Genomic DNA, 144,179 nt, shown 5'->3' with positions numbered 1-144,179 from the left:
GCTTGGTGGTCAGTGGAGGAGTATTTAAAGTAGGGACCGCAGACAGGCTATCAAAGGCCTAAAATAACAAACAATAGGCTCATGGCAGTTTTACAGCGGTTACATGGATACACGGGCAGGCAGCTTGGTGGTCAGTGGAGGAGTATTGCAAGTAGGGGCCGCAGACAGGCTATCAAAGGCCTAAAATAACAAACAATAGGCTCATGGCAGTTTTACAGCGGTTACATGGATACACAGGCAGCTTGGTGGTGAGTGGAGGAGTAGTGCAAGGAGTGTCTGTCCCAGTACTCCCAAAATATAAATAGATGTTAATGTCTCGCAAAACAACCAAAACAAAAAAAAAAGGTGGCATACTTAGGTACAGGGGTGGGCTCATCTACTGAGTTTCTGACATAGTAATTTGGCAGTAACTATTTAATGGTGCCAATATAGGACACAGACACAGACTACTTTAAGTTGCATCATAGATGTCTACAAATTTGTATTGTCAGTGCCAGACATTGAATGATGTCAGCGAATAGACTAAAGATTGGTGGAGCTGTGCGACATAATTTTGCACGTGGTAGAGCACATTTTGAGCTGGGGTAGGGGGGAACTCTCTTGAGGCCGGCGGGACCGCCCCAGGGCCCCTCATGTTACAACGGTGTGTCTGACGTTGGGTGCGCACCACCACCGCCAGAGACACTACATTGTACTATGAGGGACCCAGTAGCAATGCCGTCAACCAAAAGCGAGCACACCCACCTCTTCAGACAAACAGCAGTCTCACGGGTGCTTGCGCCAAGTCGCGATACCACGGCCCCGTGTGGGGAGTTTTGCCATTTAGGGAGGTGTAAACATGTCGTATGCTGTACAATCAGCTGCAGCAAATTAGACATTAGAAAAGTAATTCACAGGCAAGAGCTTTTCATAGGAAAGCTAGGTGTCGGCCGGGCAAGGTGGGGCAAAAGATTTCGAAATCCAGTTGTGGTTCATTTTAATGAATGTTAGATCGTCAACATTTTGGGTAGCCAGACGAGTCCTTTTTTCGGTTAATATTGAACCTGCAGCACTGAATACTCTTTCTGATAGGACACTTGCTGCCGGGCAAGCAAGCTCCTGCAATGCATATTCTGCCAATTCTGGCCAGGTGTCTAATTTGGAGGCCCAGTAATCAAATGGGAATGACGGTTGAGGGAGAACATCGATAAGGGATGAAAAATAGTTAGTAACCATACTGGACAAATGTTGTCTCCTGTCACTTTCAATTGATGCAGCAGTACCTGTCCTGTCTGCGGTCATAGCAAAATCACTCCACAACCTGGTCAGAAAACCCCTCTGTCCAACGCCACTTCTGATGTGTGCACCCCTAACACTCCTAGTCTGCTGCCCCCTGGAGCTCGTGTGAGAACGATCACGTGCGCTGTGTGCTGGGAATGCCTGAAGCAAACGGTCAACAAGAGTTGATTGTTTGGTTGCTAATATTAGTTCCAAGTTCTCATGTGGCATAATATTTTGCAATTTGCCTTTATAGCGTGGATCAAGGAGGCAGGCCAACCAGTAATCGTCATCGTTCATCATTTTCGTAATGCGTGTGTCCCTTTTTAGGATACGTAAGGCATAATCCGCCATGTGGGCCAAAGTTCCAGTTGTCAAATCTCCGGTTGTGATTGGTTGAGGGGCAGTTGCAGGCAAATCTACGTCACTTGTGTCCCTCAAAAAACCAGAACCCGGCCGTGACACGCAACCAAATTCCTGTGCCCCCGGGAAAGGTTCGGCATTAAAAATATACTCATCCCCATCATCCTCCTCGTCCTCCACCTCCTCTTCGCCCGCTACCTCGTCCTGTACACTGCCCTGACCAGACAATGGCTGACTGTCATCAAGGCTTTCCTCTTCCTCTGGTGCAGACGCCTGCTCCTTTATGTGCGTCAAACTTTGCATCAGCAGACGCATTAGGGGGATGCTCATGCTTATTACGGCGTTGTCTGCACTAACCAGCCGTGTGCATTCCTCAAAGCACTGAAGGACTTGACACATGTCTTGTATCTTAGACCACTGCACACCTGACAACTCCATGTCTGCCATCCTACTGCCTGCCCGTGTATCCTCCCACAAATAAATAACAGCACGCCTCTGTTCGCACAGTCTCTGAAGCATGTGCAGTGTTGAGTTCCACCTTGTTGCAACGTCTATGATTAGGCGATGCTGGGGAAGGTTCAAAGACCGCTGATAGGTCTGCATACGGCTGGCGTGTACAGGCGAACGTCGGATATGTGAGCAAAGTGCACGCACTTTGAGGAGCAGGTCGGAGAACCCAGGATAAGTTTTCAATAAGCACTGCACCACCAGGTTTAAGGTGTGAGCCAGGCAAGGAATGTGTTTCAGTTGGGAAAGGGAGATGGCAGCCATGAAATTCCTTCCGTTATCACTCACTACCTTGCCTGCCTCAAGATCTACTGTGCCCAGCCACGACTGCGTTTCTTGTTGCAAGAACTCGGACAGAACTTCCGCGGTGTGTCTATTGTCGCCCAAGCACTTCATAGCCAATACAGCCTGCTGACGCTTGGCAGTAGCTGGCCCATAATGGGACAACTGGTGTGCAACAGTGTCATCTGCCGATGGAGTGGTTGGCAGACTGCGTTCTGTGGAAGAGCTGTAGCTTCTGCAGGAGGACGAGGAGGAGGAGGAGGAGGGGGTGCGAACGCCTACAGCCAACTGTTTCCTAGACCGTGGGCTAGGCACAACTGTCCCTAAATTGATGTCGCCTGTGGACCCTGCATCCACCACATTCACCCAGTGTGCCGTGATGGACACATAACGTCCCTGGCCATGCCTACTGGTCCATGCATCTGTAGTCAGGTGCACCTTTGTACTCACAGATTGCCTGAGTGCATGGACGATGCGCTGTTTAACATGCTGGTGCAGGGCTGGGATGGCTTTTCTGGAAAAAAAGTGTCGACTGGGTAGCTCGTATCGTGGTTCAGCGTACTCCATCAGGGCTTTGAAAGCTTCGCTTTCAACTAACCGGTAGGGCATCATCTCTAACGAGATTAGTCTAGCTATGTGGGCATTAAAACCCTGTGTACGCGGATGCGAGGATAAGTACTTCCTTTTTCTAACCAGAGTCTCATGTAGGGTGAGCTGGACTGGAGAGCTGGAGATCGTGGAACTTTCGGGTGTGCCGGTGTACATGGCAGACTGAGAGACGGTTGGAGACGGTATTGTTTCCGCCGGTGCCCTAGATGCAATATTTCCTCCTACAAAACTGGTGATTCCCTGACCCTGACTGCTTTTGGCTGGCAAAGAAACCTGCACAGATACTGCCGGTGGTGCGGAAAATGGTGGCCTTACAGTGACGGAAGGGATGTTGCGTTGCTGACTAGCTTCATTGGCCGAGGGTGCTACAACCTTGAGGGACGTTTGGTAGTTAGTCCAGGCTTGAAAATGCATGGTGGTTAAGTGTCTATGCATGCAACTAGTATTTAGACTTTTCAGATTCTGACCTCTGCTTAAGCTAGTTGAACATTTTTGACAGATGACTTTGCGCTGATCAGTTGGATGTTGTTTAAAAAAATGCCAGACTGCACTCTTCCTAGACTCGGATCCCTTTTCAGGGATTGCAGACTGAGCTTTAACCGGATGGCAACGCTGTGCTCCAACAGGTTTTGGCTTTGACACGCGTTTTGGTCCAGATACGGGCCCGGCAGATGGAACCTGTTGCGATGTTGATGCCTGCTGCGGCCCCTCCTCCACCTCCGCTTCTGAACTACTGCCGCCTGCACCCTGTTCCCCCAATGGCTGCCAATCGGGGTCAATAACTGGGTCATCTATTACCTCCTCTTCGAGCTCGTGTGCAACTTCGTCTGTGTCACTGTGTCGGTCGGTGGTATAGCGTTCGTGGCGGGGCAACATAGTCTCATCAGGGTCTGATTGTGGATCTGTACCCTGAGAGGGCAATGTGGTGGTCTGAGTCAAAGGAGCAGCATAGTACTCTGGCTGTGGCTGTGCATCAGTGCACTCCATGTCAGAATATACTTGTAATGGGCATGGCCTGTTAAATGTTTCACTTTCTAAGCCAGGGACGGTATGTGTAAAGAGCTCCATGGAGTGACCCGTTGTGTCGCCTGCTGCATCCTTCTCTCTTGTTGTAGTTTTTGCTGAGGAGGACAAGGAAGCGACTTGTCCCTGACCGTGAACATCCACAAGCGACGCGCTGCTTTTACATTTACCAGTTTCGGAAGAGGAGGCAAAAGAGCTAGAGGCTGAGTCTGCAATGTAAGCCAAAACTTGCTGTTGCTGCTCCGCCTTTAAAAGCGGTTTTCCTACTCCCAGAAAAGAGAGCGTTCGAGGCCTTGTGTAGCCTGACGACGAAACTGGCTCCACAGCTCCAGACTTAGGTGGAATATTTTTATCCCCACGACCACCTGATGCTCCACTACCACTACCATCATTACCAGCTGACAATGAACGCCCACGACGACCTCTTGCACCAGACTTCCTCATTGTTTTAAAATCTTAACCAAAGTAACTTTATTTGTTGCTGTCAAACAACTTACACGGTGAGCTATAACTTCAGTATGATTTCAATATCCCTTAACAGGTTGGTGAGACCACAAGGAAAATCAGGCACAATGTTACACACTCTGTTTTCTGTGGCACAAAATCACAGAGATGACACACACGCAGGACTGTCACTCAAGCACTAATGTCAATATTAATCTCCCACCTAATTTATTTTTTTTTTTTTCTCAGGGAGACTTTAGAAACCAAATAATATTAAAAAAAAAAAAAAAAAAAGGCTTTCTATGGCCCACAATTAGAGAGAGAGAGGTGGCACAACCAGGAGTCAAGACTGGCGCACAAGCTGAAAGGGCAATATTACTCTCCCACTGTTTTTTATGTTTTTTTTGTTTTTTTCAGGGAGACTTTAGAAGCCAAATAATATTAAAAAAACCCAAAAAAAAAAAGGCTTTCTATGGCCCACTGAATGAGAGGGAGAGAGGTGGCACACCCAGGAGTCAAGACTGGCACACAAGCTGAAAGGGCAATATTACTCTCCCACTGTTTTTTTAGGTTTTTTTTTTTTTTTCAGGGAGACTTTAGAAACCAAATAATATTAAAAAAAAAAAAAAAAAAAAAAAAAAAATAGGCTTGCTATAGCCCACTGAATGAGAGATAGCACACACAGCAGTGGCACACAAGCCCTGACTGAGGCCAATATTTTTCTCCCACTGATTGATGTAGTGTTTTTGTGTTGAGGTAGAATTTAGAACACAAATCACGGAAAAAATAAATAGGCTTTCTATGGCCCACTGAATGAAAGGGAGAGAGGTGGCACACCCAGGAGTCAAGACTGGCACACAAGCTGAAAGGGCAATATTACTCTCCCACTGTTTTTTTATGTATTTTTTGTTTTTTCAGGGAGACTTTAGAAACCCAATAATATTTTAAAAAAAAAATAAATAGGCTTTCTATGGCCCACTGAATGAGAGGGAGAGAGGTGGCACACCCAGGAGTCAAGACTGGCACACAAGCTGAAAGGGCAATATTATTCTCCCACTGTTTTTTTAGGTTTTTTTTTTTTTTTTCAGGGAGAATTAGAAACCAAATAATATTAAAAAAAATAAATAAATAGGCTTTCTATGGCCCACTGAATGAGAGGGAGAGAGGTGGCACACCCAGGAGTCAAGACTGGCACACAAGCTGAAAGGGCAATATTACTCTCCCACTGTTTTTTTAGGTTTTTTTTTTTTTTCAGGGAGACTTTAGAAACCAAATAATATTAAAAAAAAAAAAAAAAAAAAAAAAATAGGCTTGCTATAGCCCACTGAATGAGAGATAGCACACACAGCAGTGGCACACAAGCCCTGACTGAGGCCAATATTTTTCTCCCACTGATTGATGTAGTGTTTTTGTGTTGAGGTAGAATTTAGAACACAAATCACGGAAAAAATAAATAGGCTTTCTATGGCCCACTGAATGAAAGGGAGAGAGGTGGCACACCCAGGAGTCAAGACTGGCACACAAGCTGAAAGGGCAATATTACTCTCCCACTGTTTTTTTATGTATTTTTTGTTTTTTCAGGGAGACTTTAGAAACCCAATAATATTTTAAAAAAAAAATAAATAGGCTTTCTATGGCCCACTGAATGAGAGGGAGAGAGGTGGCACACCCAGGAGTCAAGACTGGCACACAAGCTGAAAGGGCAATATTATTCTCCCACTGTTTTTTTAGGTTTTTTTTTTTTTTTTCAGGGAGAATTAGAAACCAAATAATATTAAAAAAAAAAAATAAATAGGCTTTCTATGGCCCACTGAATGAGAGGGAGAGAGGTGGCACACCCAGGAGTCAAGACTGGCACACAAGCTGAAAGGGCAATATTACTCTCCCACTGTTTTTTTAGGTTTTTTTTTTTTTTTTCAGGGAGACTTTAGAAACCAAATAATATTAAAAAAAAAAAAAAAAAAAAAAAAAAAATAGGCTTGCTATAGCCCACTGAATGAGAGATAGCACACACAGCAGTGGCACACAAGCCCTGACTGAGGCCAATATTTTTCTCCCACTGATTGATGTAGTGTTTTTGTGTTGAGGTAGAATTTAGAACACAAATCACGGAAAAAATAAATAGGCTTTCTATGGCCCACTGAATGAAAGGGAGAGAGGTGGCACACCCAGGAGTCAAGACTGGCACACAAGCTGAAAGGGCAATATTACTCTCCCACTGTTTTTTTATGTATTTTTTGTTTTTTCAGGGAGACTTTAGAAACCCAATAATATTTAAAAAAAAAAATAAATAGGCTTTCTATGGCCCACTGAATGAGAGGGAGAGAGGTGGCACACCCAGGAGTCAAGACTGGCACACAAGCTGAAAGGGCAATATTATTCTCCCACTGTTTTTTTAGGTTTTTTTTTTTTTTTTCAGGGAGAATTAGAAACCAAATAATATTAAAAAAAATAAATAAATAGGCTTTCTATGGCCCACTGAATGAGAGGGAGAGAGGTGGCACACCCAGGAGTCAAGACTGGCACACAAGCTGAAAGGGCAATATTACTCTCCCACTGTATTTTTAGGTTTTTTTTTTTTTTTTCAGGGAGACTTTAGAAACCAAATAATATTAAAAAAAAAAAAAAAAAAAAAAAAAAAAAATAGGCTTGCTATAGCCCACTGAATGAGAGATAGCACACACAGCAGTGGCACACAAGCCCTGACTGAGGCCAATATTTTTCTCCCACTGATTGATGTAGTGTTTTTGTGTTGAGGTAGAATTTAGAACACAAATCACGGAAAAAATAAATAGGCTTTCTATGGCCCACTGAATGAAAGGGAGAGAGGTGGCACACCCAGGAGTCAAGACTGGCACACAAGCTGAAAGGGCAATATTACTCTCCCACTGTTTTTTTATGTATTTTTTGTTTTTTCAGGGAGACTTTAGAAACCCAATAATATTTAAAAAAAAAAATAAATAGGCTTTCTATGGCCCACTGAATGAGAGGGAGAGAGGTGGCACACCCAGGAGTCAAGACTGGCACACAAGCTGAAAGGGCAATATTACTCTCCCACTGTTTTTTTAGGTTTTTTTTTTTTTTCAGGGAGACTTTAGAAACCAAATAATATTAAAAAAAAAAAAAAAAAATAGGCTTGCTATAGCCCACTGAATGAGAGATAGCACACACAGCAGTGGCACACAAGCCCTGACTGAGGCCAATATTTTTCTCCCACTGATTGATGTAGTGTTTTTGTGTTGAGGTAGATTTTAGAACACAAATCACGGAAAAAATAAATAGGCTTTCTATGGCCCACTCAGTGAGAGATGGCACACACAGGGATGGCACTGTAGCAGAAATGCCAATCTTAATCTCCCACAAAAAAAAAAAAAAAAAAAAAAAAAAAACTGTCCTACAATTACTATCTCCCTGCAGTAATGTAAGCCAGGTATGGCAGGCAGCAATAGGAGTGGACTGATGCACAAATTAAATAAAAAGTGTGGACAAACAAAAAAGATAGCTGTGCAGAAAGGAAGGAACAAGAGGATATGTGCTTTGAAAAAAGCAGTTGGTTTCCACAGTGGCGTACACACAGCAATACAGCTATCACGGAGCCTTCTAGGGCAGCCCAATGAGCTACAGCGCTGAGGGGAAAAAAAAAAAAAAATAGCTTCCACAGTCCCTGCACACCGAAGGTGGTGTTGGACAGTGGAAATCGCTGCAGCACAAGCGGTTTGGTGGTTAGTGGACCCTGCCTAACGCTCTCCCTGCTTCTGACGAAGCGGCAGCAACCTGTCCCTAAGCTCAGATCAGCAGCAGTAAGATGGCGGTCGGCGGGAACGCCCCTTTATAGCCCCTGTGACGCCGCAGACAGCAAGCCAATCACTGCAATGCCCTTCTCTAAGATGGTGGGGACCAGGATCTATGTCATCACGCTGCCCACACTCTGCGTTCACCTTCATTGGCTGAGAAATGGCGCTTTTCGCGTCATTGAAACGCGACTTTGGCGCGAAAGTCGCGTACCGCATGGCCGACAAGCACAGGGGTCGGATCGGGTTTCATGAGACGCCGACTTAGCCAAAAGTCGGCGACTTTTGAAAATGATCGACCCGTTTCGCTCAACCCTAGCAATGGATATTACTCAGTAATACCTAGAAAGTGGTAAAGCTATCTGTCACTCATAATTAATAACAATATTTATAAGTAACTTAGGTGAAATATGGCCCTCTACACTGTGCATTCAGGGATAAATTTATTTACTGTACAAGAGGTGGTCATGTTATAGATTTGTGTTGGTAAAGTAAATGTTGACATTTGCACACCATTGTGATGGCATCAGTTCCAGTTCATCTGGATTTACATTAAAACCTTTGATATCTGTTTTCAATGTTTTTTGCTATTATTTTATTTTTTTTATTTCCTCACATAAATATAGAGCCATCATATTCCACAGCACTTTACAGACATAATCATCAATGTCCCTATTGGTGCTCACAATCTAAATTCCTTATCAGTATGTTTTTACAGTATGGGATCCAAGAAGTATTGTTTCTCCTTGTGGAGAGTGACATGTTAAGCATGTCAAGGTGAGGAGACTAAAAGCCGCAATGCTCCTCTGGGAAATATGCAAATTGTCTCTTCAGAGAGGAAGAGGACTAGAACTCAATTGCCACCTATTGGAAGTAGCAATCCTAACAGTCATTTTCGACTGTGAAGAAACCAGAGTATATCTTAATTACCCAGACAACTATGTTTTTGCAAATCAATAAGAACTGACTTTTTATCTGTATATTGGCTTGTGGATTTAAGTGTTTATGTCTGGTGGGTCAAGAAGACAGACTTGCAAACTGATATACTATTTAACATACTGTGTAAGTCTGTAATAGTGACTTGTACATCCTGTGTGTTTATCTTTGTTTATTGATGTGTGCTGATATGCTAATTGTGCATTGACTTCTGGAACCAGCTTGTTGACTTCTAAAGCAGAGAGGGAAAGACTGTGCAAATAGATTGAAGGGTCAAGTAGTGCTACTTGATCTCATCACCATTGTTTACCTTATCTTGATGTTGGACTGAAGGACACTGGGTAATTCTAAAAATAGCTTACATGCCTTGGGTATAAAACAACTCAAAGATCACATCATTATCTCTGAAGTAACACAGAGCTACCAGCTGGATATTCTGCAAACCACCCAATGGACAAGAGACAGGACTGCAGCCAATTCATCATGGCACCATCACGAGGGACACAGATCTAGGATTCTATAGGAAACAACCTAGGGGTTTTCATCTCCGGTTGAAAGGACACAGATCTGATCCAGTTGCCATCTCTGAATTATGGATATGTTTGGAGAAAGCCAGGTTTGGGATCTGCTGGGTGCCTGGTTAAGCAATGTGGTGACTCTCGTGTCAACTGGCTTTGGACCTTGTACAGACTCTATGTACTGTTCTTGGTCGTCTCCCTACACTTGTAGTTACCTCTTCTCTGTGTGTGCTTCACAGGTGGAATAGCAACCCTGGGAGCTCTGACGTCATGTTAACTGGCTTTTGACCTTGTATGGACTCTATGGACTGTTCTCTGTGGAATAGCAACCCTGAGAGCTCTGATAAAACATCTACCATTATCCCGGTGAGACAACGGAAGAGTGAGACCCTGTAATGTGCACTATGTTGGGGTAATTGCCAGGACTGTTCTGTTTGCTATTGTGTGTTTTGGTTCAATAAAGTATTGTCACACTGTTTTTTCTTAACCCTGGGTTGTCTGTGTAGTGTATTGCCCAGTACTGTATTGAGATAGAGCGGGTGTTCAGTGGTATGAGCCCTGGTCCATGCAGTCTTGCTAAAGACAGCCGGGCCAGCGGACGAGAGCACCCTCTGACCCCGTTTCTCCACATCGCCCTTTAACGAGCCTTGTCACATGACTTAGGATACAAGCCAAACCAGAATCTCAATTTGCAGACACTGTGTTTTGGGGTACTGCCTGACGTCAGTGCAAAGTGGAGATCTGGTTTAGCTGAGTGAGAGGTGTCTGACCAAGATCCAAGAAGTATTGTTTCTCCTTGCAGAGGGTGACATGTTAAGCATGTTGAGGTGAGGAGACTTAAAGCTGCAATGCTCCTCTGGGAAATATGCAAATTGTCTCTTCAGAGAGGAAGAGGACTAGAACTCTAGTGCCACCTATTGGAAGTAGCAATCCTAACAGTCAATGTTGACCCTTTAACGAGCCTTGTCACATGACTTAGGATAAAAGCCAAACCAGAATCTCAATTTGCAGACATTGTTTTTCGGGGTACTGCCCCTCGTCAGTGTAAAGTGGAGATCAGGTTTTGCTGAGTGAGAGGATACTTCTTGCATCCCTGTCAGACGCTTCTCACTCAGCTAAACCAGATCTCCACTGTGCACTGACTACAGCTCCCATCATCCGACACCTGCTGCCGCTAATAACAGCAAAAGCAGGAGCGACTGATGGGTGTATTCATTAGCCGACTACTGCGCTGTAAATAAATAATTAAAATTTAAAAAATGGAGTGGGTTCCCCTGTATTTTTTATAACCATCCAGGCAAAACTCACTGCTGGGGGCTGCAACCCTCAGGGTCAGGTGGATGGCCCATGGAACCACAGCCAGCAGAGTAATCAAAAACCAGAAGTGACTGCTGCATAACTTGTGGCTCAGACTGCCTGATTTGCAAGGGCATGAGGTGGAAGACAGATGCCCAAATGTCGCAGGTTCAAAATCTGCACTTTCAGTAGGGGACCAGGGAGAAGACAAAGCAAAAGCACTGAAGGCACTCTCATCCATCCAATCTAAAGCCACCTCTACTTATTGTGACCTCACCATTTATCCAACGGCACCCGGGCCTACAAAGTTACACACAACATACTGTCACATGCTTGCAGCAGAGGAAGGTGTCCACCACGAGCAGCAGCATCACGGTTACATCTCCTATTTGATGCTCTTATTGTTTTCAACCCCAAAAATTACAGAGTATTACATGGCCTGAATGCAGAGAGAGAGTGGCCAGCAGATTATTTCACTGCCTGTTTTCAGTCAAATTATCCCTCAAAAAATCAACAAAAATATACAAAGACAATGTTGGCTTCCTCCTCCTATGCCTCTTCCACCTACACCACCACATCTACCTCGTCCTCCTCCTTTTCTCCACTATGACCTGCGCCTCCTGGTTCAATAATATAACTTTTTGTTCTTATTTTAAGTAGTTTCCCTTTCAAAATTTGTTAGCAGGGCAATTGTCCTGCTCTTATACCCATTTAGCTTCCTTTAGCAGCCCCCTAGCCACAGCCAATTTAAAGCACTAAAGTTCAGGTTCCCATTAACTTCTATTGATTTTCAGTCCAGGGTCAAGTTTGGACCCAAACTGAACTTTTTACTCAAGTTCGGCAGAACCAGATGAACCCACACATCCATGGGTCCACTTATCCCTACAATTCACCATTTGATCTCTTATGTTCTTCTGTCAGGTTAATAAAAAATGCTTCTATTATAAATCTGGAGGCTGGTCTTTCAGGATCCCAGCATTGGCCATAAAGTGTTTGGATAGGTCAGTTCCTCCTCCCTATCCCTGCCTAGTTGACAACCCATGGCGATAAAGCATGCCCACAACACAGCCATTGAAGTTGTGGGCATGCTTTTGATTGAAGTTTTTTCAGGTTCCTTCTATATATAAAAAATCATTGCAACTACACATAAAAAAATAAAAAGTACCGTATGCTACCATGCTGAATTTTAATTAACAAAAGTAATTGGATTAACATGTTTAAAGAATTAAAATTTTAAATCGGAGGTTGTGGAAGCACCATGACAATTACCCTCTTTGGTTCCCTCTACATCACGAATGTATTCCACTTTTATTGTTATTACCGTATTTTCCGGCGTATAAGACGACTTTTTAACCCCCGAAAATCTTCTTAAAAGTCGGGGGTCGTCTTATACGCCGGGAATCGACTTGTACGCCGGTGTATATGGTGGGTGGGGAGGGGGAGTGATCCTGATGACGAGGGGGCGTCTCACAGGAAAGTGAGTAATCCCCATTACCTTATCTTAGCGGTGCAGCGTGGGGGTGTCAGTGCTGGGAGCGGCGGCGGCTGCTGTGTTCTGGTGCGGCGGCTCCTCTTCTGTGTGGGGCCTCTGTGCTGTGAGGTGGCGGCGGCAGCGGCGTATCTTTATCCAGTTGGGGCTCCTCCGGCATCTCCTTAGCCCTGGAGGCCCCGCCGCAACTCCATCGGTGCAATGTGGTGGCCTCCGGGAAAATGGCCGCTGCTCAGATTCAGATCTCGTGTCCCGAGATTTCGGGACGAGATCTGAATCTGAGCAGCGGCCATTTTCCCGGAGGCCACCGCATCGCACCTATTGAGCTGCCTCCGGGAAAATGGCCGCTGCATTGCACTCATGGAGTTGCGGCGGGGCCTCCAGGGCTAAGGAGATGCCGGAGGAGCCCCAACTGGATAAAGATATGCCGCCGCCACCGCCACCGCCACCGCACAGCACAGAGGCCCCACACAGAAGAGGAGCCGCCGCACCAGAGCACAGCAGCCGCCGCCGCCACTCCCAGCACTGAGACCCCCACGCTGCACCGCTACGATAAGGTAATGGGGGATACTCACTTTCCTGTGAGACGCCCCCTCGTCATCAGGATCACTCCCCCCCCCCAAAAGGCACATATTCACCGGCCCTATAAGACGACATAGGGTGTATAAGAAGACCCCCGACTTTTAAGAAGATTTTATATTTTAACTGGTAAAGTTGGGGGGTCGTCTTATACGCCCAGTCGTCTTATACGCCGGAAAATACGGTACTCAAATTCAAGTGAACATTTTATTACTCCTGGGGAACTTTTCTGAGACATTGGTATTCTGTAAACTCTTTGTTGGGTCATAGACATTTTGATTATGTATGTGACATTCAGAAATGTTCCTTTAGTTTTCTGTTGGTTTATATATTTCAGCTTTCTTAGCCACCAGCTCATTTCAGGAAATTTGTAGAAAACCGACTGACACTGACTGCAGACCAATATTTTGTATTGTAGTCTTCTGCTTCTGTTAAGATGCCAGCTCAAGCTACTCAAAGAGAAAGAGTCCACTCTGTCTCCCCCCAGTCAAAGGTAGCTCTAAAATTTCCGTGTACAATATAACTTGCACAAAGTGAAGAGTATGACATGTTTTATTCATCTGCTTTAAATAATTCAGCTGCTTCAGCTGGATGTGATTTCAATAATTCTAGGAAACTTCACTACATGAGCCTTCATATATAGTAGATGTGCTGGAAGAAAAAGAGAAACGTGGAACATATAATTGGGAAGACATGTGATATCACTGTCACTCAGGTTGCTAGAGGTTTAAAAGAGGTAGCACAAAAACCCCAAATATCTGTGACTGTCAGAATTCACTAGTTATGAGTTTGGCTGAAAATCCAGTATTATGGCAAACCTCCAGAATTAGTATATGTGTCAAAGACACACAAAGTTATGAAAACTTTTATTGCAAAATGAACAAAAATGATGAAAATGACAAGTGATAGAAAATATAGCTAGACTTGTATCTATTGATATATCACACCATATTCTTGTGTTTATCGCTGTCCAAAAAAAAAGTTACGTGATGACAAGATGTAAACTTACTGATACTTTAATTAAGCGATAGTTGGTTCTATGAAGGAAGGCGCAGGGTTAGAGATTTAACTACAGCTCGCATTGGCAGATATAAGATAGTAATGGATTATACATGACTCAAAAATCTTTAATAATGCAAAGTTCATTCTATCCTGTTTTCTTTTTGCAGGTTGTGAATATTCTGGAAGAATGGGATTTTGTTGCTTGTTTTCATAATTTATTTGTATATATCTCAATCTATATACCTCTGCTGTCAATCTGTCTACAAATAAAAACAGCAAAGATAAGAAACAAAGACTGATCAATCAGCATCTCGTAACAGAATAAATCAAATGTGAACAAGTGCAAGGTGCTGCAACTGCATACACACAACCCAAAGAATACATCAGACATTAGGTGTCTTCTTCTTACTCCCAGAGCAATGCTAAATTAAAATTTAAGACATAAGTCTGATGTCTAGTTGAAATCCAAATTGACTCATTTATTTAATCAATTTTATACAGATTTTTTCCATGAAATAAAAAATTTCTATTACTGCAAATATCATTTCATGCAAATATTGAATATATGAAATGTAAAAGGCTTTACTGCTATATAGATTATATTTATAAGGGATCATACTCATCTGCGTGAAAAATGGACAAGTGGAATTGGATTGCACTCTCACTAAGGTTATTCTATGATTCCCTGCTCATATGCAATTTTTTTCTCAGTTCAGATCACAGCATGCTGTTATTGGCTGCGAATATCAGACAAGACTCGCCAATAGTGTTGAGCGATACCTTTCCGATATCCAGAAATATCGAATTGGATCGGCCGATATCCAAAAAATATCGTATCGGATATCGCCGATACCGATACCCGATACCAAAGCAAGTCAATGGGACACAAATATCGGAATGTAAATAAGCCCTTTCTGTCCTTCTACATCCTGTTCTGGAGGGGGAAAGAGTGTGGGTGGTGCGTGGGCGGACACTGTGCGTGTTTGTGTGTGCGGGCGGGGTCTGTGCGGGCCTGGCGGGGATCTGTATGGGCCTCTCTGAGGTCTATGTGGGCTGCCGGGGCTCTGTGTGGGCTGCTGGGGCTCTGTGTGGGCTGCCAGGGCTCTGTGCGGGCTGCCCAGGCTCTGTGCGGGCTGCTGGGGCTCTGTGCAGGCCAAGCGGGGCTCTGTGCGGGCTGCAAGGGCTCTGTGCTGGCTGCCGGGGCTCCGTGAGGGCTGCTGGGGCTCTGTGCGGGTTGCCGGGGCTCTGTGTGGGCTGCCAGGGGTCAGTGAGGGCCTTCTGTGGCTTTGTGTGGGCGTGCAGGCATCGTCCGATGGGACTACAAGTCCCATCGGACGATGCCTGCTACAGTGACAGTGATTGACACATTAGCCGATGATGGGACAGTAGTAGTCCCATCATCCGGCTAATGTGTTGAATGTAGAAAAAAGAAAAACATACATACTACATACATACTACATACATACATACTGCATAGATTACATTCATACATTACATACAATACATACATATAGACATACAGTACATTAAACATAGAGTACATACTCACCATCACTTGTCATTTTGATCCCCAAAGCCAGTATCACCTGTAAAAAAGATTAAAATAACAAACAACCAATATACTCCCTGTCCGCAGAAATCCACGAGTGTCCCATGACGATCTCCAGTGGAGAACGGCAGCATCAGCTGATTTGACCACTCTCCAGGGGCTCCAGTAACACAATGACGGGGGTAATGTATTCTTCCGCCACTGTATTCCTCCACCGCTGTAAAAAAATAGTCCCTAGTCTCACTTTTGGCATTGCTGTGTGAGAAATTTTCCCACGCAGCAATTGCCATAAAGTGACTTTGAACTATAGTAACCTCAGTGATGCACTGCAGGAGCCATTGTCTCCTGTCAATGTGTCACTGAGAGTCCTATAGAGCAGTGACATCACTGTTATATAGGGGAGATCGTCGTGGGACACTCATTATTAATTGGACTATGGCAGACAGGTAGTATACGGTTTATTATTTTAAGTTTTTTGCAGGCGCTGAAGTATGGTAAGTATGGTTAAATGAAGAATATTAAAATACTTTTTTCCTAATGTGTGTGTTTTATTAACCCTTTATTACTATTGGATTAATAATGGATAGGCATCTTATTGACTCTTCTCCGTTATTAACCCGGCTTAATGTTACCTTACAATAGCAAGGTGACATTAACCCCTTATTTCCCCATATCCCACCGCTACATGGGAGTGGGAAGAGAGGAGCTAAGTGCCGGAATTGGCACATCTTACAGATGCGCCATTTCTGGGGCAGCTGCGGACTGGTATTTGTAGCCGGGGGGCAATATCCATGGCCCCTCTCTAGGCTATGAATATCAGCCCGCAGCTGTCTGCGTAGCCTTTCTGGCTATAAAATATAGGGGGACCCCTCGTCATTTTTTTGGGAAGTCCCCCTATTTTAATAGCCAATAAAGGCTTTGCAGACAGCTGCAGGCTGATATTCATAGCAGGCTGCAAATATTGGCCCCCGGCCGTCGGCTTTTGCCCTCTGGCGCAGAAAATTGCACAGGAGCCCAGGCCGTTTTTTTCCGTTTTTTTTTTTATTAAACGCTCATTAAGGCCTCTTCCATACTTGCGTCAGTACGGGTCCGTCGCTATGCGTCGGGCCGAAGTACCGACGCACCGACACACGTTGTGAAATTTGTGCACAAAGTGGGCAGTAGATGCAGTTTTTCAACGCATCCACTGCCCATTCTGAAGTCCGGGGACGAGGGGGCGGTGTTTCGGCTGCGCATGCACGGTGGAAAATGGCAGACGCGACAGACAAAAAAGTTCACTTGAACGTTTTTTCGTGCCAACGGTCCGCCAAAACATGATGGATCCGTTGCACGACGGACGTGACGTGTGGCCATCCGTCGCGATCCGTCACTAATACAAGTCTATGGGTAAAAAATGCATCCTGCGTGCACATTTGCAGGATCCATTTTTTTCCACCAGATCCATTTTTTCTCATAGAGTTGTCTTAGCACCGGATTGCACCTGATGGTCACATGTGATGAAACTGAGATGTGAAATGATGAATCCGGCGTCCGAATCCGTTTTTTCATGCATGTTTCCATTCAAATCATGCACTTTTTCCGTTTATTTATTTATTTCCCAAAAGTGCATCAAAACCATGCAAAAACTGCATCAAAAACTGCACCAAAAACCTGCATCAAAAATTGCACCAAAAACTGCATCAAAAACTGCACCAAAAACTTACATCAAAAACAGCACCAAAAACTGCATCAAAACTGCACCAAAAACCTGCACCAAAAACTTCACCCAAAACTACATCAAAACAGCATTAAAAAACGCACCAAAAACCTGCATCAAACTGCACCAAAAACAGCATAAAAAACCACACCAAAAACCTGCATCAAAAACCGCACCAAAAGTCTGCATCAAAACTGCACCAAAAACTGCATCAAAAACAGCATCAAAAACCGCATCAAAAACCTGCACCAAAAACTGCATCAAAAAGAGCATCAGGGTGTGTGCACATGCTGCGGATTTTGCTGTGGATCCGCAGCGGTTTCCCATGCATTTACAGTACCATGTAATGCTATGGGAAATGAAATCCGCAGTGCACATGCTGCGGTAAAAAATGTGTGGAAATGCAGCGTTTATTTTTCCGCAGCATGTCAGTTCTTTGTGCGCAATCCGCAGTGGTTTTTCACCTGCTCCAATAGGAAACTGCAGGTGAAAAAGCGCAGCAGAAACCGCAATAAAAACTGCGATAAATCCGCAGTAAAAACCGCAGTGGTTTTGCACTGCAGAATTATCAAAACCGCTGTGGAAAATTCCGCAATTGAATCTGCAGCCTGTGCACATGGCCTCAAAAACTGCACCAAAAATGTACATCAAAAACATAACAAAAAGCTGCACCAAAACATGCATCAAAAACTGCACCAAAAACTGCATAAAAACAGCATCAAAAGCCGCAACAAAAACCTGCATCAAAACTGCACCAAAACCTGCATCAAAACCTGCATCAAAAACTGCATAAAAACTGCAGCAGTTTTTGATGCAGGTTTTGATGCAGTTTTTGGTGCGGTTGTTTATACTGTTTTTGATGCAGTTTTTGGTACAGTTTTTGATGTAGGTTTTCGTGCGGTTTTTGATGCAGTTTTTGGTGTGGTTTTTGATGCTGTTTTTGATGCTGTTTTTGATGCAGTTTTTGATGCAGATTTTGGTGCAGTTTTTGGTGCAGGTTTTTGATGCACTTTTTGGTGCAGGCTTTTGGTGTGGTTTTTGATGCTGTTTTTGATGCAGTTTTTGGTGCGGTTTTTGATGCAGATTTTGGGGCAGTTTTTGGTGCAGGTTTTTGGTGCGGTTTTTGATGCTGTTTTTGATGCAGTTTTTTGGTGCAGTTTTGATGCAGTTTTTGGTGCAGTTTTGATGCAGTTTTTGATGCAGATTTTGATGCGGTTTTTGGAAATAAATAAACGGAAAATGTGCATGATTTGAATTGAAACATGCATTAAAAAACGGATTCGGAGGCCAGATTCATCATTTCACATCTCAGTTTCATCCGTTTTTTGTGGTGTGTTTTTTTGCCGGACAGAAAAACTGTTCCTCTGTATGTGTTTTCCGTCCAGCGGAAACAGCTTTTTTCATGGATCCTGAAAAAACGGATGAAACGTGTGGCCATCAGGTGCAATCCGGCGCTAATACAACTCTTAGAGAAAAAAGGATCCAGTGGAAAAAAACGGATCCTGCAAATGTGCTCGAAGCATGTGTTTTTTACCCATAGACTTGTATTAGCGACAGATCGCGCCGAATGGCCACACGTTGCGTCCGTCTTGCAACGGATCCTTTGTGTTTTGGCGGACCGTCGGCACGAAAAAACATTCAAGTGAACTTTTTTGTCTGTCGTGTCCGCCATTTTCTACCACGCATGTGCAGCCGAAACTCCGCCCCCTCCTCCCCAGACTTCAGAATGGGCAGCAGATGCGTTGAAAAACTGCATCCACTGCCCACGTCATGCAGAAATTTCACAACGTGCATCAGCACATCGGCCCGACGCAAGTATGGAAGAGGCCTTAATGAGCGTTTTTTTAAAAAAACAGAAAAAACGGCGTGAGCTCCCGCTTAATTTTCTGCGTCAGAGCGGGAAAGCCAACGGCCGCTGGCCAATATTTGTAGCCTGCTATGAATATCAGCCCACAGCTGTCTGCGTAGCCTTTACTGGCTTTAAAATAGGGGGACCCCCCAAAAAAATGACGTGGGGTCCCCCTATATTTTATAGCCAGAAAGGCTATGCAGACAGCTGCGAGCTGTTATTCATAGCCTGGAGAAGGGCCATGGATATTGGCCCCCCCTGGCTACAAATAGCAGTCCGCAGCCGCCACAGAAATGGCGCATCTGTAAGATGCGCCAATTCCGGCATTTGGCCCCTCTTCCCACTCCCGTGTAGCAGTGGGATATAGAGTAATAAGAGGTTAATGTCACCTTGCTATTGTAAGGTGACATTAAGTTGGGTTAATAACGGACAAGCGTCAATAAGATGCCTATCCATTATTAATCCAATAGTAATAAAGGGTTAATAAAACACACACACATTAGGAAAAAAGTATTTTAATATTCTTCATTTAACCATACTTACCATACTTCAGCGCCTGCAAAAAACTTAAAATAATAAACCGTATACTACCTGTCCACTGTAGTCCAATTATTAACGAGTGTCCCACGATGATCTCCCCTATAGAACAGTGACATCGGGTGATGTCACTGCTGTATAGGACCCTCAGTGACACACTGACAGGAGACAATGGCTCCTGCAGTGCATCACTGAGGTTACTATACTTCAAAGTCTCAATTTATGGCAATTGCTGCGTGGGAAAATTTCTCACACAGCAATGCCGAAAGTGAGACTAGGGACTATTTTTTTACAGCGGTGGAGGAATACAGTGGCAGAAGGATACCTTCCCCCGTCATTGTGTTCCTGGAGCCCCTGGAGAGCGGTAGCATCAGCTGATGCTGCCGTTCTCCACGGGAGATCGTCGTGGGACATTCGTGGATTTCTGTGGACAGGGAGTTTATTGTTGTTTGTTATTTTAATCTTTTTTACAGATGACACTGGCTTCGGGGATCAAAATGACAAGTAATGGTGAGTATGTAATATATGTTTAATGTATTGTATGTCTGCATGTATTTATTGTATGTTATGTATGTTGTATGTAGTATGTATGTATGTAGCATGTATGTATGTATGTATGTATGTATGTATGTATGTAGTATGCATGTTGTATGTATGTACAGTTGTGGCCAAAAGTATTGACACCCCTGCAATTCTGTCAGATAACACTCAATTTCTTCATGAAAATGATTGCAATCACAAATTCTTTGGTATTATTATCTTCATTTAATTTGTCTTAAATGAAAAAAACACAAAAGAGAATGAAGCAAAAAGCAAAACATTGATAATTTCACACAAAACTCCAAAAATGGGCCAGACCAAAGTATTGGCACCCTCAGCCTAATACTTGGTTGCACAACCTTTAGCCAAAATAACGGCGACCAACCGCTTCCAGTAACCATCAATGAGTTTCCTACAATGCTCTGCTGGAATTTTAGACCATTCTTCTTTGGCAAACTGCTCCAGGTCCCTGATATTTGAAGGGTGCCTTCTCCAAACTGCCATTTTTAGATCTCTCCACAGGTGTTCTATGAGATTCAGGTCTGGACTCATTGCTGGCCACCTTCGAAGTCTCCAGTGCTTTCTCTCAAACCATTTTCTAGTGCTTTTTGAAGTGTTTTCTGGGTCATTTTTCTGCTGGAAGACCCATGACATCTGAGGGAGACCCAGATTTCTCACACTGGGCCCTACATTATGCTGCAAAATTTGTTGGTAGTCTTCAGACTTCATAATGCCATGCACACGGTCAAGCAGTCCAGTGCCAGAGGCAGCAACCAACCCCAAAACATCAGGGAACCTCTGCCATATTTGACTGTAGGGACCGTGTTCTTTTCTTTGAATGCCTCTTTTTTTCTCCTGTAAACTCAATGTTGATACCTTTGCCCCCAAAAGCTCTACTTTTGTCTCATCTGATCAGAGAACATTCTTCCAAAACGTTTTAGGCTTTTTCAGGTAAGTTTTGGCAAACTCCAACCTGGCTTTTTTATTTCTTGGTGTAAGAAGTGGGGTCTTCCTTGGCTCCTACCATACAGTCCCTTTTCATTCAGATGCCGACAGATAGTAGGGGTTGACACTGTTGTACCCTCGGACTGCAGGGCAGCTTGAACTTGTTTGGATGTTAGTCGAGTTTCTTTATCCAACATCCGCACAATCTTGCGTTGAAATCTCTTGTCAATTTTTCTTTTCCGTCCACATCTAGGGAGGTTAGCCACAGTGCCATGGGCTTTAAATTTCTTGATGACACAGGAACATTCAGGTCTTTGGAGATGGACTTGTAGCCTTGAGATTGGTCATGCTTCCTCACAATTTGGTTTCTCAAGTCCTCAGACAGTTCTTTGGTCTTCTTTCTTTTCTCCATGCTCAATGTGGTACACACAAGGACGCAGAACAGAGGTTGAGTAAACTTTAATCCATGTCAACTGGCTGCAAGTGTGATTTAGTTATTGCCAACACCTGTTAGGTGCCACAGGTAAGTTACAGGTGCTGATAATTACACAAATTAGAGAAGCATCACATGATTTTTCTAACAGTGCCAATACTTTTGTCCACCCCCTTTTTTAAATTTTATCCAATTTGGCATTAGGACAATTCTTTTTGTGTTTTTTCATTTAAGACAAATTAAATGAAGATAATAATACCAAAGAATTTGTGTTTGCAATATTTTTCAGGAAGAAACAGTATTATCTGACAGAATTGCAGGGGTGTCAATACTTTTGGCCACAACTGTATGTATGTATGTAGTATGTATGTAGTATGTATGTATGTATGTATGTATGTAGTATGTATGTAGTATGTATGTATGTAGTATGTAAGCAGTATGTATGTAGTATGTATGTAGTATGTAAGTAGTATGTATGTAGTATGTAGTTTGTATGTAAGTAGTATGTATGTAGTATGTATAAGGTATGTTGTATGTATGTAGTATGTATGTAGTATGTTGTATGTATGCAGTATGTAGTATGTATGTAGTATATAGTATGTATGTAGTATGCATGTAGTATGTAGTATTATGTAGTATGTATGTAGTATGCATGTAGTATGTTGTATGTATGTAGTATGTATGTGGAGCGCCCCCCACACCGCCGCAGGGCCGAGGGGTACCCGGAGCCGGGTCTCTGAGTCTCAGTTCTGGGGTTGTCACGGTGGCTAGACCCGGTCCGTGGCCCTGTCTGTCAGTGGGGGACGTCCGGTGCAATAAGTGGTGTTGTAACGGTGCAGTTGTGGGGTGCAGGTCGCGGTAAATAACGAGGACACCAGGTTGCAGTCTCTTTACCTCTTTACTGGAGATCTCTGGGTCCTCAGTCCAGAATACGGTTCACCAGGCTGCGCAAGTCCGGCCGGTCCAATGACACCTCCAGAGTTCACTTCACAGGTGGAAATCGGTGCCTTCCTTCTTAGCGCTATGTGTTGTAGTCCTCCCCTGCTGTGCTTACGGAAAGTACCCCACAACTGTTGTGTCTGTTTCTTAAGTTCCCTCACAACTCGATTAAATGATGTTCTTCTAATCGTCCGTCCCTCCCTGATGTTACGGTTAGAACGGCACCCGTTTGTCGGGTAGGCCTGGAGTTCTTCCGGGACCCTAGAGACACCCCTCTCCCGCAATTGCCTCCCAAGACTTTATAGGTGATATGTGTTAGACAGCCCGCCTTAAACTGACTGTCCTGCCGCTGTTTAGAGTATTGCTTGAAGCTGAATGTTATAATACTCCCTCGGCGTTCTGGCCACCGGTAGTGCGCCTCAGTAGGGTGTTGCTTCGGTCTTACAGCACGACCCCTGCTGGAATTCTCCTATCGCTTGATCTCGTTTCTCACTCAGCACAATCTATCTCGCTTCTAGTCCTTTCTTGAATCCCACCGCTTCCCGGAGCTGGCGCGGACCCGTTACGTTCTTTCCAATGCCAAGCCTCTGTCAGGATCCCACCCCTGACAGAGACCCTACTGTCTCTTCCTCCACAACACCCTCTGCCACTGAGTGTTGCTTCGTCTAATCCAGTCAGCTTTCTGATCTAACTTCCTGCCTGACCCCCAGTTTACCCACTATGGTGGGGAGTGGCCTAATGAATAGAACCCTTAGCTCCCCCCGGAGGCCCGGCTGTGAAATGTATTGGTGTCTGTGATACCTGATCAGATGAACTCCTTCAGTGCCATCGGACGCACCATGGCCCCCCATAGTGGTGGAGCCACAGTACTGCAATGACCAGGACTCTGGGGCGCTGCACTCCCCCCTGGTTAAACACAGTACTCCGGGACTGGGAAGAAAACAACAATACAAGTTAGCAAAAAGACATACAATTTTTGTTGAGTGTAATAACAATAAGCATATTTGAACAGGCTTCCCTTTATGGGAGGTAAGGACACTTGAACGTTACAAACATGGTAAAATATCATAGCAACATGCTACAATTAACTTTTCTTACCCAACCGGGTATTCTACTAAGTGCAAACATTATTGAACAATAATTTAACTTTTGCCTTTAAGGATATACACTCTTAGTCCATTAAAGACCTTCCTATAATCACATTATAAGGTATTTCAACTTTTTCATTCTTCTTCTTTAAATCTGCAGGACCGCCTGTCCTATTGGCACCAGACCTACTGCCTCTCCTTTCAGTTACAGGACCGCCCCGTTCAGCCAGGGCCTACTGCCTTTTCAACTACTATACACAGTATAGAACATAACTTTTCTTTCAGTTCGAGAACACTGAGCCGGCTCTACTTGGCTCCTATAAGGACTCACCCACTAACCCTTACAGGTTCACTTTCTGTCCTTAGTAACACATTACTAACTTTCGATGGGGAACGCAGGGTTTACCTTCTATCCCCCCCCCCTTTTCTTATCAACATTATCAACTATCTTCTTTTCACAACATTAACCTTTCTCATTTCTTCCTTCTACTTTTTTTTTCTTTCAGAGAACATTATCAATATTTCTTCACATTTAACCAGTTAAACACATATAACTTTTCTCAGGTAAACATTATCATCGTTTTCTTTCATTGACATTATTGCTACCGATCTTAAAGCAATATCACCATTTACGTGCATCAAATGAACATCCCCTTTAAGAGAGGACCAAGTCTCTGTAAGGTAGCACATCTTCGCAAGCTACCAGTCCATACTCAGCAAAGGTTCCAGTGCGGTATCTTCGCAAAGAGTCTTTGTTTAAGTAAAACCAGCGGGGAGCGCCTTTAATAAGGTGCAAACTATGTACAAAGAAGTTCTGATCATGCACTGTTCATGATTTCAGCAGTTTTTTGAATAACATAGAAAAAAATAGAAAAATAACCAAAAACAATAGGGATCCCGGGTAAACAAAGGGATCCCTTTAAGAGTTAGCCCTTTACGGGTATAGCAACAAAGTAGTGGAACAGTAACTATTTACAGATTCATGGTATCGAGGTTTATTCTTCCAAGTCTGGGGGCGGTCTCCGTGAGTACTGCACTCCTCCCGCCACCACATAAAGGGCATCTGCACCCTGGATAGGGGTCTGGGTACTCACGGTTCTCCTCGGAGTGATGGTCCGCAGGCACTTGGCACACAGGGCGATCGGGGGAATGGCCGCAGGTCTCGGGGAATCATCAGGGGGTGGTAGTGTCACTTCCGGCTTGTATTTACGTACATGCAAGGCATACCATCCTTTATCCCCCCAGTGGCGGGTATACTTCACTCGGTCTCCTGGATAGAGGTCCCGGCCTGGGTGTCCTTCAATAAGATGCGCCTCTACATCCCGCCGGTTTACAAACACTTCCAAGGCGAGACCGGGATCCTTAATGAAGCCCCAGCCTCCCTGCATCCGGAAGGTGTTGACCACGCCATATCGCTGCGGACCCCAATTCTCCTCAGTAGCCTGTCTGACTTGGGCTTTCTTCTGCAGGTCTTTCTCCCGCTCAGCCTGATGTCGGAGCTCCTTCTTGCGGGCCCACTCCTCTTCTTGCTGCCGCAGCCGTTGGCGGTATTCCCTCTGGCGGATGACCTCGACACTCTCCCCCTCCTCCTGGGCATCCCCTGGGAACCCCATCAGGTTGGTAGTGGCCGCGCGGGTCCATTTGAAGGTCACCCATTCTCCTTGGAGCTGCGTGGGTTGTTTAATGGGCTGTAGGGGGCGATCGGCCGTCTGCAGAGTTTCCCAGGGCCTCTCGCATTCAATGCGGCTACACACCCGTCCGGGTGGTCGTGGTGGGGGCGAGTCTATATCCACCAATAGGGGTTCCTCATTCGCCGCGTTCGGGTCGGCGCCGCTACCTTCTCCCGCCGCATCTCCAGTGTCGGTCCCCTCTGTAGTCGATAGTGAGAGCATTGCCGGGTGCGGCTCCTCGCCAGGGATGGTTGCTCGCTGGCACAGACTCCGGAACTGCCGGCACAGCTCCTCCACTTCCGCCCCGAGGATTTCCTGATTGGTGATACAGCCTGGTAAGGACTCCGCCGGCTCCCATTGGTAGAACCTGGCACAGGCCTCTTCTCCCTCTCCGGGGTGGCTTCCGCGCTCCATGCTGCCAATCGGATTCCTCCTCGTGGTCTCCAGCAGTCCTTGCCCCTCCCCATCCGGAGGGCGGCCCTTCTCTCCTCCACCATCCCACACTAGGAGGCGGGCCCTTCTCCTTGATGGGCATATTCTCTGGACATAGTAATAACGGTGAGGGGCGGGTTCCTTTTTCGCGCCACTCTTCCAAGCTACGCCCATGAGGACACGCCCCATGCTCCCTGCGCGCCACATAGTGTTATAATGGCGGCGATTTCGGCGGGGAATGTCGGGACACAGTCTTTGTAACATAATGCAGTCCAAGCACAGTAAATCACAGTTCCTAGGCACACATGACCTGATTCTTCAGGCTTAAGTAGATCCTGTTCGTGACGCCAAGTTGGAGCGCCCCCCACACCGCCGCAGGGCCGAGGGGTACCCGGAGCCGGGTCTCTGAGTCTCAGTTCTGGGGTTGTCACGGTGGCTAGACCCGGTCCGTGGCCCTGTCTGTCAGTGGGGGACGTCCGGTGCAATAAGTGGTGTTGTAACGGTGCAGTTGTGGGGTGCAGGTCGTGGTAAATAACGAGGACACCAGGTTGCAGTCTCTTTACCTCTTTACTGGAGATCTCTGGGTCCTCAGTCCAGAATACGGTTCACCAGGCTGCGCAAGTCCGGCCGGTCCAATGACACCTCCAGAGTTCACTTCACAGGTGGAAATCGGTGCCTTCCTTCTTAGCGCTATGTGTTGTAGTCCTCCCCTGCTGTGCTTACGGAAAGTACCCCACAACTGTTGTGTCTGTTTCTTAAGTTCCCTCACAACTCGATTAAATGATGTTCTTCTAATCGTCCGTCCCTCCCTGATGTTACGGTTAGAACGGCACCCGTTTGTCGGGTAGGCCTGGAGTTCTTCCGGGACCCTAGAGACGCCCCTCTCCCGCAATTGCCTCCCAAGACTTCATAGGTGATATGTGTTAGACAGCCCGCCTTAAACTGACTGTCCTGCCGCTGTTTAGAGTATTGCTTGAAGCTGAATGTTATAATACTCCCTCGGCGTTCCGGCCACCGGTAGTGCGCCTCAGTAGGGTGTTGCTTCGGTCTTACAGCACGACCCCTGCTGGAATTCTCCTATCGCTTGATCTCGTTTCTCACTCAGCACAATCTATCTCGCTTCTAGTCCTTTCTTGAATCCCGCCGCTTCCCGGAGCTGGCGCGGACCCGTTACGTTCTTTCCAATGCCAAGCCTCTGTCAGGATCCCACCCCTGACAGAGACCCTACTGTCTCTTCCTCCACAACACCCTCTGCCACTGAGTGTTGCTTCGTCTAATCCAGTCAGCTTTCTGATCTAACTTCCTGCCTGACCCCCAGTTTACCCACTATGGTGGGGAGTGGCCTAATGAATAGAACCCTTAGCTCCCCCCGGAGGCCCGGCTGTGAAATGTATTGGTGTCTGTGATACCTGATCAGTTGAACTCCTTCAGTGCCATCGGACGCACCATGGCCCCCCATAGAGGCGGAGCCACAGTACTGCAACGACCAGGACTCTGGGGCGCTGCATATGTAGTATTTATTTTATTTTTTTTACATTCAACACATTAGCCGGATGATGGACTACTACTGTCCCATCATTGACTAATGTGTCAATCACTGTCACTGTAGCAGGCATCGTCCGATGGGACTTTTAGTCCCATCAGACGATGCCTGCACACCTGCACATAGCCCCGGCAGGCCCGGACAGACACCTGGCAGCCTGCACAGACCCCCGGCATCCTGCACAGACCCCTGGCAGCCCGCACAACCCCCGGCCAGCCTTTACAGAGCCCGGCAGCCCGCACAGACCCCCGGCAACCCGCACAGTGCCCCAGCAGCCCGCACAGAGCCCCGGCAGGCCCGCATAGACCCCCGGCAGCCCAAACAGAGCCCCGGCAGCCCACACAGAGCCCCGGCAGGCCTGCACAGACCCCCATCAGCCCACACAGAGCCCCGGCAGGCCCGCACAGACCCCCAGCAGCCCACACAGACCCCCGGCAGCCCACACAGAGACCTGGCAGTCCACACAGAGCCCCGGCAGGCCCGCACAGACCCCTGAGAGGCCCGTACAGACCCTCGGCAGGCCCACACACACACACGCAGTCTCTGCCCATGCACCGCCCACGCACCGTTCACACTCCATTATAGTGCATAATTGCACTATAGGAACTTCCAATTCCGGTATCCGAAATTGCAAAAGTATCGGAACTCAGTATCGGAATTCTGATACAGTGAATATCGGCTGGTACCTGATATTTGCAGTATCGGAATGCTCAACACTACTCACCAATGCAAGTCAATGGGTGTGAGAAAAAAATTGCATGGGACATGGACCATGAATTTGCCGCTAGATTTTTACTCATCCATCTCCTAGCCATGCCCGCCTGTCTGCCAGATTGCCAGCCATGTCCACCTGCCTGCCAGTGTCTCAGCCGTGCCCATCTGCCCATCAGTGTCTCTGCTGTGTTCTGTCCCCAGGTGGGATCAGCAGCCACAGCCAGACCCCACCCTGGAGTGGTACCTGGTAGCTTCCTGCTGCACAAGGCGACCTCACCATCAGAGGCTCCAGCAAACACCAAGGAAGCCAGGGTAGTCTGGTTAGTAGCACAGTGGGGTCACACCCCCACACGCCCGCACCAACCAGTCTGGGTACGAGCGTGACAGTAACATAGTAACATAGTTAGCAAGGCTGATAAAATACATTTGTCTATGCAGTTCAGCCTATATTCCATCAGAATAAATCCCCAGATCTACGTCCTTCTAATGAACCAAATAACTGTAAGATACAATATTGTTATGCTCCAGGAAGACATACAGGCCTGTCTTGAACCCCTCGACTGAGTTCACCTTCCTTGGTATAAACAGATCCTCGGAGAGATATTTGTATTTTCCCCTTGTATACTTATACATGGTTATTAGATCACCCCTCAGTCATCTTTTTTCTAGACTAAATAATCCTAAATTTGCTAATCGCTCTGGGTATTGCAGTTCCTCATCCCCTTTATTAATCTTGTTGCCCTCCTTTGTACTCGCTCTAGTGCATTATAACCTTCATGAGCACCGATGCCCAAAACTGTACAAAGTACTCCATGTGCGGTCTAACCAGGGATTTGTACAGAGGCAGTATAATGCTCTCATCATGTGTATCCAGACCTCTTTTAATGTACCCCATGATCCTGTTTGCCTTGGCCACCGCTTCCTGGCACTGGCTGCTCCGGGTAAGTTTATCATTAACTAGGATCCCTAAGTACTTCTCCATGTCAGATTTATCCAGTGGTTTCCCTTTCAGTGTGTAATGGTGGTATTGATCCCTTCTTCCCATGTGTCTAACCTTACATTTATCATTGTTAAACCGCATCTGCCACCTTTCGGCCCAAGTTTCCAACTTATTCAGATCCATCTGTAGCAGAATACTATCTTATCTTGTATTGACTGCTTTACATAGTTTTATATCATCTGCAAATACTGATATTTTACTGTGTAAACATTCTGCCAGATCGTTAATAAATATATTGAAGAGACTAGGTCCCAACACCGACTCCTGCGGTACCCCACTGGTCACAGCAACCCAGTTAGAGAATATACCATTTATAACCACTCTCTGCTTTCTATAACTAAGCGAGTTACTTACCCATTTACACATATTTTTCCCCTGGTCCAGCATTCTCATTTTGTGTACCAACCTCGTGTGGCACAGTGTCAAATACTTTGGAAAAATCATGATATGCCACGTCCAATTACTCACCTTGGACTAGTCTATAGCTTGCCTCTTCATAAAAACTTATTAGATTTGTTTGACAGGAGCGATTCCTCATAAACCCATGCTGATATGGAGTTAAACAGTCATTCTCATTGAGATAATCCAGAATAACATCCCTCAGAAACTCTTCAAATATTTTACCAACAATAGGGTAACTTACTGGCCTATAATTTCCTGGTTCACTGTTAAAGTCCTTTTTGAATGTTTGTACCTCTGCGCCAGTCCTTGGGAAGAGACCATGTCACTATAGAGTCCCTAAATATAAGAAATAATGGCTTGTCTATTACATTACTTAGTTCCCTTAGCACTTGTGGGTGTTTGCCATCCGGACCCGAAGATTTATCTATTTTACTCTTATTTAGCCCGTTTTGTCCATTTTTTGGGTTAGATTGGTGACCCTTAATATAGGGTTGTTTCTCGGCATTTCACCTAGCATTTCATTTTTCACCGTGAATACCGTGGAGAAGAAGGTGTTTAATATATTAGCTTTTTCCTCATCATCTACAACCATTTTTTCCTCACAATTTTTTAAGGGGCCTACACTTTCACTTAGGATTCTTTTACTATTGATATAGTCGAAGAACAATTTGGGATTAGTTTTACTCTCCTTAGCAATGTGCTTCTCTGTTTCCTTTTTGGCAGCTTTAATTAGTTTTAAAATTGATCTGCCTGCTGTGATGACTACCCCTTCCATGCTAAACTCACATTCCAACAGTACACTTACCACATGCACAGGCCAGCATCTCCAAGGCATAAAGGGCAAGGTCAGTCCATGTGTCCAATTTGGAGACCCAAAAGTTAAATGGGTAGACCCATCAGTTATAACATGGAGACGTGTAGACAGATACTCTTCCACAATGTTGTTGAAATGCTGCCTCCAGCTAATATGGATTGTATGAGATGGTGATGCCTGATTTTGTGGCATGCAGAGGAATTGATTCTCCATTTCCAGCATGCTAACCCTGCCTTCTGAGGTGCTGCTCCACCTCTGCCTTGTTCTTTCACTGAGCCCCCACTGTCAGGTGGGAAAGCCATCAGTAGTTTCTCTACCAGTGTGTGCTTGAATTCATGCATTTTGAGATCCTAGTCCAAGAATGGAAATATTGATGGTACGTTGGCAACCCAGGAATCCAAACTGCTAATAATACGGCTGAGTTGCTGCATAGGTACAGCAGCATGTATTGGCTCGTGTGCCAGGCTGCCCAGAGTCAATGACAAACTGTCCTCGGTTGGAAGTATATGGCCTGGGACCTCTGTACCCCCTCAGCCATGTTTGAGTGTTGCCCATGAGCAGTTTGGAGTGCCACCCTGCTGAAAATACAGTTTTTTAACATGCTTCTCCTCATGCTTGTCCTCCAAAACTGCCCCTTGGCTGGAGTTTTGCGTACCGGGCCATGGTGGCTTCAGGAAATCACTCCCCGAGCCATCAGTGGATGACAGACCTGATAAAGGTGTAAATGTTGCCTGGTCCTCCTGCTCCTCTTCCTCCTGTGCCACCACCTCATCCATCATTGCCTGAAGGGTATTTTAATACAGACATAGCATTGGGATATTAATGCAGATGATGGCATCATCAGTGTTGGCCATGTTGGTGGAATATTGAAAGCAGTGCAACACAGCATGTAAGTTCTGCATGGAGACCCACTCATTTGAGAAGTGGTGTTCTGCCTAGCGACACGTACGTGCTACAACTGAAACTCCACTATTGCCTGCTTCTGCTTGCACAGTCTCTCCAGTATATGCAAGTTGGAGTTCCACCTTGTTGCCACATCACATATGAGGCAGTGAGCTGGAAGGAAGAAATATTAGCCAGCTCACCCGTGATGCATAAACCAAACCTCGGGAGCACGGACACGCTGTGTCCAGGCGTATAAAGTCCAAAAAAGAAGAGAATGTCCAGCTTCACCGAATCTGTAAAAAACAGTTTTCTTTATTCACAAACTTTAAACATAGAGGATACAGACTTTAGCACGGACCATATGGGTAAGAATCTCTATGCATTTCTGGAGACTAAGCTCCCTTAATCATGACCATGACCATGACCTTTTTTACGGATTCGGTGAAGCTGGACATTCTCTTCTTTTTTAGTGAGCTGGAAGGCAGAAGTGAAGCTGCAGCACAGGCAGGCGAGAAGCAGCAGGGTGAAAATGCCGAAAGCGCTCACACAATGCACGCACTTTTGGCAGCAAGTCAGATATGTTTGGGTAGTTCTTCAGAAAACTCTGCACGACCAAATTCATCACATGTGCCAGGCAAGAGATGTGAGTCAAACCGGCTAAGCCCAGTGCTGCTACCAGATTTCACCTGTTATTGCAAACCACCATATCGGGCTTCAAGCTCATGGGCATCAACCAGTCATCTGTCTCCTGTTAATTGCTATCTACAGCTCCTGTGCGGTGTGTAATCTGTCCCCAAAACAAATGAGTTGCAGAACAACGGACTTGTGTTTCCCTCTGGCTGTGCTGAAATTGATGGTGCAGGGTTCACTATGACTGGATTAGGAGGTGGTGGAGGAAGTGGAGCATGCGGAAGAGGCAACATGTACCGAGAAACGTCCAACAATCCTTGATGGTGGACGAACATTTGTTAGAATGTCTTTCGCCTCTGTCCCAGCTGCCACTACATTGACCCATTAAGAAGTTAGGGAGATGTAACATCCCTGGTCATGCTTTCTGGTCCACATGTCTGTTGTAACATAGGCCTTGCCAGTAATGGCGTTGTGCAGTGTACATCTTATCTGGTCAGAAATGTGTGTGCAGGGCAGGGATATCCCGATTGGCAAAGTAGTGGCGGCTTGGAACAACGTGCTCTGGGACAGCTTCCGACATCAATATTTTTAAAAGGACAGTCTCCACCAGCCGGAATGGCAGCATTTGAAATGCCAGTTATTTAGAAATGCTGACATTCAGGCACATGGGGCTGATGAGCTGTGTTGGTTTAGTGCTAGACATAGCTCTTTCAGAGATATCTTTGGACTCTGTGCTGCTTCACTGATTAATGCCCTCTTTCTGAGAGTTTTGGTGGTACCATATTCTTTCCATTTGATGATAATGGATTTGATGGTGCTCCTGGGGATCATCAGAGATTGGGATATTTTTTTATAACCCAACCTTGACTTGTATTTCTCAACAACTTTGTCTCTAACTTGATCTCCTTGGTCTTCATGGTGTTGTTTGGTTAGTGGTGCTTCTTGCTTATTGTTTCTGAAGCCTCTGTGGCCTTTCAGAAAGGGTAAAGTGTATACACTAACAGACCATGTGACACTTAGATTGCACACAGGTAGACTTCCTTTCACTTAGCATGTTGCTTTTGAAGGTAATTGCTTGCACCAGAAATTTTTAGGAGCTTCATTGCAAAAGGGATGAATACATACGCACATGCGAATTGTTAGCTACTTGATCCCATGATTTTAAATTATGCCTATATTTTTTCACTTCACATCACCAGCTTAGACTATTTAGTGCTAAATGCCGATGCATCACACACTGGTCGAATTGCAAAAATCCTTATACACAGGTACACAGGTTGCAAAGTAACAAAATAGGTAAAAAGCTAAGGGGGTGAATACTTTTGCAAACCACTGCATATATCATTCAGTATGTACAGGGTGGCTATGTATATGGATACACCTAAATAAAATGGGAATGGTTGGTGATATCAACTTCCTGTTTGTGGCACATTAGTATATGGGAGGGGGAAAACTTTTCAAGATGGGTGGTGACCATGGTGGCCATTTTGAAGTCGGCTATCTTGGATCTAATTTTATTTTTTCTAATGGGAAGAGGGTCATATGACACATCAAACTTATTGAGAATTTCACAAGAAAAACAAAGTGTTGCTTGGTTTTAATGTAATTTTATTCTTTCATGAGTTATTTACAAGCTTCTCTTTGTTTACAGCGATTGACATATCACAGAGGTTAACACATGAGGAGCGGATAGAAATTGTGTTGATGTCTGGTGAATACAGTACCCGGGTCATTGCAGCAGATTTCAATGCAAGAGACCCTACGCAAGAAAACTGTCACCATTCCCATGTTATTTAGGTGTATCCATATAAATGGCCCACCCAAAAAAGCTTGCCTCATCACTGAACATAATGTTCTGTTTAAACTGAGGGTCCTGTTCCAATTTTTGTTTTGCCCATTCTGCAAATTCAGCGCTCCGATCTGGCATAAGTCGAACATCCCTTGGGTGGAAAATAGCTACTCACAAATGGCCCACTTACAAAATCCAGCTGCTGCAGCATCTCAACGAGGATGAGCCAGATCGGGGCGAGTGTTTTTAGGTGTATGTTTTGGGTCAACATGCTGTTGCAAAACCCCTGACCTGCGACTGAGACCAAGCTTTCTAACACTGGACAGCACATTTACCTCTAGAATCCCTTGATAGTCTTGAGATTTCATTGTACCCTGCACAGATTTTAGACACCCTGTGCCAAATGCAGCAAAGCAGCCCCAGAACATAACAGAGCCTCATCCATGTTTCACAGTAGGGACAGTGTTATTTTCTTGATATGCTTCATTTTTTTGTCTGTGAACATAGAGCTGATGTGCCTTGCCAAAAAGTTGGATTTTTGTCTCATCTGTCCATAGGACTTTCTCCCAGAAGCTTTGTGACTTGTCAACATGTAGTTTGGCAAATTCCAGTCTGGCTTTTTTATGATTTTTTTTTCAACAATGGTGTCCTCCTTGGTCTTCTCCCATGAAGTCCACTTTGGCTCATACAACGATGGATGGTGCAATCTGACAGTGATGGTCTTTGAGATGGAAGTTCACCTTTAATCTGCTGAGAAGTTTATCTGAGCTCTTTTGTTACCATTCGTATTATCAGTTTCTTTGATTCGGCATAAATTTTCCTCCTGCGGCCACATCCAGGGAGGTTGTCTACAGTCCCATGGATCTTACATTTCTGAGTAATATGTGCAACTGTAGTCACAGGAACATCAAGCTGCTTGGAGATGGTCTTATAACTTTTACCTTTAACATGTTTGTCTATAATTTTCTTTCTAATCTCCTGAGACAACTCTTTCCTTCTCTTCCTCTGGTCCATGTTGAGTGTGATACACACCATGTCACCAAACAGCACAGTGAGTATCTGTAGCCCTATATACAGGCCACTCACTGATTCCAAGATTGTAGACACCTGTGATGCTAGTTAGTGGACACACCTTGATTTAACATGTCCCCTTTGTCACATTATTTTCAGGGGTACCATCATTTCTGTCCAGGCTTATTTCATCAGTTTTATTTTTTTTTTTAATTCTGTGAATGCAATGTCTGACTTTCATTTGTCGATTTTCATAGATCTTTTATTTATAATCAATTTGGTCAGAGTAAAGTTATTTCTGTGACCATTGTGGATTTTACTGTCATTAAATGAGGGGTACCAACAATTTTGACCACATGTGTATATATGCAGTATTTTACATATTTTATAAAATTTTTTCAGAATCCTCTTTTAGATATTTCAGTCTCCGTCATTCATTATTAAATATAGTAGTATTCAAGTGATATTGTGTGGAATGACACCATAAAAGTTGAAATCATCTTAAAAGCCATCAATTTTCTTTATTCCAGGAATTTGTTTCAGAATACAAGCACCATGCACTATGAAGCTCAAAAACTTTTGCGTTTGACATCTTAAGAATCTCACTTTTTACCATTATCTGTCATGCTTCAGTTTGAATAGCTAAAATGCGCTTTACATGAGCTGCTACTAGAACATCTCACACCTTTTTCAGTGATCTCTTCATTCTACTTCATCTGATAACATTGATTTCCTTAAAATGATTTTGTTTTAATTCCTCTTTCAGACACCTACAGTATCTGGAAGAAACACAAAAAAAGGGTAATTGAACATGAGGACTCAATAAGTCACACGTGTGCAGTGTAATATAAAAAAAGAAGAAAATTGATCACATAAATGTGACATGGACCAATGGTGAACTTGAGTTTAAATACACCATATTTAAATATCAGGCCATTCCATCACACCTATTCCAACTTCATTTTGCAACCACTTTGTATATCAGATGTCTAGTAGCTGGTGCAGTCAATCACCAAAGAACAAACACAAAGCCTGTGAGTAAGGTAAACCCCAGCTACCACAAGAGGTAGTGCGTTCTCCTGAAATGGAAGTCTTCAAACAGAGGCTGGACAGACATCTGTCTACGATGGTTTAGTGAATCCTGAGCTGAGCTGTTGGACACGATGACCCAGGAGGTCCCTTCCATCTCTAACATTCTATAATTTTTTGATAATATGGAATTGAGCTACCCAGTTAATAAAATAGATTAATCTTTATTACATATGACATACAATAACGCAACTTTAAATAGATGTCACAAAGCATGTGTCCAAACTGGAAATACATGTATTTCCCTAAAAATATATAGTCCACTTAATATAACTAAGTTCATACATGCAGTATGACAGTACATATACTAATAAGGGAAAATGAGCTGTAATGGGGAAATACATGCTTTGTTTCCTCTACCAGGACCATCCGATTAACTTACATCATAGTTTTTCAGCATTCCGGCTATATCTGTGTCTTTTAGATGACCCATATTTTTATAGTGGTTTTGTTGTATTTCATATCTAATAAAAATTTATCTATTTTATTTACAGGGTAGCACATTTTCTTATTATCCTGGGGTTTACATTACTCACAGACTTTGTGTTTGTTGTCTCACGTATGTGGAAGTGCTATGATGTAGTGTTTTCTTTCATGAAAAGGACTTTACGTTGTTTGCAGTCAAACATTGCCAACAGATTGGCTAAAGCAGTCATGTTCCATCTAATCTAGGAGCGAGGGCTAGGAGACTATTTCTAAAATCTGGATAATAAAATAGAAGAACATTGTAATACAGCTGTGATGATGATGAGTGTTGACTTACTGTTCCACTGGTCAGGACTACCCTAGAGGGACATAACTCATTGATTACCTGGTCTCTGATGATGAGGACAGGCTTGGGCCATTAGGGCAGTCATCAACTGCTATTTCACAGCAGTGACTGGACCTGCAGGAGCTGTCCAATAGGTCAAAGGCTGAAATATGAAGCACAGAGTGTGCAGAGAGAGACATTGTCAGAAAGTCCAAGGTCGGGATGGGTAGCACAGATACAGAATATGAAGCAGAGATCAGGAACAGAGAGATCAGACAAAACAAGTAAACAAGCCGGGTCAGTAACATTATAGACAGAACAATAAAACACCTCGACAGGGAATTGGTTAATAGTGATGAACGAATACATTCTGCACTATTTATTACTCACACGAATAGTGCGGTATTTGAGCTATTCATTGCTCAGTGAGTAATTTGCTAATTGCCTGGGTAAATTTGGGTGACCCACTCAGCATCTTTGGCGCTTTATTTGCTTCCAATCACAGTAATGCTGGCACCATCTTTGGTGTGGCGTAACTGTGATTGGTTGCCCGAACACTGGATGTTTGTCATGCTGTCAAGTGCATGACAGCGTGGCAAATACCGCTTCTGATCGGTGATGAAATCATCATACCGGTCATGGAGCCACTGTTCAAACACTGTCAAAAGACAGCATGAGCGTGCAGCTGTTATCGGAGGTTTAAACTTCACCTCCGGTCACTGGTGTCATCTGATGTGACAACAGCTCCCATCAGCCGACACTTGCTGCCGCTAATAACAGTGAGAACAGGAGCGGCTGAAGGGAGTATTCATCAGTCGTGTCCTGCACTGTAAAGAAATAATAATAAAAAAAAACCTGTAACCAGCCAAGAAAAACTCACAGCTGGGGGCTGCAACCCTCAGTTGTCAGCTTCTGCAAGTATGGTTATGAAAAATAGAGGGGTCCCCACACCATATTTTTTAATTATTTAAATAAATAATTGAAAAAACATTGCATGGTTCCCCCTATTTTTGACAACCAGCCTTGCTAAAGCTGACAGCTGGGGGCTGGCATTCTCAGGCTCATAAGAGGCTATTGATATTGCCCCAATCCTAAAAAACAAGTCCACAGCCGCCCAGAAAAGGCATATCTATTAGATGCGCTAATTCTGGTGCTTTACCCGGCTCTTCCCACTTGCCCTGTAGCGATGGCCAGTGGGGTTCATATTTTTGGGGTTGATGTCACCTTTGTATTGTCAGATGGCATCACGCCCATTGCTTACTAATGGAAAGGTGTCTATAGGACATGTGTCCATTACTAATCCTATAGTTATATGGTCAATAAGGACACAACAAGAATAAAGTATTTTATTAGTAATAAAACACAGGTTTCCATTTTTATTTAAAAATATCAAACACAGTTATATTCATGTAATGCCTAAATCCACTGAATCCCTCATCTCCTGTAAGAAAACAAAGATAACAAACAACAATATCCCTCACCTATACGTCATTCTGCCCACGTTGTAATCCATGTCTGGGGGATAAACAGTTTTCAACCTGGACTGTGCCAAGATATGACCATCCAGGCTGAGAACCACTGGGGAATGAGCTCTTGCGAGCGCAGCGTCAGTGACTAAAGATGACGTCATCGAAATTACCTCTGGTCACTGAGGTTGCATTTCCAGGTGGGCTGAACTGCAGTGACCTCAGCACTCTGGGAAAAGTCAGTGATGAGGTCACCGCTGTTCAAGCTCAGTGACTTCACTGCAGTACTTTATTCTGGCTTTGGGTTTATTTACAATATAACTGCAGTGCCTTGCGAAAGTATTAGGCCCCCTGGAACTTTTCAACCTTTTCCCACATATCATACTTCAAACATAAAGATACCAAATGTAAATTTTTGGTGAAGAATCAACAACAAGTGGAACACAATTGTGAAGCTGAACGAAATTGAATTTTTTTTTGGAAATTCAAAAGCTGAAAAGTGGGGCGTTCAATATTATTCAGCCCCTTTAACTTAATACTTTGTTGCACCACCTTTTGCTGTGATTACAGCTGCAAGTCGCTTGGGGTATGTCTTTATCAGTTTTGTACATCGAGAGACTGAAATTTGTGCCCATTCTTCCTTGGCAAATAGCTCGAGCTCCATGAGGTTTGATGGAGATCGTTTGTGAACAGCAGTTTTCAGCTCTTTCCACAGATTCCTGATTGGATTGAGGTCTGGAGTTTGACTTGGCCATTCTAACACCTAGATACATTTATTTGCAAACCATTCCATTGTAGATTTTGATTTATGTTTGGCATCATTGTCTTGTTGGAAGACAAATCTCCGTCCCAGTCTCAGGTCTTTTGCAGACTCCAACAGGTTTTCTTCAAGAATGGTCCTGTATTTGGCTCCATCCATCTTCCCATCAATTTTAACCATCTTCCCTGTCCCTTCTGAAGAAAAGCAGGCCCAAACCATGATGTTGCCACCACGTTTAACAGTGGGGATGGTGTGTTCAGGGTGATGAGCTGTGTTGCCTTTACGCCAAACATATCGTTTGGCATTGTTGCCAAAAAGTTTGATTTTGGTTTCATCTGACCAGAGCACCTTCTACCACATGTTTGTTGGACAACAATTTTTATGGATATCTTTGAGAAATAGTTTTCTTCTTGCCACTCTTCCATAAAGGCCAGATTTGTGCAGTGTACGACTGATTGTTGTCCTATGGACAGACTGTCCCACCTCATCTGTAGATCTCTGCAGTTTATCCAGAGTGATCATGGACCTTTTGGCTGCATCTCTGACCAGTCTTCTCCTTGTTTGAGATGAAAGTTTAGAAGGACGGCCGGGTCTAGGTAGATTTGCAGTGGTATGATACTCCTTCCATTTCAACATGATCGCTTGCACAGTGCTCCTTGGGATGTTTAAAGTTTTGGAAATCATTTTGTATCCAAATCTGACTTTAAACTTCTCCACATCAGTATCACGGACCTGCCTGTTGTGTTCCTTGGTCTTCATGATGCTCTCTGTGCTTCAAACAGAAACCTGAGACTATCACAGAACAGGTGGAATTATACGGAGACTTGATTACACACAGGTGGATTATATTTATCATCATTAGGCATTTAGGACAACATTGGATCATTCAGAGATCCACAACGAACTTCTGGAGTGAGTTTGCTGCACTGAAAGTAAAGGGGCCGAATAATATTGCACGCCCCACTTTTCAGTTTTTGAATTTCCACAAAAATTTAAAATAACCAATAAATTTTGATCAACTTCACAATTGTGTTCCACTTGTTGATTCTTCACCAAAAATTTACATTTGGCATCTATATGTTTGAAGCATAATATGTGGGAAAAGGTTGAAAAGTTAATAAAAGGTAATTAAAAAAGGTTAATAAAAGTTAAAAGTTGCAGTTAATAGCATTCTGTGTCTGTACTGCTACACACTTAGGCAGTTAACTGGTTCATGCAGCTTTACATGAACACCTGAGCCTTACACTATGGCTGGTCCAAATAATTAAAGCAATTGTTACCATCCACCTCTCGTGTCTCCCCTTTTCCTCATAGTTTGTAAGCTTGCGAGCAGGGCCCTCATTCCTCCTGGTATCTATTTTGAACTGTGATTTCTGTTATGCTGTAATGTCTATTGTCTGTACAAGTCCCCTCTATAATTTGTAAAGCGCTTCGGAATATGTTGGCGCTATATAAATAAAAATTATTATTATTATTATAAAAGTTCCAAGGGGCCGAATACTTTTGCAAGGCACTGTATATTAGTATAACTGTGTTTTTGCTATTTTTAAATAAAAAAAAAATAAAACTGTGCTTAGTCTTATTTCTAATAAAGGACTTTATTCTTACTGTGTCTTTATTTACCATTTAACTATAGGATTAGTAATGGATAGGTGTCTGATAGATGCTTCTCCAATACTAAGCCATGGGCTTGATGTCACCTGACAATACAAAGGTGACATCAACCCTACAAATATGAGCCCCTTTTGCCACTACTACAGGGCAAATGGGAAAAAATAGGCAATGCGCCAATTATGTGCCTTTTCTGGGCAGCTGCAGGCTGCTATTTTTCTTAAACAGTTTTTACTGAACATTTTCATATATAACATATAAAAAGTATCCATGCAAGGACAAGGAAAAGCAAAAAATAGCAAAACAGTCAAGTAACACGGCAAGACAATCAGGTAGAGAATAATCGCCTTACATGAGTTGGATTCACTCAATAACCATTAATTGATTGTCCAGAGAGTTGCCATAATGCTGTCTTGAGTATCATATTCCGTATCATCATAAACATCTGATAAACAAAATAGAATGAAAAGAAGAAAAGAGTGTAGAGTACGTAATAGAAGTACAGAAAAAAGAGAAAGGAGGAATTAGGGGGGTCTGATTAAGAGGACGGAAGAAAGTGGGGGGTAGGGGAGGAACAGAAGGGAACTGAGGCGTGAAGTATGAGATCAGTTGAATCTCCCCTGTTTGTGTTAACTGCCTCTCTGTTCTACCCTACTTGACTAATTTGTCTCCAAGAGTGTTAGGAATTTCGGTGATTCGTGAAACATAATCAATTCCTGCCATGGTTTGTAAAACGTATCCTCACACTGTGTCGTAACGGTGGATAGCCTCTCCATCCTACATAGGAAATCCATTTAAACTATCCAATCCCCGATACTTGGGGCTCTTAGAATGCCACTTCCTAGGAATGATAGTGGGAGTGGCCATTATGCAATGTTTTAGGGTATGTTTCACGTTCAAGAAACGCTGCGTGTTTGACGCTGCGTAGAGCCGCAGCGTCAAACACGCAGCGTCCAGATGTTACAGCATAGTGGAGGGGATTTCATGAAATCCCATCTCCACTATGCATTAAAAGACGCATGCGGCAGACCCGCAGAAACGGACATGCGGCGCATCTTTTCAGAACGCAGCATGTCCTTACAATGCTGAAACAATGCAAGAACAACACAGGTGACCTGCCAGTGACCTCAGGTGCAGATTTGGCGCAGATTTTACCTGCGCAAAATCCTGACCAAATCCTGACGCAATCCTGAATGTGGACACATACCCTTAGGAGTCCTACCTTGATGCTCCTGAAGGAGCCTGCGATCATTGACAGTAGGCCCAGCTGTGGGTTACTTTGAATGATGTCACCAGAAACCTTTGAATAAATTTCAAGACCTTATTCCAAAGTCTTTTAATTGGTGGACAATCCCACCAAATGTGGATCATGCTACCCTCAGATACCTCGCATCTGCAGCAGAGGTCAGATACCAGTGGATATATCTTATGAAGGTGGGCTGGATATCTGTACCACCTAGTTAAAAGTTTAAAGTTTGTTTTCTGAGCCCTACAAGCCAAAGGGAGCCTGTGTGCACAAAAGAAAGCTTTTTTCCATTGCTCAAAAGAAAACTCAAGCCCAATCTCCCGTTCCCAATCCAAGGCATACTATGATTTATTCTCAGCTCTCTCTGACATAAGAATTGAGTATACTTGTGAGACTGAGTGTGCAGGGCTCATCTCTTGCATCATCAATGATTCCAGTGGAGTCAGATCTGTCTCGTTTAAAGGAGCTGGGTGGAGGGACGATAAGAAGGAACGTAGTTTCAAATATGCAAACCATGAGATGTGGAGATCTGGAAATTCCTCCCTGAGTTCTGCAAGTGATTGCATCTCTTTAATATCTTAGAGATGTGCATCTTTCGGACCCTACTCCAACACCCAGGGGAAACTCGGGATTGTCAAACACTGGGGTCATGGGACCAGGGCTGTTTGAGAAACCTTGTGCCAAAATAGAGGAGTCCCATATTTAAGTAGATCACTTCAGAAAAGGTAGAGAGTTGGTCCAGTTACGATGTATCTTAGGGTCCAAAGTAGTGAAGTCAGTGCCAGTGGTGAAAGAGACCTGCCTATCGAGACCCATTGTTTTCCTCCCTGATCATGAAACCAGTCAAAGGCCCATATCACTATGGCTGCCCGATGGCAGTTTCTCAAGTTTGGCTTGCCCGTACCGCCCTCTGATTTGGGTTCGCCAAGCAGTGAGAGAGCAAGTCGAGGACTCTTCTGTCCCCATATGAAATAACTACAGACTGTGTCTAGATTCTTAAAAAATTTACCTGTGCGCATCACCAGGACTGCCTGGAACAGGTACAACAGTATGGGGAGTATATCCATTTTGATGACATTTATTCTACCCAACCAGGGCAACTTAGCTCTCCCATATCTTTGAAAATCGGCTGTAATACATGTTAAAAGAGGGGTGAAGTTGGCTTGATTTAATTGAGATGTCTCTGATGTCAACTGTACTTCCAGATATTGCATTGATGTGGAACACCACCGAAAGGGAAATTAGTTTTGTAGCACCACCCTCTCCCTATCTGACACGGTAATATTAAGTATCTCAGACTTAGATGGATTGATTCAGGCTGCTATTTTTAGGCTGGGGGTAAATATCCATGGCCTCTTACCAGCCTGAGAATACCAGCTTTAGCAAGTCTGGGTGTCAAAAATGAGGGGGAGTCCATGCCGATTTTTTTTTAAATAATTAATTAAATAATTAAAAAATACAGCTTGGGGATCCCTCTAATTTTGATAACCAACCTTGCTAGCTCTAGCAGCTGAGGGTTGCAGCTGTGAGTTTTGCATGGCTGGTTATAGAAAATACAATGGAACCCACAACGTTTTTCTCATTTTTTTAATTATTTACAGGGCAGGAGCTGGCGGATGAATAGTCCCATCAGCAGCTCCTGCTTTCACTGTTATTAGCAGCAGCAGGTGTAGGCTGTTGGGAGTAATAGTCCCATCACCCATCAGCAACCGCCTGCTGTCACTGTTCTCACTTGAATACAGCTCTCATCATTCTCCCCTGCTCATGATGATCACTGTCAGAGCAGGGGAGAATGATAAGAGTCGTCTTCAGCACCAGGCGCTGGGGAACAGCGCTTACTGTACCACTGTTTCCCTGGCACCTGCCATGTGGTACTGATGAGGCACTCATGTGCCACACATATTACACACACGAACACTGACATCTCTGGTACCGATTTGACATTAGCATGAGCGCCGTGGGAAAATTTTTATTGGCGCTCACGCTGACGTCAGATAGGTGAAGTGAGTTCAGTGGCTGTGAATGCCCAGGACCTTTCTGATGGCACCAGGAGCGTAAGAACTCTCTCACACTCAAGGTGATGTCAGACAGGTCCTACAAGTTCACCGCGAGACACTGGGCAGCAGTAACACATGATGCTCAGCGTCTTTGCTGGATGACAGGCTATATGGTCACATCATACAAACATGCAGCCTGCCATCTAGATGCAGCAGAGCTAGACCCGTCATGGGACAAATGGATTATCATCTTCCCTGTGGAAAGGTGAGGAATATTGTCTTTTTTTTATTTTAACTCTTTTGCAGAAGACAATTGATTAGGTGGAATGGGTGATGTCGTAAGTATGCATTAATTAAGATTAAGTCATTATTTCAATTAAATGACTTTTCTGGGTGTCTGTGTTTTTATGCAATATGATTATGGGTTTAGTAATGGGGGTGTCTTCTTGACACCTGTCTATTACTAACCTCTGGGCTTTGATGTCTCCTGACAATATAAAGGTTACATAAACCCCTTCAACTATCACCCCACTTGCCACCGCTATAGGGCAAGTGGGAAGAACGAGGCTAAGTGACAGAATTGGCACATCTTAGGGATGCACCTTTTCTGGGTTGGCTGAGAGCTGATGTTTTTAGCCTGGGGGGCAGTATCCATGGCCCCTTCCTAGGTTATTAATATAAGCCTACAGCTGTCTGCATAAAAATAGCTGGTTATTAATTACACTGGTCAACGCAATTTTTCTGGCAAAAGGTTTTAAAACATATTTTAAGCCAATTTTGGCTGCTGATTACGAATATGAACTCTGTTTTTGGCTATCACATCAGGATTATTATGATAAAAACACATGATTTCCGGTACTACATTTTGTATATTTTTTTTATCAAGGAATAACAAAGATTACAAAGTCTATGTACAGCAAATCAAATATACTTACAGAATTAAACTACAAAATATAAAAACACACACACACACACATATATATATATATATATATATATATATATATATATATAGCACACAGATGAATGGCAAACGGCAGTTATTTGAACTTTCTTTTCTTGGCTGATCTGTGATGTACAGCTTCTGGGATGTCTCTCATCAAGCTCCAGCAATAGTCAGCCATGATATGTGAGTCCCACTGGCCTTGATACCGTTCTTCCATTGTTTTAATGTCCTGATGAAAACGCTCCCTTTGTTCCTCGCTCACATCCCCAAGGTTCTCTGGAAAAAAGTCCAAATGGCTGTGTAAATAGTGAATCTTGATACTCATTCTACATCCAAGATTTTGCAGACTCATTAGTAGCTCTTCCACAATCTCATCATAGTTGTCTGCTTTCTTATTCCATAGAAAATCCTGCACCACATTACAAAATGAAATCCAAGCTCTTTCTTCTGTCTCATTCATTGATGTGATAACATTTGGGTCTCTCATAAGTGTTCTTATTTGAGGTCCATCAAATATTCCAGCCTTTTTCTTCTCTTCACTAAGACGAGGAAAAGTTGAACATACATAGTTAAAGCATTCTCCACTATGATTGAGAGCTTTGACGAACTGCTTCATCAATCCAAGTTTTATGTGTAAGGGAGGAAAGACAATGTTCTTCCTATCCACAAGATGATCATGGATGACATTCTTATCACCAGATGCCAAACTCTGTCGCTGAGGCCATTCAGTTTTCACCCAATGCTCTTCTGTAGCTCTACTGTCCCAGTAGCACAGAAAACTAGGGTGTTTTGTGTACCCTCCTTGCAGACCCAAAAGAAAGTTAACCATTTTCAAATCAACAAAAATTTACCACCAATGAACATTATATTGTAACTAGTGTTGAGCATTCCGATACTGCAAGTATCGGGTATCGGCCGATACTTGCTGTATCGGAATTTCCGATACCGAGATCCGATACTTTTGTGGTATCGGGTATCGGGTATCGCAACAACATTAATGTAATAATGTGTAAAAAAGAGAATTAAAATAAAAAATATCGCTATACTCACCTGTCCGACGCAGCCGGGATCTCAGCGAGGGAACCGGCAGCGTTGTTTGTTTAAATTTCGCGCTTTTACTTGGTTACGTGAAGTCCCGGCTTGTGATTGGTCAGGGCGGCCATGTTGCCGGGACGTGGACCAATCACAGCAAGCCGTGACGAAATTACGTCACGGCTTGCTGTGATTGGTCCGCGTCCCGGCAACATGGCCGCCATTAACCAATCACAAGCCGTGACGTCACGGGAGGCTGGACATGCGCGTATTTTGAAAAGCGCGCGTGTCCAGCCTCCAGTGACGTCCCGGCTTATGATTGGTCAGGGCGGCCATGTTGCCGGGACGCGGACCAATCACAGCAAGCCGTGACGAAATTACGGCTTATATTAAATATGGTTCCCAGGGCCTGAAGGAGAGTTTCCTCTCCTTCAGACCCTGGGAACCATCAGGGATACCGTCCGATACCTGAGTCCCATTGACTTGTATTGGTATTGGGTATCGGTATCGGATTGGATCCGATACTTTGCCGGTATCGGCCGATACTTTCCGATACCGATACTTTCAAGTATCGGACGGTATCGCTCAACACTAATTGTAACCTCTCTAGAACAGTCTTGATGTTTTTATATTCTTCTTTAAGTTTTACAGAATGACCTATTGGTACAGAGCCATACTTATTTCCATTGTGTAACAGAACACATTTTAAACTTCTTTTGGAACTATTAGTGAAAAGCCTCCAATCCCTTGAATCATATGCTGGAAGTCCCATAAAGAGAACTAGCCCTTCAACATCAGTACAGTAGACAAGCTGGCCATCTGAATGAAAGTACTTACCGTATATACTCGAGTATAAGCCGACCCGAGTATAAGCCGACCCCCCTAATTTTGCCACAAATAACTGGGAAAACTTATTGACTCGAGTATAAGCCTAGGGTGGAAAATGCAGCAGGTACCGGTGAATTTCAAAATTAAAAATAGATACTCCAATTATTATTATTATTATTATTCATTTTTATAGCGCCATTTATTCCATGGCGCTTTACATGTGAAATACGGGGCAAATATAGACAAATACATTAAACATGAGCAAAAACAAGGCACACGGGTACATAAGGAGGGAGGACCCTGCCCGCAAGGGCTCACAGTCTACAGGGGATGGGTGAGGATACACTAGGAGAGGGTACCGTTCATTATGGCCCCATAGATGCTCCACATAAAGCTGTGCCACATATAATGCTCTGCACCGTTCATTATGGCCCCATAGATGCTCCACATAAAGCTGTGCCATATATACAATGCTCTGCACCGTTGCCCCATATCTGTGCCATATAGTGCTCTGCACCGTTGCCCCATAGCTGTGCCATATACATAATGCTCTGCACCGTTGCCCCATAGATACTCCACATAAAGCTGTGCCATATATACAATGCTCTGCACCGTTGCCCCATAGCTGTGCCATATATACAATGCTCTGCACCGTTGCCCAATAGCTGTGCCATATAGTGCTCTGCACCGTTGCCCCATAGCTGTGCCATATATATAATGCTCTGCACCGTTGCCCCATAGCTGTGCCATATAGTGCTCTGCACCGTTGCCCCATAGCTGTGCCATATAGTGCTCTGCACCGTTGCCCCATAGATACTCCACATAAATCTGTGCCATTGCTGCTGCTGCAATAAAAAAAAAAAACGACATACTCACCTCTCTTGCTTGCAGCTCCTCAGCGTCCCGTCCCGGCGTCTCTCCGCACTGACTGATCAGGCAGAGGGTGGCGCGCACACTATATGCGTCATCGCGCCCTCTGACCTGCACAGTTAGTGCGGAGAGACGCCGGGAAGATGGCGCGGCGCCCGGCGTGTGGAACGATGACAGGTGAATATGACATACTTACCTGCTCCCGGCATCCCGCTCCTTCCCCCGGACAGCTGGTCTTCGGTGCCTCAGCCTCTTCCTCTATCAGCGGTCACCGGCACCGCTTCATTAGAGAAATGAATAGGCGGCTCCACCCCTATGGGAGGTGGAGCAGCCTATTCATTTCTCTAATGAGCGGTCCCACGTGACCGCTCAGGGGAAGAGGCTGCGGCACCCGGAGACCGTGGGACTGCAGGGGGAGCGACAGGAACGCCGGAACTAGGTGAGTATATGACAGTCCTCACCCACCGACCCCACCACCGATCATGACTCGAGTATAAGCCGAGAGGGGCACTTTCAGCCCAAAAATTTGGGCTGAAAATCTCGGCTTATACTCGAGTATATACGGTACGCAGTTCTGCTTCCCTGTCATGATAAAATGAGACACTTGTACCGGGTTTCAACATTCGATTCTCTTGTAGTTTTGAAGCCAATAGTTCTTTTGGTAGATAAAGATCTCTAACCAGATCATTCAAAGCAGACTGAGTAAACAGAATTGGTTTGTCACAATCTTCATCACATGGCTGAAAAATATCTGGACTGTCTTCTTCATCAGTATAACAATGTGAGGAGAGTTCTGTGTCAACGTTTTCTGGAAGCGCAGTAAATTTTGGAACAGGTATGTCTTCACTATGGGCAACTAGTCGAATAGCTGAAGGGATACTCGGGTATTGCAAATATTGCTTGTTTTTCTTATTGAAACCTTTTACATCGACAAGGCAGAAATAGCAGTCGTCTAAATGATTGCTTGGTTCTCTCCAAACCATAGGAACGCCAAACTGAAGTTTAGCATTCTTTGCTTGAGACCATGATCTCAAGCTCTCAATACAGGTTTTGCACATTTTGTGAGGAGCTCAATGCTTGTCTTGGTCATCAAGTTTTACTTTGAAGTATGCAAATTACACCCTCTTAACAAAGTCAGTAATGTCATGCCTCTGAGTCTTCACAGTAAAGTTTCCACAGATGTAACAAAAAATATTTGGATCATTCGAGCACTGTCTTCTGTGAGATGTAGAGGCCATTGTTAGATGCATCCTGCACAGAAATACAGGATAAAAGTTGTTAGCTACCTGAGCTACCTGAGTTGTTCATTGAATTTCTGTCCCCGCCCACACACCTTAGGTATGGATTCACAAACAAAAAGCAGAAAAACAGCAGGATAAAAACAATAAATATCAAAATTCATTGAAAATTTTAATAAATAAAACAGTACCTGCACAGGACTGTTGTGTATGTTGAAAACTGTTTGTTTACTCTCTTATCATAACAAATGGGAATTATGCATGTTCAAAGAAAACAAAGATATTCTCACATTTATTGGGAGACTAAATGAAAACTAAATTTACCTTAGTGAACCGTATAAATCGGCACTTTTCATACGCTACTTTTATTTATTATAGAATTCATGAAAATGGGCTATATACCAATAGCGCAAAAACGTGTCCATTAAAAGTCCATTACCTCCTTCCCAGGCTATAAACATCTGCCTCCAGCTGTCAGCTTTCCCTCTGATGGTTAAGAAAATTAAACAGGTGCCAATCCCATTTTTTTCTGAAAAATAATCTTTTAATAATTAAATACATGTACAGTAAGCTGCACACGCATTGTACTAATTGTATAAGTCACTGATATCTGTATATTTATCTATTCTATGTGTATATACTTTGTGTAATCCATTTATTCTATGCTTTCGTCTCCTGCTGTGATTTTACAGTACATGGCTACTGAATTGCCGGCTTTTCTTAGATAGATAGATGCAATATATATACATATATGTGTGTGTGTCACTGACATCTATATATATATCTATTCTTTGTGTATATATATTCTGTCTATTCTATTCTGACTTGTTACGCTGTGATTTTACTGTACACGGCAGATGAATTGCCGGCTTTTCATCTATATCTATCTATCCCATCAATTTCAGCTTTTTTTTCATGCGCCCAGACCAGTTTGGTGAGTCTAGCAGGAAAATATTCGGCATTCCCATTGCGTTGCATTGGATCCGTTATTCGGTACAAATACATGAATATTAGAAAGTATTTGTGCCGATTTTCCCGAATCTGAATATTTCACTATTCGCTCATCACTAGGGTTGAGCGAAACGGATCGAACATTTTCAAAAGTCGCCAACTTTTGTCAAAGTCGGGTTTCTTGAAACCCGACCCAATCCCAGTGTGGGATCGGCCACGTGGTCGGTGATCTTCGCGCCAAAGTCGCGTTTCGTATGACGCTTTCAGCGCCTTTTCTCAGCCAATGAAGGTGGACGCAGAGTGTGGGCAGCGTGATGACATAGGTCTCGGTCCCCACCATCTTAGAGAAGGGCATGACAGTGATTGGCTTGCTTTCTGCAGCGTCACAGGGGCTATAAAGGGGCGTGCACGCCGACCGCCATCTTACTGCTGCTGATCTGAGCATAGGGAGAGGATGCTGCCGCTTCATCAGAAGCAGGGATAGCGTTAGGCAGGGTACATTAACCCCCAAACCGCTTGTGCTGTAGCGATTTCCACTGTCCAACACCACCTTTTCTTTGCAGCGACAGTGGAGGCAAGATTTCTGTGCAACAACTCTGTAGCTTATAAGGCTCCCTGATCGCTGCGTTGCTGTGTGTACGCCGCTGTGCAAACCAACTGCTTTTTTAAAAGCAAAAATCCTGTTGCTCCTTCCTTTCTGCACAGCTATCTTGTTTGTTTGTCCTCATTTTTTGTGTGCAGCAATCCTTTTTATTGCTGCCTGCCATACTTTTCAGAGACTATTGTAGGGAGATAGTAATTGTAGTACAGTCCCCCTTTTTTTTTTAATATCTTCCAGCCACTTTCAGCCCCTGAAATGATGTAGTGTAAAACAGTGGGCCTGTATTTTTCTGCACTGTCCCACACCTAAGAAGGGAGATTTATATTGCCAAATCTGTGCATCTGTGCCAGTCGTGTCTGTGGTATCTGTCATGATCTCTGCAGGCAGAGATCATAGCAAGCCTATAGAGGGACAAGCTCTCGGAAGATGGAACTATACTGACCATGAACTAAGCCTGCCGCGCAACTAGAAATAGCCAGGTAGCATTTCCTATTTATCGCTAGATGCCCAGCTCTGGCCTAAGACCTAAATAGCTAGCAGAGGGAAATATAAGACCTGGCTCACCTCTAGAGAAATATTCCAAAGAAGACAGTAGCCCCCCACATATAATGACGATGAGTTCAGATGAAACAACAAACGTAGCAGGAAAATAGTCTTAGCAAATTTGAGGTCCGCTTACTAGATAGCAGAAGACAGATAGTATACTTTCATGGTCAGCAGAAAAACACTAACAAAACACCATCCAGAGATTACCTTAAACTCTGGCATTAACTCATAACGCCAGAGTAGCAATCCCTGATCAACGAGAGCTTTCCAGCCACAGTAACAAAACTTCAGCTGTGAACTGGAACAAATAGGCAAAACAAAACATGGACAAAAGTCCAACTTATCTAGTAGTTGTCTAGAAGCAGGAACAAGCACTGAGAGGCATCAGATAACATTGTTGACCGGCAAGAAACCACCAGAGAAATGAGCTTAAATAGCGACACCCACTACTGATGGAACCAGGTGAAACAGGAAAGAGGATGACAAGTCCAATTCCACAAGCGGCCACCGGGGGAGCCCAGAATCCAAATTCACAACAGTACCCCCCCCTCAAGGAGGGGGCACCGAACCCTCACCAGATCCACCAGGGCGACCAGGATGAGCCCTATGGAAGGCACGAACAAGATCAGAAGCATGAACATCAGATGCATTGACCCAAGAATTATCCTCCTGGCCGTAACCCTTCCAGTTGACCAGATACTGGAGTTTCCGTCTGGAAACACGAGAGTCCAAAATTTTCTCCACAACGTACTCCAACTCACCCTCAACCAACACCGGAGCAGGAGGCTCAACTGAAGGTACAACAGGTACCTCATACCTGCGCAATAACGACCGATGAAAAACGTTATGAATGGAAAAGGACGCAGGGAGGTCCAAACGGAAAGAAACAGGATTAAGAATCTCCAATATTCTATAAGGGCCGATGAACCGAGGTTTAAACTTAGGAGAAGAGACCCTCATAGGGACAAAACGAGAAGACAACCACACTAAATCTCCAACACAAAGCCGAGAACCAACACGACGATGACGGTTGGCAAAACGCTGAGTCTTCTCCTGGGACAACTTCAAATTGTCCATAACCTGCCCCCAGATGTGATGCAATCTCTCCACCACCGCATCCACTCCAGGACAATCCGAGGATTCCACCTGACCGGAGGAAAATCGAGGGTGAAACCCCGAATTACAGAAAAACGGGGACACCAAGGTGGAAGAACTGGCCCGATTATTGAGGGCGAACTCTGCCAATGGCAAAAAAGCAACCCAATCATCCTGGTCAGCAGAGACAAAACACCTCAGATATGTCTCAAGGGTCTGATTAGTCCGCTCGGTCTGGCCATTAGTCTGAGGGTGAAAAGCAGATGAAAAAGACAAATCTATGCCCATCCTAGCACAGAATGCCCGCCAAAATCTAGACACAAATTGGGTACCTCTGTCAGAAACAATATTCTCAGGAATACCGTGCAATCGGACAACATTCTGAAAAAACAGAGGAACCAACTCAGAAGAAGAAGGCAACTTGGGCAGAGGAACCAAATGGACCATTTTAGAGAAACGGTCACAGACCACCCAGATGACAGACATCTTCTGGGAAACAGGCAGATCTGAAATAAAATCCATCGAGATGTGTGTCCAAGGCCTCTTAGGAATAGGCAAGGGCAACAGCAGTCCGCTAGCCCGAGAACTACAAGACTTGGCCCGAGCACAAACGTCACATGACTGCACAAAGACTCGCACATCTCGTGACAGGGAAGGCCACCAGAAGGATCTTGCCACCAAATCCCTGGTACCAAAAATTCCGGGATGACCTGCCAATGCAGAAGAATGTACCTCAGAGATGACTCTGCTGGTCCAATCATCCGGAACAAACAGTCTATCAGGCGGACAACGATCCGGTCTATCCGCCTGAAACTCTTGCAAGGACCGCCGCAGATCAGGAGAAACGGCCGACAAAATTACTCCCTCCCTAAGGATACCTGTGGGTTCAGAATTACCAGGAGAGTCCGGGTCAAAACTCCTAGAAAGGGCATCTGCCTTAACATTCTTAGAACCCGGTAGGTATGACACCACAAAATTAAAGCGAGAAAAAAATAAAGACCAGCGCGCCTGTCTAGGATTCAGGCGTCTGGCAGTCTCAAGATAAATCAAATTTTTGTGGTCAGTCAATACCACCACCTGATGCCTAGCCCCCTCGAGCCAATGGCGCCACTCCTCAAACGCCCACTTCATGGCCAAAAGCTCCCGATTCCCAACATCATAATTCCGCTCTGCGGGCGAAAATTTGCGAGAAAAGAAGGCACAAGGCCTAATGACGGAGCAGTCGGAACCTTTCTGCGACAACACTGCCCCAGCTCCGATCTCCGAAGCGTCAACCTCAACCTGAAAAGGCAGATTCACATCAGGCTGACGCAACACAGGGGCAGAGGCAAAACGGCGCTTAAGCTCCTGAAAGGCCTCTACAGCATGAGGGGACCAATTAGCAACATCAGCGCCTTGTCTGGTCAAATCAGTCAGTGGTTTAACGACATCCGAAAAACCAGCAATAAATCGGCGGTAAAAGTTGGCAAAGCCCAAAAATCTCTGAAGACCCTTAAGAGAGGAGGGCTGAGTCCAGTCACAAATAGCTTGCACCTTGACGGGATCCATCTCAATGGAAGAGGGAGAAAAAATATACCCCAAAAAGGAAATTTTCTGGACCCCAAAAACGCACTTAGACCCCTTCACACATAAAGAATTAGACCGCAGAACCTGAAAAACTCTCCTGACCTGCTGGACATGAGAGTCCCAGTCATCAGAAAAAATCAGAATATCATCCAGATATATTATCATAAATTTATCCAGAAAATCGCGGAAAATATCATGCATAAAAGACTGGAAAACTGAAGGGGCATTAGAAAGACCAAAAGGCATGACCAAATACTCAAAGTGGCCCTCGGGCGTATTAAATGCGGTCTTCCACTCATCCCCCTGCCTGATCCGCACCAAATTATACGCCCCACGAAGATCAATTTTAGAGAACCACTTAGCACCCTCTATACGAGCAAACAAATCAGTAAGCAATGGCAATGGGTATTGATACCTAACAGTGATCTTATTCAGAAGCCGATAATCAATACATGGTCTCAAAGAGCCGTCTTTTTTTGAGACAAAGAAAAACCCAGCTCCCAAGGGAGAAGAAGATGGACGAATATGTCCCTTTTCCAAAGACTCCTTTATATATTCCCGCATAGCAGCATGTTCCGGCACAGACAAATTAAACAAACGACCCTTTGGATATTTACAACCCGGTATCAAATCTATGGCACAATCGCACTCACGGTGCGGAGGTAACGACCCAAGCTTGGGTTCGTCAAAGACGTCTTGATAATCAGAGAGGAACTCAGGGACTTCAGAGGGAATGGACGACGAAATAGAAACCAAAGGTACGTCCCCATGAATACCCTTACATCCCCAGCTCAACACAGACACTGCTCTCCAGTCCAAGACTGGGTTGTGAGACTGCAACCATGGCAATCCCAGTACCAAATCGTCATGTAAATTATACAGCACCAGGAAACGAATAATCTCCTGGTGATCCGGATTGATACGCATGGTTACTTGTGTCCAGTATTGTGGTTTATTATTAGCCAATGGGGTGGAGTCAATCCCCTTCAGAGGAATAAGAGTCTCCAAAGGCTCTAAATCAAAACCACAACGATTGGCAAAGGACCAATCCATAAGACTCAGAGCGGCGCCAGAGTCAACATAGGCGTCCGTGGCAATGGATGACAAAGAACAAATCAGGGTTACAGACAAAATAAACTTAGACTGAATGGTGCCAATGGAAACAGACTTATCAAGCTTCTTTGTACGCCTAGAGCATGCTGATATAACATGAGTAGAATCCCCACAATAGAAACACAATCCATTCTTCCGTCTAAAATTCTGTCGCTCGCTCCTGGACAGAATTCTATCACACTGCATACTTTCTGGCGTCTTTTCCATAGACACCGCCAGATGGTGCACCGGTTTGCGCTCCCGCAGACGCCTATCAATCTGAATAGCCATTGTCATGGACTCATTCAGACCTGCAGGCAAAGGGAACCCCACCATAACATCCTTAACGGCATCAGAGAGACCTTCTCTGAAAGTTGCCGCCAAGGCGCACTCATTCCACTGAGTAAGCACAGACCATTTACGGAATTTTTGGCAGAAAACTTCAGCTTCGTCTTGCCCCTGAGATAGTGCCATCAAAGTTTTTTCTGCCTGAAGTTCCAAATGAGGTTCCTCATAAAGCAAGCCCAAGGCCAGAAAAAACGCATCCACATCGCGTAACGCAGGATCCCCTGCTGGCAATGAGAAGGCCCAATCTTGAGGGTCACCCCTGAGCAAGGAAATCACAATCCTAACCTGCTGAGCAGGGTCTCCAGCTGAACGAGACTTCAGGGACAAATAAAGCTTACAATTATTTCGGAAATTCTGGAAGCTAGCTCTATTCCCTGTGAAGAACTCCGGCAAAGGAATTCTCGGCTCAGATACCGGAGCATGTACCACAAAATCTTGTAAATTTTGTACTTTCGTGATGAGATTATTCAAACCCGCAGTTACACTCTGGAGATCCATTATTGTCAGGTGCACACAGAGCATACAGAGATTAGGAGGAGAGAGAGAAAAAAGACTGCAGCAAGGCAGACTGGAGGAAAAAAAAAAAAAAAAAAAAATTCCAGCAGACTTCTTATAACTCTCCTTTCTCAACCTGGGTCTTTAACACTTTATTGGCCGGTCAAACTGTCATGATCTCTGCAGGCAGAGATCATAGCAAGCCTATAGAGGGACAAGCTCTCGGAAGATGGAACTATACTGACCATGAACTAAGCCTGCCGCGCAACTAGAAATAGCCAGGTAGCATTTCCTATTTATCGCTAGATGCCCAGCTCTGGCCTAAGACCTAAATAGCTAGCAGAGGGAAATATAAGACCTGGCTCACCTCTAGAGAAATATTCCAAAGAAGACAGTAGCCCCCCACATATAATGACGATGAGTTCAGATGAAACAACAAACGTAGCAGGAAAATAGTCTTAGCAAATTTGAGGTCCGCTTACTAGATAGCAGAAGACAGATAGTATACTTTCATGGTCAGCAGAAAAACACTAACAAAACACCATCCAGAGATTACCTTAAACTCTGGCATTAACTCATAACGCCAGAGTAGCAATCCCTGATCAACGAGAGCTTTCCAGCCACAGTAACAAAACTTCAGCTGTGAACTGGAACAAATAGGCAAAACAAAACATGGACAAAAGTCCAACTTATCTAGTAGTTGTCTAGAAGCAGGAACAAGCACTGAGAGGCATCAGATAACATTGTTGACCGGCAAGAAACCACCAGAGAAATGAGCTTAAATAGCGACACCCACTACTGATGGAACCAGGTGAAACAGGAAAGAGGATGACAAGTCCAATTCCACAAGCGGCCACCGGGGGAGCCCAGAATCCAAATTCACAACAGGTATCTCTGTCAGTCATTTTGTGCCACAGAAACTATACTGTCATACATTGGGCCTGATTCAAACACTAGTCTCCCATATAAAAAAATAAAATAAAGGGAGAATAATATTGCCAAATCTGTGCATCTGTGCCAGTCCTGTCTGTGGTATCGCTGTAAGTCATTTTGTGCCACAGAAACTATACTGTCATACATTGGGCCTGATTTATTCACTAGTCTCCCATATAAAAAAAATAAAAATAAAGGGAGAATAATATTGCCAAATCTGTGCATCTGTGCCAGTCGTGTCTCTGGTATCTCTGTCAGTCATTTTGTGCCACAGAAAATATACTGTCATACATTGGGCCTGATTTAATCACTAGTCTCCCATATAAAAAAATAAATAAAGGGAGAATAATATTGCCAAATCTGTGCATCTGTGCCAGTCCTGTCTGTGGTATCTCTGTCAGTCATTTTGTGCCACAGAAACTATATTGTCATACAGTGGGCCTGATTTATTCAGCACTCACCCACACATAAAAAGGGAGATTTATATTCACAACAAGTTAACATACATCTTCTACCTTGTTTTTCAGTACCATATAATGGTTGTTAGGTTAGTTACATTTTCCCAAGAATGAGGAAGGCTGGTGGAAGAGGTCGTGGCCGTGGGCGGCCATTGCCATCTGGTAATGCTGAAGGTGGTGGTGGTGGTGCGGGTGGAGCATTGGGTGGTAGAGGGAAAATCAAAATAGCACCTCAGTCTCGAGTTGTTGAGCCAGCGTCATCGTCCGGCTACACAAGGCCTCGAACGCTACCTTTTCTGGGAGTAGGAAAACCGCTGTTAAAGCCGGAGCAGCAAGAAAAAGTTTTGGCTTTCCTTGCTGACTCTACCTCTAGCTCTTTCGCCTCCTCTTCGGATAGTTCAAAATTGAAAAATAGCCAGTCGTCGGTGGATGCTCCCGGTCAGGAAAAAGTTGATTCCTTGTGTCCTTCCCCCAAAACAACAGTGAAGGATGTGTCAGGCGACACAACAGTTTACTCCATGGAGCTCTTTACACATACCGTGCCTGGGTTAGAAAGGGAAATAGTTAACAGCCCACTAGAAGATAATTTGGACATGGAGTGCACTGATGCACCGCCACAGCTAGATTGTCATGCTGTTCCATCGACTCACATCACTACATTGTCCTTGCAGTGTACTGAGCCAGAAACTGACCCTGATGAGACGATGGTGCCCATTCCCGAACGTTATAGCACCTTACACGGTGACACAGAGATAGTTGAACATGAGATTGAAGAGGAGGTGATAGATGACCCAGTTGTTGACCCAGATTGGCAGCCATTGGGGGAAGAGGGTGCCGCTGGCAGTAGCTCAGAAGCAGAGGAGGAGGATCGGCAGCAGCCATCTACATCACATTTGCTTTCATCGTTGCTTTTATCATCCTCCACTGACCACACCAATGCTGCCTGTGTACCCCTGTAGTCTAATTTAAACTGCATAGAGGCTGCTTTTTCATTTTAGGCCTAGGAAGTCTGTCTGCGGTCCCTCCTTGCAATCGTCCTCCGCTGACCACACCAATGCTGCCTGTGTACCCCTGTAGCCTAATTTATACTGCATAGAGGCTGCTTTTTCATTTTAGGCCTAGGAAGTCTGTCTGCGGTCCCCCCTTGCAATCATCCTCCGCTGACCACACCAATGCTGCTGTGTACCCCTGTAGCCTAATTTAAACTGCATAGAGGCTGCTTTTTTATTTTAGGCCTAGTAAGTCTGTCTGCGGTCCCCCCTTGCAATCGTCCTCCGCTGACCACACCAATGCTGCCTGTGTACCCCTGTAACCAATGTAAAACTGCATAGAGCCAACTTTTTTTATTTAACACATACTACCTTTGTCTGTCTGCACCACTCAAACCCGCAATCCTCCACTGAAAAAGCTAAGCTTCAATCTTCAGGCTTTCGGCCTGTATTTAGAATTTAAAACTGGATTTGGGCTACTAGTTTGGGTGGGCCTAGTAACAGTGTCTGCCGCTCCAGGGTTTTCTCCTGTTTGGTTTTCCAGAGCTTCAATTTTCAGGCTTTCGGCCTACATTTTAAATATTACACTGCATTTGGCTTACTACTTTGGTTGGGCCTAGTAACGGTGTCTGTCACTCCTTGCTTGTCTCCTCCACTGAATAAAGCTTAGCTTCAATCTTCAGGCTTTCGGCCTACATTTTAAATATTAAACTGCGTTTGGGCTACTAGTTTGGGTGGGCCTACTAACGGTGTCTGCCGCTCCAAGGTGTTCTCCAGGTTTACTTGCCTGAGCTTCAATCTTCAGGATCTCATTAAGTAGTTGGTAATGTAACACTGCAGTTGGCCTACTAGTTTGGTTGGGGCCTACTAACGGTGTCTGCTGCTCCTTGGTGTTCTCCTCCACTGAACAGAGCTGAGCTTCAATCTTCAGGCTCTCATTAAGTAGTTGTAAATATAACACTGCAGTTGGCCTACTAGTTTGGTTGGGGCCTACTAACGGTGTCTGCCGCTCCAAGGTGTTCTCCAGGTTTACTTGCCTGAGCTTCAATCTTCAGGCTCTCATTAAGTGGTTGTTAATATAACACTGCAGTGGGCCTACTACTTTGGTTGGGCCCTAGTAACGGTGTGTGCCACTCCTTGCTTGTCTCCTCCACTGAATAAAGCTTAGCTTCAATCTTCAGGCTTTCGGCCTATAGGGATTTTTAAACTGCATTTGGCCTACTACTTTGGTTGGGCCCTAGTAACGGTGTGTGCCACTCCTTGCTTGTCTCCTCCACTGAATAAAGCTTAGCTTCAATCTTCAGGCTTTCGGCCTATAGGGATTTTTAAACTGCATTTGGCCTACTACTTTGGTTGGGCCCTAGTAACGGTGTCTGCCACTCCTTGCTTGTCTCCTCCACTGAATAAAGCTTAGCTTCAATCTTCAGGCTTTCGGCCTATAGGGAATTTTAAACTGCATTGGGCCTACTACTTTGGTTGGGCCTAGTAACGGTGTCTGCCGCACCTTGGTGTTGTCCTGTGTTATTTTCCTGAGCCTCAATCTTCAGGCTTTCGGCCTATATTTTTAATATTAAACTGCATTGGGCCTACTAGTCTGGTTGGGCCCTTAAAACAGTGTCTGCCGCTCCTGGTTTTTCTCCTGTGTTGTTTTCCTGAGCTTCAATCTTCAGGCTTTCGGCCTACATTTTAAATATTAAACTGCAAGTGGCCTTCTACTTTGGTTGGGCCTAGTAACGGTGTCTGCCGCACCTTGGTGTTGTCCTGTGTTATTTTCCTGAGCTTTAATCTTCAGGCTTTCGGCCTATATTTTTAATATTAAACTGCATTGGGCCTACTAGTCTGGTTGGGCCCTTAAAACGGTGTCTGCCGCTCCTGGTTTTTCTCCTGTGTTGTTTTCCTGAGCTTCAATCTTCAGGCTTTCGGCCAATATTTTAAATATTTAACTGCATTGGGCCTACTAGTGTGGTTGGGCCCTTAAAAAATAGTACATCACCCAGCTTTGCACATAGACTTCCCCCTGCTCCTTGCTTTCACATGGTATGTTCATCCACCCAGCTCTCCTGCTGTCTGTCTATGAAGTGCACATAGTACATCACCCAGCTTTGCACATAGACTTCCCCCTGCTCCTTGCTTTCACATGGTATGTTCATCCACCCAGCTCTCCTGCTGTCTGTCTATGAAGTGCACATAGTACATCACCCAGCTTTGCACATAGACTCCCTCCTGCTCCTTGCTTTCACATGGTATGTTCATCCACCCAGCTCTCCTGCTGTCTGTCTATGAAGTGCACATAGTACATCACCCAGCTTTGCACATAGACTTCCCCGTGCTCCTTGCTTTCACATGGTATGTTCATCCACCCAGCTCTCCTGCTGTCTGTCTATGAAGTGCACATAGTACATCACCCAGCTTTGCACATAGACTTCCCCCTGCTCCTTGCTTTCACATGGTATACCTTTCAGCTAACCCAAGCTTACCCTGTGATATTTATGACCTTGTTTACTCAGGCTTGATTGTATGCATCTGGTCCACTCTTAATTCTCTGACCAAGATGAGCAGAGACCACTCCTCTCTGCTTCACACCTGAACGCACTTAGTTTTCCATATGTTGCATAGCAAAAGTCTGCAATGACTTTAGTCTGCAGTGTGATCCCTAGAAGCGTGTCCTAAAAGTGTGGATTACATTAGAATTAAAACCTGAATTGAACCTGAAGGGAACTGAAGGTAACTGGCCAGTCACTGCAAACAATGTTTCAGTTTGTTTTCACTTTTACCCCTATAATCTTTCACTTTCTGCTACCTCCCCCAATCCCCACACCAAGTAAGGAACTGTTCATCTCCTCTTCCATCCTCCCCATCCATCTCACCTCCTCCTCAGAACTGTTCCTTAACATACAATCCTCTGTCTCAAAGCACAGGCAACCCCCTCATGCCCTCTCCTGCTCCCACCTGCTAACACTATCTCTGCTCCTTCTCACTGCTGGTGATATCTCTATCACAGTCATTTCTACCTCCCATCCACGCTCCATCACAAACTTCCGTAACCTCTCTAACCTTATACCCTTTCGCCCAGCCACCTCTTCCCCTGTCCCACTAATAGGAGCTCTGTGGAACGCTCGCTCTGTCTGTAACAAACTTTCCTACATCCATGATCTTTTTGGTACTACCAAACTTTCCTTCCTCGCCATCACCGAAACCTGGCTCACCCCTTCTGACACAGCCTCCCCTGCTGCACTCTCTTAGCAGCAAACTGTCATGTCGGACGCTGTTCAGACCAGGTCGTCCGACAGACAGCGGTAATTCTGCTTTTGACCACTATTTGCTCATTGGCGTCTGCTAGATTTTATCTAGCTGTTCCGGGGTTAATTTACCTAATCCTTGGATTGGAAGCTGGGCCATGCCCACTGCCTTTAAATGGTTCTCCTGATCTTTGGGCGTTGCCGATTTTAGCTTCTGCCTTGTGCGTTGTTATCTCGGTCTGGAGAGGAGAGCTGGTGGTTGGAGATTCGTTGCTGGTGGTGTATTTTCCTTTGTCTTATTTACTCCTTCCTATATTTGTATTTATTTTGCCCTGCACATTTATAGTGTATTCCTGAGTGACTGCGGCGTGGTGTATATTTTCCTTTATCCTTGTCTGTGCTAACTGTGGGTATTGGGGAATAACATCTTCACTGGGTGGTGGGCGGAGGTTTCAGCCTAGGGCTGAGCTCAGGAGACAGGGTGAGGTTTGAGGCCTGGACATGCACACCTTCAGTGTAAACTCCAGGTAGAGGGTCAGTCAGGATTTCCCTAGTCTGAGGGAAACTGCAGGGGCCCGGGTTATTAGCTCTCGCTCACCTAGTCTCTCCCTGACATTATAATCGGCCCAACAACACAAAAAAAAGGGGTTTCTTTTTTGTGTTTTGTCATGGATCCTATGACTTCCATAACCCGCCAGTTGGAGGCGATGTCCCTACAGGTCATGGAGTTAAGGGGGGCAGTACAGCAACAGGGACTAGCGGTGTCTAATGTGCAAGCTGGAGCGACAGGAAGAGTTGCTGAGTAGTGTTGAGCGATACCGTCCAATACTTGAAAGTATCGGTATCGGAAAGTATCGGCCGATACCCGAAAAATATCGGATATCGCCAATACTGATACCCGATACCAATGCATTTCAATGGGACGCAAAGTATCGGAATGGTTCCCAGGGTCTGAAGGAGAGGAAACTCTCCTTCAGGCCCTGGGATCCATATTCATGTGTAAAATAAAGAATTAAAATAAAAAATATGGATATACTCACCTCTCCGGTGGCCCCTGGACCTTACCGCTGTAACCGGGAGCCTCCGTTCCTAAGAATGAGCCCGTGAAGGACCTTCGGTGACGTCGCGGCTGACGTTGCGGCTTCTGATTGGTCGCGTGAGCGGTCACATGAGTGGTCACGTGACCAATCAGAAGCCGCGACGTCATCAAAGGCCCTTCACGTGCTCATTCTTACGAACGGAGGCTCCCGGTTACAGCGGTAAGATCCAGGGGCCGCCGGAGAGGTGAGTATATCCATATTTTTATTTTAATTCTTTATTTTACACATGAATATGGTTCCGATACTGATTCCCGATACCACAAAAGTATCGGAACTCGGTATCGGAATTCCGATACCGCAAGCATCGGCCGATACCCGATACTTGCGGTATCAGAGTGCTCAACACTATTGCTGAGCCTAAATTTCCTTTGCCTGAAAAACTTGCTGGGAAACGCAGTAAATTTGTTTCTTTTCGTGAAGCTTGCAAACTATATTTCCGTATGCGCCCGATATCTTCAGGTAATGAGGATCAGCGTGTGGGCCTGGTGTTGTCATTGTTGAGTGGGGATCCCCAAGCATGGGCGTTTTCTTTGCCATATAATTCTGCTGCATTTGACTCTGTGGAGAGTTTTTTTTCCTGTCTTGGGAAAATCTACGATGAACCTGACAAAATGACTCTAGCAGAATCTAAGATACGCTCTATTCGCCAGGGGGAGCAAGTTGCAGAGGATTACTGTTCTGAATTTCGTCGCTGGGCGATCGATACACAATGGAATGATCCAGCATTGCGGAGTCAGTTTATACATGGGATTTCTGGAAGGGTTAAAAAAGCCCTTCTGATGTACGAGACTCCTGCTTCTCTAGATTCCGCTATGAGTCTGGTTGTCCGCATTGATTGCCGTTTGCGTCAGGGGGAGCATGAGAAGCTGCCTGTGGGAGAAGGTTTAGGTTCATGTGAGGTTGCTGCAGGTGAGCCCACGGAGCCTATGCAAATCGCAGGGGTGTCACATATAAAGCGTCGAGCCCCTGAGCTCAGGAAGCAGGGAGCCTGTTTTTTCTGTGGTAAAACTGGTCATTTTATTAACATCTGTCCTCTGCTGCCTAAGATAAACGCAATGGCGGAAAACTTCTAAGCTCAGAGGGTGTGGAGGAGACCAGTCTGAGCTTATGTATATCCTCCATGGTGGTTTCTCAGTGCATGCTCCCTGCTAAGGTTTTTGTTGCTGGCAGTGAGCTGCCAATTACTGTTTTTGTGGATAGTGGTTCAGCCACAAATCTCATTGATGAGGAGTTTGCGTGCACAGCAGGTTTTAGGATTGAAAAACTGTCTCATCCTATCCGCGTGGTCACCATCAATGCTGCTCTTCTCTCTCAGGGGGAGATTACTGACTTTGTGGCTGAGGTGAAACTCCACATTGGAGTTCCACATTCCGAGCGGGTTACATGTAAGGTGCTCAGGAATCTTCCTGCTCAGGTGGTTTTGGGTTTTCCTTGGTTGTCTATGCACAACCGGGTAATTGACTGGAAAACTCAGGACATAATTCGGTGGAGCGAGTTCTGCCAGGAGAATTGCCTGGCCACATGTGTGGCTGCGGTGACTTCAAGCGTTCCGGAGTCACTTCAGGATTTTGTGGATATGTTCTCTGAGAAGGGTTGTTCAGAGTTGCCGCCACATCGTCCTTATGACTGTTCTATCAGGTTTAAACCAGGGGCCAAATTGCCTAAAGCAAGGATGTTTATCATCTCTGGTCCGGAGAGACAAGCGTTAAAAGATTACATTGCTGAAAGCTTGAGCAAAGGGCACATCAGGCCGTCATCCTCGCCGGTGGCAGCAGAGTTCTTCTTCGTGAAGAAGAAAGATGGCGGATTACGCCCGTGTTTGGATTTCAGGGAGTTGAACCAGATTACGGTTCATGATCCATACCCTATGCCACTGATACCAGATTTGTTCAACCAGGTGGCAGGTGCTTAGTGGTTTACCAAGCTTGACCTCAGGGGGGCGTACAACCTCATAAGAGTCCGTCAAGGTGATGAGTGGAAGACGGCTTTTAATACCCCTGAGGGTCATTTTGAAAATTTGGTGATGCTGTTTGGGTTGACTAACGAACCTGCAGTGTTCCAACATTTCATCAATGATGTGTTCTCGCATGTTTTGGGGAAATTCGTTATCGTGTACCTAGATGACATTCTCATATATTCTTGCGACCGTGATACTCATTTAGATCATGTCAGGCAGGTGTTACAGCTTCTCAGAGAGAATAAGCTGTATGCTAAACTTGAAAAATGTGTATTTTCTGTTCAAGAGTTTCTTTCTTGGGTTATATTGTGTCTGCTTCTGGTTTTAAAATGGACGCCGCTAAGGTGCAGGCGATGCTGCGTTGGGAACGTCCTGATAACCTGAAAGCACTTCAGCGGTTCCTTGGGTTTTCTAACTACTATAGGAAATTTATCAAGGATTTTTCCATCATTGCTAAACCGCTAACTGACATGACTAAAAAGGGTACCAATTTCTCCGTTTGGCCTGAGGCTGCTGTGCGCGCATTTGAATTTCTTAAGAACAGTTTTGTTTCAGCCCCCATTCTTGTGCAGCCAGACGTATCAAAACCTTTTGTTGTGGAAGTCGATGCGTCTGAGGTAGGTGTGGGGGCGGTACTATCTCAAGGCTCATCTTTGAGTGGTTTACGTCCGTGCGCCTATTTCTCCAAGAAACTGTTGTCCGCCGAACGTAACTACGATATCGGCAACAGGGAGTTGTTGGCAATTAAGTTGGCCTTTGAGGAATGGCGACACTTCTTGGAGGGGTCAGTACATCAGGTAACTGTTATTACCGATCATAAGAATCTGCTGTATTTGGAGTCTGCCAAGCGTCTGTCCCCCAGGCAGGCTCGCTGGGCATTGTTTTTCACGCTTTTCAATTTTGTGGTCACTTACAGACCAGGCTCTAAAAACACTAAGGCGGATGCTCTGTCCTGGTGTTTTCCGGGGGAAGAACCTTGGGAAGATCCAGTACCCATCCTCCAAAAGGGTGTTGTGGTTTCAGCTCTCATTACCGAGGTTGAGGCTGAGATTGCCGAGGCTCAGGAGGAGGTACCATCTGAGCTTCCCGTCAACAAATCTTTTGTACCGCTTCATCTCCGCCTAAAGGTTTTGGTGGAGCATCATGATGCTGTCCTGGCTGGTCACCCAGGGGTTAGAGGTACCTTGAAGTTGGTGTCACGTCGGTTTTGGTGGCCCAAGATCTGACAGGACGTGGTCTCATACGTGTCAGCTTGTACCACGTGCGCTAGGGCTAAGATGCCTCGCTCCTGTCCTGTTGGCACACTACTTCCTCTTGAGGTACCTAGTAAGCCATGGACGGAAATCTCCATGGATTTCATCACTGATTTGCCCTCGTCAGCTGGAAACACGGTCATCTTGGTGATTGTTGATCGGTTTTCTAAAATGTCGCACTTTGTGTCTTTGCCTGCGTTGCCTAAAGCTAAGACTCTGGCCCAAGTATTTGTGCAGGAGGTGGTCAGACTTCATTGGGTTCTGTCTGACATTGTGTCTGATAGGGGGTCTCAGTTTGTGGCAAAATTTTGGAGAGCGTTTTGCTCACGGCTGGGAATCAAGTTATCTCATTCTTCGGCGTTTCTTCCTCAGTCAAATGGTCAGACTGAGCGTATGAACCAAAATTTGGAACAGTACTTACGTTGCTTTGTCTCTGATAACCAGGAGGAGTGGTCTACCTTTCTTCCTTTGGCTGAGTTTGCCATCAATAATCACCGCCAGGAGTCGTCTGGGGAGTCTCCGTTTTTTTGTGTTTACGGGCTACATCCTCAATTTTGTACCTTGAGTCAGAGGGGCTCTTCCGGCGTTCCGGAGGAGGACCAGTTAGGAACACAACTGTCATCAGTCTGGAGGAGAGTTAAACAGCGCCTGTTGAGTGTGGGTGCTAGGTACAAACGTGTGGCTGACAGTAGGCGTGTGCCAGGTCCGGACCTGAGTGTGGATGACTGGGTGTGGTTATCCACAAAAAACATAAGACTCAAAATACCATCCCTTAAATTGGGTCCACGGTTTATTGGTCCATTTAGGGTCACCGCCGTCATTAACCCAGTAGCATACCGATTGGAGCTCCCTACAGTGTATAAGATACACAACGTGTTCCACAGGTCTCTTCTAAAGAAGGTGGTGGGTTCTGTGGACGCGGCACCTATGCCACCTCCAGTCTTGGTGGATGGTAATTTGGAGTTTGAAGTCTCCAAGGTGGTTGACTCTCGTGTAGTGCGTCGCACTTTATAGTACTTGGTACATTGGCGTGGTTATGGGCCTGAGGAGAGGTCCTGGGTACCAGCCTCGGACATTCATGCTGACCGGCTGGTCAGGTTGTTTCACCGCCGTCATCCGGACAAGCCGGGTCCTATTAGCCGTGAGGGCCCTGGGGTCCCTCGTAGAAGGCGGGGTACTGTCACGTCGGACACTGTTCAGACCAGGTCGTCCGACAGATAGCGGTAATTCCGCTTTTGACCACTATTTGCTCATTGGCGTCTGCTAGATTTTATCTAGCTGTTCCGGGGTTAATCTACCTAATCCTTGGATTGGAAACTGGGCCATGCCCACTGCCTTTAAATAGTTCTCCTGATCTTTGGGCATTGCCGATTATAGCTTCTGTCTTGTGCGTTGTTATCTCGGTCTGGTGAGGATTGCTGGTGGTTGGAGATTCGTTGCTGGTGGTGTATTTTCCTTTGTCTTATTTACTCCTTCCTATATTTGTATTTATTTTGCCCTGCACATTTATAGTGTATTCCTGAGTGACTGCGGCGTGGTGTATATTTTCCTTTATCCTTGTCTGTGCTAACTGTGGGTATTAGGGAATAACATCTTCACTGGGTGGTGGGCGGAGGTTTCAGCCTAGGGCTGAGCTCAGGAGACAGGGTGAGGTTCGAGGCCTGGACATGCACACCTTCAGTGTAAACTCCAGGTAGAGGGTCAGTCAGGATTTCCCTAGTCTGAGGGAAACTGCAGGGGCCCGGGTTATTAGCTCTCGCTCACCTAGTCTCTCCCTGACACAAACATGGCGGAGGAGTTGGTTTTCTCCTGTCAGATAACTGCTCCTTCACCCCATGACCACTGCCACCCTCTGTTACCCTCCCTTCCTTTGAGGTGCACTCTGTGCGCATCTACTCCCCCTCCAATCTCCAACTGGCTGCCATTTACCACCCCCCAGGGCCAGCCACCACCTTCTTTGACCACTTCACCACCTGGCTACTTCATTTCCTTTCTGCGCACATCCCCACTATCATCATGGGCGATTTCAACATCCCCATTGACACTTCCCTCTCAGCTGCCACTAAACTTCTATCTCTCACTTCCTCCTTCGGCCTCACTCAATGGTCTTCTGCAGCCACTCACAAAGATGGTCACAAACTAGACCTCATCTTCACCCGCCTCTGCTCCCTATCTAACCTCCCTAACTCACATCTTCCACTCTCTGACCACAACCTTCTCACATTCTCATCTCTCTCCACTCCATGTCTACAATCCCCACCCCACAAACTTTCACAACCTCGCAGAAATCTTAAACATTTTGAACTACATTCATTCTCTGAATCCCTCCTCCCTCTCACAGACATAAGTTCCATACACAATGCGGATGATGCTGCCGCTCTATATAACACCACAATAGCTGTAGCTTTGGAATCTGCTGCCCCACTTACACATACCAAAGCTCGCAAAATCAACAGACCGCCCTGGCACACCAGCCTGACCAAAGAACTGAGGCGAGCTTCCAGGGCTGCTGAGCGCAGATGGAAAAGATCCCACTCCAACGAGCACTTCATCATATTCAAACAGTCCCTCACTACTTTCAAGACCACACCCGCCACAGCTAAACAAACCTACTTCTCATCTCTCATATCCTCCCTGTTTCACAACCCTAAACAGTTATTCAACATTTTCAATTCTCTCCTCCGTCCCCCAGCACCTCCTCCCTCCCCACTTATCTCCGCTGAAGACTTTGCCTCATTTTTCAAGCAGAAGATTGATAGCATCAGAGACAGTTTTGGTCAACAACCCCCAGAGCCCTTCCTCCCGACTTCCCAGCCCTCCACCTCCAAAACCAACATCTCCACTATTACAGAAGATCAACTCTCCACTCTACTCTCAAGATCGCATCTCACCACCTGTGCACTTGACCCGCTCCCATCCCACCTCATCCCAAACCTCACCACAGTCTTCATCCCAACCCTAACCCATCTCTTCAACCTATCACTAACAACTGGTGTTTTCCCCTCAAGCTTTAAACATGCCTCCATCACACCTATCCTCAAAAAGCCCTCTCTTGACCCATCCTCTGTATCTAGCTATCGCCCTATATCACTTCTCCCTTATGCCTCCAAACTACTGGAACAACACGTTTACCTTGAACTGTCCTCCCATCTCTCTTCTTGCTCCCTCTGTGACTGCTTACAATCTGGCTTCCGGTCACACCATTCCACTGAAACTGCCCTAACTAAGGTCACCAATGACCTCTTAACCGTGAAGAGCAAGCGACACTACTGTGTCCTCCTCCTCCTTTGACCTGTCGGCTGCCTTTGACACAGTGGACCATTCCCTATTATTACAGACCCTCTCATCCCTTGGCATCACAGACTTGGCCCTATCCTGGATCTCATCATACCTAACAGACCGGACATTCAGCGTCTCCCACTCACACACCACCTCCTCACCTCGCCCCCTATCTGTCGGAGTCCCACAAGGTTCAGTCCTTGGGCCCCTGCTCTTCTCCATTTACACCTTTGGCCTGGGACAGCTCATAGAATCTCACGGCTTTCAGTATCACCTCTATGCTGATGACACACAGATCTACATCTCTGGACCAGATAACACCTCCCTACTAACCAGAATCCCTCAATGTCTGTCCACTATTTCATCCTTCTTCTCTGCTAGATTTCTGAAACTTAACATGGACAAAACAGAATTCATCATCTTTCCCCCATCTCACGCGACCCCCCCAACGAACCTAACCATTACAGTAAATGGCTGCCTACTCTCCCCAGTCCCACAAGCTCACTGCCTCGGGGTAATCCTTGACGCTGATCTCTCCTTCAAACCACATATCCAAGCCCTTTCCACTTCCTGCCGACTTCAACTCAAAAATATTTCACGAATCCGTTCATTCCTCAACCAAGAATCTGCAAAAACCCTAGTCCATGCCCTCATCATCTCTCGCCTTGACTACTGCAACCTCCTGCTCTGTGGCCTCCCTGTTGTGAATTTACCTTTTGGCTCCCTCTAGTGGCTACTAGTGATTTGACTCTGGGTATGTCATTCATCCCTTGTATGCTCACCTGGGTCGTTAGGTCAGGGGTGTTGCTATATAAGCTCCCTGGACCTTCAGTTCAATGCCTGGCAACGTTTATATCAGAGCTAATCTGTAGTGCTCTTGTCTACTGATCCTGGTTCCTGCTTGATTAAGCTAAGTCTGCTTCCTTGCTTTTTGCTATTTGTTTTGGTTTGCATTTTTTTCCAGCTTGTATATAATCTGTTTCCTGACCTTGCTGGAAGCTCTAGGGTGGCTGGTGTTCTCCCCCCGGGCCGTTAGACGGTTCGGGGGTTCTTGAATCTCCAGCGTGGATTTTGATAGGGTTTTTGTTGACCATATAAGTTATCTTACTACATTCTGCTATTAGTAAGTGGGCCTCTCTTTGCTAAAACCTAGTTCATCTCTGTGTTTGTCATTTCCTCTTACCTCACCGTTATTATTTGTGGGGGGCTACTATCCTACTTTTGGGGTCTATTCTCTGGAGGCAAGAGAGGTCTTTGTTTTCCTCTTCTAGGGGTAGTTAGTCCTCCGGCTGGCGCGAGACATCTAGCGACCAACGTAGGCATGTTCCCCGGCTACTGCTAGTGTTGGCGTTAGGAGTAGATATATGGTCAACCCAGTTACCACTGCCCTATGAGCTGGATTTTTGTACGTCGCAGACTTACTTGTTTCTCTGAGACCCTCGCCATTGGGGTCATAACAGTTTGCCAGGCCCGTATTAAATGTTAAATGCATTGCAGAAGCGGGATTATAAGAAAGAAAGTTCTGAGTTTTTTTTTTCTCTCTCTCATTTTTTTTTCTTTTCCCCTTTACCTCTGAGTGGCTTGTGTTTGCTGCAGACATGAATGTCCAGACCTTGATTACAAGTGTGGACCAGCTTGCTGCTCGTGTGCAGGGCATACAAGATTATGTTATCAGAAGTCCTATGTCAGAACCTAAGATACCGATTCCTGAACCGTTTTCCGGAGACCGATTTAAATTTAGAAATTTCAGGAATAATTGTAAATTGTTTTTGTCCCTGAAACCCTGTTCATCTGGAGACTCCGCTCAGCAAGTAAAAATTGTTATTTCTTTTTTACGGGGCGACCCTCAGGATTGGGCCTTCTCGCTGGCGCCAGGAGATCCGGCATTGGCTGACATTGATGTGTTTTTTCTGGCGCTCGGTTTGCTTTATGAGGAACCCAATCTTGAGATTCAGGCAGAAAAGGCCTTGCTGGCTATGTCTCAGGGCCAGGACGAGGCTGAAGTGTATTGCCAAAAATTTCGGAAATGGTCCGTGCTGACCCAGTGGAACGAGTGTGCATTGGCTGCTAATTTTAGAAATGGCCTTTCTGAAGCCATTAAGAATGTGATGGTGGGTTTTCCCATTCCCACAGGTCTGAATGATTCTATGGCCCTGGCTATTCAAATCGACCGGCGGTTGCGGGAGCGCAAAACCGCTAATTCCCTCATGGTGTTGTCTGAACAGACACCTGATTTAATGCAATGTGATAGAATCCTGACTAGAAAGGAGCGGAAAATTCATAGACGCCATTATGGCTTGTGTTACTACTGTGGTGATTCTACACATGTTATCTCAGCATGCTCTAAATGTCTTACTAAGGTTGTTAGTCCGGTCGCCATTGGTAATTTGCAACCTAAATTTATTCTATCTGTAACTTTGATTTGCTCACTGTCATCGTATCCTGTCATGGCGTTTGTGGACTCGGGTGCTGCCCTGAGCCTTATGGATTTGTCATTTGCCAAGCGCTGCGGATTTGTTCTTGAGCCATTGGAAAATCCTATTCCTCTTAGGGGTATTGATTCTACGCCATTGGCAAAAAATAAACCGCAGTTTTGGACACAGGTTACCATGTGCATGACTCCCGAACATCGGGAGGTAATATGTTTTCTTGTTCTGCATAAAATGCATGATTTGGTTGTTTTGGGTTTGCCATGGTTACAGACCCATAATCCAGTCTTGGACTGGAAGGCAATGTCAGTGTCAAGTTGGGGCTGCCATGGAATTCATGGAGATTCCCTGCCCTTGTCTATTGCTTCTTCTACGCCTTCGGAAGTTCCGGCGTATTTGTCTGATTATCAGGATGTCTTCAGCGAGTCTAAGTCCAGTGCACTGCCTCCTCATAGGGAATGTGACTGTGCAATAGATTTGATTCCTGGCAGTAAGTTTCCTAAGGGGAGACTGTTTAATCTGTCGGTACCTGAACATACCGCGATGCGTTCATATATCAAGGAGTCTCTTGAGAAGGGGCATATCCGTCCTTCTTCTTCCCCTCTTGGTGCGGGATTCTTTTTTGTGGCCAAAAAGGACGGATCTTTGAGGCCTTGTATTGACTATCGGCTTTTAAATAAGATCACTGTCAAATTTCAGTATCCTTTGCCGCTGTTGTCAGATTTGTTTGCCCGGATTAAAGGTGCCAAGTGGTTCACCAAGATAGACCTTCGTGGTGCGTACAACCTTGTGCGCATTAGGCAGGGCGATGAATGGAAAACCGCATTCAATACGCCCGAAGGTCATTTTGAGTACTTGGTGATGCCATTCGGTCTCTCTAATGCACCTTCAGTTTTTCAGTCCTTCATGCATGACATTTTCTGGAAGTATCTGGATAAATTTTTGATTGTTTATCTGGATGATATTCTGTTTTTTTCTGATGATTGGGACTCGCATGTGGAGCAGGTCAGGATGGTTTTTGAGATTCTGCGTGAAAATTCTTTGTTTGTAAAAGGCTCAAAGTGTCTCTTTGGTGTACAGAAGGTTCCCTTTTTGGGGTTCATTTTTTCCCCTTCTGCTGTGGAGATGGATGCAGTCAAGGTCCGAGCTATTCATGATTGGACTCAACCCTCGTCAGTTAAGAGTCTTCAGAAGTTCTTGGGCTTCGCTAACTTCTACCATCGTTTTATCGCAAATTTCTCTAGCGTTGTTAAACCGCTGACGGATATGACCAAGAAAGGCTCTGATGTAGCTAACTGGGCTCCTGCTGCCGTGGAGGCTTTCCAGGAGTTAAAACGCCGGTTTACTTCGGCGCCTGTTTTGTGCCAGCCTGACATCTCACTTCCCTTTCAGGTTGAGGTGGATGCTTCGGAGATTGGGACAGGGGCCGTTTTGTCGCAGAGAGGCCCTGGTTGCTCTACTATGAGACCTTGTGCCTTTTTCTCTAGGAAGTTTTCGCCGGCAGAGCGAAATTATGATGTGGGCAATCGGGAGTTGTTGGCCATGAAGTGGGCATTTGAGGAGTGGCGTCATTGGCTCGAGGGTGCTAAGCATCGTGTGGTGGTCTTGACTGATCACAAAAATCTGATGTATCTCGAGTCTGCTAAACGCCTGAATCCTAGACAGGCCCGCTGGTCATTGTTTTTCTCCCGTTTTGACTTTGTGGTCTCGTATTTACCAGGTTCTAAGAATGTGAAGGCCGATGCTCTGTCTAGGAGCTTTGTGCCTGATGCTCCTGGAGTCGCTGAACCTGTGGGTATTCTTAAGGAAGGAGTTATCGTGTCTGCTATTTCTCCAGATCTGCGACGTGTGTTGCAGAGATTTCAGGCTGGCAGGCCTGACTCTTGTCCACCTGACAGATTGTTTGTGCCTGCTAGATGGACCAGCAGAGTCATTTCCGAGGTTCATTCCTCGGTGTTGGCAGGGCACCCGGGAATTTTTGGCACCAGAGATCTTTTGGCCAGGTCCTTTTGGTGGCCTTCCTTGTCAAGGGATGTGCGGTCATTTGTACAGTCCTGTGGTACTTGTGCTCGAGCTAAGCCTTGCTGCTCTCGTGCCAGCGGGTTGCTCTTGCCCTTGCCTGTCCCGAAGAGACCTTGGACACACATCTCTATGGATTTCATTTCTGATCTTCCGGTGTCTCAGGGCATGTCTGTCATCTGGGTGATATGTGATTGTTTCTCCAAGATGGTCAATTTGGTTCCTTTGCCTAAGCTGCCCTCCTCTTCTGATCTGGTTCCTGTGTTCTTCCAGAACGTGGTTCGTTTGCACGGCATTCCTGAGAATACTGTGTCGGACAGAGGATCCCAGTTTGTTTCCAGGTTCTGGCGATCCTTTTGTGGTAGGATGGGCATTGAGTTGTCGTTTTCATCCGCTTTCCATCCCCAGACTAACGGACAAACGGAGCGAACTAATCAGACTCTGGAGGCTTATTTGAGGTGTTTTGTCTCTTCTGATCAGGATGATTGGGTGACCTTCTTGCCGTTGGCTGAATTTGCCCTTAATAATCGGGCTAGTTCCGCCACCTTGGTTTTGCCATTTTTCTGCAACTCTGGTTTCCATCCTCGTTTTTCCTGGGGACATGTGGAGCCTTCTGACTGTCCTGGGGTGGATTCCGTGGTGGATAGGTTGCAGCGGATCTGGGGGCATGTGGTGGACAACTTGAAGTTGTCACAGGAGAAGGCTCAGCGTTTTGCCAACCGCCGCCGCGGTGTGGGTCCCCGACTTCGCGTTGGGGATTTGGTATGGCTGTCTTCTCGATTTGTTCCTATGAAGGTCTCCTCTCCCAAATTTAAGCCTCGCTTCATTGGTCCTTACAAGATATTGGAAATCATTAATCCTGTATCCTTTCGCCTGGATCTTCCAGTGTCGTTTGCCATCCACAACGTATTTCATAGGTCCTTGTTGCGGCGGTACGTTGTGCCTGTGGTTCCTTCTGCTGAGCCTCCTGCTCCGGTGTTGGTTGAGGGCGAGTTGGAGTATGTGGTGGAGAAGATCTTAGATTCTCGTCTCTCCAGGCGGAGGCTTCAGTACCTGGTCAAGTGGAAGGGCTATGGTCAGGAGGATAATTCCTGGGTGGTCGCCTCTGATGTGCATGCGGCCGATTTAGTTCGTGCCTTTCACGCCGCTCATCCTGATCGCCCTGGTGGTCTTGGTGAGGGTTCGGTGACCCCTCACTAAGGGGGGGGTACTGTTGTGAATTTACCTTTTGGCTCCCTCTAGTGGCTACTAGTGATTTGACTCTGGGTATGTCATTCATCCCTTGTATGCTCACCTGGGTCGTTAGGTCAGGGGTGTTGCTATATAAGCTCCCTGGACCTTCAGTTCAATGCCTGGCAACGTTTATATCAGAGCTAATCTGTAGTGCTCTTGTCTACTGATCCTGGTTCCTGCTTGATTAAGCTAAGTCTGCTTCCTTGCTTTTTGCTATTTGTTTTGGTTTGCATTTTTTTCCAGCTTGTATATAATCTGTTTCCTGACCTTGCTGGAAGCTCTAGGGTGGCTGGTGTTCTCCCCCCGGGCCGTTAGACGGTTCGGGGGTTCTTGAATCTCCAGCGTGGATTTTGATAGGGTTTTTGTTGACCATATAAGTTATCTTACTACATTCTGCTATTAGTAAGTGGGCCTCTCTTTGCTAAAACCTAGTTCATCTCTGTGTTTGTCATTTCCTCTTACCTCACCGTTATTATTTGTGGGGGGCTACTATCCTACTTTTGGGGTCTATTCTCTGGAGGCAAGAGAGGTCTTTGTTTTCCTCTTCTAGGGGTAGTTAGTCCTCCGGCTGGCGCGAGACATCTAGCGACCAACGTAGGCATGTTCCCCGGCTACTGCTAGTGTTGGCGTTAGGAGTAGATATATGGTCAACCCAGTTACCACTGCCCTATGAGCTGGATTTTTGTACGTCGCAGACTTACTTGTTTCTCTGAGACCCTCGCCATTGGGGTCATAACACCTCCCCTTGAACACTCTCACACCCCTCCAATCTATTCTAAACTCTGCTGCCCGACTAATCCACCTGTCCCCCCACTATTCCCCAGCCTCTCCCCTCTGTCAATCCCTTTACTGGCTCCCCATTGCCCAGAGACTCCAGTACAAAACCCTAACCATGACGTACAAAGCCATCCACAACCTGTCTCCTCCATACACCTGTGACCTCGTCTCCCGGTACTTACCTACACGCAACCTCCGATCCTCACAAGATCTCCTTCTCTACTCCCCTCTCATCTCCTCTTCCCACAATCGTATACAAGATTTCTCTCGCGTATCACCCCTACTCTGAAACCCTCTACTGCAACACATCAGACTCTCACCTACCATCGAAATCTTCAAAAAGAACCTGAAGACCCACCTCTTCCGACAAGCCTACAACTTGCAGTAACCACCGATCGACCAAACCGCTGCATGACCAGCTGTATCCTCACCTACTGTATTCTCACCCATCCCTTGTAGATTGTGAGCCTTCGCGGGCAGGGTCCTCACTCCTCCTGTACCAGTTATGACTTGTATTGTTTAAGATTATTGTACTTGTTTTTATTATGTATACCCCTCCTCACATGTAAAGCGCCATGGAATAAATGGAGCTATAACAATAAATAATAATAATAATAATAATAATAATAAAACGGTGTCTGCCGCTCCTGGGTTTTCTCCTGTTTTGTTTTCCTGAACTTCAATCTTCAGGCTTTCGGCCTACATTTTAAATATTAAACCTCATTTGGCCTACTACTTTGGTTGGGCCTAGTAACGGTGTCTGCCGCACCTTTGTGTTGTCCTGTGTTATTTTCCTGAGCTTCAATCTTCAGGCTTTCGGCCTATATTTTTAATATTAAACTGCATTGGGCCTACCAGTCTGGTTGGGCCCTTAAAACGGTGTCTGTCGCTCCTGGTTTTTCTCTGTTGTTTTCCTGAGCTTCAATCTTCAGGCTTTCGGCCTACATTATAAATATTAAACTGCATTTGGCCTACTACTTTGGTTGGGCCTAGTAACGGTGTCTGCCGCACCTTGGTGTTGTCCTGTGTTATTTTCCTGAGCTTCAATCTTCAGGCTTTCGGCCTATATTTTTAATATTAAACTTCATTGGGCCTACTAGTCTTGTTGGGCCCTTAAAATGGTGTCTGCCGTTCCTGGGTTTTCTACTCCACTGAACAAAGCAATGCTGCCTGGTTAGTCCTGTTACCAATTTTGAACTGCATTTAGCCCACTTTATTATTTGGGCCTATATCTGTGTTTCCTCCTCATCCTGCCCATTGCCCAGCCAGTGCTAGATGAGTCTTGTGGTACATTGACCCAGACCACTACATTCCCCTTGCATGCTACACAGCCACAATCTGACCCTGCTGAAAGTCAGGTTCCCCTTCCTGCATACTATACCACTAGGGTTGAGCAACTTTCATTTTTTAAAGATCGAGTCGGGTTTTGTGAAACCCGACTTTGTCCAGAGTCGAGTCGAGTGCAGTCGGCCGATTATCGCTAAAAGTCGGGGATCGACCGAAACACGAAACCCAATGCAAGTCAATGGGGAAGCATAGTCGACAGTGAGTGGAGGCCAGGAAAACACCTACAGTGCCCATTTTAATGCCAAAAACATCCATTCTTGTTTCTGAAGCTTGTCAATCTTAATTAACTTTATAATAATAGTTGTTCAATGGAACTTGGGGGTCATTTGGCAAAAGTTGTGGGGGGTAGGGCTGGTTCAATGTTTTAGTGGGCCCAGGAATCGTGGACTATGTCACGGCGGTGGAGCAGGGAGAGGTAAGTATTTCAACGTTGCAAGTGCTGTGATCCTGAGCAAGCAGGGGGGCACACTTGTTCGCATTGGCACTGGCACAGGGCCCCTCAAAGTACAGCGGTGTGTTTGCACGGCGGGGGGCGCCTCCCACCAGCAGCGACACTTTTGCGTACTCTGAGGGGCCCTGTGCCAGTGACATCGCCAACGAGTATGCCCCCCCACCTGATGAAGGAACCTGCACTTTCATCTGCACCTTCCTCTTTGTCCCTGTGTAAGGTGGTATAACATGCGGGAAGGGGAACCTTACTTTCAGCAGGGTCAGATTCTGGCTGTGTAGAGTGCAAGGGGAATGTAGTGGTCTAGGTCAATGTACCAGCAGACTCATCTAGCAGTGGCTGGGCAATGGGCAGGATGAGGAGGAAACAGATATAGGGCCAAAGAATAAAGTAGGCTAAATGTAGTTCAAAATTGGTAACAGGACTAAACAGGCGGCATTGCTTTGTTCAGTGGAGTAGCAAACCCAGGAGCAGCAGACACTGTTTTAAGGGCCCAAACACACTAATAGGCCAAATGCAGTTTAATATCTGATACTTTAGGCCAAAAGCCTAAAGACTGAAGCTCAGCTTTATTCAGTTGAGGGCAAACACCAGGGAGGGGCAGACACCGTTAGTAGGCCCTAACCACCAATTTTTAAAAACACAGCACTTAATGAGAGCCAGAAGGTTGAAGCTCAGCTTTATTCAGTTGAGGACAAACACCAGGCAGGGGCAGACACCATTAGTAGGCCGTAACCAAAGTTGAAGGCCAAATGCAGTTTAATATCTGATACTATAGGCCGAAAGCCAGAAGGTGGAAGCTCAGCTTTATTCAGTTGAGGTCAACACCAGGGAGCAGCAAACAGAGGTATTATGCCCCAACCAGCACTTAAAAAAAAAAAAAATTAGAGCCAGAAGGTTGAAGCTCAGCTTTATTCAGTTGAGGAAAAACACCAGGCAGGGGCAGACACCATTAGTAGGCCGTAACCAAAGTTGAAGGCCAAATGCAGTTTAATATCTGATACTATAGGCCGAAAGCCAGAAGGTGGAAGCTCAGCTTTATTCAGTTGAGGGCAAACACCAGGGAGGGGCAGACACCGTTAGTAGGCCCTAACCACCAATTTTTAAAAACACAGCACTTAATGAGAGCCAGAAGGTTGAAGCTCAGCTTTATTCAGTTGAGGAAAAACACCAGGCAGGGGCAGACACCGTTAGTAGGCCGTAACCAAAGTTGAAGGCCAAATGCAGTTTAATATCTGATACTATAGGCCGAAAGCCAGAAGGTGGAAGCTCAGCTTTATTCAGTTGAGGGCAAATACCAGGGAGGGGCAGACACCGTTAGTAGGCCCTAACCACCAATTTTTAAAAACACAGCACTTAATGAGAGCCAGAAGGTTGAAGCTCAGCTTTATTCAGTTGAGGACAAACACCAGGCAGGGGCAGACACCGTTAGTAGGCCGTAACCAAAGTTGAAGGCCAAATGCAGTTTAATATCTGATACTATAGGCTGAAAGCCAGAAGGTGGAAGCTCAGCTTTATTCAGTTGAGGTCAACACCAGGGAGCAGCAAACAGAGGTATTATGCCCCAACAAGCACTTAAAAAAAAAAAAAAAAAAAAAAATTAGAGCTAGAAGGTTGAAGCTCAGCTTTATTCAGTTGAGGCAAAACACCAGGCAGGGGCAGACACTGTTAGTAGGCCGTAACCAAAGTTGAAGGCCAAGTGCAGTTTAATATCTGATACTATAGGCCGAAAGCCAGAAGGTGGAAGCTCAGCTTTATTCAGTTGAGGGCAAACACCAGGGAGGGGCAGACACCGTTAGTAGGCCCTAACCACCAATTTTTAAAAACACAGCACTTAATGAGAGCCAGAAGGTTGAAGCTCAGCTTTATTCAGTTGAGGACAAACACCAGGCAGGGGCAGACACCGTTAGTAGGCCGTAACCAAAGTTGAAGGCCAAATGCAGTTTAATATCTGATACTATAGGCCGAAAGCCAGAAGGTGGAAGCTCCGATTTAGACAGTGGAGGACAATTTGAATTAGGGACTGCAGACAGACTTAGTAGGCTGTCCCCTGTGGACCATGCATCCACCACATTAACCCATTGCGCCGTAATGGACACGTAATCTTCCGTGGCCATGCCTACAGGTCCATGCGCCTGTTGTCAGGTGCACCTTTGTACTCACAGATCGCCAGAGTGCATGGACAATGCGGTCTTTTACATGCTGGTGGAGAGTTGGGATGGCTTTTCTCGCAAAAGAAGTGTCGACTGGTTAGCTTGTAGCGTGGTACAGCGTAGTCCATCATGGCCTTATTAATAGTAAATAAAATATATAACTAGGCTCTATGAACTTTTAAATAGGTTCCAGGGGTACACGGGCAGCATTGGTGTGGTCAGTGGAGGAGTATTGCAAGTAGGGGCCGCAGACAGGCTATCAAAGGCCTAAAATAACAAACAATAGGCAGGCATGGCAGTTTTAAATCGGTTACATGGATACACAGGCAGGCAGCATTGTGGTCAGTGGAGGAGTATTGCAAGTAGGGGCCGCAGACAGGCTATCAAAGGCCTAAAATAACAAACAATAGGCAGGCATGGCAGTTTTAAATCGGTTGCATGGATACACAGGCAGGCAGCATTGTGGTCAGTGGAGGAGTATTGCAAGTAGGGGCCGCAGACAGGCTATCAAAGGCCTAAAATAACAAACAATAGGCAGGCATGGCAGTTTTAAATCGGTTACATGGATACACAGGCAGGCACTCCAGGCAGCATTGTGGTCAGTGGAGGAGTATTGCAAGTAGGGGCCGCAGACAGACTATCAAAGGCCTAAAATAACAAACAATAGGCAGGCATGGCAGTTTTAAATCGGTTACATGGATACACAGGCAGGCAGCATTGTGGTCAGTGGAGGAGTATTGCAAGTAGGGGCCACAGACAGGCTATCAAAGGCCTAAAATAACAAACAATAGGCAGGCATGGCAGTTTTAAATCGGTTACATGGATACACAGGCAGGCACTCCAGGCAGCATTGTGGTCAGTGGAGGAGTATTGCAAGTAGGGGCCGCAGACAGGCTATCAAAGGCCTAAAATAACAAACAATAGGCAGGCATGGCAGTTTTAAATCGGTTACATGGATACACAGGCAGGCAGCATTGTGGTCAGTGGAGGAGTATTGCAAGTAGGGGCCGCAGACAGGCTATCAAAGGCCTAAAATAACAAACAATAGGCAGGCATGGCAGTTTTAAATCGGTTACATGGATACACAGGCAGGCACTCCAGGCAGCATTGTGGTCAGTGGAGTATTGCAAGTAGGGGCCGCAGAAAGGCTATCAAAGGCCTAAAATAACAAACAATAGGTAGGCATGGCAGTTTTAAATCAGTAACATGGACTCACAGGCAGGCAGCATTGTGGTCAGTGGAGGAGTATTGCAAGAAGTGTCTGATACAGTTAGTACTCCCAAAAAATAAATAGATGTTAATGTCTCGCAAAACAACTATAAATAAAAAAAAGGGTGGCATGCTTAGGTACAGGGGTGGGCTCATCTGCAGAGTTTATGACAAAGTAATTTGGCAGTAAATTAGTATTTACCGGCGTCAATATAGGACACTGACCCAGACTACTTTAACTAGCATCATAGATGTCAACAAATTGGTATTGTTTGTCAGTGCCAGGCATTGAATGATGTCAGCGCATAGACTAAACATTGGTGGAGCTGTGCGAGATAATTTTGCACGTGGTAGAGCACAGTTTGAGCGGGGGGGGGGACTCGCTTGTGGTCGGCGGTACCGCCTGAGGGCCCCACAACGGTGTGTCTGACGTTGGGTGCGCACCACCACCGCCAGAGACACTACATTGTACTATGAGGGACCCAGTGGCAGTGCCGTCGACCAAAAGCTGGCACACCCACCTCTTCAGACAAACAGCACTGTAACGGTTGCTTGTGCCAAGTGGCGAGATCACGGCCCCGTGGGGGGAGTTTTCCCATTGGGGGAGGTGTAAACATGTCGTATGCTGGACAAACAGCTGCTGCAAATTAACAGATTGGAACACTCAATAAGACCAGTCCACAAGCAAGCAATTTTTATAGGAAAGCTAGGTGTCAGCCGGGAAAGGTGGGGCAAAATAATTTGAAATCCAGGAGTGGTTCATTTTAATGAAGGTGAGATCATCCACATTTTGGGTAGCCAGACGAGTCCTTTTTTCGGTTAATATTGAACCAGCAGCACTGAATACTCTTTCTGATAGCACACTAGCTGCTGGGCAAGCAAGCTCCTGCAATGCATATTCTGCCAATTCAGGCCAGGTGTCTAATTTGGATGCCCAGTAATCAAATGGGAATGACGGTTGAGGGAGAACATCGATAAGGGATGAAAAATAGTTAGTAACCATACTGGACAAATGTTGTCTCCTGTCACTTTGAATATATGCTGCAGTACCTGTCCTGTCTGCGGTCATTGCGAAATCACTCCACAACCTGGTCAGAAAACCCCTCTGTCCAACGCCACTTCTGATCTGTGCACCTCTAACACCTCTGCCATGTAGCCCCCTGCAGCTTGTGTGAGAACCATCACCGGTGCTGTGTGCTGGGAATGCCTGAATCAAACGGTCTACAAGAGTAGCTTGTTTGGTTGCTAATATTTGTTTGATGTTCTCATGTGGCATAATATTTTGCAATTTGCCTTTATAGCGAGGGTCAAGGATGCAGGCCAACCAGTAATCATCATCGCTCATCATTTTTATAATGCGTGTGTCCCTTTTGAGGATACGTAAGGCATAATCCGCCATGTGAACCAAAGTTCCAGTTGTCAAATCTGTGGTTGTGCTGGTTGGAGGGTCAGTTACAGGCAAATCTACGTCACTTGTCTCCCTTAAAAAAACAGAACCCGGCCTTGCAATGCCACTAATTTCTGTTGGCCCAGGAGAAGCTTCCTCATTCAAAAAGTACTCATCCCCATCATCCTCCTCGTCCTCCTCCTCCTCTTCGCCCGCTACCGCGTCCTCTACCCGGCCCTGACCAGACAATGGCTGACTGTCATCAAGGCTTTCCTCTTCCTCGGCTGCAGACGCCTGCTCCTTTATGTGCGTCAAACTTTGCATCAGCAGATGCATTAGGGGGATGCTCATGCTTATTATGGCGTTGTCTGCACTAACCAGCCATGTGCATTCCTCAAAACACTGAAGGACTTGACACAGGTCTTGTAGCTTCGACCACTGCACACCTGACAACTCCATGTCTGCCATCCAACTGCCTGCCCGTGTATGTGTATCCTCCCACAAAAACATAACAGCACGCCTCTGTTTGCACAGTCTCTGAAGCATGTGCAGTGTGGAGTTCCACCTTGTTGCAAGGTCGATGATTAGGCGATGCTGGGGAAGGTTCAAAGACCGCTGATAGTTCTGCATACGGCTGGAGTGTACGGGCGAACGGCGGATATGCGAGCAAAGTCTGCGCACTTTGAGGAGCAGGTCGGGTAACCCCGGGTAACTTTTCAGGAAGCACTGCACCACCAGGTTTAAGGTGTGAGCCAGGCAAGGAATGTGTTTCAGTTGGGAAAGGGCTATGGCAGCCATGAAATTCCTTCCGTTATCACTCACAACCTTGCCCGCCTCAAGATGTACAGTGCCCAGCCATGACTGAGTTTCATTCTGCAAGAACTCGGACAGAACTTCCGCAGTGTGTCTGTTGTCGCCCAAACACTTCATTGCCAATACAGCCTGCTGACGCTTGCCACTAGCTGTCCCATAATGGCACACCTGGTGTGCAACAGTGGCAGCTGCGGATGGAGTGGATGTGCGACTGCGGTCTGTGGACGAGCTCTCGCTTCTGCAGGAGAAGGAGGAGGAAGAGGAGGGGGGGGCGAACGCCTACAGCCAATTCTTTCCTTGACCGTGGGCTAGGCAGAACTGTCCCAATATTGCTGTCCCCTGTGGACCCTGCATCTACCACATTCACCCAGTGTGCCGTGATGGACACGTAACGTCCCTGGCCATGCCTACTGGTCCATGCATCTGTTGTCAGGTGCACCTTTGTAGTCACAGACTGCCTGAGTGCATGGACGATGCGGTCTTTAACATGCTGTTGGAGGGCTGGGATGGCTTTTCTATAAAAGAAGTGCCGACTGGGTAGCTCGTAGCGTGGTACAGCGTAGTCCGTCAGCGCTTTGAAAGCTTCGCTTTCAACTAACCAGTAGGGCATCATCTCTAATGAGATTAGTCTCGCAATGTGGGCGTTCAAACCCTGTGTACGTGGATGCGAGGATGAGTACTTCCTTTTCCTAACAAGAGTCTCATGTAGGGTGAGCTGGACTGGAGAGCTGGAGATCGTGGAACTAGCGGTGGTGCCGGTGGACATGGGTGAGTGAGAGAGGGTTGGAGATGGTATTCTTGCCGGTGCCCTACATGCAGTGTTTCCTACTACTAACCTGGTGATTCCCTGACTGCTTTGGCCTGGCGACGAAAGCTGCACAGATACTGCAGGTGGCGCGAGAAATGGTGGGCTTACAGGGAGGGAAGGGATGTAGCGTTGCTGACTAGCTTCATTGGCCGAGGGTGCTGCAACCTTTAGGGACGTTTGGTAGTTAGTCCAGGCTTGCAAATGCATGGTGGATAAATGTCTATGCATGCAACTTGTATTTAGACTTTTAAGATTCTGACCTCTGCTTAAGGTAGTTGAACATTTTTGACAGATGACTTTGCGCTGATCATTTGGATGTTGTTTAAAAAAATGCCAGACTGCACTCTTTCTACTATCGGATACCTCTTCAGGCATTGCAGACTGAGCTTCTTTAACTGGATGGCCACGCTGTCCTCCAACTGGTTTTGGTTTTGCCTCGCGTTTTTGGCCAGATATGGGCCCGGTAGATGGAACCTGTTGTGATGTTGATGCCTGCTGCGGCTCCTCCTCCTCCGCTTCAGAACTACTGCCGCCTGCACCCTGTTCCCCCAATGGCTGCCAATCGGGGTCCACAACTGGGTCATCTATGACCTCCTCTTCTATGTTGTGTGCAACTTCGTCTGTCACCGTGTAAGCCGGTGGTATTGCGTTCGTGACGGAGCACCATAGTCTCCGCTGGTTTTGATTCTGCCTCAGTACACTGCGAGGGCAATGTTCTGGTCCGAGTCAAAGGAACAGCATAGTAATCTGGCTGTGGCTGTGCATCTGTGCACTCCATGTCCGATTCAACTTCTAATGGGCATAGCCTGTTAACTGTTTCACTGTGTAACCCAGGAACGGTATGTGTAAAGAGCTCCATGGAGTAACCTGTTGTGTCGACTGACGCATCCTTAACTGTTGTTTTTAGTGAAGAACACAAGGAAGCGACTTGTTCCTGACCGGGAGCATCCACTGACGATGCACTGCTCTGACATTTGGCACTTTCCGAGGAGGAGGCAAAAGAGTTAGAGGCAGAGTCAGCAATGAAAGCCAATACTTGTTCCTCCTGCTCCGGCTTCAAAAGTGGTTTTCCTACTCCCAGAAAAGAGAGCGTTCGAGGCCTTGTGTAGCCAGACAACGAACCTGGCTCAACAACTCGAGACTTAGGTGCTGTACTGCTTTTACCACGACCACCTGATGCTCCACCACCACCACCATCATTACCAGCTGACAATGACCGCCCACGGCCACGACCTCTTCCACTAGACTTCCTCATTGTTTGCAAAACGTAACCAAAGTAATGCTATTTGTTACAGTAAAACAACTTATCAGGTGAACTTAAACTTCTGTAGGATTTATATATACCTTTATAGGTGCCTGACACTGAAAGGAAAATCAGGCCCAATGTTACACACTAGGTTTTCTGTGCCCCAATAATTTGAGACAGATGGCACACACAGGACCAGCACTCAAGCAGAAATGCCAATCTTAATCTCCCACTATTTTTTTTTTTTTTTCTGGGAGAATTTACCCTAAAAAAAAAAAAAATTACGCAGTGTTTTCGGTGGCACACAATGAGAGACAGATACCACACACAGCAATGGCACGGAGGCAGACTTGCCAATATTTATCTCCCACTAATTTTTTTTGGGGAAAGGGAGAATTTAGGAAAAAAAAAAAATTGCCAAGTATCACACAGTGTTTTTCGGTGGCACACAATGAGAGACAGATACCACACACAGCAATGGCAATGGAGGCAGACTTGCCAATATTTATCTCCCACTAATTTTTTTTGGGGAAAAGGGAGAATTTAGCAAAAAAAAAAAAAATGGCCAAGTATTACACAGTGTTTTCGGTGGCACACAATGAGAGACAGATACCACACACAGCAATGGCACGGAGGCAGACTTGCCAATATTTATCTCCCACTAATTTTTTTTTTTGGAAAAGGGAGAATGTACCCCCCCAAAAAAAAAATGGCCAAGTATTACACAGTGTTTTCGGTGGCACACAATGAGAGACAGATACCACACACAGCAATGGCACGGAGGCAGACTTGCCAATATTTATCACCCACTAATTTTTTTTTTGGAAAGGGAGAATTTAGCAAAAATAAAAAAAAATGGCCAAGTATCACACAGTGTTTTTCGGTGGCACACAATGAGAGAGAGATGCCACCCACAGCAATGGCACAGAGGCAGACTTGCCAATATTTATCTCCCTGCAGTAATCTCAGAAAAGTATGGCAGGCAGCTATAATAAGGACTGCTGCACACAAAAGTGTGGACAAACACACAAGATAGCTGTGCAGAAAGGAAGGAAAAACAGGATTTGTGCTTTGAAAAAAGCAGTTAGTTTGCACAGCGGCGTACACACAGGCACAGCAACGCAGCTATCAGGGTCAGGGAGCCTTCTAGGGCAGCCCAATGAGCGACAGCGCTGAGGAAAAAAAAATGTAGCTTCCACTGTCCCTGCAAACAAAAGGTGGTGTTGGACAGTGGAAATCGCTACAGCACAAGCGGTTTGTAGCTTTATGTACCCTGCCTATCACTATCCCTGCTTCCGAAGAAGCTGCAGCAACCTCTCCCTACGCTCAGAGCAGCAGCAGTAAGATGGCGGTCGGCGGGAACGCCCCTTTATAGCCCCTGTGAAGCCGCAGAAAGCAAGCCAATCACTGCAATGCCCTTCTCTAAGATGGTGGGGACTGAGATCTATGTCATCAAGCTGCCCACACTCTGCGTCCACCTTCATTGGCTGAGAAATGGCGCTTTTAGCGTCATTGAAACGTGACTTTGGTGCGAAAGTCGCGTACCGCATGGCAGACCCCACACAGGGATCGTCTCGGTTTCATGAGACGCCGACTTTGCCAAAAGTCGGCGACTTATGAAAATGAACGATCCGTTTCGCTCAACCCTATATACCACCTTACACAGGGACAAAGAGGAAGGTGTAGATAAAATGCAGGTTCCTTCATCAGGTGGGGTGGCATACTCGTTGGCGATGTCACTGGCACAGGGCCCCTCAGAGTATGCAAAAGTGTCGCTGCCGGTGGGAGGCGCCCCCGCCGTGCAAACACACCGCCGTACTTTGAGGGGCCCTGTGCCAGTGCCAATGCGAACGAGTGGGCCCCCCCTGCTTGCTCAGGATCACAGCACTTGCAAAGTTGAAATACTTACCTCTCACTGCCCCACCGCCGTGATGTAGTCCACGTTTCCTGGGCCCACTAAAAAATTGAACCAGCCCTACCCCCCACAACTTTAGCCAAATTACCCCCAATTTACAATGCCTAACTATTATTATAAAGTAAATTAAGATTGACAAGCTTCAGTAACAAGAATGGATGTTTTTGCCATTAAAATGGGCACTGTAGGTGTTTTCCTGGCCTCCACTCACTGCCGACTATGCTTCCCCATTGACTTGCATTGGGTTTCGTGTTTCGGTTGATCCCCGACTTTTGGTGATAATCGGACGATTTCACTCGACTTGACTTTTGACAAAGTCGGGTATCGCGAAACCCGACTCGATCCTAGAAAAGTGAAAGTCGCTCAACCCTACTCATCACTACTGGTAAATGAATTGCAACTAGGACCTAAGATCAAGCAAGTTGTGGAGAGAGAGCTACTATATCTACTGCTGGCAGGAGAAAGGCCAGGGAAGAAAAACTGCACATTACACAGTGGTTTTTAAATTAATGCAGAGTCTGGCCTAAAGCCAGGTTGACACTCTCCAGTAACAGGAGAATGTATCAGTGCTGGAAGTATTGCACAAGGCTGCTCAGTGTGGTGATCTGACACTGGGAGGAGCAGAGCAGTGCACACAGTGAGTAGGACATCAATTATAAATTGTGCGAGTTACCAGTATGACAGCAGCACCAAAACCTAAAATGAACTATTGCTAAAACACAGTTAGTTGGCTAAGGGATTACTTAGAAGACTATAGTATAAGGCTTTGCCTGACAGAAAGAACTTTAGTGAGTGTTGGTCCATGAAACAAATATATACACATAAGAGTATACTCAGTAAGAAATTTGCAGTTGTTAAATGGATATCAGTCATAGAAGTCGGACAAGGAGTTAGAATCAAAATCTAGTGTTTGCGACTTTTCGGTATTTTTTGTGATGTATGTTATGTTTTAATTAGAGTTGAGCGATACCTTCCGATACTTGAAAGTATAGGTATCGGATAGTATCGGCAGATACCCGAAAAATATCAGATATCGCCGATACCGATACCCGATACCAATACAAGTCAATGGGACTCAAGTATCGGAAGGTATCCTGGATGGTTCCCAGGATCTAAAGGAGAGGAAACTCTCCTTCAGGCCCTGGGATCCATATTCATGTAAAAAATAAAGAATTAAAATAAAAAATATGGATATACTCACCCGTCCGGAGGCCCCTGGACCTTACCGATTGTAACCGGCAGCCTCCGTTCCTAAGAATGAGCAGTTTAGGACCTTCGATGACGTCGCGGCTTGTGATTGGTCGCGTGCCGCTCATGTGACCGCTCACGCGACCAATCACAGGCCGCGACGTCATCGCAGGCCCTAAACTCCTCAATGACGTTGGGCCTAGCCAGTTTACCACACATACCTTGCCTGGCACACGTGTTTAATTTGATAGTACAGGGCTTTCTCAAAAATTACAGAGATATGTCCGATCTGCTGGTGAAATTGCAGGCAGTGTGTGTGCACTTTCGACAATCTTACTCTGCTACTGCTCGCCTGTCTTCATTGCAACGTCACTTCTGTCTTCCTGCTCACGTGCAAAGCTAAAAAAAAAGGTGCAACCTCACCCTGCATATGCTGGAGAGGCTGTGTGAGCAGTATCAGGCAATTGCAGAATTTTAGCTGCAGCAAGCACAGGTGAGGTGCTCAGCAGAACAATCTCACTTTACCACAAAAAAGAGGGCCTCCATGCAGCATGCATGTGTTATGTTGCACTCAACTGAATATTCCAGCAACATGGCCAGAGATGATGACACCATCATCAATGCTATGACACCACTTGTATGCCTGCTGGAAACAACCCTTCAGGCACAGGAGAAAGAGGAGCAGGAGGACCAGGGATCATTTCCAACGTTATCAAGCCTGTCGTCCACACATGGCTCGGAGGGGGGTTGTCGTACCAACAGTGGCCAGGTGCACAAGTGTCCAGCCAGGGGATGGTTTTGGAGGATGAGGTGGAGGAACAGCCGTGTTCACAGCACGGATGCTCTCTGATCAGCTCACAGGTATCATTGGAGCATGGCTGGGGGGATAGTGAGGACTTGTCATTAGCTCTGGGCAGCCTGGCACATATGAGCCAATACATGCTGCAGTGCCTATGCAATGACAGCCAAGTTACACGTATTGTCACAAGTGCAGACTACTGAGTGGCTATCCTCCCGGATCCCTGCTACAAGAACAATGTACCATCATTGCTTCAGGCAATGAAGTGTGATGGGAAAATGAACCAATACAAGCAGACGCTGGTAGAGAAACTACTGATGGCTTTCCTACCTGACAGCATCGGCTCAGTGGAACTACAAGGCAAAGGTAGAGGAGGAAGTCATCAACAGAGCTGGGGCACCACCACCACATCAAAAGGCAGAGATAGCATTGCCGCAATTTGGTAAAACTTCATGAGCACGCGACAACATACATCACCAACATCTGATACAGCCCATATCAGCAGAAGGCAACATTTCCGCAACATGGTGGAAGAGTACGTGCCCATACATACTAACTGCTGGGTCTCCCCATTTAATTATTGGTTTCCAAATTGGACACATGGCCAGAGTTTACGTAGAATACCTTGGAGGTACTGGCGTGCCCTGCAGCAAGTGTCAAGGCACAGCATGTCTTTAGTACTGCACTTGGCGTCATCACAGCTGGCGCATTTGCCTGTCCACAGACAATGGGGGGATTAGCATTCCTAAAAACGAATTAGGTGTGGATCACAAAGGGCTTGTCTGTACCTTTAGCTGATTAGACAATTATACCAGCAGCACCCAGCCATGATTACATTCTATTTTGCATTTGTTTCATTTTGGTTCGTCCTCAAATTTAAACTAAACAAACAAAAAAAATAAAGTGTTGCCCTCTTCCCCTCCTCCATGGACACCTCCACGCTCACCTCCATCCCTTCTCCTTTTGGACCTTATTAGTAATAAATAAATGAAAAAAAAAGGCTCAGGATTCACCTCATTTTTGATAACCAACCAGGGGAAAGAAGACATCTTGGGGCTGTAGCCATCAGCTGTCTGCTTTTCCTTACAGCTGATTATTAATAATAGGGGAGAACCCACACCATATTATTCATTTATTTACAAGGAAAAAAAATAATTTATTGCTACATTTATTAACACAAAAATGAAAATAAAAAATAAAAGTAATGCTAACCTTTTCACCGATAATCCATTAATGCCCATGTACCATGATGATCCGAATGGTTTCTTGAGTAGTGATGTCAGTGATACCACCGCTCACCATGCCAGCCAGAACACACTGAGCTGAGTGTGAGAACCGCTGCCTGTGACCGATGATAACCTTAATGACGTCACCACCGGTCACACGCAGCGACGTTCTCACGCTCAACTCACTGTGTTCCGGCTGACATGGTGAGCAGTCGCATCACTGATGTGACTGTTCACCAAACCATCCGGATCATAGTGGGTAATGGGCATTAATGGATTATTGATGGAAAGGTCAGTATTACTTTGCTTTTTTATTTTTAGTTTTTATTGAATAAATGTGTAAAATAGGGTCAGGGAGTATTTATTTCAATTAAAGGACTTTACTCTGTCTTTATTTGTTAAATTTGACTGTGGGGTTACTTATTTGGGTGTCATATAGATGCCTCTCAATTACTAACCCCTGGGCTTGGTGTCAGCGGACATAAAACAGCTGACATCAACCCCACAGCTATTACTATTATTATCAGCTGTCATGTTCCTCAATGCTACCTATCTTTATCTTTGAACATCTTTAATACATTCAACTCTATAATTTCTATGCTTCATTTCATTCTATATGTGTCACATTGACAGCACACTGACAGCACATTGACACAAGGACACGCGGATGTCACACACGTACACATGGATGGCACGCGGACATGGACCATTATTTTTACTGTTTTTTCCAGTACCGAAATCACTAGGACATGTCAAGTGTAAGGATTTCTGAGTGTTTTGCGCATACTTCATACTGAAAAAATAGAAATGCTTTGGAAATTTAATTTTTTTTTTATAATTTGCATATTATTAACATGCCTATATATCCTGTGATTTCCATATTTCTATGATTCTTTCTTGTAGTTACAATTTCAATGTTGATGAGTGTACAGTACGTATATATGTATATGCAAGCGCTAAGTATTATATAGCAAATTCTTACACACACCACCTACATCATATCAAATTAGCTCATTCTTCTGCTATCATTTCTTTTCTTCTCCTTTTTACATTTACACTTCAGCTCACTGTTCATAGTCCCACTGACCAATTATGTAAATTTTGCTCTAATTCTCCTCCATGTGAATCTGGAATTCCTGTGTAGATATAACAAATCACAGAAGATTCAGTTCAGAACTTTATCTATTATAACCGCCCGGGGATTCTAAAGTCATACAGAGAGGAATTACATCAGGATTTGCATAATTGGACAATTGGGATGTGTGACAGAAATGGGCTGGTGCTATGACTGTAGAAAAACAACTGGTAGTACCATTTTCACTGGAGCTTAAACAGAACAACTAATTATTTTAATTACTTTTTTTTATGTAAAACAAAATTCAGAAATTGCTGATTGGAGGACTACTAGGGCCATACACTGTAAGCCATGGCTGTTCAGCAAAGTGAGGGCTGCATTTTAAGTTCAGGGCTGCAGGTAAGCGCATAGTTAAACACAATATCATAGTTTAACACAAGAACATATTTTGGTGTTTTTCTGCTTTTATCTTTACAGTTTATCCCCATTAGTATGTGTTCCATGGACAATGCTAACAGGTGTGCATCTTGTGAGATGTATGCATACCTTGAACAGCCGTTTGAGCGTGAATATATCTGCGCTTGATGTTAGCCAGTTACATGTTTGGAAGCCCAGATAGTGGATCTAAATGTCCAGCTTGCAACAGCCAGGAGAGTTGCAAATCTGGAGAGGAGCTTATAGCTAACTGATCATACGCTGTCTTTGGCCAGTGATATGGAGGAGGGTGGAGGTGGGGAAGATCAGGACCCAGAAGAACGTAGCTGGGTGACAGTTACAAGAAGGGGTAGGAGGAGAAGTGCCAGGAAGCTCAGTCTTGACCTGGCACAACATAGTAAATATGCCTGTTTGGCTGATATTAGGAATAAAAGCCCAGAACTAGGATCTCTACAGAAGGGCATTGTTCCTAGCAACCAGGAAAACAACTGCTGTACGAAGAAGGGAGATAGGAGTGCAGCAAAGGCAAGACAAATGTTGATGGTAGGGGACTCTTTCATTAAGACAAACAGGGTCACCTGCTGCTGAGTCCGTGAATGCTGAACAGTGTGTTGCCTGCTGGGTGCTCGGGTTCGGCATATTGTGAATCGGATAGACAGATTGCTGGGTGGGGCTAGGAAAAATCCAAGGGTCATGGTACACATCAGTATCAATGACAAAGTTAGAGGGAGGCGGAAGGTCCTTAAAAGTGATTATAGATAACTAGGAGAGAAGCTGAAGGCCAGGAACTCCAAAGTGGTACTTGCAGAAATACTACAGGTATCACGAGCGTCATTAGAAAGATATAGAGTTTAGGTTCATGGAGAACTGGCTCAACTTCTTTATCAGCTACTGGTCGCGTGGCGGTCACGTGACCGCTCACGCGACCAATCACAAGCCGCGACGTCATCTAAGGTCTTTCAAGCGCTCATTCTTAGGAACGGAAGCTGCCGGTTACATCGGTAAGGTCCAGGCTGCGTCGGAGAGGTGTGTATATCAATATTTTTTATTTTTATTCTTTATTTTACACATTAATATCGATCCCGATACCGATTCCCGATATCACAAAAGTATCGGATCTCGGTATCGGAATTCCGATACCGCAAATATCGGCTGATACCCGATACTTGCGGTATCAGAATGCTCAACACTAGTGCTAATAGTATTAAATGTCTGCTGGCAAATGCAAGAAGTCTGCAAACAAAATGAATGAACTGGAGGCCCTTATTTCAGAAATAGAATACAATGTGGTGCATTACAAAAACCTGGTTGGATGAAACCCAGGACTGGATGAAAAACATATAGGTTACACCACATTTAGAAAGGACATGAAAGACAAAAGTTGGGGAGGAGTGTGTATTTTTATTAAATCTAACGTAAGACCTGTGCTCAATGACGACTTTGGGGGGAGCCAGAGGTGTATCTAGGGATTCTGGCACCCGGGGCAAGAATTCATTTTGGTGCCCCCCCAAGGACATATGCTCCCCGTCAGCCCCATCATTGCCCACTCCTCCTCCACCATCCCCATCATTGCTCCCTCCCCGTCAGCCCCATCATTGCCCTCTCCTCCTCCACCATCCCCATCATTGCTCTCTCCCTGTCAGCCCCATCATTGCCCTCTCCTCCACCCCCACACACACACACAGCATTCACTTCTCTGCACATTCCCCTGCAGTGCGATACACACACCCAATACTGAGCCGCACATACACCTCAACTTTATGGGGATTTTTATTGTTTATACAAATGGCATGTTCATATTTGTCACCTTGTATGTACTGATATGAGAGGACACAGACACTGGACTGATAGGACCCTGACCCTGGCTACAGGACGACATTGCAAGAGATAGAGAGACAGAGATGCTGAGAGAGGCAGAGAGAAAGACACAGAGAGCTCGAGACAGACAGACTGAGAGACTGAGAGTGAGACAGAGAGAACGACAGAGAGAGACACAGAGACAGACTGAGAGACAGAGATAGAGAGACAGAGTGAAACACAGAGAAACAGACTGAGAGACACATAGAGAGACAGAGAGATAGAGTGACAGACAGAGACACAGAGAGAGACAGACTGAAAGACACAGATAGATAGAGACAGACAGACTGAGACAGAGAAAGACAGAGAGAGAGAGAGACAGAGACTGACAGAGAGAGCAAGACAGAGCGAGACAGAGAGACAGAGAGCGACTGAGAGACAGAGACTGAGAGACAGACACAGAGAGACAGAGAGCGAGACAGACTGAGACAGAGAATGCGAGATAGAGAAAGCACGACTGACAGAGAGACTGATAGAGACAGACAGAGGCTGACAGACAGAGAGACACAGAGACAGAGCGGGCGTGACTGAAAGAGACAGACAGAGACTGACAGAGAGACAGACAGAGCGAGACAGAGAGCAAGACTGAGCGAGACTGAGAGACAGAGAGAGAGAAAGACTGAGACAGAGCGAGACAGAGGGCGCAACTGAGACAGAGAGAGACTGACAGAGACAGAGGGAGCGAGACAGAGAGAAAGAGAGACTGACAGAGAGTCTGAGAGAGAAAGAGACTGACAGAGAGACAGACAGAGAGACAGAGAGAGATTGACAGAGAAAGACAGAGAGACAGAGACTGAGAGACACTGACATACTGGGACTGAGAGAGTGAGACTGACAGATTGAGAGAGACAGAGACTGTGAGAGATAGAGACTGAGAGACAGAAACACTGACAGAGAGACTGAAAGAGACAGAGACTGTGAGAGACAGAGAGACTGACAGAGAGATTGAGAGAGACAGAGAGCAAAACGGATACAAGAATCTTAGGACTTGTCAAGAGCGGAGCAGTGTCCTGCCTCCTTCTCACTGCACAGTGCAGTCACCACCAGCCCGGATACAGCCACCTGCAGCCTGAGCTCCTACTCCGTCCTATCTCCTGCCCTGCTCCTCTGTGCAGGGCTCAGGGAAGAAGCAGCATCCTGAAGTCTCTTCAGCAGACACCACACAGCCGGCAATGTGTGCGTGTCTGCAGTATGCTGAAGGCAGCAGGTACACTGCCAGCACCCAGCGCCCCACACATGCTCCTCTACAGAACAGACCGTGGTAGAGCAGGGAGATTGTCTCCCTGCTCTACCGCAGAGGTTAACTATATTGGCGTGCACAGCAGGCAAATATGGTTAAGAGTAGCTTAGCTCTAGGGGGGCCCCTCTGAGCACCAGGGCGACCGCCCCCTCTGCCCCCCTGGTAGCTACGCTAACACACACACACCCCTCTCACCTCTCCTCGCGCTCTGCCACACACATTCACATACACACACCTCTCACCTCTCCTCGTGCTCTGCCGCAGCATCTCATGCCTTCCTCTGACACAGCCGGCTGCTGAATGATGACGTCATCCAGCGGCGCGTCTGTGTGAGAGGAAGCAGGAAGAAGACAGATCGCTGGGCAGCGGAGCTGCAGGGATTTCTCCCTGCCCGCCGCAGCCACCCAGCAGGGCCCCCCTCCACCTCTGCACACATTGGGAGCCGGCGCGCTGCAGCTTCTCTCTGCCGGCTGTCAGCTTGACAGTCAGCACAGAGAACAGCTGACTCCCAGATCGGGGGCGGCAGAATGCGGCCGCCGGGGGAGACACTGCAGACTGCCGAATTAGGCAGCCCGACTGCGCCCCCTGCCGGCTGCGCCCGGGGCACATGCCCCGGCTGCCCCCCCTGGATACGCCACTGGGGGGAGCTGTTACAATACAGTCAGTGTGGGTAAATGCATATGGGGATGGCAATAATAGAAAGTTGCTAATTGAATTTGATTCACGTCTCCTAATATAGCTGAACAGGTAAAGGATGAAATGCTGCAACAAATTAAAAAGTCAGCAAATAATAATAAGGTCCTTATTATGGGGGATTTTAATTATCCAGCCATTGTATGGGGCATAGAATATTCTGGTTGTGCTAAAAGCTGTAAGTTCTTATTCACAATTCAAGACGATTACTTTTCTCAACTGGTAGATGAACCAATTTAGGGAGATAATCTGCAGGATCTGGTTCTGTCAAAATAAATCAGATACAATTTTAGATCTACAGGTCAGGGAGCATTTGGGAAGCAGTGACCAGAATATGGCAAGTTTCAAAATAATTTTCAATAAAACATTTAAAAGGGTAAATGCAAAAAGTTTAAACTTTAGGAAAGCTGATTTCAACAAATTAACCCCTTCCCGACATGCGCCGTACTAGTACTGCGCTGCCGGCACTGCATTACTGACAGCCGCAGTACTAGTACGGCGGCTCGATCACCGCGGTCTCGCGCTGAGCGCCGCGGTGATCGGGTGCGGGTGTCAGCTGTATATGACAGCTGACACCCCGCAGCAATGCCCACGATCGGCGCTATCGCCGATCGCGGGCATTTAACCCCTCTGATGCCGCTGTCAATAGTGACAGCGGCATAGAGGGGGATCGCGCAGGGACGGGGGCTCCCTGCGCTCTCCCACCGGAGCAACGCGATGAGATCGCGCTGCTCCGGTGACCTGGAAGGAGTCCCCGGATCCAAGATGGCCGCGGGACTCCTTCCGGGTCATGAGATGACCCTGCTTGCCGGCGTCTGCTGAGAATCCTCATAGCAGGCGCCGGCAACCCTGTGAAACGTGCCTGTCACATCGGTGATCAGACCGAGTGCTGTGCACACGGTCTGATCACCGATCTGTGATGTCCCCTCCTGGGACAAAGTAAAAAAGTAAGAAAAAAATTTTTCCACATGTGTAAAAAAAAAAAATAAAAAAAAAATCCTAAATAAAGAAAAAAAAAAAAAATCCCCATAAATACATTTCTTTATCTAAATAAAAAAAAAATCACACAATAAAAGTACACATATTTGGTATCGCCACGTCCGTAACGACCCCACCTATAAAACTATATCACTAGTTAACCCCTTCAGTGAACACCGTAAAAAAAAAAAAAAAAAAAAAACGAGGCAAAAAACAACGCTTTATTCTCATACCGCCAAACAAAAAGTGGAATAACACGCGATCAAAAAGACGGATATAAATAAGCATGGTACCGCTGAAAACGTCATCTTGTCCCGCAAAAAAAAAGCCGCCATACAGCATCATCAGCAGAAAAATAAAAAAGTTATAGCTCTCAGAATAAAGCGATGCAAAAACAATTATTTTTTTATATAAAATAGTTTTTATTGTGTAAAAGCGCCAAAACATAAAAAAAATTACATAAATTAGGTATCGCTGTAATCGTACTGACCCAAAGAATAAAACTGCTTTATCCTTTTTACCAAACGCGGAACGGTATAAACGCCCCCCTAAAAGAATTTCAGGAATTGCTGATTTTTGTTCATTCCGCCTCCCAAAAATCGGAATAAAAAGCGATCAAAAAATGTCATGTACCCGAAAATGGTACCAATAAAAACGTCAACTCGTCCCGCAAAAAACAAGATATCACATGACTCTGTGGACCAAAATCTGGAAAAATTATAGCTCTCAAAATGTGGTGATGCAAAAACTATTTTTTGCAATAAAAAGCGTCTTTTAGTGTGTGACGGCTGCCAATCATAAAAATCCGCTAAATAACCCGCTGTAAAAGTAAATCAAACCCCCCTTCATCACCCCCTTAGTTAGGGAAAAATAATACAATTTAAAAAAATATATTTATTTCCATTTTCCCGTTAGGCTACTTTCACACTAGCGTCAGTACGGGGCCGTCGCGCTGCGTCGGCCCGACATACCGACGCATACTGTGCAAGCGCCGCACAACGGGGGCAGCGGATGCTGTTTTTCCACGCATCCGCTGCCCCATTGTGAGGTGCGGGGAGGTGGGGGCGGAGTTCCAGCCGCGCATGCGCGGTCGGAAATGGTGGACCGTCGGCACAAAAAAAGTTACATGTAACGTTTGTTGCTGCCGGCGGTCCGCCACAACACGACGCAACCGTCGCACGACGCTTGCGACGTGTGTCAATATGTCGCTAATGTTAGTCTATGGGGAAAAAACGCATCCTGCAGATGACTTTGCAGGATGCGTTTTTTCGCCAAAACGACGCATTGCGACGTATGCAAAAAAACGCTAGTGTGAAAGTAGCGCTAGGGTTAGGACTAGGGTTAGGGCTAGGGTTAGGGTTGGGGTTAGGGCTAGGGTTAGGGCTGGGGTTAGGGTTGGGGTTTCAGTTAGAATTGGGGCGTTTTCACTGTTTAGGCACATCAGGGGCTCTCCAAACGCGACATGGCGTCCGATCTCAACGCGTTTGTTTGCGTTAAAAACGCATGCGTTTTTATAGAAAAAAAACAGAACGCACACTGAAAAGTCACCCACCACCATCAAGGTGATAAAGGGATCCAAACCCTAACCCTACCCCTAAACTCACCCCTAACCGTTTAATGAACATTTTCTGACAGTCATAGTGCCACGTATTTCAGTGCCACGTATTTCAGTGCCACGATATTTCAGTGCCACGATATTTCAGTGCCACGTATTTCAGTGCCACGTCTTTCAGTGCCACGATATTTCAGTGCCACGTATTTCAGTGCCACGATATTTCAGTGCCACGATATTTCAGTGCCACGTCTTTCAGTGCCACGATATTTCAGTGCCACGTATTTAAGTGCCACGATATTTCAGTGAAATACGTGGCACTGAAATATCGTGGCATTTACGTGAAATACGTGGCACTTATATACGTGGCACTTATATACGTGGCACTTATATACGTGGCACTTATATACGTGGCCACTGAAATATCGTGGCATTTATATACGTATATACGTATATAAACGTATTTCAGTGCGACGTATTTCAGTGCCACGTATTTCAGGTTAGGGTTAGGGGTAGGGTTAGGGTTTTTTGGTTTTTTCTCGTTTTCTTGTGTTTTTCTATAAAAACGCATGCGTCTAAAAAACGCATGCGTTTTACCGCGTTTACATGCGTTTTTTCACACATGCGTTTTTTTTAAAAACGCATTTAGATAAAAACGCAAGTGTGAAACCAGCCTTACCCTTGGGAAAATAAAAACGTGGGGGCTAAAATATAATTTTCGTGGAAAAAAATATATTTTTTATTTTTGCGGCTTTGCGTTATAAACTGTAGTGAAACACTTGGGGGTTCAAAGTTCTCACAACACATCTAGATAAGTTCCGTGGGGGGTCTAGTTTCCAATATGGGGTCACTTGTGGGGGGTTTCTACTGTTTAGGTACATCACGGGCTCTGCAAATGCAACAAGACACCTGCAGACCAATCCATCTAAGTCTGCATTTCAAACGGCGCTCCTTCCCTTCCGAGCTCTGCCGTGCGCACAAACAGTGGTTCCCCCCCACATATGGGGTATCAGCGTACTCAGGACAAATTGGACAACAACTTTTGTTGTCCAATTTCTCCTGTTACCCTTGGGAAAATAAAAACGTGGGGCTAAAATATAATTTTCGTGGAAAAAAAAATATTTTTTATTTTCACGGCTCTGCGTGATAAACTGTAGTGAAACACTTGTTGGTTCAAAGTTCTCACAACACATCTAGATAAGTTCCGTGGGGGGTCTAGTTTCCAATATGGGGTCACTTGTGGGGGGTTTCTACTGCTTAGGTACATCAGGGGCTCTGCAAATGCAACATGACACCTGCAGACCAATCCATCTAAGTCTGCATTTCAAACGGCGCTCCTTCCCTTCCGAGCTCTGCCGTGCGCACAAACAGTGGTTCCCCCCAATGTATGGGGTATCAGCGTACTCAGGACAAATTGGACAATAACTTTTGTGGTCCAATTTCTCCTGTTACCCTTGGGGAAAAAAAATTGCGGGCTAAAACATCATTTAGTGGAAAGAAAAAATTATTTTTTAATTTTCATAACGCTACATTCTAAACTTTAGTGAAACAATTGGGGGTTAAAAGTGCTCACCACACATCTAGATAAGTTCCTTAGGGGGTCTTCTTTCCAAAATGGTGTCACTTGTGGGGGTTTCCACTGATTAGGCACGTCAGGGGCTCTCCAAACACGACATGGGTTCCGATCTCAATTCCAGCCAATTTTGCATTGAAAAGTCAAATGGCGCTCCTTCCCTTCCGAGCTCTGCCATGTGCCCAAACAGTGGTTTATCCCCATATATGAAGTATCAGCGTACTCAGGACAAATTGCGCAACAACTTTTGGCATCCAATTTATCCTGCTACCCTTGGGAAAATAAAAAATTTGGGGCAAAAAGATCATTTTTTGTGAAAATTAATATTAATTTTTTTTTACGGCTCTACATTATAAACTTCTGTGAAGCACTTGGAGGTAGGGTTGAGCGACTTTCATTTTTTTAAGATCGAGTAGGGTTTTGGGAAACCCGATTTTGTCCAGAGTCGAGTCGAGTGCAGTCGGCCGATTATCGCTAAAAGTCGGGGATCGACCGAAACACGAAACCCAATGCAAGTCAATGGGGAAGCATAGTCGGCAGTGAGTGGAGGCCAGGAAAACACCTACAGTGCCCATTTTAATGCCAAAAACATCCATTCTTGTTTCTGAAGCTTGCCAATCTTAATTAACTGTATAATAATAGTTGGGCATAGGGAATTGGGGGAAAGTTGTGGGGGGAGTAGGGCTGGCTCAAGTTTTTCGTGGGCCCAGGAAATGCGGACTACGTCACGGCGGTGTTGCAGGGAAAGGTAAGTATTTAAAAGTTGCAAGTGCTGTGATCCTGAGCAAGCAGGGGGGGGCCCACTCGTTCGCATTGCCACTGGCACAGGGCCCCTCAAAGTACGGCGGTGTGTTTGCATGGCGGGGGCGCCTCCCACCAGCAGCGACACTTTTGCGTACTCTGAGGGGCCCTGTGCCAGTGACGTCGCCAACGAGTATGCCCCCCCACCTGATGAAGGAACCTGCACTTTCATCTGCACCTTCCTCTTTGTCCCTGTGTAAGGTGGTATAACATGCGGGAAGGGGAACCTTACTTTCAGCAGGGACAGATTCTGGCTGTGTAGAGTACAAGGGGAATGTAGTGGTCTAGGTCAATGTACCAGCAGACTCATTTAGCAGTGGCTGGGCAATGGGCAGGATGAGGAGGAAACAGATATAGGGCCAAAGAATAAAGTAGGCTACATGCAGTTCAAAATTGGTAACAGGACTAAACAGGCGGCATTGCTTTGTTCAGTGGAGTAGCAAACCCAAGAGCAGCAGACACTGTTTCAAGGGCCTAACCACACTAGTAGGCCAAATGCAGTTTAATATCTGATAGTATAGGGCGAAAGCCAGAATGTGGAAGCTCAGCTTTGTTCAGTTGAGGACAACACCAGGGAGGGGCAGACACCTTTAGTAGGCCGGAAAAGCCTATTGCATTTTTTAAAATGGTAATTTGGAGCAGAAGGTTGAAGCTCAGCTTTATTTAGTTGAGGGCAACACCAGGCAGGGGCACACAGACAGACACCTTTAGTAGGCCGGAAAAGCCTATTGCATTTTTTAAAATGGTAATTTGGAGCAGAAGGTTGAAGCTCAGCTTTATTTAGTTGAGGGCAACACCAGGCAGGGGCACACAGACAGACACCTTTAGTAGGCCGGAAAAGCCTATTGCATTTTTTAAAATGGTAATTTGGAGCAGAAGGTTGAAGCTCAGCTTTATTTAGTTGAGGACAACACCAGGCAGGGGCACACAGACAGACACCTTTAGTAGGCCGGAAAAGCCTATTGCATTTTTTAAAATGGTAATTTGGAGCAGAAGGTTGAAGCTCAGCTTTATTTAGTTGAGGACAACACCAGGCAGGGGCACACAGACAGACACCTTTAGTAGGCCGGAAAAGCCTATTGCATTTTTTAAAATGGTAATTTGGAGCAGAAGGTTGAAGCTCAGCTTTATTTAGTTGAGGACAACACCAGGCAGGGGCACACAGACAGACACCTTTAGTAGGCCGGAAAAGCCTATTGCATTTTTTAAAATGGTAATTTGGAGCAGAAGGTTGAAGCTCAGCTTTATTTAGTTGAGGGCAACACCAGGCAGGGGCACACAGACAGACACCTTTAGTAGGCCGGAAAAGATTATTGCATTTTTTAAAATGGTAATTTGGAGCAGAAGGTTGAAGCTCAGCTTTATTTAGTTGAGGGCAACACCAGGCAGGGGCACACAGACAGACACCTTTAGTAGGCCGGAAAAGCCTATTGCATTTTTTAAAATGGTAATTTGGAGCAGAAGGTTGAAGCTCAGCTTTATTTAGTTGAGGACAACACCAGGGAGGGGCAGAAGCCGTTAGTAGGCCCTAACCACCATTTTTTTTTTTAAAACCACTTAATGAGAGCCGGAAGGTTGAAGCTCAGCTTTATTTAGTTGAGGACAACACCAGGCAGGGGCACACAGACAGACACCTTTAGTAGGCCGGAAAAGCCTATTGCATTTTTCAAAATGGTAATTTGGAGCAGAAGGTTGAAGCTCAGCTTTATTTAGTTGAGGGCAACACCAGGCAGGGGCACACAGACAGACACCTTTAGTAGGCCGGAAAAGCCTATTGCATTTTTTAAAATGGTAATTTGGAGCAGAAGGTTGAAGCTCAGCTTTATTTAGTTGAGGACAACACCAGGCAGGGGCACACAGACAGACACCTTTAGTAGGCCGGAAAAGCCTATTGCATTTTTCAAAATGGTAATTTGGAGCAGAAGGTTGAAGCTCAGCTTTATTTAGTTGAGGGCAACACCAGGCAGGGGCACACAGACAGACACCTTTAGTAGGCCGGAAAAGATTATTGCATTTTTTAAAATGGTAATTTGGAGCAGAAGGTTGAAGCTCAGCTTTATTTAGTTGAGGGCAACACCAGGCAGGGGCACACAGACAGACACCTTTAGTAGGCCGGAAAAGCCTATTGCATTTTTTAAAATGGTAATTTGGAGCAGAAGGTTGAAGCTCAGCTTTATTTAGTTGAGGACAACACCAGGGAGGGGCAGAAGCCGTTAGTAGGCCCTAACCACCATTTTTTTTTTTAAAACCACTTAATGAGAGCCGGAAGGTTGAAGCTCAGCTTTATTTAGTTGAGGACAACACCAGGCAGGGGCACACAGACAGACACCTTTAGTAGGCCGGAAAAGCCTATTGCATTTTTCAAAATGGTAATTTGGAGCAGAAGGTTGAAGCTCAGCTTTATTTAGTTGAGGGCAACACCAGGCAGGGGCAGAAGCCGTTAGTAGGCCCTAACCACCATTTTTTTTTTTTAAAACCACTTAATGAGAGCCGGAAGGTTGAAGCTCAGCTTTATTTAGTTGAGGACAACACCAGGCAGGGGCACACAGACAGACACCTTTAGTAGGCCGGAAAAGCCTATTGCATTTTTTAAAATGGTAATTTGGAGCAGAAGGTTGAAGCTCAGCTTTATTTAGTTGAGGACAACACTAGGGAGGGGCAGAAGCCGTTAGTAGGCCCTAACCACCATTTTTTTTTTTTAAACCACTTAATGAGAGCCGGAAGGTTGAAGCTCAGCTTTATTTAGTTGAGGGCAACACCAGGCAGGGGCACACAGACAGACACCTTTAGTAGGCCGGAAAAGCCTATTGCATTTTTTAAAATGGTAATTTGGAGCAGAAGGTTGAAGCTCAGCTTTATTTAGTTGAGGGCAACACCAGGCAGGGGCACACAGACAGACACCTTTAGTAGGCCGGAAAAGCCTATTGCATTTTTTAAAATGGTAATTTGGAGCAGAAGGTTGAAGCTCAGCTTTATTTAGTTGAGGGCAACACCAGGCAGGGGCACACAGACAGACACCTTTAGTAGGCCGGAAAAGCCTATTGCATTTTTTAAAATGGTAATTTGGAGCAGAAGGTTGAAGCTCAGCTTTATTTAGTTGAGGACAACACCAGGCAGGGGCACACAGACAGACACCTTTAGTAGGCCGGAAAAGCCTATTGCATTTTTCAAAATGGTAATTTGGAGCAGAAGGTTGAAGCTCAGCTTTATTTAGTTGAGGGCAACACCAGGCAGGGGCACACAGACAGACACCTTTAGTAGGCCGGAAAAGATTATTGCATTTTTTAAAATGGTAATTTGGAGCAGAAGGTTGAAGCTCAGCTTTATTTAGTTGAGGGCAACACCAGGCAGGGGCAGAAGCCGTTAGTAGGCCCTAACCAAAGTTGAAGGCCAAATGCAGTTTAATTTCTGATACTATAGGCCGAAAGCCAGAAGGTGGAAGCTCCGATTTAGACAGTGGAGGACAATTTGAATTAGGGACTGCAGACAGACTTAGTAGGCTGTCCCCTGTGGACCATGCATCCACCACATTAACCCATTGCGCCGTAATGGACACGTAATCTTCCGTGGCCATGCCTACAGGTCCATGCGTCTGTTGTCAGGTGCACCTTTGTACTCACAGATTGCCAGAGTGCATGGACAATGCGGTCTTCTACATGCTGGTGGAGGGTTGGGATGGCTTTTCTCGCAAAAGAAGTGTCGACTGGTTAGCTTGTAGCGTGGTACAGCGTAGTCCATCATGGCCTTATTAATAGTAAATAAAATATATAACTAGGCTCTATGAACTTTTAAATAGGTGCCAGGGGTACACGGGCAGCATTGGTGTGGTCAGTGGAGGAGTATTGCAAGTAGGGGCTGCAGACAGGCTATCAAAGGCCTAAAATAACAAACAGTAGGCAGTCATGGCAGTTTTACATCGGTTACATGGATACACAGGCAGGCACTCCAGGCAGCATTGTGGTCAGTGGAGGAGTATTGCAAGTAGGGGCCGCAGACAGGCTATCAAAGGCCTAAAATAACAAACAATAGGCTCATTGCAGTTTTACAGCGGTTACATGGATAGACGGGCAGGCAGCTTGGTGGTCAGTGGAGGAGTATTTAAAGTAGGGACCGCAGACAGGCTTCAAAGGCCTAACATAAGAAAATGGGCTGGCTGTAGGCACTTTATAATTGGTTCCAGGGGTACACGGGCAGCAGTGGTCTGGCCAGTGGAGGACTAGTGGAAGGAGGGACCGCAGACAGGCTTCAAAGGCCTAACATAAAAAAATGGGCTGGCTGTAGGCACTTTATAATTGGTTCCAGGGGTACACGGGCAGCAGTGGTCTGGTCAGTGGAGGACTAGTGGAAGGAGGGACCGCAGACAGGCTTCAAAGGCCTAAAATAACAAACAATAGGCTCATGGCAGTTTTACAGCGGTTACATGGATACACGGGCAGGCAGCTTGGTGGTCAGTGGAGGAGTATTTAAAGTAGGGACCGCAGACAGGCTTCAAAGGCCTAACATAAGAAAATGGGCTGGCTGTAGGCACTTTATAATTGGTTCCAGGGGTACACGGGCAGCAGTGGTCTGGCCAGTGGAGGACTAGTGGAAGGAGGGACCGCAGACAGGCTTCAAAGGCCTAACATAAAAAAATGGGCTGGCTGTAGGCACTTTATAATTGGTTCCAGGGGTACACGGGCAGCAGTGGTCTGGTCAGTGGAGGACTAGTGGAAGGAGGGACCGCAGACAGGCTTCAAAGGCCTAAAATAACAAACAATAGGCTCATGGCAGTTTTACAGCGGTTACATGGATACACGGGCAGGCAGCTTGGTGGTCAGTGGAGGAGTATTTAAAGTAGGGACCGCAGACAGGCTATCAAAGGCCTAACATAACAAACAATAGGCTCATGGCAGTTTTACAGCGGTTACATGGATACACGGGCAGGCAGCTTGGTGGTCAGTGGAGGAGTATTTAAAGTAGGGACCGCAGACAGGCTTCAAAGGCCTAACATAAGAAAATGGGCTGGCTGTAGGCACTTTATAATTGGTTCCAGGGGTACACGGGCAGCAGTGGTCTGGCCAGTGGAGGACTAGTGGAAGGAGGGACCGCAGACAGGCTTCAAAGGCCTAACATAAAAAAAATGGGCTGGCTGTAGGCACTTTATAATTGGTTCCAGGGGTACACGGGCAGCAGTGGTCTGGTCAGTGGAGGACTAGTGGAAGGAGGGACCGCAGACAGGCTTCAAAGGCCTAAAATAACAAACAATAGGCTCATGGCAGTTTTACAGCGGTTACATGGATACACGGGCAGGCAGCTTGGTGGTCAGTGGAGGAGTATTTAAAGTAGGGACCGCAGACAGGCTATCAAAGGCCTAAAATAACAAACAATAGGCTCATGGCAGTTTTACAGCGGTTACATGGATACACGGGCAGGCAGCTTGGTGGTCAGTGGAGGAGTATTTAAAGTAGGGACCGCAGACAGGCTTCAAAGGCCTAACATAAGAAAATGGGCTGGCTGTAGGCACTTTATAATTGGTTCCAGGGGTACACGGGCAGCAGTGGTCTGGTCAGTGGAGGACTAGTGGAAGGAGGGACCGCAGACAGGCTTCAAAGGCCTAAAATAACAAACAATAGGCTCATGGCAGTTTTACAGCGGTTACATGGATACACTGGCAGGCAGCTTGGTGGTCAGTGGAGGAGTATTTAAAGTAGGGACCGCAGACAGGCTATCAAAGGCCTAAAATAACAAACAATAGGCTCATGGCAGTTTTACAGCGGTTACATGGATACACGGGCAGGCAGCTTGGTGGTCAGTGGAGGAGTATTTAAAGTAGGGACCGCAGACAGGCTTCAAAGGCCTAACATAAGAAAATGGGCTGGCTGTAGGCACTTTATAATTGGTTCCAGGGGTACACGGGCAGCAGTGGTCTGGTCAGTGGAGGACTAGTGGAAGGAGGGACCGCAGACAGGCTTCAAAGGCCTAAAATAACAAACAATAGGCTCATGGCAGTTTTACAGCGGTTACATGGATACACGGGCAGGCAGCTTGGTGGTCAGTGGAGGAGTATTTAAAGTAGGGACCGCAGACAGGCTATCAAAGGCCTAAAATAACAAACAATAGGCTTCTGGCAGTTTTACAGCGGTTACATGGATACACGGGCAGGCAGCTTGGTGGTGGTGAGTGGAGGAGTATTTAAAGTAGGGACCGCAGACAGGCTATCAAAGGCCTAAAATAACAAACAATAGGCTCATGGCAGTTTTACAGCGGTTACATGGATACACGGGCAGGCAGCTTGGTGGTCAGTGGAGGAGTATTTAAAGTAGGGACCGCAGACAGGCTATCAAAGGCCTAAAATAACAAACAATAGGCTTATGGCAGTTTTACAGCGGTTACATGGATACACGGGCAGGCAGCTTGGTGGTCAGTGGAGGAGTATTTAAAGTAGGGACCGCAGACAGGCTATCAAAGGCCTAAAATAACAAACAATAGGCTCATGGCAGCTTTACAGCGGTTACATGGATACACAGGCAGCTTGGTGGTGAGTGGAGGAGTAGTGCAAGGAGTGTCTGTCCCAGTACTCCCAAAATATAAATAGATGTTAATGTCTCGCAAAACAACCAAAACAAAAAAAAAGGTGGCATACTTAGGTACAGGGGTGGGCTCATCTACTGAGTTTCTGACATAGTAATTTGGCAGTAACTATTTAATGGTGCCAATATAGGACACAGACACAGACTACTTTAAGTTGCATCATAGATGTCTACAAATTTGTATTGTCAGTGCCAGACATTGAATGATGTCAGCGAATAGACTAAAGATTGGTGGAGCTGTGCGACATAATTTTGGACGTGGTAGAGCACATTTTGAGCTGGGGTAGGGGGGAACCCTCTTGAGGCCGGCGGGACCGCCCCAGGGCCCCTCATGTTACAACGGTGTGTCTGACGTTGGGTGCGCACCACCACCGCCAGAGACACTACATTGTACTATGAGGGACCCAGTAGCAATGCCGTCAACCAAAAGCGAGCACACCCACCTCTTCAGACAAACAGCAGTCTCACGGGTGCTTGCGCCAAGTCGCGATACCACGGCCCCGTGTGGGGAGTTTTGCCATTTAGGGAGGTGTAAACATGTCGTATGCTGTACAATCAGCTGCAGCAAATTAGACATTAGAAAAGTAATTCACAGGCAAGAGCTTTTCATAGGAAAGCTAGGTGTCGGCCGGGCAAGGTGGGGCAAAAGATTTCGAAATCCAGTTGTGGTTCATTTTAATGAATGTTAGATCGTCAACATTTTGGGTAGCCAGACGAGTCCTTTTTTCGGTTAATATTGAACCTGCAGCACTGAATACTCTTTCTGATAGGACACTTGCTGCCGGGCAAGCAAGCTCCTGCAATGCATATTCTGCCAATTCTGGCCAGGTGTCTAATTTGGAGGCCCAGTAATCAAATGGGAATGACGGTTGAGGGAGAACATCGATAAGGGATGAAAAATAGTTAGTAACCATACTGGACAAATGTTGTCTCCTGTCACTTTCAATTGATGCAGCAGTACCTGTCCTGTCTGCGGTCATAGCAAAATCACTCCACAACCTGGTCAGAAAACCCCTCTGTCCAACGCCACTTCTGATGTGTGCACCCCTAACACTCCTAGTCTGCTGCCCCCTGGAGCTCGTGTGAGAACGATCACGTGCGCTGTGTGCTGGGAATGCCTGAAGCAAACGGTCAACAAGAGTTGATTGTTTGGTTGCTAATATTAGTTCCAAGTTCTCATGTGGCATAATATTTTGCAATTTGCCTTTATAGCGTGGATCAAGGAGGCAGGCCAACCAGTAATCGTCATCGTTCATCATTTTCGTAATGCGTGTGTCCCTTTTTAGGATACGTAAGGCATAATCCGCCATGTGGGCCAAAGTTCCAGTTGTCAAATCTCCGGTTGTGATTGGTTGAGGGGCAGTTGCAGGCAAATCTACGTCACTTGTGTCCCTCAAAAAACCAGAACCCGGCCGTGACACGCAACCAATTTCCTGTGCCCCCGGGAAAGGTTCGGCATTAAAAATATACTCATCCCCATCATCCTCCTCGTCCTCCACCTCCTCTTCGCCCGCTACCTCGTCCTGTACACTGCCCTGACCAGACAATGGCTGACTGTCATCAAGGCTTTCCTCTTCCTCTGGTGCAGACGCCTGCTCCTTTATGTGCGTCAAACTTTGCATCAGCAGACGCATTAGGGGGATGCTCATGCTTATTACGGCGTTGTCTGCACTAACCAGCCGTGTGCATTCCTCAAAACACTGAAGGACTTGACACATGTCTTGTATCTTAGACCACTGCACACCTGACAACTCCATGTCTGCCATCCTACTGCCTGCCCGTGTATCCTCCCACAAATAAATAACAGCACGCCTCTGTTCGCACAGTCTCTGAAGCATGTGCAGTGTTGAGTTCCACCTTGTTGCAACGTCTATGATTAGGCGATGCTGGGGAAGGTTCAAAGACCGCTGATAGGTCTGCATACGGCTGGCGTGTACAGGCGAACGTCGGATATGTGAGCAAAGTGCACGCACTTTGAGGAGCAGGTCGGAGAACCCAGGATAAGTTTTCAATAAGCACTGCACCACCAGGTTTAAGGTGTGAGCCAGGCAAGGAATGTGTTTCAGTTGGGAAAGGGAGATGGCAGCCATGAAATTCCTTCCGTTATCACTCACTACCTTGCCCGCCTCAAGATCTACTGTGCCCAGCCACGACTGTGTTTCTTGTTGCAAGAACTCGGACAGAACTTCCGCGGTGTGTCTGTTGTCGCCCAAGCACTTCATAGCCAATACAGCCTGCTGACGCTTGGCAGTAGCTGGCCCATAATGGGACAACTGGTGTGCAACAGTGTCATCTGCCGATGGAGTGGTTGGCAGACTGCGTTCTGTGGAAGAGCTGTAGCTTCTGCAGGAGGACGAGGAGGAGGAGGAGGAGGGGGTGCGAACGCCTACAGCCAACTGTTTCCTAGACCGTGGGCTAGGCACAACTGTCCCTAAATTGATGTCGCCTGTGGACCCTGCATCCACCACATTCACCCAGTGTGCCGTGATGGACACATAACGTCCCTGGCCATGCCTACTGGTCCATGCATCTGTAGTCAGGTGCACCTTTGTACTCACAGATTGCCTGAGTGCATGGACGATGCGCTGTTTAACATGCTGGTGCAGGGCTGGGATGGCTTTTCTGGAAAAAAAGTGTCGACTGGGTAGCTCGTATCGTGGTTCAGCGTACTCCATCAGGGCTTTGAAAGCTTCGCTTTCAACTAACCGGTAGGGCATCATCTCTAACGAGATTAGTCTAGCTATGTGGGCATTAAAACCCTGTGTACGCGGATGCGAGGATAAGTACTTCCTTTTTCTAACCAGAGTCTCATGTAGGGTGAGCTGGACTGGAGAGCTGGAGATCGTGGAACTTTCGGGTGTGCCGGTGTACATGGCAGACTGAGAGACGGTTGGAGACGGTATTGTTTCCGCCGGTGCCCTAGATGCAATATTTCCTCCTACAAAACTGGTGATTCCCTGACCCTGACTGCTTTTGGCTGGCAAAGAAACCTGCACAGATACTGCCGGTGGTGCGGAAAATGGTGGCCTTACAGTGACGGAAGGGATGTTGCGTTGCTGACTAGCTTCATTGGCCGAGGGTGCTACAACCTTGAGGGACGTTTGGTAGTTAGTCCAGGCTTGAAAATGCATGGTGGTTAAGTGTCTATGCATGCAACTAGTATTTAGACTTTTCAGATTCTGACCTCTGCTTAAGCTAGTTGAACATTTTTGACAGATGACTTTGCGCTGATCAGTTGGATGTTGTTTAAAAAAATGCCAGACTGCACTCTTCCTAGACTCGGATCCCTTTTCAGGGATTGCAGACTGAGCTTTAACCGGATGGCAACGCTGTGCTCCAACAGGTTTTGGCTTTGACACGCGTTTTGGGCCAGATACGGGCCCGGCAGATGGAACCTGTTGCGATGTTGATGCCTGCTGCGGCCCCTCCTCCACCTCCGCTTCTGAACTACTGCCGCCTGCACCCTGTTCCCCCAATGGCTGCCAATCGGGGTCAATAACTGGGTCATCTATTACCTCCTCTTCGAGCTCGTGTGCAACTTCGTCTGTGTCACTGTGTCGGTCGGTGGTATAGCGTTCGTGGCGGGGCAACATAGTCTCATCAGGGTCTGATTGTGGATCTGTACCCTGAGAGGGCAATGTGGTGGTCTGAGTCAAAGGAGCAGCATAGTACTCTGGCTGTGGCTGTGCATCAGTGCACTCCATGTCAGAATATACTTGTAATGGGCATGGCCTGTTAAATGTTTCACTTTCTAAGCCAGGGACGGTATGTGTAAAGAGCTCCATGGAGTGACCCGTTGTGTCGCCTGCTGCATCCTTCTCTCTTGTTGTAGTTTTTGCTGAGGAGGACAAGGAAGCGACTTGTCCCTGACCGTGAACATCCACAAGCGACGCGCTGCTTTTACATTTACCAGTTTCGGAAGAGGAGGCAAAAGAGCTAGAGGCTGAGTCTGCAATGTAAGCCAAAACTTGCTGTTGCTGCTCCGCCTTTAAAAGTGGTTTTCCTACTCCCAGAAAAGAGAGCGTTCGAGGCCTTGTGTAGCCTGACGACGAAACTGGCTCCACAGCTCCAGACTTAGGTGGAATATTTTTATCCCCACGACCACCTGATGCTCCACTACCCCTACCATCATTACCAGCTGACAATGAACGCCCACGACGACCTCTTGCACCAGACTTCCTCATTGTTTTAAAATCTTAACCAAAGTAACTTTATTTGTTGCTGTCAAACAACTTACACGGTGAGCTATAACTTCAGTATGATTTCAATATCCCTTAACAGGTTGGTGAGACCACAAGGAAAATCAGGCACAATGTTACACACTCTGTTTTCTGTGGCACAAAATCACAGAGATGACATACACGCAGGACTGTCACTCAAGCACTAATGTCAATATTAATCTCCCACCTAATTTATTTTTTTTTTTTCTCAGGGAGACTTTAGAAACCAAATAATATTAAAAAAAAAAAAAAAAAAAAGGCTTTCTATGGCCCACTGAATGAGAGAGAGAGGTGGCACACCCAGGAGTCAAGACTGGCACACAAGCTGAAAGGGCAATATTACTCTCCCACTGTTTTTTTATGTTTTTTTTTTTTTTTAAGGGAGACTTTAGAAACCCAATAATATTTAAAAAAAAAAATAAATAGGCTTTCTATGGCCCACTGAATGAGAGGGAGAGAGGTGGCACACCCAGGAGTCAAGACTGGCACACAAGCTGAAAGGGCAATATTACTCTCCCACTGTTTTTTTAGGTATTTTTTTTTTTTCAGGGAGACTTTAGAAACCAAATAATATTAAAAAAAAAAAAAAAAAATAGGCTTTCTATAGCCCACTGAATGAGAGATAGCACACACAGCAGTGGCACACAAGCCCTGACTGAGGCCAATATTTTTCTCCCACTGATTGATGTAGTGTTTTTGTGTTGAGGTAGATTTTAGAACACAAATCAAGGAAAAAAAAAAAAAAATGCTTTCTATGGCCCACTGAATGAGAGAGAGAGGTGGCACACCCAGGAGTCAAGACTGGCACACAAGCTGAAAGGGCAATATTACTCTCCCACTGTTTTTTTATGTATTTTTTGTTTTTTAAGGGAGACTTTAGAAACCCAATAATATTTAAAAAAAAAAAAATAGGCTTTCTATGGCCCACTGAATGAAAGGGAGAGAGGTGGCACACCCAGGAGTCAAGACTGGCACACAAGCTGAAAGGGCAATATTACTCTCCCACTGTTTTTTGTATGTTTTTTTTTTTTTTTCAGGGAGACTTTAGAAACCAAATAATATTAAAAAAACCAAAAAAAAAATAGCCTTTCTATGGCCCACTGAATGAGAGAGAGAGGTGGCACACCCAGGAGTCAAGACTGGCACACAAGCTGAAAGGGCAATATTACTCTCCCACTGTTTTTTTATGTATTTTTTGTTTTTTAAGGGAGACTTTAGAAACCCAATAATATTTAAAAAAATAAATAAATAGGCTTTCTATGGCCCACTGAATGAAAGGGAGAGAGGTGGCACACCCAGGAGTCAAGACTGGCACACAAGCTGAAAGGGCAATATTACTCTCCCACTGTTTTTTGTATGGTTTTTTTTTTTTTTTCAGGGAGACTTTAGAAACCAAATAATATTAAAAAAACCAAAAAAAAAATAGCCTTTCTATGGCCCACTGAATGAGAGAGAGAGGTGGCACACCCAGGAGTCAAGACTGGCACACAAGCTGAAAGGGCAATATTACTCTCCCACTGTTTTTTTATGTATTTTTTGTTTTTTAAGGGAGACTTTAGAAACCCAATAATATTTAAAAAAAAAAATAAATAGGCTTTCTATGGCCCACTGAATGAGAGGGAGAGAGGTGGCACACCCAGGAGTCAAGCCTGGCACACAAGCTGAAAGGGCAATATTACTCTCCCACTGTTTTTTTATGTATTTTTTGTTTTTTAAGGGAGACTTTAGAAACCCAATAATATTAAAAAAAAAAATAAATAGGCTTTCTATGGCCCACTGAATGAGAGGGAGAGAGGTGGCACACCCAGGAGTCAAGCCTGGCACACAAGCTGAAAGGGCAATATAACTCTCCCACTGTTTTTTTATGTATTTTTTGTTTTTTAAGGGAGACTTTAGAAACCCAATAATATTTAAAAAAAAAATAAATAGGCTTTCTATGGCCCACTGAATGAGAGGGAGAGAGGTGGCACACCCAGGAGTCAAGACTGGCACACAAGCTGAAAGGGCAATATTACTCTCCCACTGTTTTTTTATGTATTTTTTGTTTTTTAAGGGAGACTTTAGAAACCCAATAATATTTAAAAAAATAAATAAATAGGCTTTCTATGGCCCACTGAATGAGAGGGAGAGAGGTGGCACACCCAGGAGTCAAGCCTGGCACACAAGCTGAAAGGGCAATATTACTCTCCCACTGTTTTTTTATGTATTTTTTGTTTTTTAAGGGAGACTTTAGAAACCCAATAATATTTAAAAAAAAAAATAAATAGGCTTTCTATGGCCCACTGAATGAGAGGGAGAGAGGTGGCACACCCAGGAGTCAAGACTGGCACACAAGCTGAAAGGGCAATATTACTCTCCCACTGTTTTTTTAGGTTTTTTTTTTTTTTTCAGGGAGACTTTAGAAACCAAATAATATTAAAAAAAAAAAAAAAAAAAATAGGCTTGCTATAGCCCACTGAATGAGAGATAGCACACACAGCAGTGGCACACAAGCCCTGACTGAGGCCAATATTTTTCTCCCACTGATTGATGTAGTGTTTTTGTGTTGAGGTAGAATTTAGAACACAAATCACGGAAAAAATAAATAGGCTTTCTATGGCCCACTCAGTGAGAGATGGCACACACAGGGATGGCACTGTAGCAGAAATGCCAATCTTAATCTCCCACAAAAAAAACAAAAAAAAAACAAAAACTGTCCTACAATTACTATCTCCCTGCAGTAATGTAAGCCAGGTATGGCAGGCAGCAATAGGAGTGGACTGATGCACAAATTAAATAAAAAGTGTGGACAAACAAAAAAGATAGCTGTGCAGAAAGGAAGGAACAAGAGGATATGTGCTTTGAAAAAAGCAGTTGGTTTCCACAGTGGCGTACACACAGCAATACAGCTATCACGGAGCCTTCTAGGGCAGCCCAATGAGCTACAGCGCTGAGGGGAAAAAAAAAAAAAAATAGCTTCCACAGTCCCTGCACACCGAAGGTGGTGTTGGACAGTGGAAATCGCTGCAGCACAAGCGGTTTGGTGGTTAGTGGACCCTGCCTAACGCTCTCCCTGCTTCTGACGAAGCGGCAGCAACCTGTCCCTAAGCTCAGATCAGCAGCAGTAAGATGGCGGTCAGCGGGAACGCCCCTTTATAGCCCCTGTGACGCCGCAGACAGCAAGCCAATCACTGCAATGCCCTTCTCTAAGATGGTGGGGACCAGGATCTATGTCATCACGCTGCCCACACTCTGCGTTCACCTTCATTGGCTGAGAAATGGCGCTTTTCGCGTCATTGAAACGCGACTTTGGCGCGAAAGTCGCGTACCGCATGGCCGACAAGCACAGGGGTCGGATCGGGTTTCATGAGACGCCGACTTAGCCAAAAGTCGGCGACTTTTGAAAATGATCGACCCGTTTCGCTCAACCCTACTTGGAGGTTCAAAGTGCTCACCACACATCTAGATAAGTTCCTTAGGGGGTCTTCTTTCCAAAATGGTGTCACTTGTGGGGGTTTCCACTGTTTAGGCACGTCAGGGGCTCTCCAAACACGACATGGGTTCCGATCTCAATTCCAGCCAATTTTGCATTGAAAAGTCAAATGGCGCTCCTTCCCTTCCGAGCTCTGCCATGCGCCCAAACAGTGGTTTACCCCCACATATGGGGTATCAGCGTACTCAGGGCAAATTGCACAACAGTTTTTGGGGTCCAATTTATCCTGCTACCCTTGGGAAAATAAAAAATTTGGGGCAGAAAGATCATTTTTTGTGAAAATTAATATTAATTTTTTTTTACGGCTCTACATTATAAACTTATGTGAAGCACTTGGAGGTTCAAAGTGCTCACCACACATCTATATTAGTTCCTTAGAGGGTCTACTTTCCAAAATGGTGTCACTTGTGGGGGTTTCCACTGTTTAGGCACGTCAGGGGCTCTCCAAACACGACATGGGTTCCGATCTCAATTCCAGACAATTTTGCATTGAAAAGTCAAATGGCGCTCCTTCCCTTCCGAGCTCTGCCATGTGCCCAATCAATGGTTTACCCCAACATGTGGGGTATCAGCGTACTCAGGACAAATTGTACAATGACTTTTTTGGTCCAATTTCTCCTGTTACCCTTGGTAAAATAAAACAAATTGGATCTGAAGTAAAAATTTTGTGGAAAAAAAGTTAAATGTTCAATTTTTTTTAAACATTCCAAAAATTCCTGTGAAGCACCTGAAGGGTTAATAAACTTTTTTAATGTGGTTTTGAGTACCTTGAGGGGTGCAGTTTTTAGAATGGTGTCACTTTTGGGCATTTTCTGTCATATAGACCCCTCAAAGTCACTTCAAGTGTGAGGTGGTCCGTAAAAAAAATGGTTTTGCAAATTTTGTTGCAAAAAATGAGAAATCGCTTTTCAACTTTTAACCCTTATAACTCCCTAACAAAAAAAAATTATGTTTCCAAAATTGTGCTGATGTAAAGCAGACATGTGGGAAATGTTGTTTATTAACTATATTATGTGATATAACTCTCTAATTTAAGGGCATAAAAACGAAAAATTTGAAAATTGCGAAATTTTCATAATTTTCGACAAATTTCTGTTTTTTTCACAAATAAATGCAAGTCATATCGAAGAAGTTTTACCACTATCATAAAGTACAATATGTCTCGAGAAAACAATCTCAGAATCACCAAGATCCGTTGAAGCGTTTCAGAGTTATGACCTCATAAAGTGACAGTGGTCAGAATTGTAAAAATTGGCCGTGTCAGTTAGGTGAAAACAGGCTTCGGGGTGAAGGGGTTAAGGGAAGAGCTTAATCGTGTAGACTGGGACCATGTTATGGTCTGGAGATACCGACCATAAATGTGGAATGCTTAAGGATATACTACTAGAATCCTGTAGAAAACTTATACCTTCTACCAATAAAATGTCCATGAATAAAAAGAAACCATTATGATTAAATAAGACAGTATAAAGTATAATAAGACGAAAACAAAGGTTTTTCAAAGTCTTGGAGGCCGAGAATACAGAAATTGCATTGCAGGATTATAAAGATCTTAATAAGAAATGTAAAAAAAAAATCAAGCTAGCAAAATTATGTACAGAGAAACAAATTGCCAGTGACATTAAAATAAATTCTCCAAAATTTTATAAATACCTCAATGCCAAAAAGAAAAAAAACGATGGTATTGGGCTCTTAACCCCTTCATGACCTTAGGATTTTCCATTTTTCCGTGTTCGTTTTTCACTCCCCTCCTTCCCAGGGCCATAACTTTTTTATTTTTCCGTCAATTTGGCCATGTGAGGGCTTATTTTTTGCAGGACGAGTTGTATTTTGAATGACATCATTGGTTTTACCATGTCGTGTACTAGAAAACAGGAGAAATATTCCAAGTGCGGTGAAATTGCAAAAAAAGTGCACTCCCACACTGGTTTTTTGTTTGGCTTTTTTGCTAGGTTCACTAAATGCTAAAACTGACCTCCCATTATGATTCTCCAGGTCAGTACGAGTTCATAGACACCTAACATGACTGGGTTATTTTTTATCTAAGTGGTGAAAAAAATTTCCAAACTTTGCTTAAAAAAAAATTTGCGCCATTTTCCGATACTCTTAGCGTCTCCATTTTTCATGACCTGGTGTCAGTTGAGGGCTTATTTTTTGCATGCCGAACTGGCGTTTTAATGATACCATTTTGGTGCAGATACGTTCTTTTGATCGCCCGTTATTGCATTTTAATACAATGTCGCGGAGACCAAAAAAACGTAATTCTGGCGTTTCGAATTTTTTTCTCGCTACGCCGTTTAACGATCAGGTTAATGCTTTTTTTTATTTATAGATCGGGCAATTCTGAACTCGGCGATACCAAATATGTGTAGGTTTAATTTTTTTTTTATTGATTTATTTTGATTGGGGCAAAAGGGGGGTGATTTAAACTTTTATATTTTTTTTTTTTCACTTTTTTTACTTTTTTTTTACTTTTGCCAAGATTCAATAGCCTCCATGGGAGGATAGAAGCTTGCACAACGCGATCAGCTCTGCTACATAGCAGCGATCATAAGATCGCTGCTATACAGCAGAAATGCAGGTGTGCTGTGAGTGCCGACCACAGGGTGGCGCTCACAGCTACTGGCGATCAGTAACCATAGAGGTCTCAAGGACCTCTATGGTTACAATGCAGAAGCATCGCTGACTCCCGATCATGTGACAGGGGTCAGCGATGCGCTTATTTCCAGCCGCCCGGCCGGAAGCGCCAGTTAAATGCCGCTGTCAGCGTTTGACAGCGGCATTTAACTCGTTAATAGCGGCGGGTGAATCGCGATTTCACCCGCCGCTATTGCGGGCACATGTCAGCTGTTCAAAACAGCTGACATGTCCCGGCTTTGATGCGGGCTCACCGCCGGAGCCCGCATCAAAGCGAGGTTTCTGACCTCGAACATACTATCCCGTCCGCGGTCAGAAAGGGGTTAAAAGACGATAAGATATTTATGAAGTACAAATATATGGGATATAGTCAGCAGTGGGTTCTACAGGGATCTGTACTGGGAAAAGTGGGGGACCACAGGGATCTGTGTTAGGAGCAGTGGGGTATCACAGGGATCTGTGCTAGGACTGATTCTTTTTTAACCTTTTTATTAATGACCTATTGGTTGAAAATGAGAGTAAAATGTCAGTTTTTGCTGATGACACTAAACTATGTAGGATCTTAAAATCTGCCCTTGACATTATAACATAGCGAAACAATCTAGATAAGATGTCTGAATGGATAAATACTTGGCAAATGAGGTTTAATATAGATAAATGTAGAGCATTACACCTGGGACGGAGTAATCCTATTGCTGCATATACATTAAACAGGAGTATACTCTGGATTACAGAACAGGAGACGGACTTGGGTATTCTGGTTACAAGTAAGCTGAGCAGCAGTACTCAATGTCAAGCAGCAGTCGCAAAAGCAAACAAGATTTTAGGGTGTATAAAAAGAGAGATAAAATCAAGCCATCCCAACATATTGTTACCCCTTTTTAAACCACTTGTGAGGTCACATCTAGAATATGGGACCCAGTTTTGGGCTCCACATTTAAAAAAGGATATTCAGAAGTTAGATTCAGTTCAAATGCGAGCAATTAGATTATTACAAGGGATGGAAGGCCTCTCATGTGATGAAAGGTTGAAAAAGTTGTGTTTGTTTAGCTTAGCAAAAATACACCTTAGAGGAGATCTTATTTATATGTATAAATACATGCGGTCAGTACAAAGCAAGAACCATACTTAGGACTAATTGCCACTCATCACGGTTGGAAGAAAGGTGATTCTGACAGCTAAATAGGAAAGGGTTCTTTACAGTTAGAGCAATCAGACTTTGAAATGTCTGACCACAAGAGGTTGTAATGGCAGACACTATCACAGCTTTGAAAAAAGGGCTGGATGGGCATGCTCGGGGAAACCCGAGTAACGAGTATACTCGCTCATCACTAGTCCCTATTCATATACTTTTCATATATTCAATTTTTTTTCTCAGATATAACTCTTATCTTTTGTATTACTGCATATGCCTTACTCATTTTTATTTTTCATACCTGATGATCCAAAAAAAAAAACAAAGACGTGTCTAATTTTGATCCGATTTGCAGATCGAACTCACCCATTCAAGTGAATAGCTTGGCTAAAAATACAGACAGCACAGGAATGTCATCCCTGATAAATGCTAGGAAAAGTTAGAAAACTTGCATTATTTTTCCCCTGATGAGAAAAACAGATGCCACAAGGATGATGAAAATGGACACACACAAGCAAAAAAACTGATGAAAATTGGATCCACTACCCTGATGAAAAATAAACTTTTTTTTAGGCTGTAGAAAAAAAATAACTTGCTAATTCACAAATGTACTGTGCTCAGATTGACCCTGTCTAACCCAGTCATAGAAATATTTACAATTTATGAGGCATTTAGCCCAGGTCTGGAGTCCGGCCAGGTTTTCCCATATGGACATGAAACATGTGAAGCCTTCCAAGAATTACTAAGTAAAAATTGTGAGATGAGTTTGTGCATCCCCTGGAAACTTCACAGTTAATTCCCCATTGTTCCTCTCCTAACGTTATCTCAGAATTCTGACTTCATCTCTTTTGAGATTTTTTTTTCTTAATCGCCCCAAGGCTATTCCTTAGCGCTGAATCAATTCTCTTGAACTATTCCTCAGCTCAGGTAAGATGGTCTCCTCCATTATCGTATAAAGAACACAGAATAAAAAGAAATACGGTCAGAAAATAAAAACAAATTGTAAACAAAAAATATGATTCAGCGTGTAATTTCAGTTATTAATGGGAAGGATCCAAATGTAAAAAATGATCTAGTGTATTGTTTAAAGGGGTTGTCTGAGACTTTAATACTGATGACCTAGCCTTAGGATATATCATCAATGTGTGATCAGTGGGGGTGAGACACCAAGCAACCCTCCATCCCGATCAGCTGTTCCCGATGTCGGTGGAGACTAGCATTTCTCAGTTGTGGAGTTGTAGAGCACAGCTCTATTGACAGGTTAGAGGCCACAGCCGGGTACTGCACATCCACCCCTATGGAATTGAACAGGTTGGGATGTGCAGTACCCTACTGAGACCACCATACTGTTGATGGAGCTGTGCTGTGCAGCTCCATTACTGACCAGTTCAGGCCGAAAACAGCAAAGGAAACAGCTGATCAGCAGGGGTGCTGAGTGTCATACCCCTTTCGATCAGACAATGGTGACCTATCCGAATGAGAGGCTTTTAATAATGAAGTCTCGGTTAACCCCTTTAAATCACTTTTTTATGTTAAGATTTTATTTTATTTTTTTTGGCTTTTTTTAATTCAATTTCCCATACCACTTCTTAGGGAATATAAAAATATTATTGAACTGTCGCCATTCTCCTGATGAAATAACAATTCTGAAAGATCTTTTGTGAGAACTCACCAGCTGTTCCCCTGTGAAAGCGAGGTTGAGAAGAGAAGACCAGCTGCCACAAATGACCGGATCGGATGCCAGAAGAGGGCAGCACAAACCAAATCTTACCTCTCTATATTTACTAAGACCTGTTTCACATGTCCGTTTGTTTCCCGTACTGGAAAAAACGGTTCCGGAGATATCCGTGTCTGTGTGTCCGTGTGTAATACTTGCGGCACACATGTAGCAACCGTGTGCCGCTCCTGTGCTGCATCAGTACCAAACGGAAGGCGGGAAAAAGTGCTACAGTAAGTGCTGTTCCCCGGCACCAAGTGCTGAAGACAGCTCTCATCATTCTCCCCGCTCTGCCGGCGATCGTCGTGAGCAGAGGAGAATGATGAGTGTTATATTCAAGTCAGAACAGTGACAGCAAGTGGGGCCTTTTAGGACTATTACTCCCATCAACCTACACCTGCTGCCGCTAATAACAGTGACAGCAGGAGTGGATGAAGGGGTATTCCTCATCCACCGCCTCTGCTATAACTAAATAAATGAATAAAAAAACAGGAGTGGGTCCCCCCCTATTTTCTATAACCAGCCAGGCAAAACTCACAGCTGGCTGCCACCCTCAGCTGTCAGCTTTAGCAAGCCTGGTTATCAAGAATAGAGGGGTCTCCACTCTGTTTTTTTAAGTTATTTAAATAAACATTTTAAAAAATGGTGTGGGGTTCCCCCTATTTTTTACAACCAGCCTTGCTAAAGCTGATAGCTGGGGCAGGTTTTCTCAGGCTCCTAAGGGGCCATTGATATAAGCCCCCCAGACTAAACATAGCAGCCCGTAGCTGCCCAGAAAAGGCGCAGCTATTAGATGCACCAATTCTGGCGCTTTACCCTGCTCTTCCCACTTGCCCTGTAGCAGTGGCAAGTGAGGTTCATATTTGTGGGGTTGATGTCACCTTTGTATTGTCAGGTGACATCAAGCCCACAGCTTAGTAATGGAGAGACGTCTATAAGACACCTATCCATTACTAATCCTATAGTTATATGGTAAATAAAGACACAGCCAGAATAAAGTCTATTATTAGAAATAAAACAAAACACAGTTTTCAATAACAAACACTTATATTTGCCTGGTTTGTCATTTATTTATTTATTACACAGGTGGCGGGTGAGGAATACCGCCATCATCTGCTCCTGCTGTCACTGTTATTCGCTGCAGCAGGTGTAGGCTGTTGGGAGTCATAGTCCCAAAGCCCCCACCTGCTGTCATTGTTCTGACTTGAATATAACACTCATCATTCTCCCCTGCTCATGCCGATCAGGAGAGAATGATGAGAGAGAGCTGTCTTCAGCACCTGCCCAATGCTGGGGAACAGCGCTAACAGTAACGCTTCATCTCCAGCGCCGATGCGTGTCACATGGGTTACATCCATGTGTGTTCTCCGTGTACACATGTGTGGGATGTTTTGCTGCCAATGCTGATGTTAAAAAACGGACATGTCTAGGTGTGGAGCACACGGACACACGGTCCGTGAAAACACACTGACATGTGCACAGACTAGTGATGAGTGAATATACTCGTTACTCGAGATTTCCTGAGCACGCTCGGGTGTCCTCCAAGTATTTTTTAGTGCTCGGAAATTTAGTTTTTCTTGCCGCAGCTGTATGATTTACATCTGTTAGCCAGCATAAGAACATGTGGGGATTCCCTAGCAACCAGGCAACCCCCACATGTACTTATGCTGGCTAACAGATGTAAATCATTCAGCTGCGGCAAGAAAAACTAAAACTCCGAGCACTAAAAAATACTCGGAGGACACCCAAGCGTGCTTGAGAAATCTTGAGTAACGAGTATATTCGCTCATCACTAGCACAGACCCATTCATTTGAATGAGTCTACGTGTGTCAGTGTCTCTGGTACATGTGAAAACTGTCACCACAAGTACTGGAGACATGGACATGTTGAAGAGGCCTAAAGCAGACATGATAGCCATCAGGTCAGCTACCCTTCAAATGTTTAATTAAGCCATCCCAAAAATTTGTTTTATCTTAAGAAAAAGGTTGCTACACCTTTAAGAAAACATTATACATTGTATCTTAATCACAAAAGTTAATAAGCAATATCACAGTTTACATGGCTAATATAAAAGTTTAGAAGTACGAGGTAGTCATAAAATGAATGTACAATGAGTGGATGACTATTAACACAGTTTACTGTTTATATGCAAAAAGCGAATAATCCGATTTTTCTTCCTCCATATTGACATTCAGCCGCCTATAGCTGTTATAAGTTAATCACTGCAAGTGAAAAATGTAAAATAATTAATTTTACAGTAATGCTTTATCTTCATTATTATATTATTTTGATTTTTTTAGAATTTTTTATACTTTTTTTATTTTATTATTTTATAGATATTTTGCAATATTATTATTTTGATGTTCTGTTTTAATCAGCAGAACCATAACAGAAATACCGAGACAGGCGAATAAGTCTTAAATCATACATTGTGACATAGCGCCATCTAGTGGATAATACACAATAAACACAAGACTCGCTCGCTGTACAGCGCACAATCGATTTTTCACAAGCTTGTCATATCCTCATATATTTTTAATTTGATTTTTATTTTATATTCTTTATATGATAAAATCGATAAGGAAATGACGAATTGTTACGGTATACTGTATTTTCCGTAGATTGGTATTTTTTCCCCAAGGTAGTTTGAAAATTTGAAAAGCAACGGTTGCTATAATTAACCCTATACATTTATGGACTCATTCACTTCATTATTAAATTAATCAATTAGTTGGAAACACACCCATCAGGCACTGCTCATGTAGTAATAATGAATGCACAAAAATGAATGTCTCCCATTTAAGACAGAGGGTTTTTTCTCTTGAGTTCACTCAATTTGATGCCTTATTGCATAAGTATAAGTTATTACTTCCAGGAAGGAATATCTCAGTATTCAGTGCTGTATTGCGTAACTATATGGTGTCATTGTATGGCAATGTATGAAATGTCAATGGCTCCAATAGTGCAACAAATACTTTACGGACTCAGATCACATAACTATGGTACACTGGTACATACACAGGTTGATGGCTTACATATGATCAGAGCTTAACATGGTCCAGAACAGCCTGGCATCCTGGACAGGCTCAGGTTCTGGGGTCTCCAAGAGTCCCTTTCCTTTGAATTTTATAGCCCAGCGAGTCAGTTTAAGATCTGGGTTCTGGGCAGGCTCTGGATACAATAATCATGATCAAGAACCAGGGTAAGTGATGAAGTGTCAGGCTCAGGATTCAAGATGCAAGGAAGGTCCAGACATACTTACCAATATTATATTTGGAAGCATAGGAGCTTTTAAATTCTAGGCAGGAAGGACCTAACCTGCCTAATGGGGGATACATATTATTATTATTTATTTATATAGCATCATTAATTCCACGGTGCTGTACATGAGAAGGGGTTACATACAAAGTTATAGATATCATTAACAGTAAACAAATTTACGATGAAAGACTGGTACAGAGGGGAGAGGACCCTGTCATTGCGGACTTACATTCTATGGGATAATGGGGAAGAGACAGAAGGTCGGGGGTGCAGCAGCTCTGGTGGTGGTGAGGCGGCAGAATGGTTATTGCAGGCTGGAAGCTTTCCTGTAGAGGTGGGTTTTCAGGATCCATGTCAAAGATAATCGGACCTGTTGAGGCGTGGAATTCCAGAGGATGGGGGATATTTGGGAGAAATCTTGGAGGCGGTTGTGTGAGGAACGAATAAGTGTGGAGGATAGTAGAAGGTCTTGGGAGGATCGAAGACTACGTGAGGGAAGATATTGGGAGATTAGTTCAGAGATATAGGGAAGGGACAGGTTGTGGATGGCTTTGTAGGTCAGTATTAGTAGTTTGAACTGGATTCATTGGGGAATTGGAAGCCAGTGGAGGGATTTGCAGAGGGGAGAAGCAGGGGAGTAGCGAGGAGAGAGGTGAATTAGTCAGGCAGCAAAGTTGAGGACAGAGTGGAGTGGTGCAAGAGAGTTAGCGGGGAGGCCACAGAGGAGGGTGTTGCAGTATTCAAGGCAGGAGATGATGAGGGCATGCACAAGAGTTTTAATAGATTGAGGGCTGAGGAAGGGAGGGATTCTGGAAATATTTTTGAGTTGGAGGTGACAGGATGTGGCAAGAGTTTGGACGTGTGGCTTGAAGGACAGGATAGAGTCGAGAGCTACTCCGAGGCAGCGGATTTCAGGTGCGGGAGAGAGCGTGATGCCGTTTATCATAATAGATAGTTCGGGTAGGGGAGATATGCGAGATGGAGGAAAGAATATGAGTTCGGTTTTGTCTACATTGAGTTTTAGGAAGCGAGAAATGAAGGAGAATCTGGCTGATAGTCACGCCGGGATTCTGGACAGCAGAGAGGTGATATCTGGGCCAGAGAGGTAGATCTGAGTGTCATCCACATACAGGTGGTGCTGGAAGCCATGGGACTTTATGTCCTAGGCCAAGGGTATAGATGGAAAAGAGTAGTGTTGGAGGAAAAGCAAACAAACTGGTGGATGCTCATGAAAAACTAAGTTTAAAGAGGAGTGCACAGTCCGTAACTATCCACACATCCGTGGCACAAGGTTCTTCATGTTCACACATACATATTACCAATAATATCCAAATGTTACAGACAATTAATATTTGTTCTAGTGTAACGAACACTGCTAAAGGCATGACACTAAACATAGATATCTATTACCCTGGGAAACACCAGATTTCCTCTTCACAAGGTATGGACGATGATGGTATTGATGACGACTTGGAACTTTACCACATCCCCACCAAGAAGATGAGGATCACAGCTGCAAGCAATGTGCAAAAAAGGACGTGAATGTCTGAAAAAAATTTACCTCTTACTAAAGTGATACAAAATTATGCATACACAGCTCTCATGTCTACTCAGCGTAGGATGGTTGAAAGATGATGTATTCCGTTTTGTCCATGTACACTTTTTGAAAGCGAACAGAAAAGAAGGATGAAAAAGCGGGAAGATGTGTGATTTTGGTTAGTAAGGAGATGATGTCAGGTAAAGATAGGTAGATCTTTGTGTCATCGGCGTACTGATGATATTGCAAACAGTGCCATTATATGAGCTGTCATAGGCCAAAGGTGTAGATGTAGAAGAGTAGGAGCCCTAGAAGTTAGCCTTGGGATCACCGAAAGACAGGGGTTGAGGTGAGGAGGTGGTGTGGGAGATGAAGACACTGAATGTCCCCGTAACACCAGGCTCCATGAACAGTGTCTGCGGGTGATACCACTGCTTCTTCCCCTGCTATGCGTGCAAGCCAATCCCCTGCAAAGATGCCTCCTGCCCTGCATTTGTAGTTGCACACAAACTCAACTATCACCATCAACAAGCATGTCCACGTCCTTGTCCCAGCGCAGCATTCAGTTGTCCATACCCCAGTCCATGGAACGCAAGGGGAAATATGCAGCCAACGCCACACAGGCCACAGTACTAAAATCACACATTTATTGTCTGCTTGCGCTTGAAATGGAGATGGAAGCTTTCCGCAACCTGAGGGCGGTGACTGTTACAAGGTACTTGGTCCCCAGCCATCACAATTTCTCCTGGTCTGGACATGGCATTGCACAAGCAAGACATGTCCCACAACAGTACCCAAGCCCTCAACAATGCTGTTACTGGGAAAGTGCACTTAAGCACGGACACCTGGACACGCGCTTGTGGGCAGAGACTTTACATCTCGCTGACAGCACACTTAGTTAGCGTAGAGGAAGCCATGACCCAGTCAGACATTGGGAGACCATGTCACAGATGTATGGAGGAGACAGGTTGTGGAAGGATTTGTATGTCATAGTTAGGGTTTTTGAACTGTAGCCTCTGGGCAATAGGAAGGCAGTGAAGGGCCTGACATAGAGAAGAGGCTGGGGAATAACGGAGGGACAGTTGGATTACTCAGGCAGCAGAGTATAGGATAGATTGGAGGGGTGCGAGAGTGTTAGAGGGGAGGCCACAGAGCAGGAGGTTGCAATAGTCAAGGCTCAAGATGATGAGGGCATGCACAAATGTTTTTGCAGTTTCTTGCAATATATGGATCCAGGAAATGTTTTTGAGTTGTAGTGGGCAGGAGGAGGCAAGGGCTTGGATATGTAGTTTGAAAGAGAAGGCAGAGTCAAGGATCACCCCGCGGCCCTGAACATGCGGGACTATTTGTCCCGGTGAGCTGCCCCACAATATTACCCGTGCCCTCCACAATGCTGCTACTGGGAAAGTCTACCTAACTACAGACACGTGGACAAGTGCTTGTGGGTAGGGACATTACATCTTGCTGACGGTACACTGGGTTAAGGTTAATGGAGCACCCCATAGGACCATGGGTACTCGTGTTAAAAGGGTGGACATGGAAGCAGTGACCAAGTACATGGCCCTGGGCATCCAATTAAAGGGGATGAAGTGTAGTGGGAAATAGGGTTGAGCGAAACGGATCGGTCATTTTCATAAATCGCCGACTTTTGGCAAAGTCGGGTTTCGTGAAACCCGACCCGATCCCAGCGTGGGATCAGCCATGCGGTCGGCGATCTTCACGCCAAAGTCGCGTTTCGTATGACGCTTTAAGCACAATTTCTCAGCCAATGAAGGAGGACGCAGAGTGTGGGCAGTGTGATGACATAGGTCTCGGTCCCCACCATCTTATAGAAGGGCATGGCAGTGATTGGCTTGCTCTCTGCGGCGTCACAGGGGCTATAAAGGGGCGTGCACGCCGACCACCATCTTACTTCTGCCGATATCAGCATAGGGAAAGGTTGCTGGCGCTTGGTCAGAAGCAGGGATAGCGTTAGGGAGGGAACATTAACCCCGAAACCGCTTGTGCTGTAGCGATTCCCACTGTCCAACACCACCTTTTCTTTGCAGGGACAGTGGAGGCTAGATTTCTCTTCATCAGCTTTGTAGCTTATTGGGCTGCCTTATAAGGCTCCCTGATAGCTGCATTGCTGTTTGTATGCCGCTGTGCAAACCAACTGCTTTTTGAAAAGCAAAAATCCTGTTGCTCCTTCCTTTCTGCACAGCTATCTTGTTTGTTTGTCCACACTTTTGTGTGCAGCAGTCCTTTTTATTGCTGCCTGCCATACTTTTCTGAGATTATTGTAGGGAGATAGTAATTGTAGTACAGTCCCTTATTTTTTTTTTTGTTATATATCTTCCAGCCACTTTCTGCCCTTGAAACTATGTAGTGTAAAACAGTGGGCCTGTATTTTTCTGCACTGTCCCACATATCTAAAGGGAGATTTATATTGCCAGTCAGTACATCTGTGCCAGTCGTGTCTGTGGTATCTCTGTCAGTCTTTTTCTGCCACAGAAAGTATACTGTAATACAGTGGGCCTGATTTATTCACTATTCTCCCACACATAACAAGGGAGATTAATATTGCTAATCTGTGCATCTGCGCCAGTCCTGTCTGTGTTATCTCTGCCAATCATTTTCTGCCATAGAAACTGTGGTGTAATACAGTTGGCCTGATTTATTCACTAGTCTCCCACACATAAAAAGGGAGATTAATATTGCTAATCAGTGCATCTGCGCCAGTCCTGTCTGTGGTATCTATGCCGGTCTTTTTTCTACCACAGAAAGTATACTGTAATACAGTGGGCCTGATTTAATCACTAGTCTCCCAAAAAAAAAAAAAAAAGGGGAGATTAATATTGCCAATCAGTGCATCTGCACCAGTCCTGTCTGTGGTATCTCTGCCACTCTTTTTCTGCCACAGAAAGTATACTGTAATACGGTGGGCCTGATTTATTCACTATTCTCCCACACATAAAAAGGGAGATTAATATTGCCAATCAGTGCATCTGCACCAGTCCTGTCTGTGGTATCTCTGCCAGTCATTTTCTGCCACAGAAAGTATACTGTAATACAGTGGGCCTGATTTAATCACTAGTCTCCCCCCCCCCCAAAAAAAAGGGGAGATTAATATTGCCAATCAGTGCATCTGCGCCAGTCCTGTCTGTGGTATCTATGCCGGTCTTTTTTCTACCACAGAAAGTATACTGTAATACAGTGGGCCTGATTTAATCACTAGTCTCCCAAAAAAAAAAAAAAAAGGGGAGATTAATATTGCCAATCAGTGCATCTGCACCAGTCCTGTCTGTGGTATCTCTGCCACTCTTTTTCTGCCACAGAAGGTATACTGTAATACAGTGGGCCTGATTTATTCACTATTCTCCCACACATAAAAAGGTAGATTTATATTGCCAATCAGTGCATCTGCGCCAGTCCTGTCTGTGGTATCTCTGCCAGTCATTTTCTGCCACAGAAACTGGTCAGTCACCCTCTTGGTGAGGACACGGAATTATTGACTGTTAGCAGTCTTGCATGCATGGCTGAGCTTATGTTACGCTGCCTTTCTCGTCACCCTTGCATTCTCAAAATTTTGGGTGACAGGCAATGCTTATTGGTGATACTTCTAGACCCACGCTACAAGGAGAAGTTTATATGTCTTATTCCAGAGGCAGACAGGTGTACTAAAATGTTGGAGGACCAGAGGGCCCTTCTTGCGGAATTATTAATAAAATTCCCATCTGAAAGCGCTGGCAGCAGAGGTCACAGACACAGTTCTTTGGCAAAGCAAGGAGTACAGGTGAGAGAGACACAACTCCAATCCAGCAGAGACAGTGGAACACTGGCAAAGTTCTGAGAGAGTTTTCTCAAACACTGGCCCTGGCCCTGAGAAGTGGGGGACTCTCCCAAGGAGTGTAAAATTTGGGAAGATACTGAGGGAGTACTTTGCTGACTGTACCAACATCCTCTGTCATTCCTCTGTGCCTTATAATTATTTGTTAGCAAAGCTGAACAAGTGGCATGAACTGTCTCTCTCTACTGCGCATGTGCGCTGTACTCATGGTCATGGAGTGCATGCCGCCTGGCTCTATGGTGGTCACTGGGCACACGGCACGTCGCTCTCTGGCAGTACCACTTTTAGTGGCGGGAGCCAATGGGAGCAGTCCTTTGCAGAGCCAGTGTTCTAAGGACGGAGCATGCTGCTCAGCCTCTTGTGGGCTGCTTGTCCATGCCAGAACTCTCTGCTGTCTTGCCTGCTTTTTCTTAAGCTGGTCCCCCTGGACCTTCAGTTCAATGCCTGGCATCGTTGAAATCAGAGCTAATCTGTTGTGCTCTTGTCCTCTGATCCTGGTTCCTGTTTTTCAAGCTAAGTCTGCTTCTTTGCTTTTTGCTTTTGTTTTGTTTGGTATTTTTGTCCAGCTTGTTCCTATCTGTATCCTGACCTTTGCTGGAAGCTCTAGGGGGCTGGTGTTCTCCCCCCGGACCGTTAGACGGTTCGGGGGTTCTTGAATCTCCAGCGTGGATTTGTATAGGGTTTTTGTTGACCAGATAAGTTATCTTGCTATATTCTGCTATTAGTAAGCTGGCCTCTCTTTGCTGAACCTGGTTCATTTCTGTGTTTGTCATTTCCTCTTACCTCACCGTTATTATTTGTGGGGGGCTTGTATCTTGCTTTGGGGTCCCTTTCTCTGGAGGCAAGAGAGGTCTTTGTTTTCTTCTCCTAGGGGTAGTTAGATTCTCCGGCTGGCGCGAGTCATCTAGCGATCACCGTAGGCATGATCCCCGGCTACTTCTAGTGTTGGCGTTAGGAGTAGCTATTTGGTCAACCCAGTTACCACAGCCCTATGAGCTGGATTTTTGTATCTTGCAGACTTACACGTTCCTCTGAGACCCTGTCCACTGGGGTCATAACAGTATGCCAGGCCAGTATTAAATGTTTAATGCATTGCAGAAGTGGGATTATAAGAAAGAAAATTTTGAGTTTTTTTTTTCCCTCTCTCATTTTTTTTTTTCTTTTCCCCTTTACCTCAGAGTGGCTTAAGCTTGCTGCAGACATGAATGTCCAAACCTTGATTACAAGTGTGGACCAGCTTGCCGCTCGTGTGCAGGGTATACAAGATTATGTTACCAGAAATCCTAGGTCTGAACCCAAGATTCCGATTCCTGAACTGTTTTCAGGAGACCGATTTAAGTTTAGGAATTTCAGGAATAATTGTAAATTATTTTTGTCCCTGAAACCTTGTTCGTCTGGAGACTCTGCTCAACAAGTAAAAATTGTTATTTCATTCTTACGGGGTGACCCTCAGGATTGGGCTTTTTCGTTGGCGCCAGGAGATCCGGCATTGGCTGATATTGATGCGTTTTTTCTGGCGCTCGGTTTACTTTATGAGGAACCCAATCTTGAGATTCAGGCAGAGAAAGCCTTGCTGGCTATGTCTCAGGGCCAGGACGAGGCTGAGGTGTATTGCCAAAAATTTCGGAAATGGTCCGTGCTGACACATTGGAACGAGTGTGCACTGGCCGCTAATTTTAGAAATGGCCTTTCTGAGGCCATTAAGAATGTTATGGTGGGTTTTCCCATTCCCACAGGTCTGAATGATACCATGTCCCTGGCTATTCAAATTGACCGGCGGTTGCGGGAGCGCAAAACCGCAAATTCCCTCATGTTGTTGTCTGAACAGACACCTGATGTGATGCAATGTGATAGAAAAACCGCAAATTCCCTCATGGTGTTGTCTGAACGGACACCTGATTTGATGCAATGTGATAGAATCCTGACTAGAAATGAGAGGAAAATTCATAGACGCCGGAATGGCTTGTGCTACTACTGTGGTGATTCTACACATGTTATCTCAGCATGCTCTAAACGTATATCTAAGGTTGTTAGTCCTGTCACCGTTGGTAATTTGCATCCTAAGTTTATTCTGTCTGTAACTTTGATTTGCTCACTGTCATCTTATCCTGTCATGGCGTTTGTAGATTCAGGTGCTGCCCTGAATCTTATGGATCTCTCATTTGCTAAGCGCTGTGGTTTTATTCTTGAACCATTAGAAAATCCTATCCCTCTTAGGGGTATTGATGCTACGCCATTGGCAGAAAATAAGCCGCAGTATTGGACACAGGTTACCATGTGCATGACTCCTGAACACCGCGAGGTGATACGTTTTCTCGTTCTACATAAAATGCATGATTTGGTTGTTTTGGGGCTGCCATGGTTACAGACCCATAATCCAGTCCTTGACTGGAAGGCTATGTCAGTGTCTAGTTGGGGCTGTCGTGGTATTCATGAGGATTCCCTGCCTGTGTCTATTGCTTCTTCTACGCCTTCGGAAGTTCCGGAGTACTTGTCTGATTATCAGGATGTCTTTAGCGAGTCCAGGTCCAGTGCATTGCCTCCTCATAGGGAATGTGACTGTGCAATAGATTTGATTCCAGGCAGTAAATTTCCTAAGGGAAGACTGTTTAATCTGTCGATACCTGAACATACCGCTATGCGTTCATATATCAAGGAGTCTCTGGAGAAAGGACACATCCGTCCGTCTTCTTCCCCTCTTGGTGCGGGATTCTTTTTTGTGGCTAAAAAGGACGGATCTTTGAGGCCTTGTATTGACTATCGGCTTTTAAATAAGATCACTGTCAAATTTCAGTATCCTTTGCCGCTGTTGTCTGACTTGTTTGCCCGGATTAAAGGTGCCAAGTGGTTTACCAAGATAGACCTTCGTGGTGCGTACAACCTTGTGCGCATTAAGCAAGGGGATGAATGGAAAACCGCATTCAATACGCCCGAAGGTCATTTTGAGTACTTGGTGATGCCTTTTGGGCTCTCTAATGCCCCTTCAGTTTTTCAGTCCTTTATGCATGACATTTTCCGGAACTATCTGGATAAATTTCTGATCATTTATCTGGATGATATTCTGTTTTTTTCTGATAATTGGGACTCGCATGTGGAGCAGGTCAGGATGGTCTTTAAAATTTTGCGTGAAAATTCTTTGTTTGTCAAGGGCTCAAAGTGTCTTTTTGGTGTACAGAAGGTTCCCTTTTTGGGGTTCATTTTTTCCCCTTCTGCTGTGGAGATGGACCCAGTCAAGGTCCGAGCTATTCTTGATTGGACTCAGCCCTCGTCAGTTAAGAGTCTTCAGAAGTTCTTGGGTTTCGCTAACTTCTACCGTCGTTTTATCGCTAACTTTTCTAGCATTGTGAAACCTTTGACGGATATGACCAAGAAGGGCTCCGATGTGGTTAATTGGGCTCCTGCTGCCGTGGAGGCTTTCCAGGAGTTGAAACGTCGGTTTACTTCGGCTCCTGTTTTGTGCCAGCCTGATGTCTCGCTTCCCTTTCAAGTTGAGGTGGATGCTTCAGAGATTGGAGCAGGGGCCGTTTTGTCGCAGAGAGGCCCTGGTTGCTCTGTTATGAGACCTTGCGCCTTTTTCTCTAGGAAGTTTTCGCCTGCGGAGCGAAATTATGATGTGGGCAATCGGGAGTTGTTGGCCATGAAATGGGCATTTGAGGAGTGGCGTCATTGGCTCGAGGGTGCTAAGCATCGTGTGGTGGTCTTGACTGATCACAAAAATCTGATGTATCTCGAGTCTGCTAAACGCCTGAATCCTAGACAGGCCCGCTGGTCATTGTTTTTCTCCCGTTTTGACTTTGTTGTCTCGTATTTACCAGGTTCAAAGAATGTGAAGGCCGATGCTCTTTCCAGGAGCTTTGTGCCTGATGCTCCTGGAGTCGCTGAACCTGTTGGTATTCTTAAGGATGGTATTATCTTGTCAGCTATTTCTCCTGATCTGCGACGTGTGTTGCAGAGATTTCAGGCTGATAGGCCTGATTCTTGTCCACCTGACAGACTGTTTGTGCCTGATAAGTGGACCAGCAGAGTCATTTCCGAGGTTCATTCCTCGGTGTTGGCAGGTCACCCAGGAATTTTTGGCACCAGAGATCTGGTGGCCAGATCCTTTTGGTGGCCTTCCTTGTCTAGGGATGTGCGGTCATTTGTACAGTCCTGTGGGACTTGTGCTCGAGCTAAGCCTTGCTGTTCTCGTGCCAGCGGGTTGCTCTTGCCCTTGCCTGTCCCTAAGAGACCTTGGACACATATCTCCATGGATTTCATTTCTGATCTTCCGGTGTCTCAGGGCATGTCTGTTATCTGGGTGATATGTGATCGCTTCTCCAAGATGGTCCATTTGGTTCCTTTGCCTAAACTGCCTTCCTCTTCCGATCTGGTTCCTGTGTTTTTCCAGAACGTGGTTCGTTTGCACGGCATCCCTGAGAATATTGTGTCAGACAGAGGATCCCAGCTCGTTTCCAGATTCTGGCGATCCTTTTGTAGTAGGATGGGCATTGACTTGTCGTTTTCGTCTGCTTTCCATCCTCAGACTAATGGACAGACGGAGCGAACTAATCAGACTTTGGAGGCTTATTTGAGGTGTTTTGTCTCTGCTGATCAGGACGATTGGGTGACCTTCTTGCCGTTAGCTGAGTTTGCCCTTAATAATCGGGCTAGTTCCGCCACCTTGGTTTCGCCGTTTTTCTGCAACTCTGGTTTCCACCCTCGTTTTTCTTCGGGTCATGTGGAACCTTCTGACTGCCCTGGGGTGGATTCTGTGGTGGATAGGTTGCAGCGGATCTGGAATCTTGTGGTGGACAACTTGAAGTTGTCACAGGAGAGGGCTCAGCGCTTTGCCAACCGCCGCCGCGGTGTGGGTCCCCGACTACGTGTTGGGGATTTGGTGTGGCTTTCTTCCCGCTTTGTTCCTATGAAGGTTTCCTCTCCCAAATTTAAACCTCGTTTTATTGGTCCTTACAAGATATTGGAAATTCTTAATCCTGTATCCTTTCGCCTGGATCTTCCTGTGTCGTTTGCTATCCACAACGTGTTTCATAGGTCCTTGTTGCGGCGGTACGTTGTGCCTGTGGTTCCTTCTGCTGAGCCTCCTGCTCCGGTGTTGGTTGAGGGCGAGTTGGAGTACGTGGTGGAGAAGATCTTGGATTCTCGTCTCTCCAGGCGGAGGCTTCAGTACCTGGTCAAGTGGAAGGGCTATGGTCAGGAAGATAATTCCTGGGTGGTCGCCTCTGATGTTCATGCGGCCGATTTAGTTCGTGCCTTTCACGCCGCTCATCCTGATCGCCCTGGTGGTCGTGGTGAGGGTGCGGTGACCCCTCACTAAGGGGGGGGGTGTACTGTTGTGATTTTGCTTTTTGCTCCCTCTAGTGGTCATTAGTGATTTGACTCTGGAGCGTCTGTCTTTTCCTATATCCTCACCTGGGCCGTTAGTTCAGGGGCGTTGCTATATAAGCTCCCTGGACCTTCAGTTCAATGCCTGGCATCGTTGAAATCAGAGCTAATCTGTTGTGCTCTTGTCCTCTGATCCTGGTTCCTGTTTTTCAAGCTAAGTCTGCTTCTTTGCTTTTTGCTTTTGTTTTGTTTGGTATTTTTGTCCAGCTTGTTCCTATCTGTATCCTGAACTTTTGCTGGAAGCTCTAGGGGGCTGGTGTTCTCCCCCCGGACCGTTAGACGGTTCGGGGGTTCTTGAATCTCCAGCGTGGATTTGTATAGGGTTTTTGTTGACCAGATAAGTTATCTTGCTATATTCTGCTATTAGTAAGCTGGCCTCTCTTTGCTGAACCTGGTTCATTTCTGTGTTTGTCATTTCCTCTTACCTCACCGTTATTATTTGTGGGGGGCTTGTATCTTGCTTTGGGGTCCCTTTCTCTGGAGGCAAGAGAGGTCTTTGTTTTCTTCTCCTAGGGGTAGTTAGATTCTCCGGCTGGCGCGAGTCATCTAGCGATCACCGTAGGCATGATCCCCGGCTACTTCTAGTGTTGGCGTTAGGAGTAGCTATTTGGTCAACCCAGTTACCACAGCCCTATGAGCTGGATTTTTGTATCTTGCAGACTTACACGTTCCTCTGAGACCCTGTCCACTGGGGTCATAACAATCTACATAACATCTGTGGACTGTAGTCAACATGACATTGTGACAAGACCCACTGGGGTCTAGCTACAAATTTGACATCGTTTGTGCACAGTTGAACAGAGTTTCAAGAAAAAATACATTTTGATTCAATAACATGTTGGATGGATTGTCTAGTGGAAACACTCATATAGTAGAAGTCACATCTTTGATCACCACGCTCTCCAATTGACACGTCTTGAAATACAGCCGAAATGTCAAAATATCTAGCTTCTGTTCCAGAAAATGCAGGGGCTCCTTTTTGACATTATCATCCAACAAGTTCAATATTAGTAGGTGATGGATTGTCAGAATCTGGCCAAGGAACACAAGACTTTAGTAGTTGCAAGTCCAGCCCCCATGCTCTTCCATGTGCTCTTGCGCTGGCTCTTCCAGGCAGGATTTAATCTAGAAAATTTTGCCTTCATAATTCAGAGACAGAGTACAACACCAGCCAAGCATTCACCCTCTGCTCCTCAGAATTTCTATCTGCACAGTGACTACCTCTAGGCAGAAGATGATGATGGTGGTAGTAGTTGGTGCATTTAAGACACAGTCAAGAAGCAGCCATAACAACTTGAAACATAACTATTTTTACCGAGAAATCACACTGTTCACTATGTGACCTGTGTTTTAATTATTTCCCCCAAAATAGTGCATAGACCTAGGGTAACAGACAGCAAATACAGTAGAATGTAGGCCTTAAATGCCACAATTTGTAGCCCCCAGATACATCAGGCATCTGATGGCGATACCAGACTGTTCAATATGTGGCCTGTATTTTTTTATTTTTTCCCCCAAATTAACATATAGACCTAGGGTAACAGACAGCAAAAAAGGTGAATGGAAGCCTCAAATTTAATAATTTGTAGCCTAAGGATACATGAGGCGTGTCACGGAGATACCACACTGTAAAATATGTGGCCTGTATTTTTATTTTGTCCCCAAAAATAGTGTATAGAAATCGGGTCACAGACAGCATATACAGTGGAATGTAGACCTGAAATGCCACAATTTGAAGGCCACAGATACATCTGGCATTTGACTGAGATACCAGACAGTTCAATATATGCCCTGTATTTTTAAAATTTGTACCTCAAAATAGTGTATAGAAATAGGGTCACACACAGCAAATACAGTGAAATGTAGCCCTGAAATGCCACAATTTGTTGGCCACAGATACATCTGGCATTTGGCTGAGATACCACACTGTTCAATACGTGGCCTGTATTTTTAAAATTTGTACCCCAAAATAGAGTGTAGAAATAGGGTCGAAGACAGCAAATACAGTGGAATGTAGCCCTGAAATGCAACAATTTGTAAGCCACAGAAACATCTGGCGTTTGAATGAGATACCAGACAGTTAAATATCTGCCCTGTTTTTTTTAAATTTGTGCCCCAAAATAGTGTATAGAAATAGGGTCACAGATAGCAAATACAATGGAATGTAGCCCTGAAATGCCACAATTTGTAGGCCACTGATATATCTGGCATTTGACCGAGATACCACAGTGTTCAATACGTGGCCTGTATATTTTTTACTGCTAAATAGTGTTTAGAGCTAGCATAACAGACAGCAAAAAAAGTGAATGGAAGAGTCAAAAGCACATTTTGTAGCCCAAAGATAGATGAGGCGAGTCACTGCGATACCACACTGTAATATATATGGCTTGTATGTTTTTATTTTTTACCCCAAAATAGTGTATAGACCTAGTGTAGCAGACAACCAAAAAAGTGGAATGTAGACCTGAAAATCAGGTGGCTGGGAATAAAATAACACCAGCCTATCTTCCATTTAGAGTACAATAGTGAGTAATGAGAGGTACAATGCTTACCAACAGATGAGTGGGAATAAGGGGGGGTCGGATGGGGGGTCCCGACGTGCGCTTCGCAGCGACTCAGGGCCACTTTCTTAAGGGAATTTTTCTCAGGCCCCTACAGGACCTTCAAATAGCCCAGTGAACTTGGTCACATGGCCAAAAAATGGCCAATCAGGATGGCATTCATCGGGGCATGCGCACTGTGGCCGTCAGGTCCTTAACTGCGGATGAAGCATCATGGAACGTGCGCACGTGCCAGGGATAAACCCATGGGACAATACACATGCCATAAAGACGCCCACCCGCAGACAGGAAACAAAAGGTCGCAGCGCGATGCGCACAACCATCCAGACATATAAATAAGCAATCACCTAGATGGCAAGACAGTGGCTATATAACAGAGAAAAGCGTCACGATATGTAACATGACATCACAAAAAACATTAACAGATAACAGTTGTTAAAATCATCCACGATTGCTGTGGTGGCTGTGCTTTCCCCATATGATGTAATAAAAGTCCGGGATCTTTTTCCAGGCATATCTTCAGGTCCAAAGAAGGAGCCCAATAGAGAAGTATAAGAGAGCGCTATAAATCAGCAGAGTCACAAACACTAAATGAACAAAAAAATTAAAATAAAATGAAAAACACAAACACATATCCACGGGGTTAATAGACATGGGGGCATACGGGGACAGGAGGCTAAGGAGCCCAAAGACATATATTGGGAACACTATAGAAAAGGGGCGAAACTCAGAGATTCATTAAGGCCTTTTGGTGTCATGCTATCTAGTTGGACGATCCACCTTGTCTCGATTTGTGCGAGGAGTTTTTTATTGTCACCTCCTCTTATACCCAAATGGAGGGCATCGATCCCCCTCACCTTCAACATTCTTGCATCACTATTATGATACAATTTAAAATGACGAGGAATTGTTTTTAATTCTGAAATATTGGACACTGTCTTGGCCGCGCCAACGTCCCACACATGCTCGCGTATCCGTACTCTTAGTTCTCTTGTGGTAAGGCCCACATATATCTTGGGGCATGGACAGGTGGCATAATATATAACATTAGAAGTACCACAAGAGATACGTTGTCTAATTTTAAATTCCTTCGACCCATCTGATGAGACAAAGGAAGAAAAGTAGCTAAGGCTTGTAATAAAACTAGCCGTGTCTAAACCCTCAGAATCAATATGGAAATAGCTATGGAGGATATCCACTAAGTTAAAACATAACCTTTAATAAATATATATAATATACTTGGGTCCTAACAAAACACATACATAGACAATAAAACAACGTGCTCGGGTGAACCAGTGCTCAAGATAAAAAAATTGGAACAGTCTTACCAATTTAGACGGACAAATGGAGGAAATCTCTCAAATTCTGTAAGGGAGGTGGTTCCAAGACAAACAAAAAAGGGAACATCGGGCCAAGGGTAGGGAATGATATATTACCACTGTCTTCCCTGTAAACCCTTGAAGAGCTCCTGTCCTAACAAGGATAGGCCCCAAGTGAGCCCTGCTATGGACACCCACCAACCAAAAAATAAAACCTAAATGTCTCTCTTCTCCCTACGCGTTTCAACTCCAATAAAGGAGAATCATCAGGGGAGTTATATACAATACCGGAAATACCAATGGGTCTCCTTAATAGTCCAGAAAAGACAGTCCATTAAAATCCATACTGGTCCGTATGCATCTGTGCAAATTGGGTCCCGCAGTGGCTGGGAATCCCGGCAAAAGTCAGCAAAATAATAGCTGTGTCCGCAGCTTAGAATGAATCCCCGCATACTGACCAAAAAAGCCCCCCTTTCACAGATCTTTATTTGTCAGCTGTTCAAAACCGTCCCCCAATTAGAGGAAGAATGGCACTACATACCGGGTCCTGGCTGTATCCATCGCCTCGCCGGGCGGTAAAACAGTTCCGGCAGCTGGGACGCATATTACCGGAAGTTCCGACGCCATTTTGAAAAGTCACTTCCGCCCACCATATTTTCGGAGTCCCCGCTAGTCAGCGGGAATATCAAAGATGCAAAATACTATTTTTGGCAATACCCATATAAGTAGAATGTGGGTGCCCTGGTGCATTAATGCCGCTGTGGACGCATGATTTCCGTCCACAAATAAGGCCTATGTCCAGCATATATACAGGACAATATAGGTATCTACGCCATTTTGCATGTGCAATTTCTATTAGTGGCGGACGCCATGTATATGAAGTGCAAATAATTAATACAGCGGCGCCATCTTGTGTGCGCCACAATAGTCCACTGCTAGAGTACTCCTATACCACTCTAAGAGAAATGTCATTTTCGCCGAGCTCCATATTACCGGAGCTCGGCGCCACCATAGAGCATCCTGATTGCCGATGTGGATACGTCTTTTCCACCCACAGTTAAGCCTAAACCTGACACTGATACCAATTAGGCAACGCGTCTATGCCATATTGTGTGTCATTTATCTTTACATTAGTAGCGGGCACCATATATAAAAAATGGATTGATATGGCTACGCCCTTTTGTGAGCGTAAATGACATTTCTCTTAGAGTGGTATAGGAGTACTCTAGCAGTGGACTATTGTGGCGCACACAAGATGGCGTCCGCCACTAATAGAAATTGCACATGCAAAATGGCGTAGATACCTATATTGTCCTGTATATATGCTGGACGTAGGCCTTATTTGTGGATGGAAATCATGCGTCCACAGCGGCATTAATGCACCAGGGCACCCACATTCTACTTATATGGGTATTGCCAAAAATAGTATTTTGCATCTTTGATATTCCCGCTGACTAGCGGGGACTCCGAAAATATGGTGGGCGGAAGTGACTTTTCAAAATGGCGTCGGAACTTCCGGTAATATGCGTCCCAGCTGCCGGAACTGTTTTACCGCCCGGCGAGGCGATGGATACAGCCAGGACCCGGTATGTAGTGCCATTCTTCCTCTAATTGGGGGACGGTTTTGAACAGCTGACAAATAAAGATCTGTGAAAGGGGGGCTTTTTTGGTCAGTATGCGGGGATTCATTCTAAGCTGCGGACACAGCTATTATTTTGCTGACTTTTGCCGGGATTCCCAGCCACTGCGGGACCCAATTTGCACAGATGCATACGGACCAGTATGGATTTTAATGGACTGTCTTTTCTGGACTATTAAGGAGACCCATTGGTATTTCCGGTATTGTATATAACTCCCCTGATGATTCTCCTTTATTGGAGTTGAAACGCGTAGGGAGAAGAGAGACATTTAGGTTTTATTTTTTGGTTGGTGGGTGTCCATAGCAGGGCTCACTTGGGGCCTATCCTTGTTAGGACAGGAGCTCTTCAAGGGTTTACAGGGAAGGCAGTGGTAATATATCATTCCCTACCCTTGGCCCGATGTTCCCTTTTTTGTTTGTCTTGGAACCACCTCCCTTACAGAATTTGAGAGATTTCCTCCATTTGTCCGTCTAAATTGGTAAGACTGTTCCAATTTTTTTATCTTGAGCACTGGTTCACCCGAGCACGTTGTTTTATTGTCTATGTATGTGTTTTGTTAGGACCCAAGTATTTTATATATATTTATTAAAGGTTATGAGACAAAGGAAGAGCAGCGTAGGACATTGGCGCAGGCAAGACAGTGCCCGCATGCAAAAGATCCAAACTGAGGACCACTAGTGCCAAAGGGATTGCGCGGAGCCGAAACATAGTGGCTCCTAACCAGTAAATCACCAAGGTTTTTAGATTTTTTAGGGGTCATCAAGGGAGAGCTACCCAGGGAGGCCCTCAGGGTGGGATCGGACCCCAACACAGGCCAGTGTTTGTTAAGGATAGCACGTATACTGTGCCATTCATGGTTGTAGGTGGAAATGAATCGAATTGGTCCATCGCCACCCACACTCCTACACCTCTTCACTGGATGTAGAAAATTATTGCGTGAGGTTTTCCTTGCACGATCTTACCCAGTTTTAACGCATCTGTGACTATAGCCCTGAGCAAGAAAACGTTGTTTCAAGCCTGAGGCCTGTACCTCGAATTTTGAATCAGAAGAGCAAATTTGTTGCACCCTAAGGAACTGTCCAACCGGGACGGCTCTCACGTGGACGGATGATGAGCTGAAGAGGCATGTAGCAAAGAATTAACAGAGGTAGGCTTCCTGAATACGTCCGTCTGGATGCACCTATCACCATCGACCTCAAGGCGGACGTCCAGGAAGTCAACCTTCCTCTCATCAAAAGTATATGTAAGTTGAATATTAAAGGTGTTATCGTTTAGTGTTCTCATGAAATCCTCGAGCTGGCAGGCCCGCCTGTCCCACAACAGAATGATGTCATCAATATAGCAGTACCAGCACAGCACATGGGAGGTGGCCGGTGGGCCCCCATCGCCAAAAATACATCTTTCCCACACACCTAGGAAGAGATTAGCATATGAGGGCGCACAGGCTGCCCCCATGGCTGTGCCCCGCTTCTGCAAATAAAAGTTGTCTCTTTGAAGACAAAGAAGTTGTGGGACAGGACATAGCCTAGCAGCTCGAGGATCAGACCACATAGAGAGCCGTCCAGGTCGAAGGCCCCCAGGAAGAGACGAACAGCTTCCAGACCCTGGGTATGATCAATGCAAGTATATAAACTCTCGACGTCAATAGTGACGAGGAGAGTGTTGGTATCCACAAGGATGCCATCAACCCGCTTCAGGGCGTCCATCGTGTCATGGATATGGGAGGACAATAGTTCCACAAGGGGTTTCAAGTAAAAATCAATAAATTGACATACAAAATCACAAAAACCACCTGTTCCTGACACGATAGGACGCCCCGGGGGTCGAGGGCATCCTTGTGGATTTTGGGCAACAAATAAAACATTGGTACCTTTGGGGACCTAACCATTAACCCATCAAAAACTCTCTTAGTGATGATGTTAGCCTCAAGGGCTTTAATCAGAATCAACTGGAGTTCATGGGAGAAGGAGGCCATAGGATTAAATGACAATTTACAATATGTTGCAGAATCTCTCAATTGCCGGAAGGCCTCCCGTTCATACTTCTCACTAGGCCAAACAACTATATTCCCCCCTTGTCTGCTGGCTTAAAAACAACATCCTTAAAAGATTGTAATTCAATAATAGCTTGACATTGTTTAAAGGTTAGATTGCTAAATTTACGTCTTGACGACAGTTTCTTAAAGTCGTCACTAACCAATTTTGTAAAGATTTAAATATTTGGGCTGAAAGACAAGGGGGGGAATCTAGTGGACCTAGGCATAATGGAAAGGGCAAACCTACTTGCATGTGGACTGTCTTGTTCCCTGAGAAGATCCTCCAGATCATGAAGAGTGTCCCTTTCCACCTCACTCATAGTCTCAGATGTACTTTTTTTGCTGTGAAGCTTTCTCAGGATCAGTTTACGAGTGAAAAGGTGCAGATCCTTTAACGCTACAAAGTAATTAAAAGGATTAGTGGGAGAGAAGGTTAGGCCCTTACTCAAAACCTCTAATTGTACCACAGTCAGTGAATGAGATGAAAGGTTCAATACCTGTAATCCACCCTGAGGACCGGCCTGGGGCGCCCTACCCCCGGAATTTTTGTTTTTGGTGAATTGCCTGGTAGCAATCCATTGATTAGTTGGCTCAGCAGTCGAGGTACCACCAGACTGTATTTCTCTAGGCACTTTGTCATCCTCATGAGTGGATCAATTAGAACGTAAGGTGGATCTAGATCGAGAATATGACATATTCCTTGAACGAGAACGGGATCGTCCAAAAGAATTCCGCCATCTATAAACGTGACATTGTTGTTTGTCTTGAATATCTCTTACATTTTTTTGCCTTGGTAGACTGAATCTCGTTCGCCCACTTTTGTAGTTCACCACCAACCTCTTCATTCATGAAAATCTATTTAGAGAGCACAGATAGACCAGAACTCTGACGGAGATAACAGACTGTTCAATACGTGCCCTGAATTTTTTTATTTTTTTACACAAAAATACTGGATAAGCCTAGGGTAGCGGACAAAAAAAGTGAAATGCAGGCCTGAAAAGCAACTATTTGGAGTGCACAGATAGACCAGGAGTCTGACAGAGATAACAGACTGCTCAATACATGCCCTGCATTTTTTAATTTTTTACCCCAAAATATTGTTTAGAGCTGGGGTAACACACAGCAAAAAAAGGTGAATGGAAGCCTCAAAGCACACTTTGTAGCTCACAGATAAATGAGGCGTGTCACAGAGATACCACACTGTAATATATGTGGCTTGTATTTTTTTTAACCCAAAATAGTGTTTAGAGCTAAGGTAACAGACAACAAAAAAGGTGAATGGAAGCCTCAAATCACACTTTGTAACCCACAGATAGATGAGGCGTGTCACGTAGATACCACACTAATATACGTGGCCTGTTTTTCTTTATTTTTTACCCCAAAAAAGTGTTTAGCCCTTAGGTAACACGTAGCAAAAAAGGGTGAAGGTAAGCTTCAAGAGCGCACTTTGTAGCCCACAAATAGATAAGGCGTGTCACGGAAATACCACACTGTAATATATGTGGTGTAAAAGGATCAAAAGCCTCCCCAAAATATTAACCTTATGGATAGCAATGGAGGAACTCTCTTTACACCTCTATTGAGGTCCGATATTAACTATTAACGCCAAACATGACGATTAATAATTAATATCCACTAAATATGCCTCAACGTTATCTTTTCCTTATAATATATACTAACTGAGACAAAACAGTGTAATAATAAAGGATGTTTATTACACACATACACACAATTCTGCAGTCTATAACATACATATATATTTATACCCAAGCTGGCGACTATAAATATATAAATATATATATATATATATATATATATATATATATATATATATTTATATATATATACACAAATATACGGATACTACAACTCTAATACAGTAATATCACTACAGTATACAGTAATATAACAACAATATCACACAGTAACAACTCACAATTAAGATATGGCACAGTAAAAACCCACAATTAACTGCCTGCATTACCCAAATCACACATTCAATATCAGCCCTCCCATCTATAGCTTACTATCCTTAATGAGGGCCTAGTAAGAAAAGGGGATACAGAGTATACTTATCCACCATGTAAGTCCATGATCGTCCCAGCAAGCAAGAGAGGCAAAAGAGAGCATCCAAGCACATGTCTTGTCTATTTATGTCCAGATAAGAAGAGGTGTGTCAATCCTCAGGTGTGGGGAATGATGTCACAAATCTATTATTCACTGGCAAAGATACATCCCCTCAATCCTGAGGGAAACCTGATATACTAGCACATGAAGCAAGGTGGAGGAGGGGCTACTGATCATCACATGTGGGGGAATTATATATCATTATTTTATCATTATTTTTATACACATCTTTATGTAAAGAAGTACATTTTGGGGCACTTCCCTTCTACATGTGGCCTGTATTTTTTAATTTTTTACCCCTAAACAGGGTCTAGAGCTAGGGTAACACACAGCAAAAAACGGTGAATGGAAGCCTCAAAAGCACACTTTGTATCCCACAGATAGATGAGGCATGTCACGGAGATACCACACTGTAAAATATGCAGCCTGTATTTTTTCTATTTTTTTACCTCAAAATAGTGTTTAGAGCTAGGGTAGCAGACAGCCAAAAAAGTGCAATGTAGGTCTGAAAAGCAACTATTTGGAGAGGACTGGTAGACCAAGAGTCTGACGGAGATAGAACACTGTTAAATATGTGGCCTGGATTTTTTGGGGTCTGCCAAAATTGTGTCAATAAGTAGACTATGACACTAAAAAAAAAATGTTGGAGTGCTAAAATTGTAAAATATTTAGCGCAATGATATTTGATGTGTGTGGCTGACAAAATACAGGGATAAATATAAGAACTGTAGCTAAATATTTTTTGTGCTGCCTGTGACATAAAATGCAGTTTAAAATTGCTAGATTTTCATGTTGTTGTATTAAAATGACCTGGCCGAAGTCTGCAGTGTGACAAAGCAAATAAATGTGGAAAAAAAGGGGCTCTGGATTGCTTTGTAATAAAATTAGCAGGATTCAAGTGTCAAAAAAAGTGTTCCTAGCCACAGATACCTGCAGCTAGGTATATATAACAGGCAGCAGAAGACAGTAATGGACCCTCTTGATGTATGCAGTGAGATCTATATACTCACATACAGTGCCTGCAGGCCTTGCACTGATGTGGATATGCGCACATAGACTCCCCTGCCTACCTAGCACTGCAATCAATATACCCCTGAATTAGCCCTAAAAAGGACTGCTGGTTTATCAGGATTTGTGGATTCTGTGATGGTAGACCCACACTAACTAATAAAAGAATTAATCTGACCCTATCTCAGCAGCAGCTCTCCCTACACTAGCTCAGTCCAGAGCTGAATGCG

This window comes from Ranitomeya variabilis, chromosome 2 (genome assembly GCF_051348905.1).
Source record: "Ranitomeya variabilis isolate aRanVar5 chromosome 2, aRanVar5.hap1, whole genome shotgun sequence".
Lineage (NCBI taxonomy): Eukaryota > Metazoa > Chordata > Amphibia > Anura > Dendrobatidae > Ranitomeya > Ranitomeya variabilis.
Note: the sequence above shows the minus strand (reverse complement) of the source record.